Source organism: Vitis vinifera, chromosome 18 (genome assembly GCF_030704535.1).
Source record: "Vitis vinifera cultivar Pinot Noir 40024 chromosome 18, ASM3070453v1".
Lineage (NCBI taxonomy): Eukaryota > Viridiplantae > Streptophyta > Magnoliopsida > Vitales > Vitaceae > Vitis > Vitis vinifera.
Window position 1 is genome coordinate 12,292,416 of NC_081822.1, and position 129,654 is coordinate 12,422,069.

A 129,654-nucleotide genomic window follows, 5' to 3' on the forward strand; every position below is an offset into this window, starting at 1 on the left:
ATTGCTAATTGTCATGTCTGACACTTGTCCCATGTCCACCACATTGGACACTAATTGAAAAAATCACTTTATTTATCTACAAAATGCATGGAATCAAGGGTACTATAATCATTTATTAGGAATGCATTATAGGATCTAATCACCCATTGTTGCTCAATATCTCAGAGGTAAAGCAATTTTGACTATAAACTGACTGGTCATAAGTTCAACAGAGAAGACTTGATTCATTCTGAATTATCCATTCAAAACAGAAGGGCTTTCTTTCATCATTCAAAGTAGGTAACCCGTTCCCTATCTTCGTCTCTATTGCATTCTACTTCTATTCTATTCTGTGATATTTGAGGATCACTGCCAATACCTTGGTGTAGGCCAGGGATGATCCTTTTTTCCATCATTTGGGGCTATTTACAATAGCCAATTGAGAATTCTCAAATATATTGCTTATTTCCATGAGAAAGAATTGGCTTTCGTTGGATAGCATGCTGTTGGTAATATGAGTGGCTTGGATCTTTTGGTGAAGGAAGGACTACTATGCAAGATTGGGATCATATTTGGTGTGGGCATTTATCTCTTAAAGTTCCAGGATTTCTTGGAATTGCAGTGGACAAGGACACTTGTGTAAGTGATCATGTGACCTTGGAGGAGTTTGGGTCCAACACATACATTATTGGAAATTTAGGGCAGTTGTGTCCTTCAATGACAAGCTTTATACAATGGGCAGTTGAATTCAAAGTACAAATGGCATTCTTTTCATAACATCTTCTTGGCAAATGGTGGGGATCCCATTGATGCCACTGAAAGTGCCCTTTCTTACATGGATGAAGATAAGAAACACGTGTTTGATGGTAGACCACTTGATTAACAGAAATTCAAGAATAATGGAGAGATGAATTATGTGAAGAGAAGCAGGTGAATCATTGCCCCAACTTTTCATTCATTGTAAAATGGCTTCATAGCAGTGAGCTATTGTCTTCTTTCACTTTTTGGAATGAATTGGGTGTTGGTTCACTCTTATCTTCATTTGATGAAGAATAGTGGTTTCTACCAGGGATAAGCAGATTAAGAGAGTTTGAACAATTGCCTCATATTTGGAGCTATTGGGAAGATTGAAACAATAGAATTTTACAGATTTCTCAACTTGTTAGTAACCACCATGTTTTATGGATTTCTTGGATTCAGTTTTTTAATTCCCTTTCCATTTGTTCTTATGCTTCACATATAAATGGGCATTTTTTGCCCTCTTTCTTCTTTTCTACCAAGGTTCTTAGTCATCCAAGAAGAGCATCATAAGTAGACAAGGATCCCATACAAACACAAAGATATAGTTGTGGTCCCTTCGTCTAGACTTGAAGAGTTGCCACAGCCAACACCCCATTTTTGTGTTGAAACATGACAGTCGTGTCTGTGTCCCCAAATCACTGCACAAAATGTGTAGAATTCATACCGGATCAGCTTCTAATGGCCTTCCAAATACGGGTGCCAATGCCTCAATAAAGTGTCTTCTAACATCAATTAATGAAACTGCATCCAAGATCTGAAAAACAAGAACCAAGCTAAGTACAAATAATTGACATGCAAAACATTGGTTCATAGCCATCATCAGATGAAAGAACAATTGGACACCAAATACAATATAGAATCCAGCTTACCTGTCTCTCAAGTGTTTCTTCTAAATTGGGAAGATATTCAGCCATGCACCTAAGGAGAAAAAGAAAAACAATGATGATAGGTCAAAACAAATTAGTGCATCCCTTGTAATAAGAATGTGTGAAGGCAGAATAACATATGATTACTTACATCCCATCCAACCATGGAGGAAGCTTGACATCTTCAATAGGAAAGAGAACCTTCAATTCAGGAGAAGATACTAATTTTAAACGTGGAGCTGAAGGGGCAGACACATATTTTCTTCCAACAGGAAATATAACCTACACATCTCACAGAATCCACTTAAATTAATTCAATATGTAGACAAAACAAAAAGTGAAACATACGAAAAGAAAAAGAAAAAAAAAAAGTGGGGAGAAGAAGAAGAAAATGAAACCTGTAAGTATATCTTCTGCTGATGTCTCCAGTTGCAACCAAATACCATTTTATTTATATCCATGTCCAAAAGAGGCACTGAAAATTTTACTTCCTCTGGCTACACTAAAATTGAAAGGCATAGAAACCACAAGTGTAATCAAAACTATGTAGCAAAGTTGCAATAATTCAATAAGCTTATGGAATCGCCTAAAAAAACATGATATTCTTATTAAGGAGTACCTTTTCAACACCCGAACTCATGTACATTTCGATTCCCTGTAACATGTTTATGACAATTAAGACAATCAACACCCAACCCAATATCATTGTATCATATAATACATGTGTGCATATAATTTTAGGCGCCTAGTTTGAGGCATCTAATAACACAACCAACTACTTGATCTGGGTCCATCTAGTAACACAAAATGCAAAAAAATATAAATAATAAATCTTTTGCTTTGTACCCAGCAGACTTTGGAAGAATCAAAGCTCACACCAGACAGGAAAGTCCAGCCACCAGAACAATGCACTACATTCTAATTCCAGGTTGAAGACGCCTTGGTTCCTGAAGAAACTCGGTGACCTCTAAATTATATTAGGAAAGCTTTTTGTTTCAAGGACAAAGAGAGTCGATGTTTTTATGAATTCATGTTCTCAATTTTCATTAGTTTATTCTCCAGAATTTCATTAGGAAAAAATCATAATTGTCTATCTTTCCCTCTTTTTCTTTCATGCAGGTATCATGCAGTTAGATCTGGTAGACCGTGAACTGCAAACCTTCTGTTCAAGCTTGACCCTGTGTTAAAAACATGGGTTCTAACAAGATTCAGCTTCCAAAACTATCACATATCATCAGATGATCTATATATACTCCCAAACTCTCCGGTCTCCCTTCCGTCATATTTATTTCTCATATATAGATTACATAGTGCAAAAGAATTTGTGTTCAGAGTTCCTTACTATTCTAGCCACAGTATGCCACCATATCCATCTTAATTGCCCCTACCAATGTGGAAAAGACAGTGGACAGGTTGAAATACATGATACACGATCTGACCAGTAATCTCAAGTGTACCTAAGAACCCCAGACCCACTATCTGCATCAGAAGCAAGATCCTCGTGTTCTTTTGCCATTACCCTTACTAGATTGCATTATTAAAACTCCCAAGGTAAAACATACATTGCTCCAAATCATGTGATTGCCATTTATTGTTGGTTTCTACACCTTTTTTTTTCTACATTGTTTTCTCTTTGCTTTATGCCTTGAAAATGTGGCATGACTATCTGTAAATTTTAAATCAGAAAAAAAAATTGTGTGCTCCCTAATTTGTCCCTCTAACCAAACTCCCATGCATAGATACGCTGCACTGGCCACAAGACATTACTTCACAATTTATTGTAGTACTAATTTTGGTACACATTTGTAGGCATATGAACAGAGACTTACAGACCATAATATATTTGACCATAGTCTTAAAATCCATATTTCCAAGAAAATGCATAAAACATAGAAATGATTCAAATTCTTACCTCCCTTGATACAATTGTGCTAATTTCAAATTTCAGTCTATCATCATCAACTTCTCCAATGCGCTTCTTCTGGTAGGACAAGTATAGATCCCTATAAAACAAAATGATCAAATTTCAGAAACTCATATAAAATGCTGATTATAATTACTAAAATTAGTCTCAAGAAAGAATACTAAAGGAAAACCCTAACCTCAGTTCATGAATAAGAGTCAGTAACCCTGAAGGGTCCTTGCTATTCCAATCAGACAAACTGTTCTTTGACAACTTAAAATCCCCTTCATCACCAGTCACACAAAATGGATGAAAATTTTCATCTTCAGGTCCAAATATGACATCTGGAGCAGCCAATGGACACTGCGCATTATATATGACATCCCCTGAAACAAATCATAGTATTAAACCGGCGGGAATAAAGGGAAAAAATGAATAGAAGAAGCAAAAATAATCAGGAGAAAAAAAGGGAGAAAAATGTGACGGACATTTGATGAAATCTAAACAGAAGGGAATGAGCAAAGAGAAGCGATCCAGCAAACCAGAGTACTTGCAACCAGCCCACATCTGATCAATCTGAAAAAGATAGAGAACACTTAAGCCTGTTATCTTTTATTCTTAGATATTCTGAACTAGATAACAAAAGCCTAACATTCACTAGACATAAACTCAGTTATTCAATTAATTAACTAGCATATAAGTTCCATTTGGTTGACGAGAAAACTCAAGAGAGGAAATGAAAACTGGGAATCCCGCAAGAGGTTTGAGTTGGAGCTGAAGTTCTAGAACTCTAATTTTCTTGTCCTATGCTCCAATTCTCAGCAACCAAACCCTAATTTATACCGTAGCTGAAACTACATATATATCCTACGTTTGGTTGCCTAGAAAACCCTAGGAAAAAAAATGTGAACTCCGAAACAATATTCTTTTATTTTTCCTGAAATTTTCAGCAATCGAAAGGTGAATCGGGATTTTGAGTGTTACCTTAATGGAAAGAGGAGAATGAGAAAGCAAATAATTGATCTGCGCAGCTATGACCGGAGGAAAAGCATCGGTAGTCATGATCTCCGTTGATAGTGCTGCGACAATTCACAACGGACCGCTGACCGGAGTTCTGGGTTGATCGCCGGCGATCTATGCAGGTAAAGCAAAATGGATGTCCTCCGTGCCTTGATATGGTGTGGTCAAAATGAAGTCCTTTAACGACGCCGTTTCAATGTTGGTTTCCTTGAAAAGCTTCAAAATTAGGGGTGTAAGTGAACACCAAAACCGTTAAAACCCATACAACATCATCAAAATCGATGGTTTCAAAATGCGATTTCAATTTAAGATAAATAGTAATAAATTACATTATTTATGTGGTATTTAAAGAGTTAAGATGATAATAAATTTGGGAATATCTTTATATAAGATATATTTTATTTGCCAAAGAGGTTGTTTGGACTATGAGTAGCAATTTGCCTTAGTGGATCATATTGGTGTAGTATCAAAGGTGAGACACTTAAAGCAAATAGTTCAATTCAAACATAACACGAATAATAATAATCGGTTTAAAAACTTAAATCTAAAATAAAACTTAATTACTAAATAGATAACGTATAATCTATTTAACCTATAATGACAAGGTGTTATTTAATAATTAAATCAAGTTGGATTTTGTATGAAGTTATATGATTAACTTCTCAAGCTGATATGTGTGTGACTTAATTTGACTTAATTAATTAAAATCAAAACTTAACTGAATAAAATATAGATTAAATATGTTAAAGTAATAATTATGTTAAACAGCATGGTTATTAAATAAGTCAAATAAGTGTTATATAAGTTGACCAAAAAACTAACTAATTTATTAAATAGGTTATGTCTGATACAAATTTGACTCAAAGAGGATTATATTTAACCAAAATCTAGACAAAAAAAAAAAAAGAAAAAACATGTTAGGGTCAAATCAGGTCAAGTTATTTTTAAAAATAGAAAATAAAAAAACTTGTTTGAATGAGTTATTTTTAAAAATTATTTTTATGTTTTGATTTTGCATAAATTTAATTCAAGTACAACTAAAAATGAAAGTAGTTAAAAGAAAATAGTTTTGTAATTAAAAATAAAAATTTGTAGTAAAATATAAATAATATTATTATATGTCATAAACATAAGGATGTTCTTTGAGTTTTTTTTGGTTAAAAATGAATAATAATAATAATAATCTAAAATAATAATTATTTATAATATTTTATTTAAAATGAATAGAAAATAAAATTTAACTTTTTAATTTGTAATTGAGTCAAGTTTTCCATTACATTTACACGTTTAATATTCAATTATGAAAATAATATTTTAAAATGTTTTGAATATTTTGATTTAATTTACAATTAATTGGATTGAATTTTTAAATTCTAAATTATTCCTAAAAATTAAAAGCTTCATTCAAGAATTTAGATTATTAATTATGTTTTACTTAATTTATAATTTATTTATTTAATTATAAAATTCAAAAAATATAGTTGTGTATATAGGAGAGATAGTAAAGTTATTACTCGTAATTCAGTTTTGATCTTTTCTTTAGTTATTAAATCCATTTTTTGAGTTTCAAATTATATGAAGTTCATTTTTATAGTGAGAAATTTTAATTTGTTTATATGAACCAATTTTGATCTATAAATTTAGAGTATATATAGGTTTATTATTTAAATTTCAAATTATTTTTAAAAATTAATACATTCGTTAATGAATTCAATGCATTAAGTCTTGTTTTATTTTGATTTTATTTGTATAATGAAAAAAAAATAGAAAATAATAATTCTATATAAAAGATAAATAATAAAGTTGTTTTAAACCATTTTTTTTTTCATAAATTTCTAATATTAATTGGATCACTATTTAAATTTTTAGTTATTTTAAAAATTATTAGACTTGTTGATAAATTTAATGTACTAAGTCTTATTTAATTTGTAATTGATCTGTGCAATGAAAAAATGTGGAAAATAATTATTCTATGTTGAAGAGAAGTAACAAAGTCATTTTAAACTAAGCTTTTGTTTATAAATTTCATATATTAATTGGATCACTATTTGAGTTTTAAATTATTTTTAAGAATTACTAAACTTGTTTAAAAAATCTAATGTAGTAAGTCTTATTTAATTTGAAGTTTAAGTGCCTAATGAAAAAATTTGTAAAAATATGATGTATATGTAAGGAATAAACTAACCAAGTCATTTAGAATAAATTTTGGCTTATGTCTTTCTAATATTATTGAGTTTCATGATTTCTTTTAGCATTAATCAAATTGAATTTTGAGTTTCAAATTATTTTTTAAAATTAATAAATTTTATGTATCAAATATAGTTTTATTTGAAATTTATTTTTTTAATAAAAGATTTTAGAAAAGTTAAAAGAAATTTTTTTATAAAAAAAATATGTGTAATTTAAAGAAATATCATATAAGGATTTTCAGTATTGGTGTATTGGTATTAGAACGTTGAGAGATAAAAAAATAATGACATCATGTTCAATTTTATTTGTTTTTTATAGTTTTTTTTTTAAAAAAAATTATATTTTCCTTTTGTTTTTGAAAAAATGAGTGAAGATGACTTTTACTTATTTTCTAACAAATATTATCTATTTCACTTTGTTTTTAAAACCTAATAACATATATCAACAACTTATGAATTTTTAAAAATGTTATAAATGAAGTAATAAATGTCACCACATTTATTATATTAAATGTTAATTAGTATTATTTATGAATGTTAATTATTATTATTTATGAATGTTAATTAATATTATTTATGATTTCCATTAATATTCATTAATAGAAATCATTTGGAAAGTCTATAAAAAGACTTCCCATCCCTGTAATATGTATCCCAAGTAAAGAAAAATTCTCTCTCTTATTCTTTCTTTCTCTTATTTTCATATTTTTCGTTTTTTCAACTCTCTTAATTTTCTTCTCTGATTTCTTTCTTCCCATTATATATTATTATCAAAATAATATATAGTTGTCTCTACTTTTATTTTCGTTGCATTTATATTCTTTTTACAACATATTATCAGCATGAATTGCTATGAAGGTAATTCTCGTCTCTTAAACTTGAAGTTGCTTATATAAAATAAAATTTTATATATTTATATTGATATTGCTAAATTCATTTAATTTGCGTTATATATTGTTAAAAGTTATAAGCAAATTATTTGATTTCAATTATAATCAAAAGTTATACCAATGTTATTAATTTATTATAATTGATTCTAATAATATTGTTTTATCATATATCTAAAGTTGTTTGACAATGTTGAATCTCATAAAACTCGAATTTCTCGAATTTGTAGCACTTGACATTTCAGGAAAGAACTATCTATTTTGGATCTTTTATGCTAAAATACATCTTAATGTTAAAATACATCTTAATACAATGAATCTTGGAGCTACGATCAAATAAGGAAATCAAACATCCTTGTAAGATCATGTAAAAACGTTGATTTTCTTTCGTCATCATCTCCAAAAGGTTTAAAAAACGAGTATCTTACGGTAAAGGACCCTTTTACTCTATAGATTAATTTGAAGGAAATATATGACCACTAGAAAATTGTGATTCTCCCAAAAACTCAATATGATTGGGTGCACTTGAGGTTGCAGGATTTTAAAACTATTAGTGAATATAACTCTACACTTTTCAAAATCATCTCTCAATTAAAGTTGTGTGGAGAAAAAATCACAGAAGAAGACATGCTATAAAAAAAAAATTACTATGTTTCATGCCTCGAATGTGCTTCTACAACAGCAATATCGAGAGCATAAATTTAGAAAATACTATGAAGTAATAATCATGTATTTTTGTTGTTGAACAAAATAATGAGTTTTTGATGAGAAATCACAAGTTTCATCTAACTGGATTTGAACCATTCCCTAAAATGAATCTAATATTGTCTCAAACTCGTGGATGTGGACAATGATGAGGGCATGGTTGTGGTCGTGGAAGGAATCCTCGATACCATGGTTATTATGGTAATAATTTCTCAAATTATTAGAAAATGAAAACCTCATTGCACCACCAGAAGTGGAATAATATTGAGGCAAAACAAGAAAATGGGAAGTATTTACAAGATAAACCTCATAAAAACCATGAGAATAATTATTATAGATGTGGTATGAAGGGGCAGTGGTCGTGTACCTGTCGTACACTCAAACATTTGGTCGACCTTTACCAAGCATCGATAAAAGCAAAAGGAAAAGAGATAGAAATGAACTTTATCGATGGTTTTGTATTGGACCTAACCTATTATGACATTGATTTCTTTGGAGGTCCTAGTGAAAAAACAAACCATTTAATAAAATGATGAGAGTGCTAATATTGATTAATGTTACTTTTATATATCAAATAATATATGATTATTATGTCTTATATTTATTTCTGATTATTGCATTTTCTTTTATATTGTTATTTACATTCTATAATTTTTTTAATATTAGTTGTATCTAAAAATCCACGTGTTATTTGGTCTCAAAATGAATGAGGATGATGTATGTCTTGCAAACTATGCAACCACGCACACAATTCTTTGAGATAAAAAATATTTCATTGAATTGACATTGATAAAAACTAATGTAAGTCATATCCGGTACTACAAACTTAGTTGAAGGCTCTAAAAAAGAAAACATAACACTACCAAATGAAACTAGATTTCATATAAATGATGCTTTATATGCTAACAAATCCATAAGAAATTTACTCAATTTTAAATATATCTATAGAAATGTATATCATATTGAAACTATGAATGAAGATAATGTAAAATATCTTTACATTACTTCAATTATATCTAGCCAGAAGCTTATAATGGAAAAATTCTCAGCTTTCTCCTTTGGGTTGTATCATACAACTATAAAGCCTATTGAATCATATGTTGTCGTGAACCAAAAGTTGAACGACCTAAAAGTTTTTGTCCTTTGGCATGACAGGCTAGGTCACCTAGGGTCTTCAATGATGCATCGAATAATCAAACACTCACATAGGCATCAACTAAAGAACCAAAAGATTCTTTTGCCCAATCAATACTCATGTGTTGCCTGCTCACAAGGTAAATTGATAGTCAGACCATCTTTTATTAAAGTTATACCTAAGTCACCAGTTTTTAGAAAGAATACATGGGGACATATGTAGGTTTATCCATCCACCATGTGGATCATTTCATTATTTTATTATCTTAATAGATGCTTCTACTAGGTGGTCACATGTTTGTCTCATTTCTACACGTAACGTTGCCTTTGCTAGATTCCTTACACAAATGATCATATTATAAGCACAATTTCCATATTATTCAATTAAGATAATACACCTTGATAATGCTAGCAAATTTACTTCTCAAATATTCATTGACTACTACTGTATGTCAATAGGAATAAATATTGAGCATCTTATTGCTCATACCCATACCCAAAATGGTTTAACAGAATCCTTTATCAAACGTCTTCAATTAATAGCTTGATCATTACTAATAAAAACCAAGTTACCCACATCTGTTTGGGGACATGCTATTATGCATGTTGCAACTTTAGTCTGTATTCGACCTACAACTTACCATGAATACTCTCATTCACAACTTGTGCTTGGAAAACAACCAAATATCTCTCACTTATGAATCTTTAGTTGTGGTACCAATTACACCTACACAACACACTAAAATGGGTCTCCAACGACAACTTGGGATTTATGTAGGTTTTGATTATCCATCCATCATAAGATATCTTGAACCTTTGACATACGATGTTTTTACAACTCATTTTGAGGATTATCATTTTAATGAGTGTTTTCCCGTTATTAGGGGGAGAAAAACCGATTCCCAAATAATGTCGAGAAATTATTTGAAATGCATATACCATGTCTCATCTTGATATTTGTACAATTCTTTAGGACCTCAGACGTTACCAACTCTCCTAAAAGCAATTGCTGTTAGGAAATGCGCATACCCTAACCTTATAGTGCATGCACCCAAGTGCCCACAGCGAACACAAGGGGAGTTGATGGACACGGCCAACCCTCTGATCTGCCAACAATCTCCTTCCCAGCGACACCCCTAGGGTTCGAACCCGTGACCTTGGCTCTGATATCACTTGTAGGACCTCAGGAGCTACCAACTCTCCTAAATGCAATTGCTGTTAGGAAATGCACATACTCTAACCTTATAGTGCATTCACCCAAGCACCCACGACGAACACAATGGAAGTTAATGGATGTGGTCAACCCTCCGATCTGCCAACAAATTCAATGTAAACTAGAAGTTCAAAGGATCATTCATTTGCAAAAATCTTGCAAATCAATTACCAGATGCATTCATTGATATAAATAAAGTAACAAAGTCACATATCCTAACTGCAAATACTCCAACACGGATTGATGTCCATGTAGGACAGTTAATAAATAAATCAAAGATACGTCTGAAGCGTGGTAGACCTGTCAGCTCAAATGATATAACTCCCTGAAAGAGGAGAACGTAAGAAAAACTTAACACTTTAAAAGAGACCATCAAAATGACTATTCGGTCTAAAATTGATAAATATTTTTCCTCAAAAAAGACACAAATAATACAAAAAGCCCCTGAAGAGACACATATTGAATAAGAAGGCCTTGAAGAGGCACAAGTACCTGAAAATTGTGAGATCTCAATAAGTTATGTACATACAAGAGAAAAATAGGATCAAAATAATATTGTTATTAACAATATTTTCGTTTTCCAAGTGGCCTTTGATATCATAAGAAATAATGAAAATCCCAAACCACGAAATATAGAATGACGTCATAGAAATCATTGGCCCAAATGGAAAAAAGCTATGTAGGCAAAGTTAAACTTATTAACAAAATGAGAAGTTTTTTTACCTGTAGTCCAAACGCCTAAAGATGTAAAGTCTGTTGGGTGCAAATGGGTATTTGTACAAAAACACAAAGAAAATAACGAGATCATAAGATATAAAATGCGATTAGTAGTATAAGGTTTCTTGAGAAACCTGGTATTGACTACGAGGAAACATACTATCCCATCATGAACGCAATCACATTTTGTTTCTTAATTAGTTTGGTAATCTCAGAGTGACTAAATATGTGTCTCATGGATATTATTACAATATATTTAGTCGGATCCATGGATAATGATATATACATGAAAACCCCTGAATGATTTAAATTGTCTAAAGCAAATAGTACAAAACCTCATAACATGTATTCAATCAAATTACAACGATCCTTGTATGGATTAAAGTAATCTAGACGCATGTGGTACAATCACCTTAGTGAATACTTACAAAAAGAAGGGTATGTGAATAACCCTATATGCCCATGCATCTTCATTAAGAAATCAGAAATCGAATTTGTAATTATTGCAATGTATGTTGATGATTTAAATCTTGTTGGAACTCCTAAAGAGCTCACAAGAACAACAAATTACTTAAAAAATGAATTTGAGATGAAGGATCTTGGAAAAGCAAAATTTTATCTCGCCCTACAAATCGAGCATTTTCCAAATGGAGTTTTAATATATCAATCAACATACATTAAGGAAGTTTTGTAACAATTGCACTATCTTCGAAGACATTGGAATGGTATCAAGCATATATTGCGCTATCTTCACAGAACTATTGATATGAGTTTATTTTACTTAAGGAAATCAAAGTAACAATTGCTTAGATATGTAGATGCAGGATACCTTTCAGATCCACATAAAGGTAGATCATAAATAGAGTATGTGTTTAATTGCAATGGTATTGTTATTTCATGGAAATATATCAAACAAACAATGGTGGTCACATCATCAAATCATTCAGAAATACTTGCAATTCATGAAGCAAGTCACGAATATATATGGTTAAGATCTATGATCCAACATATTCGGGAATCATGTAGACTCTCCTCTATCAAAGGTAACCCGATAATATTACTTGAAGATAATATTGCATGCATTGCATAGATAACAGAGGGTTATATTAAAAGAGATAGAATTAAACGCATTTCACCAAAATTCTTTTATACATATGAACTCCAGAACAGTGGTGAAATTGATGTTCAACAAATACGTTCAAGTGATAATCTAGCAGATTTATTCACAAAGTCATTGTCAACCTCAACATTTAAGAAGTTAATACACAAGATTGGAATGCGTCAACTCAAGAATATCGACATGAGAGAAAATATGCTTGTAAAAAGGTGTTAGTATACTATACTTTTTTTTTCTTCATCCATATTTTGTCTCATTGGGTTTTACTGGTAAGGTTTTTAATGAAATAGTCCTAACATACCAATAGCAACTTAAAGAATTATAAGAATATTGTACTCTTTTTCCTTCACTAGGTTTTTCCCATTAGGTTTTTTACTAGCAAGGTTTTAATGAGACATATTCTTCTAATGTGGTGGACATCCAAAGGGGAGTGTTATAAATGAAGTAATGAATGTCACCACATTTATTATATCGAATGTTAATTAATATTATTTATGAATGTTAATTAATATTATTTATGATTTCCATTAATATTCATTAATGGATGTATTAATGGAAGCTATTTGGAAAGCCTATAAAAAGGTTTCCCATCCCTATAATATGTATCCCAAACAAAGAAAAATTATCTCTCTCTCTTATTCTTTCTTTCTCTTATTTTCCATATCTTTCATTCTTTCAACTCTCTTAATTTTCTTCTTTGATTTCTCTCCCTATTATATATTATTATCAAAATAATATATAGTCATCTCTAGTTTTATTTGCATTGCATTTATCTTCGTTTTACAACAAAAAATAGTTTTTTGTTTTTAAAAACAGAAAACTTGTAGACCTTAAAAATTGTCTCAAACTCATTTCTAACTTTTGTTTTAAATCCACTTCCTTTTCCACATTTTATAGGCCTGGTTTTGGAGGATTTTGTAGGCCTAAACCCTAGGTTAGAGGTCTCCTTAATTTGGGTTTAGTTTCAAAGTGAGTTTGAGCCTTGGGTGGAAATGAAGACAAGTGTCAAAATCCTTACCTCCCTTAACCTATAAACAAAGGCATTGAACTTTGTTTTTAAAGAGACTTTCTTGCATTTTTTAAAGGAAACTCTATCAAAATTGAGAGAGTAAAGGAAAAGAAGAGAAGACTCAAAGCTTGAGAAGCAAGTTTAGCTTTGGAAATAGGGTTCCAACTTACTAGAAGCCAAGTGTTTTTCACAAGGAGATTTTTGGGTGAGATCATCTTTATTTCATTTTTATTTTTTTGGTTTATTGTTAATTTATGATCATTTTCTTTTATTTCTTGAAATAATATGTAATTTGGTGTGGATATTGAAAAGTCATACACTTGCTTATTGGATTTTCTCTTCATCTATGGCTTTTAATATTTTTTTTCTTTATTTTGTTCGTTTTGGATACTTAATGAGATGTTTGTTCTCTTGTTTAATTTGTTGATAAGTTGATTTCAAGTCTTGCCTAATTTTGGTTACATTCAGTTTTTAGCTTGTTTTCTCATTTGAAAGCTTATTGACTAAATCATGACATATGGCTTATTTGGATTTGAAATCCTTTATTTATTTTTTTTTCATTTATCTTTTGAGGATTTCGTTTTCCATTTTATTTAAATGGTTTTTGAAAGTTTTGTGACTAATTTTAAAATAAAATTTAAAAGCCACAAAGTGTTTGTTTATTTGCCAAAGAGAATTTCTAAAACCTATTTCTGCCATTTTTGGTTTTCTTTGCAAATCTAGATGTAAAACTCATTTTCAAACTCTTTTTGATTGAATTTCAAACACCTTTCAATGGCTAATTTCATGGTCAAAGATCAAACCCCTTACCATAGGTTTTGGTAAGCATCATGCTTGAGAAAATTGATAAGTGCTTTCTTTATCTTTTTGTGATTTTTGAAAGGTTTTCTAAACTAATTTTTGGAGAACAATTTTCAATCTTTATGAATCCATTTTCATAATCATTAGGGGCTTGAGATTATGATAATTTCATGGTTATTAATGGTTGTCACTAGCTTGAGCAAACATGACTTAGATTTACATAGAAGCTCTCCTCTCTATGAACGTCTTCATGTAAATTTTAGTCATGTTTGCATATGTGAGTATTAGTTTGGCCTTCCATGCCTCACATGAGCCTAATCTCATGTTTATTTGAGGGTTGAGAATAGGTGTTAGCCTTGTAGTTAACCTATGACTCACTTCATTAGTTTACATTATTCATTTCTCTAACTTGTGATTTTTATAATTTTTTTTTTATTATTTTAAAACCTCATGAACTTTTTCTCATATTCATTAAAGGGTTGAAATGTGAACTTATCCATGGAAATAAATTTAGGTTTGTTTCAGAGCCCACAACTCTTACTTATTGAGATTTAATTCTTTACTGCCCTATTTTTTTACTTCCAAGATGTTTTTGCAAATATGGACTTTTTGGTTTTTTCTAAAATATTTTTTAGGCTTAGGATGTGTTTTGGACTTCTTAATGTGTCAAATAATTTTTGTTTTATTAAAAAACTCTTCTCCAAGTTTGTTGAATAAATTAGTTTTTCCAAGTGTTGTGTTGTTCCTATATTTTACCCTAAAAATGTTTTTGTAAATTAGTCTTAGTTATCAAGGTTTTCATTAATTTTGAGTTTTTTTTTTGTCTTTTAAACTTCTTAAATAAGTTTTAGGAGCCTTAACTTCATTGAAAAATCTTTTATTAAACTTGTGAATTAATTTAGTTTTTACATGATTATTGTACTATCTGATTTAGAGCTATGAGATGTTATTTTAATTTTGATTATTTGGTGCATGTTTGGGCCTTTCAAACTTTTAAAATGTAATCTAGACATCTCATATATGTTGTAAATTTTTGTTTTGATTTTTATCTCATTTATAACCATTTTAAATAGATTTATTTTGTAAGTATCGTAAATACATGTTTGTTGTCATGTTGTGACCCTTTTATATATTTGTACAGTATAGTTCCCCCTTGATGCTTATTTCCCTGTATTTGGTCCTTGGCTTGGGTCATATATGTCTTATACATATTAGTTGATGTTTACCTTGTTTTCAAATTATTTATTATACTTGTAGACAAACTTTTTCTTTCTTATGTAAGGTGGTGTTTGTTTTTTTGGCTTTTTGCTGAAAACCATTTAGTTTTAGAATTTAGGTTGTTTGTTTTTTTACTTTTTCATGACTTATTATAAACTTTTTACTAAATAGAAAAAACCAAAATATGTGGCTTTTTCTAAATAGAAAAAATAACACAATGGTTTTTTTTACTTTTTAATACTTAATAGAAATAAAATACTATAAAAACAAACATCTTAATATTTAATACTATTAAGTATTAAGGTTCTATTTAGAATTAAGTAAAAAAACAAACACCACCTAAGTGTGTTGCTTTTATTTGGCATTTTTTAGGTATACTCTCTTATTTACTTGATTTGTTTGATTCTTTTGATATACATAAAATTCTCACCTTAGTCTAATTGATTATTTTGTATTGTTATCTATGGGTATTTATAGTCTATTAGTCAATTCTCTCCTACTCGACCTCTTTAACGCTTAGAGAATGTTATCTTATATTTCTAATATGTAACTTGACTATTGAATTTAAACTCAGTTTTCATGAATATATTTTAAAAAAAAAGAAATAAATTAAAACAAGTGGTGACTTTAATTTTTAAAAAATTAATTTTTTTCATTAATAAAAAATGAATCTTTATTATCGAATGAAAATACAAATAAAAAAATACAGATCCACAAAATTATTTTTTACTCACGGCCAAGCAAATTCTTAATTTTTTAATATAAGCTTTAAAAAGTTGTTGTATCTTACACAAAATTTGCTATTATTCTTTAATTTTAAAAATAGAAAAAAAATATTGAAAGACACTAAATTAATATATATATTTTTTAATTAGATACGTCTATGAGGCGGGCAGGCGAAGTCCCAACCCGACCGGCTAAAAAAAATTAAAATCGAAATCTCAAATCCGTCCATGGCTCCTTTTTCTATACACTCTGATAACGAATTTACGAGTGGGGGCATTTTGGGCATAGCGTAACAATAGGGACAGAATCGTCAATACGAAAAGCTGAAAACCCTAAAGAAGGGAGCCCATCTTCTTTAAATTTGAACAACCGTAAGAGCCTTTAGCAATCGAAGCGAACCAAGTCTGAGTATCTTTTGCTGGTTCAGGGACCAGACACTCAGATCTCTCTTCCTCTTTCCCTCTCTCTCTCTTATCTCTGTTTTAACCTGATGTTTCTTTTTCTCTTGGAGATAGCGAAACCAGGTGATGAGTTTGGATTAAATTTTCTCACGACGGTCGTCTGAGACACAATGTGTCGCCTTTGATGCATCGATCCAATACTTCTCTGATGGTTTCTTGTTTACTTGTTTGTTCATTTACCCTTTTTGTTGTCATTGAACACATGATGTTGGAGCGAGCATGGTGATGATGAACTTAAGATCTTCCGATTGATTCGTCATGACAGGAAAATAATACCTCCTACTCATTCTGAATGCTCCTCCTCCATGTCTCCTGTGTTCAATCTTGATTGGATTTTGGCTTTCTTGAATCTTGATTAGGTAGGGTTTTGTTGATACAAATATGCTTTTTCTTGTTATTTTAATCAGTTTTGAGAGATTAGGTTTTATATTTGGAACGGGCACTATGAGGATAAGTATCCTTAATCCAGAATTACAGGTTGAAATCCTGTATGATTTTTTATTTCTTTTAAAACTAGTCCTTTTCATTCTGAGTGCCACAGTTACGAACTCTTAGCCTTTTTTTTTTTTTTTGAAAATACTGTTTTGATTCGTTTTGAGGGTTAGTCGATCTTCTCTGGTTTCTTTTAATGTTTCAGGATATTTGTTTTTTTAACAATTTTTCCAATCTTCATTTTAACGATTATGTATTCTCTGATTCCTGAAATTGTGCAAAGACACCTGTGACAATTGATTTTTGTTGTTTCGGGTTGAATTAGAATCCGCAAATTTTTATGAAACAAATCATCTTCGTTTCTGAAGAATTGATCTTCTAAATCTAAGATGGAAAAAAATATATATAAAAGAGAAATTATCAAGAGATGGAGCTTGATTTAAGGTGTCCAATTCTAAGAAATCACTTGTTACTACATATACACCCTGGGGCAATCAATTTTCTTGAGAATTCTCAATGACCTAATATTTAATATATACCACATAGTCTCAGTCGAGCGCCCAAGCCTGCAACATTCGATTAAATGGCAGTTAGCAATGAAGGCAATATCACAATTGACAATTCTCTAAATATTTTTTTAGGGATGTCTTTGTGTACAAACCTGGATCTTGCCATCAAGGAAACCAGCAAAAAGCATTTCTCCATCTGTATCTGATGCCAAGGATGCAATCTTCGCATGTCCATGACCACCGATTTTAATGGAAGCTACTCTTGTCACTGTTTCCTTAAACCACACCTCAATGATCCCAGATTTACTGGCAGTGAATATAAAGTCACTATTCACAGCTAAGCGCTGGATGTCCAATCCAGTCAAGAAAGACCCAGTTAAGGCCTTGGTCGAGAGGGAGAACACCTTCAAAATCCAAATTTGTTTCATTAGAACATGAAATTGATCATCTTAGTCACTGAATTTGTCCAAATGTCAACATTTCCAGAGAAGCATAGTACCTTCCCTGCAGTTCCATCCACTGAGGAACCGCCAGCATAGAGTAAACCATCATGAATCCGCAAGGAATATATTGTTTGTTTACCAAGCAATTTTCTTGCACCAGAGTAAAATGTATTTGTAGTGGATTTACACAAATCAACCTCCTGCCATTTTCCCCAAATTTTCAATATTATGGTATATGTGTTAGACTAGATTCCGTCTGAGTTATATTTGTTTGATGAAAACGAGAGCCAAAGTCAAATCAACCAGATGTGTTTACCTGGATGCTGTAACCAGTGCAACCGCAATACAGTCTATCCTCTGCCATGTCAAGGCTCTTGACATTTTTGTTAAAGTTTATATGTTTTGGAACCCCAGACCAACTGTAGACCTGCAATAAAAGGATCTTGTTAGGTACCATCTATGTTTTTTTTATCAATTGCCCAGATGGGAGATAAGTTACATTGACTCCAGTTCCTTGAGAAGAGAAGCATGCAAAACTGGCATTAGCTGTCAACTGGTATACCGCCTCCTTCACATCATGAACCTGAACACAGTGAATTTCTTCTGGTTTGACCGTCCAGACCTGTGCATCAACAACTAAGCAACTGCTTATGATGCTTCAAAAAATGGTTCAAAATACTTGAAATTATGGATACAAGGCAGCTTGGAGAGTCCACAATGATGTAGTTTAGTAGTAAGTGAAAAGGCAGCAAAAAGAATGATTCATCCTAGCTGTTGGGTTAATCGCTACATTATTCAATGAGGATCACTCTAAGCTAGCGTCACCTTGTTATCGAATCGACTAATGGGAAGCCAGTAATACTTTATATGAAAGTCAACACATACCCAGCTTAAAGGTTACTTAGAGTGCATTTGGTTTTTAAAAAAAAAAACAAATTATGTTTGGCAAAATTTAAAAAACACTTTTAAGAAGTTGAAATATTAATTATAATACTTCATTGAAAAGCATTTGATTGGTGATTTTCTTAAAACATGTTCAGAGAAAACATTTTTAGTAAAAGCACTTAAAATGAAAACCCCACCAAACATATTCTTAATATTTGATCATATGCAAAAGGATTTAAGGGTATCTCTCCAAACATTGGCAAGTCAATCTTGTGTGACTTTCCCAATTGAGATTGGCAAGCTATATTGCAATTTTGAGAAAACTTACCCGAATTGTTTTGTCTAAGGAACCACTATATAACTTGTCACTTGAAGATGAGGCATAGAGGCATGTGACAGCCTTTGTGTGTTCACGAACTTCTTGAATCAACCTTAAGTCTCTCTTCCCAGCATCCCATACCTAATGTGCAAGATGAAAGGAACTCTTGTGGGATCATGTTGTTTGTCCATGTGTGTGCACGATGAGTGGAGAGATAGAGGGAGATGCATGCAAGCGTGGTTTTTGAAGTTCAAACCTTTATAGTTCCATCAGAATGGCCGCTCAGAACCCAACTTTTTAGAGGAAGCAAAGACAGAATCCCACCGTTTGAGCATGAATCTAGCTCAACCACTTCATCACAACACCACAACTCTGTCTGAAACACAGGAAATATTAGGAGAAAATAATCATCCATGTATAACACAACTTGAAATTAAGGGATGCATGGTCCATTACTCACTGGATCAACAGAAGGCAGCTTTATCAAGGCTTTTAGCATGTCACTTACAACCACTGAATTCTTTTTAAGCTTTCTCAAGGTTTTATACATGCACTTGGCATATGCTCCCAGTTCTTCTAATGCACCTTAAAATTTGAAATTTCGAGTTAACAATTGTATAGATAGATACATTCAAAAGGTTTTTGTATGATTATTAAGTTCTCCGTTAGCAAAATTACCTGGATCATTAAGGAAGCAATTCAAAGCAAGGGTTGCCAAAATCTTCTCCTCAAGATTCTTTGATGATTGGAGGACATTGATGAATGGCTCGAGGAATGACTTGTGAGCAACATTTCTTACACCAGTGTCAGGAAGATGATAAAGCATGTATGTAAGCCATGTGGCAACAACAAGGCATGACTTTGCTATCTCTAAAGAATTACTCTTCAGGCATTCCTCCAAGGCTTTAAAGATGGATCCTTTTTCATGGTTGCAAAGAACAAAAACTACTCTTTTTTGCCAAGAAGTGACAGCTTTCTCTTCCTCTTCCTGTATATAAATATTTAGAATTCAAGATCGATGCAGAGAGAAGGAAAAACATAAAGAGCAACAAGCTCCAAAACAACCCAAACTACATCAATGCTAACCGTTGTCTCTGTCAGTTCATTTTCATATATTTTCAGCCTCTCCGACTTCATTAAAGCATGGTAAGGTTGATCATATCCTGCGATCTTGAGTAACCAGGCTTCAGTGTAGGACTTCCCTGAGGTAGTCAGATGTCCAGAAAGAGATAATAAAGCATCTAGAGCCATGATTTGAGAATGAGGAAAGTCTTTTTTGTGAAGTGCTTCAACTAGTGCCTCTATAGCTTCTTCCCTGTAAATGCTCATCTTTCGAGGCTCAACCTGGAGAAGTAAAATTATAGGAATCTGTGACTACATCATCTAGCCATTATGTTGAACTAATTTGTTTCCAATTTTCAAGTATTGTCGTTGTTTAAAAAGAAAGGAGAGAAAGAAAGAAAGAAAGAAAGAAATCTAGGCAAACCAGAAGATCAAGCTGAAGAAGAAGAGAAGCAATTGCAGGTTGCTGCTCCATGGGGGCCATTTGTAGATACACAAGAAATGTGTGCATGGTACTAAAAGCTCCTTCATCTTTAATTATCTTCAAGATCTGGTTGCAGAATATCCTCCTGAGACACCATAAGAAGAGTAAACTCTTGGATAGAATGGAATACCATTACACATTTATGGACTTAAGAGAGATTTTCACAAAAGGTCCTAGTGTGCAAAAATGATCTGATACAGATAGTGTGATAAGTAATCTCTAAGAGTCCTCAGAAGAAATTCAAGATCCACCCAAAACAGGAGAAAAGACACATGGTCAAAGTACATTGTATATCAATAATTTGGTTTCAAATGAGAGTACATTTATAAATGTAATTAGAACGATGTGGTTGGAATATAGCTATTAATAGTTAATATCAAAAACCTACCTTTAGAAAATAAATTATGAAACTAGTGCAGCCTGAAACTCAATTCAAATTCAATTGTTGAGACATGAGTCAACTTGTAAGCTAGGGTAAGTGAAATCAAGATGTTAAGAGTTAGCTTAGAAGCTAGAGCACCTTAAATCAAAACTTGAGCCAAGTTGATAGACCAGTCTTTTGCAATCATTACACCCCTCAAAAAAGCAAAGGAATAATATGAAGTAATCAAGGGACTTCCAAGCTACTTAGGATACTTTCCATAGAGAAAATAAAGATATAGTTCTCAAAGTAAAAGATATGTATACCTGTTTAACTGAACTAGCTCAGAGAGAAACTTTGTGCATATGCCTCTAACATAATCATCTCCAGTATGAAATAATTCAAGCACGGAAGACAGATCGATTCTATTTGCTATCAAATTCCTGCAACTTCTATCTGCATGGATACAACATAAAAGGATGGATACGATGGCCTGCCTTCCTTCTACCTTATCCAAACACTTGATTAATGCAGGAATCCCGTTTGCAGAGATAACACTCATAGCATTGAGGGATCTGCTGTTTTCATCCCCTCCCATCAAAATCTGCTCAAGCAATGCTATAGCAGCATCCTTGGGCTCCATTACTAACAGAAGATTATCCGATTCGTCATTTTTGTTCAGAATTAGGTGTACTAGAGAGGGTATAAAGTTGCGAGCTGAAAGCTGAGTGAATGCTGGCCTCAGCTGGTATATAAGAACAGCAGCCTCTGCAAGACCTTTCTTTAGTAGAGCAGCCAGACAATCAAAATCAGAATCTACATTGGTAAGAGTCTCTCCCACACTTTCATCAGCAAATATTAGCACAGAAAGAATGTGAATTGATGTTCTGAGAACTTCTCTGTTCATGGAAGCTGATAGTATTTCCACAAGCCCATTCACAATTGTTGGTTCGGACAAATAAGAATGAATTCCCGGATCAGCCTTTGAGTCTTTCCACATCTTGGCTATTGCCAGCACAGCTGCTTCACACTCTTGTAAATCATCTGAATTACAGAGACACAAAACATAGGGTTTTAACCCATTGATAACCGCTTCAGTAGCAGCTTGAGATATCACACTGGTTGGTGAAGTAGATACCACTGTTTGCATAAATCTTTTGCACTTCTGATTAGTACAATCATCTGACTTCTTATGGTCGGGGGGATTACATGATGGAGAAGATGCCAACATAATTTCTTTTGTGGACGGGGGGCTGAATGAGTTTCTTGGTGTTTCAGGGTAAGAGAACTCCTGAGCAACATCAGGATATTGTTCTTTCCAAGTAGTGATTAATCTCTTCAAAACATAGTTTGTTTTGGGCAGTGAGCTGGCAGATAGAGGTTGCCGTGTAATGGGACATGTTGTGTTTCCTCTTTTCAGCCATTCTTGAATTGCTTTTCTTTCATATGTTTGACCTGTTTCAAGGGTAACTGCATCACTAAAAATCTGCCCTGTGATGGGGCAGACAAAATCTTTAGGCGGCCTTGACCTAGGAGTCAGTTTATCAGATAATGGGAGAGAAATGCAGCTCTGGCTTCCTTCATCATTTTCATTAAGGGAGCTGCAGAAAGCCAAAGAAATTTTAACTTAATATGAGAGAGCAATGGTTTTCTTGTAATAGACCATTGTTGGAGAAATTTTGGATGATGGTACAACGGGAAGAGAAGACAAACTGTATAAATTCCTGAAAAATGGAAAAGAAAAAAAAATTTGGTTACCTATTTTCTGATACTTGTCTATTCAGATTTTGATGACTGATACTTTGATTGTGTCCATGGTTTTTCCTGCAGCTTCTTGGTAGCTCCTGAATCACAAATCTACTTTCAGTTAAACTAATGTCTAACATTATGAGTTCAAATAATACAAATGGATGATGAAAATTTAAATAGAGAGAGAGAGAGAGAGAGAGAGAGAGAGACATACAATCACTTCACCATCTGAGTCTGCTGAGCTAATGCTGGAATCTTTATACAAACGTGGAGACACAGGCAAGGAGGTGGAGACAGTGGAATCCATGGCACGGCTGGATAAGAGGCGCAATACGGATGTGGGACCTTTATGACAATGCGAGTCTGATTTTGGAGATGAAATCTTTAGAGAAGTTTTAGGGGAGTCCGTGGAAGAAAAACTTGTCGAAGAAGGTAGTTGACTCCTAATTTTTGGTGGCTGTACTTTTGGCCCCATTTCCTTATAAATGTTCATTTTCATGCTACTATGAGATACTACTTGATATGTTTTGTCCTCAGAATCCATATAAGCACTATCAGGCTCATAATCTGAATTATCTTCATTTTCCTCAATCGTTTCCTCCTAATAATAAGAACCATTAAGAAAGCTTTTGTTATTCCAAAAAACAATGTTCTGAGAGGAACATGAAACAACAAATAATTATGCATTTATTGGTCAAGCTTGTAAATAGCCATGTGAATGCAATGATTCAGTTATCAGCCTTACTTGAAGGTCCCACATAACAGACTCCTCCAGGTTCTGTGAGGATTTGGAAGTGACATTCAATCTGCTTGAAGCCAAATGTCCAGAAGAATACATATATGAGAGCCTTTATTAAATGAGAACTTGATTTTACTTTTATAAAATCAGCACCAAAATAACGAACCGCTCAACTAAAAGTTTCCATGATGAAAAGAAAACTTCAAATCAATTACAAGTGGAAACTAACCTGCAAGCTTCTCTTGCATTGTCCTTAGCTTTAAGAATTAGAGAAAACCCAGCACTCTTAGGTAGAATGGGCCCAAATTTTACATAATCGGGAATTGACCTGCTGACCTCATGCATTGGAGTCATTGGTGGCTCTGCAATTGGCAACATCGGAATCGCTCTCTTGCTAGTGTTTGAATCAAAGTTCAAGCAATCCATATAATATTTTGAATAAAGCCGTGTATTCTCATCCAATGATTCTCCATAAAGTTGCTCCAGCTTTTGCATTTTCTCTGCTTGATCAGGCCTCATGGAAAAGATCAGGGACTCATTAAAGAATTGATCGAAATCTGCAGTAAAGGACAAATCAGTGGAATCAGGAATCACTTCCATCACAATCCTGTGCCTTGCTTCTGAATACCACCCAACAATTGAACTCATATGTGGAAGAAACAGAGCTTTCCAGAGCTCTGGAGCAAAATCAATCCGTGAGAAGAAAGGATCAACAATAAACATCTCGAGAATGTGAAGAACTGAATTGTGAACATTGTCCCGCAGTCTCCACAGGTAAGAAAGGTTGAGATGGGCCCAAGCAGAGAGGTAGAAATTGGGGACTCCTGCAGTTCTCTGGTCAGAGTTCAACATTGCACATACTTGTAACATTTTTTCTGCATGGTCTAATCGTGCAAGCTTAGTTTCCATGTTGGAGGTATTGATAGCTTCTTCAAGGGCATCAATCCCCCAATCCAAATTTGCCAATACTGCTTGATCAGAGTATCGAACTTCTGTGTCTTTCTCACAGCTTCCATCTTCAGCTGCTAATCTCTCTGCACACTGTTCTTTGTGTTGGGCTCTCTGTTCTTTATTGATCAACTGATCTTGGATGAAACTTCCAACCGTGGTGACCAGGAATCTAACGATATCCTTTTGGTCCATTGCAAACCTGTAGTTTCCAGCCATCTTTGGGAAGACAAAGCCAAAATAACAAATTCTTAGTTAATTTTCAAACTTCTGATTTCTAACGCTAGTCATCTAATATTCCCCACTTTCAATTACAGGAAGTGGAATATTGGCTTACCAAGTATGGTTTCTGGGGCATAACTTTCGTCCATAATATATGAATTTATAGCTAATTACTGGATAATTGAATATGCATTTCTCAAACACAAACCAAATTTAATCCCAACTCAGTATACTGAGTGGTGGACAGTCAAATTATTGATTTGATTCCAACTCATAGTAGCCGACCACAACACAAATAGTAACCAAATTTCTCGAAGACGACTGTAAATACAATCCTCGCTTTCAGCAGACTGACAAAAGAAGTATAGAAAAACGATATCCCAAAACTAAGCCAAATACTCTCCCAATTTTGAAAACCTCTACATTCAGAAATTTAAAATTCTTTTATTTTCCCACATTTTCTCAGCAACCAAATGGAGCATGAGAGAAGAGGATAAAAATAAAACCCTAGCCTCTGCGTAGAATAAACAACTCTGTGAGAAAACATCAAGAAAGAAAACTGCATAATCACATCAATTCAAAAAGGGAAACAAAACATTAAATCAATTCAAATAAAAATTTTAAAATTCTTTTCAAGTAAATATCAAGATTTTCTCAAACACCAAAGCCCTTGAAACCACATCAAAACACAGAGACATAGCAAATCTATATGGTCAAAAAGCACAGAAACTGAGTGCAAGTCGCTGAGCATTTTTATCTTAAAAAAAATAAACAGATCCTTCATCTTCCCTTGCAACACAGACGAGCAAAAGATCATAAAGACAGAAACAGACTGAATCGCACAGTGACTGAAAGAGCGGAGAACGATGCTTACTGTAATCTCGTAATGGGAGATGGATGATCAATCAGCCACCTACTCATCAGTCTCTCCAGAATACTCCATTGAGATTCAAAATGGAGAGTGAACTCTCTTTTTGAATTGAATTGTAGAGAGAGAGGACGGCTTTTGGTTTTGGATTGAAGGAGCATGGCCGGCTTTGGATGTTGCCATGTCCAAGCAAACCGTGGACTGAAAATAAATTTTTTAATACTCCCTCCCTCATTTGAATAATCCATTAATAACGGAGGGAGGAGCATTGCGCTTTTTTGGCCAAGTCTTCTCAATTGTTTCAACTCCAAACAAATCACATCGGTTAAAATTCAAAAATGACCAATTTTCCACCTTCCTTCGCCTTGCCTTCACTTTCATTTGGCGGGAAGCATACCCGTCATTACTACATCCCATTGTTGGGCACCCCCTTCCTTAGTGTTTCTATATATATATATATATATATATATATATATATATATATATATATATTATGTAATAAATAAATTCACGTACCTTTACCGGTAAAATTGTTTTTTTTTTTTTTTTTTTAACAAATTAAGGTGATGTTTGTAGTATTTTATTTCTATTAAGTATTAAAAAGTAAAAAAAAATTAATATATTATTTTTTCTATTAAAAAACAACAACATATTTTAGTTTTTTATACTTAATAAAAAATTTATAATAAATTATAAAAAAAAATAGAAAAACAAACAACTTTAATCCTGAAAACAAATTACTTTCAGTAAAAAACCAAAAAAACAAATACCACCTAAATGTTTGATAAACAAATTAATACTTTAAAAAATAATTTAATAACTTACATAAATTAATATATTTCATAAAATAACTTAATAATATGACTTAAAATAAAAAATAATTTTAAATAATAAATAAAATCAATTAAATTATTTTTAACCTCATATTTTTATTTTATCTTTTTACTTTTATTTATCTTAATTGCCTTTACGATCTCCTTTGTTACTTTACTTATAATAATAATTAAGTAATAAATTTTAAATTAATAATTTAATTATAATTTAACTTAAAATCAATTTAATTTCTTAAATAATAAATATTAAGTTTTACTTAAACCTCACGTTTTTTTTACCTCTTAATTATTTTAATCAAAATATCTACGTTCCATTTTGAGTAAATATAAAAGCAGCCGTCTAGTCAAATCTATGTAGCAGATCTCACCACGCCAAGATTATATATATATATATATATCCACAGAGTCATTCCTACTACCTCGAAATTGTCCTTTTCTCTTTGTTCTTAATGCTTATTTAGGACAAAATGTCGTTCTCAACTAAGAATATATACGTATTTTCTAGTAGCTATGACAAAATAACTTCAAGCTGCATTTGAATTTGTCAAAGTACCATAGGATTTCACCAAGAATCAAGCTTCCAGCCTTCCACCCTCTAGTCTCTACACGCCACAGCAATAGCACCTTTTCTTCATCGTTGTCCACTACTAGTCTAGTTGTAAAAATGAGGAATCATCGTAGTGGGCCTCGTATTCAGGCTTAAGTTTTTAGCTGGGCCCATATTATGCAAAGCCCAGTATTGGGCCGTTTAAGTTTGGGCAGTGCAAAGGCCGTCCATATAGAGAGGAGAGGGATAGCCGACGCAGGAGTTGCGGTGTGGGCCATGATAATGGCCGAGTTAAAGGCGCCATTAGCGTAATGGCAGACCGCTGGATATCACTCAATATCGAATTTGACGTCCAACAGTGATATAAATTCGAAAGAAGCAGGAAGTTGCTTAAGAATTTTATGCAGGGCAAGTGTATGTCTCATGGATGCGATTTCTGTTTAGTTATCGCAAAACAGTGTTCGAGAATAATCTTCTCGTATTTCATAACAGTAAATATATTTTTTAAATTAGGAGAAAATTACTATTAATTGTTTTTAAGAAACATGTCTTATATTTCTATAAATGCATTTTTTTTAATTTAATAAAATATGATATTTTCATTCTGACTTTAAAATTTTAATATAATTTAATTTGACTTAAAGTTAAATAAAATTAAATGTCATTAAGTAAGTGTTTGATAAATCAATTTAATAATTTAAAATAATAAATATTAATTTTATCAAATATCTCTTAAATTTCTAAATTAATTTATTTTTATTGGTGTCTAAATGTTATTAAATGTTAAGTTATTTATTTTTATTCATATTTAAACGTGGATTGTTGTTTTTACCTATGTTATAATTATTATATTGATTTTTGATTTTAAAATTATTAATCCTAAAATAATAATAATTTAACATATTTTCAAATATCCTAAAATATCAAAATTTATTTTTATGATAAAAAAAATGATAATCATTAATTTGTTAAGATATTATAGGTTACCAAATGATAGTAAAATCAGTTACTCTACTGATTGATTTTTAGATTAAATTCTTAAACTTGATCTAATAAGTGACATCATAATAAGTCGGTATTTCCTTGAATTTGAGATAGGTGGTAATTTGTTTTACTTTTGTTGGATTTATTTTTTTTTATTAATTTCTTATCCAAATTAAATTATTTTAGGGGGTGTTTGGTATGATAACGGGTAATGAGAATAGACGTCTCATTCCTTCCCACCTTCATTCTCATGTTTAACAAATTTTATGAAAGTATAAATAGTATAAAAAAAATTATGGAAAAAGTGGATTTTGATTCACTAATATGAAAATATAGTTTAAAAAAAACTTCAACTTTTTTAAATTATTATTGTCTTCATTTATTTAAAATACATGCATTTTTTAATAAGTCATATAATTATTCCCCAAAATATTATTTTACTTATCATGTTATCAATAAAAATTGACAACTAAACTCCTTCAAGTAAATATTTTTATTCATTTTAGATATGTTTATTATTATTATTATTATTATTATTAGTAATCGTCTTAACTCCATTTTTAATCCATATGGAATTATGGATGACCTGATATCTTGGTTTTTTATTTTTAGTAACCATGAGAAAATGTGAACATAGAAAAAGTGCAAACGCAAGACAGGAATTGGAAACAATTTGCACAAACTACTAAAGTGACAACAAATTATTAGAGTTATAAACAAAAGGGGAATGTTACATAACATGCTAAGACAATTTTTTTTTTCTTTCTTTTCAAACATTCTTGGCTACCAATAATCACATCAAGAATTTTACATGAAATTTTTTTAAAAACAACAATATATTACCTTTTATTCGTATATAAATCTTTTGAATTGAAGGTAAAGTTTAAAAACAAATAAAATGTTCAAATAACTAGAATCCTTGAAATTAACCTCAACTTGCTATAGTGGAAAAAATTCTAAAGAGATCAATGAGAAAAACCATAGACATTATTCTCAATAAAACTTAAATTCATCTACAGTTTACCAAGATTCACTACTTCTAATGTCAACACTCTTCAAACTACCTCACTTTTGCTATGTGATGTTTGTTTATGAAAAAAAAAGTTTCAAATAATAATAATAAAACATATCTAAAATGAAGAAAAATATTTAAGTATCTAAAATTTGTCAATTGGTGTCGATGACATTATAATTTATAAGTAAAATGGGCATTTTAGGAAATAATTATTTGACTTATTAAATAATGTATTTCAAATTATTTTTAAATAGATGAAAATAACAATAATTTAAAAAACTTGGGGTTATTTTTTTTCATATATTTTCATATTAGTGAATCAAAATTCATTTTTCCCACAAATTATGCCGATATAAATCAAATCACACTTATGAGTAGCACTTCAATTTTTCGCAAGTTGGTGATATTTTGTTTCATAAGAAAATATAAAATAATATAAAATGACTATTTTACCCTTCGATTTTATTCATTGGATGTCTCATCATCTCATAACAAGTCCATTTTTTTAATCTTATTATTTAGTAACAAAAAACCTTTCAAAGTTTATTTTTTAAAATGAAAAAAAAAAACTATGTGTAAGAGTATTATTGTCAATTTATTTATTTTCCATTATCATTCTTATTATTACCAAATATTAAAATAAAAACAAATAATCATTCTTATCTTGAATTCTTTAATTAAAATACTAAAAATAAAAAAAACATACTTTAATCATATTCAATTATAAAAATGATAAATTAAAAACCAAAAGTTCTAAAAGTATCTTAAACCATAACTCATAAAATAAGTGGCTAAAAATATTTATAAATTTAAAAAAAATATAAAAAAAAAAATGTAAAGACTACAAATATAAAAATAAATGTAAAGACTACAAATATAAAAATAAAGGGATAATTTAAAATAAAATAAAACATTTTAGAAAATAAATTTAGATACGTGGACCGTCAGATACAGCTAACTCGAATCAATCAGGTCAACAGTAGCATCCAATGAAATCATTAGCACAACTGTAACATCTAAAATCATAAATAAATTAGAGCACATAACATGGATCCGTCGAATGGTTTTAAAAATGAAAAATAAAGGGAAACGATCACCTCACATGAAAATCTTTCTTATCTAATAATCTAATATTCATTATTAAAATATTTAATTTTCTTATTTCTTGATATTTAAACATTACATAAACTCAATTAAATATCAATGACAATCAACTAAAAAAACAAAATTAATAAGAAGATAAAAATAAATCAAAATACTAAAATAGTATAAGATATTAGTTTCACTTTATATTTCAACGTTTCATTATTAATATATAAAAATAAGCTAGGAGTGGAAAAATAGATATAAAAATAAAAATAAAAATAAATAAAAATAGTAAAAAATATTATATATTAATATCATAAATAATAGTATCTGAGTTATAAGTCAAATTGATTTATGGTCGAGAATTGAATGGTATAAAGTCTAATAAAGGATAACACAACTTTGAAAATAGTATAAGATATTAGTTTCGTTTTTTATTTCATCGTTACATTAATAATATATGAAAATATATTAAGTCAAGTGAAATAAAAAGATGTAAAAGTAAAAATAAAAATAAATAAAAATAGTAAAAAATATTATACAATAATATCATAAATAATAATATATGAGTTATAATTCAAATTAATTCATGATCGAGAATTGAATGATATAAAGTCTAATTAAGTACAACACAATTTTGAAAAACATTTTATAACAATAGTTTTCATTTATTGCATTTACATTGAAAAAATAATGAAAATAATTAAATTATATTTATTAATTATTTTTTTCGTACCAAAAAATTTATATTTATTTAACTATAAAAAAATAGTTTTCATTATTATTATTTTTTTCTTCCCATAATACCTTTTAACAGCCGAACATAAGTGGTGGGCTAGATAATTAGAGAAGAACATCATAAAGGGTGAAACCATTAATTTAATTCAAATGAAATGTGAGGCCCTGAGGGCCTAAGGCCCAGATGATTCTATTAATTTGGTCGTTTTATTTTAATAATAATATAAGTTGTATAACAAGATTTCAAATTGTATAAGAAATACGATACGAGACTTTAGAGGATAGAACCCCGTTGATATATATTGTTGTCGCTTTCCTCCACGTGGATTGTGGAACTCGAATTATGTCGCTTTTGTTAACCATGGTTAACACCTGGAGTACGTCTAACCACACCTTGAAGTAGATCGTGACGCGTGTCAGATATCAACGGCCAAGATCCAAAGCAAGAAGATATTCGAGAAGCAATGACTCTATTTATCACCGCGTCCCACGCCTAACCCTAACGTCAGTCCTGAGTCGTCCTTATCCTTGACGTGAATTCACTGAGTCTGCGATGGCAAACCCTAAGGTCTTCTTTGACATGTCCGTCGGCGGTGTGCCTGCCGGTCGGATCGTGATGGAGCTTTTCGCCGACACCACTCCCCGCACTGCTGAAAACTTCCGAGCACTCTGCACCGGCGAGAAGGGAACCGGCCGCAGCGGAAAGCCTCTGCACTACAAGGGATCTAAGTTCCACCGGGTCATCCCCGGGTTCATGTGCCAGGGAGGCGATTTCACCGCCGGAAACGGTACTGGTGGCGAATCGATCTATGGATCTAAGTTCGCCGACGAGAACTTCATCCACAAGCACACTGGCCCGGGAATACTATCCATGGCAAACGCTGGTCCCGGAACCAATGGATCACAGTTTTTCATCTGTACAGCCAAGACCTCGTGGCTTGATGGTAAGCACGTGGTGTTTGGGAAGGTGATTGAAGGGCTGGATGTGGTGAAAGCCATTGAGAAGGTCGGATCTTCGTCTGGATCCACCGCCAAGGCTGTTGTGGTCAGTGACTGCGGGCAGCTTAGTTGAATGACTCCTGTGATCTATGAGCCTCGATCTTTACTTTGTCATGTTAGGGTTTGGTGCTTTTTATCTTTTTTTTTTTCATCTTTTCTTGAAGGGTATGCAGTGATTTCGGATCGCTTGTTCCGTGAAGAGAGGGAAGGAGAGGCTTTATTTGAATAAGCTAGGTTTTGTTACCTACCTACCGTCTTGTTATGCTATGATATGAACCTTCTATCACTCTAAAAAGTGTTTTTATCCTCTGTTTGGCTGTCGGTGAAAACGAAGGAAATCACATTCCTTTTTAAGACGAGCTCCATTTTCACTCACTAGCATGTCTTTCCTCTCAAACTTTTGCCTGGATCCAAATCATATGCCACCAATCTCAAACGTTGACATTAGAAGACAGTATACAATTTAGCAATATACATGTATCACTAGACACATGACAATATGGAGATCCATAAAGTAAAATTAGCGGAATCTGATTTATATATGGGAAAGATGTTCAACTCGTTGGATGAAGACAAAACAACGAAAATTTTCGGTACTTCCTAAAAAGGGATAATCGCCGATACATTGGACTTGGAGGGTTTTTTATATTTTTATAACAAAAACAGGAAAATGAAATTAGTGAATTAGCCTATTGGTTGATAAAATACGTTCTGGAAACGATATTATGTTATTTTATCGAGGACGGAAAAATGATCGGAAAAACTACCTGGGCGGTTTCAAACTGCAATTTTTCATCATCTAAAAAAAAATAAAAGAGCAGATATTTCATGGATAAGAATGAAAATGTTTTCCGAGTTTGTTTGGTAGAATAAATAAATTGGTGTTAATAAAAAATCGATAATGAGAAGTTTTCTTCATCTATTTTACAAAAAATAAAACATTAAAATAATCAGTCTATAAAGTTGAAAAAAATTCATTTTCTTTATCCTATTTATCAAATGTTTTGGCAATTCCTGTTGGGAAGATGAATAAAAAAAAAAAAATTGGGACAATTGTGTTTTGGATCAAGACCCAAAAATTAAGTTTTGATCTATATAAGTTCATCATTTAAGCCTAAGACTCAAATGGAGTATGAAAATTAAGAAAAATGATATGAATTTTTTATATTTTCGAAAATAACCTTTTCTTATAATAAAAAAAAATTAATTTAAATTTTATTCATTTTGTAAATCTCAATAAAATTCAATATAATTTGGTAATTTGGAAAAACATGCTCACTTTTCCAAAAAAATAAAAATAAATTATTATTTAAAAATCAAACTTATTAGAATGTATATATTTTAAAAATTGTGTATATAAAAAATAAATTAAAATATGCCTTTTTTTTAATGATATATTTTTAGAATATATTTTAAAAAAATCAATTTTTTAAAAATAATAAATTTTTTGAATAATTATTAAAAAATATTTAAGATCAAACAGTTTATCAAATATTATGGTAAGAAAATAGTTTTAAATGATATCTTGATCTCTTTATATTTTATATCCTTCTTGTCAATTATATAATTTATATGAATCAAAATTTAATTTTTAGATCCAACTAGGTTCAAAACACAATAATCCTAAAAAAAATTCGAATAAAAAATTTGAATAAGAGCTTTGAATTTTTGTTCATCCCCTATTAATATCTCGAGTTTATAGTGATAACTTGGTATGTTCACTGTGAACTAAAATATGTCTATGATCAACTAATTGACGGGCTCAATGAATAGTCAAAGCCATACATGTTTCAAGGAATTGGACTAGAACTTAACATGTTGCCCTTTTGGCTTTTCAGGCAATACAAACATGGTTAATTAATTGACGTTCCGTAAGATTGGTGTTTTGTAAGACCATAGTGAAAACACCATTTTTGTTTTTCTTCGCCATTTTTTTCTTCCACATAAAAATTTACTTTTCCAAATAATATCCATAGTCAATGTTTATTAATTTAAAAAGCCAATCTTAAACTAAAAAATAAAGTCAATTATCTTTTGAAATTCATAAATCAAAACTAATCTAGAATCAATGCTTAAATTTTGGAGTTTATTAAGGAGTTTATAAATTTTAAAAATAATTTAAAATTTAAAAAAGATCAAATAGAAGATTTATGACTTTAGTTTATTTATCCTAGTAGTTTTTTATTATTAGGATTTGTCCACATATTTTAAAGAACTATAAAGATAATTGAATAATCTATTTGATCTTTAAATATAATTTAAGGTTGACATTATTTTAAAAAGATATAAAATAAAATAAAATAAAGAAAAGTGTGAAAGGTATAGAAATAATTTTTATAATTTATTCTTTTATTTTTAGATTATTTAATTAAAAAGGTTATTGAAAATCTAAATTTAAAAATAGATAATTTTTTTTAAATAAAAATAATATTTTATTTTAATAAAAAATGTTTATGTTAATAATGAAATAGACTACATTTATAAATTTAAAAATTATTTCATCCTTTTAATCAATTAATTTTTATTTTTTAAAAATTTTCGGCCATCAAATCATATATTCATATCATAAGAAGGAATTTTATTTGCCTCGTTTAGGGGTAACCAAAGTATCTTGGAAAGTTTTGTCTCGTCAAATAATAACCAGAGGGACGTTGATGGATGCAAAACCGCCCTTGAAAATTGACAGAAACAATGGCGGTCCAAAGTTATCTAAATGTGCCGACCACTTTTTGTTTTTATTTTTTTGTGCCTTTTGCAATCACCAGAGAATAGTCTGCCTGCTCTTTCATTTTCCTCGACAGCTTCGACCCATTGTTCAAAACTATCTCAAATTCCTTTTTTTAGCCGATTTGTGATTTTCCCAAGTATAAGATCGTGAAATTTCTTATAAATATATAGATATATTTAATAATTATATAATTTATTTATTTTTATATGAAATATTTTATATAGGAAGGGATGTTGAGTGAAAGAGAACATCTTTTTTTTAGCATAATCACAGCGGGAGATTTGAAAGCAACGTAATGTTTTAAACAATAATCAAGATTTGTCTTATTTTCTTAATACATGTTTTATTAATTAATATATGCTTTATGCTATTTCTATTATTTTTCTTCTCGTGGAAGGCCTACAGGAAATGGAATGCTTTATAGCATGTTGCTTGTCATGAAAACAACTATTTTTTTAAATATTTTTAAATGTATTTTGAAAATAAATTTTTTATATTTAATTATTTTCCATATTTATATAATTATTTATTAAAATCATTCTAAAAAATAAAAATAATTAAAAAATATTATCGATAAATCTCATTTTTTTAATAGAAAATGGTTTTATATTATTAAAAAAACGAAAGATGTTTGAAAATAAAAAATAAAAAATAGTTTTATATTATTCAAAATAAAAAATATGATATTTTTAGATGATATAAAAATTAATCATTAAAAAATGATTAAAAATAAAGAATAAAAATTATTTTTAAAATATATTTAAAATTATAAAAAGTAAAAGAAGAATATTTTAAATTATGATACAATTTTTTTTTTAAAACGGTTTTTTAAAGTATTTTCTAAATAAAGTTTAATTGTTTTATTTTCAATCATTATTGTAAAATTAATATTTAAAACAACATTAGAAATAATTAAAATATATTTTAAAAATTCCTATTTTTTTTTTTATGAAAATAATTAACAACCAAACTCAGCCGGATCCTCCGCGAAGGAGCACAAACTGGAAAAATAGAAGTAAAAGACAAAATGAGGGCCGTAAGATTAAGGGAGGGCAACGTGAATTGCGGCTAGGATGAAGTCAGGCATCGCATTGGGAGTCAACGAAACACATCTGCTAAGCTGCACCGAATATGTGGTGCCACTGTACTACTGAAGACTGTGTGAATGCCCCCAAAGATCAATAGATGCTCCATGCTTGGCCGGCTTCATTGGCGCCCATTTCGTAGTCGAACGTTGAAATATCTTTAAGTATCGACCACCTCCACCCAATCCCCATCTTACACGTTCCTACCTTCACGACCCTACATCAACTACTTTCTGATAAACTCGTAGACTTTTTTTTTTTTTTCTTTAAATAAATAAATAAATAAATTCTATTTGGTTTTGCCTATGACCTTTTCAATTCAAAATTACGTAACAAAGCAGTTCTCATCTACACGAGCCCTGACAAGTCTGCAGTCTGACCTTACGTAAATGCTCCTTCCTAGAAATTACTATAATGCCCCTTATCCTTCCTCGCACCCTACCTGCTTTCCCATCTCAGCTTTTGAACAATTCCATTCTTTGATCTAAATTTAAGGATGACTTAATTTATCTTGTAGGTGGCTCACCGGTGGAGGATGAGGACTCATTAAAGAAAAGTAAACCGGTTGACCATTCAAAACGTATTACTCGGGGAACATTCGACTAAGCAAAAGTTGGGCAATTTTCCTAAACAAGAACATGAATTTTAAAAGCTGCCGTCACCTAATTTGATAAATAAGTTCCATTCAACCTTTAAGTCAAGTAATAAGAGCTTTTTTTAATTTTTTTTATACATTCTACTCGACTGAGCAAAAGTTGGGCAATTTTCCTAAACAAGAAAATGAATTTTAAAAGCTGCCGCCACCTAATTTGATAAATAAGTTCCATTCAACCTTTAAGTCAAGTAATAAGAGCTTTTTTTAAATTATTTTTATATGGCTTATTTTTTAAATCAACTATGATTGGAAAGAGCTTTTTAATATAAAATCAACTATTATTAGAAACATATTTAAGCACTTAAAAATTAAAAATTAAGTCAACTTGACCATAAAGATAAAAATTGATTTTCTAGATGTTGCATCTTAGATGATTCAAATAAAGGATGAACTTATAAAAAATTTATAAAATATGTTGGTAGAATTTTAAGAAAATATATAAAAATTTTAAAAATTAGAACCTCTCAATTAAATTATTGATTTTATTGAAATATATTTTATTATATTTAAATGAAAATTAAATTGTTTAAATATTAAAAATAATATTTTATATAAAATATTTCATTTGAAAATTTGTTTTAAAGTGATAATGTTTTTGTTAATAGTTTTGCTGTTAGTTTATTATTATTATTTTATTTTTAGTTGTTTATCAATAACAATTAAAAAGATAATTTAATAAGTAGGATACAAAATATAAAAATGAATTATTGATTTTTTTTTAAAAAATTTAAAAATAAAATAAAATTGATGAGTATGATTTTTTTTTCAATAAATAATAAATAATAAAAATTTAAAAGTAAATCATTTAAAGTTTAAAAGTAAATTATATTTATATTAAAAACAAACATAAGCAAAAATCATTAATTTTCGCAACAATGGGCAGATCGACTCACCCAGGGTCTCGTTTCCACCTCCGTCGACATCTGAAAATTCGCCCGAAATTTCAATTGAGAATTGTGGAAACTTCCGTCCTGGATTGAATGTGCAAAGAAATGTAAGCATGTAATTGATGGGCACTCCGTATTAGTGTAATATAGAAAATTGACTTTCGGGGAGTAGAGGCCCGCCTTAAAGGATTAAATAATGTTAATCTTTACTAATTGAAAATGATTTTTCTGGAAACCGGAGAAGGGCAATAATGTAAAACGGTCATTCTAAGTCTGACAAATTAACGTCACACACCAAACTTCAGACGGCGGGCGGGACACCCGCTCTCTTTCTCTCTCTTACAAAGTCTAAACTCACACACAAGAGACAGAATACATCAAAAACGGTCATCGTCTCTGCTCCCTGTTTGGCTCCTTCCATTAAACTCAGTCAAATCCTTCTGCTTGCACACGGGATTTTCGTGTTTCAAATAACGCGTTTTTTCCCCCTGCTTTTCTTCTCTAGACTAGATTTTTCTATTTGGATCAACACATTCTCCAATCGATCTCATTCTTGACTCATCCTCATTCTCGTCGTCTCTCACATTCTATTTCACTGTAATTAATCCGATTCTTTTCTTCCTCTTTCTAGGGTTTCATCTGAATTCGATTTGGTGTCTGGTATGCTCTGAGCTCTGTCTTCGTAATTAGGGGATCATCTAATCACAAATGGTTTGTATTATCTAAGGGTTTGGATGCTGGGAAAATGGAGGAAAACAAAAAGAAACTTCCAGTCTCATGGTCCTTGTTCTTATGGTTTGCCAACCGAGAACTCGGCTAAGCCAAATAGTTGTATTGTGCTGAGTTGAGTGGAGTTACTTTTTTATCGTCTTCTTGTTGTTTTGGTTTTATAGAACCGAAAATATGAAGAATATATATATATATATATATAAATCTTGAATTCTTGTGCTACAGTTTCTTGGTAACCAAATGAATCCTAAGTTGACAATGTTTTTCTTGATTTTCCTGTTAGGTGCGAATTCGGAAATTTTTTGGAATATCATTGGAAGAAAAATGGGAGCGGTATGCTCAGGCGGGATGATGAAGCGAAATTCGGGAAAAAATTTAGGGTTTTCTGGGAAGCTGAAGAAAGTGAAGAGTTTGCGTAAGCAAAAAGAGGATTCTTATTCATATTCTAATCCTAATGTGGATGGTTTTGAGAGGACGCCACAGATGTACGATCCTGGAGAGCTATCGTTTTCGATTTCACGAGAACTAAAACCTTCAACGCCTGCAAGAACAGGGGCAAGCAAGGTATGATCTACTCAACATGTGTTAGTTTTTTGTTGTAATTCTTAGTGATTAATAGAATTAACTGTCGCAACTGATCTTCAGAAACGAAGGAAATAGGATAGAAGTCGAATCCATCCGCATAATATTAAACTGCATATAAAGTTTGTGTTGTAACAATTATTAGTTTAATTTCCCTTTTGCAATTTTAGCACACAAGAAAGAGAAGAGAAGGTCAGGGTTCACATGTGTGTGTTGATGTTCGTAAGCAGTGCATGACTAACATATGAATCGAGGAATAAAATGAAGAACCCTGCTGTTAAGGAGAGAAGGAAAAAATCATGGTTTATGTCCCAATGAATAATGGTAGAAAGATGCTAGGAGAGTCAAATACATGTCTGAAGACAGTTTTTGGGCATTTGGCAACTTGGTAGATGAACCCCAAAGTAGTACGATGTGCTTTATAGCATGGATAGAACTGATACTTATTACAGTGGAATGAATGGACAAAATGGCATACAAGCAGTTCTTTTTAAATCAGGGGTGATACTGTACCCCCTATTATAATTTGATCAATGGATTAATTTTCTGAGCGATGCTTGTTGCATCAGTGCATGATGCATTTTGATGATAATTCAAGTTTCCCCTCTCATTGACATCATTTTATCTCCACAACCATGGTGATGTCTCTCTTTCCCGCCAAATCTTGCCAGAGTCGGTGGAGGATTCTACATAGCAGGGCTGACGGTCATTACTTTCTTTCTTTCTTTTATTTATTTATTTTTTATTTTTAGATAGGCAAATATAGATATATGAATCAGAACCAAGTAAAAAAATCAGGGCTGACAATGATTCCTTTGGTGGTTGAAACGTTGGACCATAAGCTGGTGTGTATTGCTGATTCTCTTTCCTAGAATTTGAAAGGAGAGGTGGCTTTTCCTGCACATACAAGAGAGAAGAATTCTATTCAGACAGGGGGCAAAAATCATGATCTATTTATCTCACATGATTTGCGATGGATGAGCTTACATTATTAGGGACACTGGATCACTATTACTGAATTCAAATTCATCTAAAGCTTGCACATGCATATTGTGAGATGTATCTATAGACTCAGTAATCTGAGACAACCATGCAATAGTAAACCCACTTGTTAAGCAGCATGAACTGCATATCATTCATTAAGGAGAAACTATGACAAAATTCAGTTGTGATTTTTTCTTCACAGAAAAATGTGTTTTGTTGTGGGCAGCTCAAGGTTTTAATAAAATGTTTATACCTATAAATATATATCCAGGTTAAATGCTATCATGTTCCTTAGCTTAGTGTGGGGATTCAGTTCTTTTGGCTATCCATTGAGACTATCTATTTGTCTAGGAGGTAAATAAGTAGTTGAATAAGTGAAGTTTATATATATATATATATATATATATATATATATATATATATATATATATATAACCCTTCGTAGGCTATGATATTTTGGCTTAACCACTTTCCTCTTTTCCTATGAATTCAATTATATCATTTGTTTCTTTGTTTTTTAGGTGCCCCAGAAGACCTCATTTCTGGGAAGGGCTGGTGTTGTGGGCCTAGAGAAGGCAGTGGAAGTCTTGGATACACTGGGAAGTAGCATGTCAAGTTTGAATCCCCACAGTGGGTTTGTATCTGGCATTGCTTCCAGAGGAAATAAAATATCTATATTGGCATTTGAAGTAGCTAATACAATAGCCAAAGGTGCAAACCTACAGCATTCTCTTTCTGAAGAGAATATCCAGTTTCTGAAAAAGGAGATTTTACATTCAGAAGGAGTGCAACAATTAGTTTCCACAGATATGACAGAGTTGCTAAGTATTGCTGCTGCTGACAAAAGGTTGTTGCTTGTTAGAGAGAATAGTTTGCTTTGCTTTGTCTTTTGTGCCTAGTGCAATATGAATTAATTGTAGCATTTTTCATCTTTTAATATCTCACTTGTTTCTTTTATTATTATTTGGTTTATTTGTAGAGAGGAATTTGATGTTTTCTCACGGGAAGTAATTAGATTTGGAGATTTATGTAAGGATCCACAATGGCACAACCTGGATCGATATTTTTCAAAGTGAGTAGATACTTATAGTGCATTCAAGTTAAGTTACTGATGTGCTGACAATGCAAACAGATTTATTGAATGATTATAAAATTTCAGGTTAGATACAGATGATCCCAGCCATAAACAACTTAGAGAAGAGATAGAAGTGACAGTTCAAGAGTTAACTACTTTGGCTCAGCATACTTCTGTAAGTTTAGTTTTGTATTGGTAATATTTTTTTGCATTTCTTGTTATGTGTGCTACATATGGTATTATTAATATTTTGGGAAATGATACTTCATTTGTTTGGAAGGAAATCATATTAAATTTTGGTTTAAAAAAGCACAGTTGATTTCTTTCTGAAATGATATTCGTTCTATATCATGTCTATTTTATGTGCCTGATTCATTTGAATGAACTTGTGTGATTGAAAAAATACTTTGATCATTAGATTCAAAGTTTGATTATGTTATTGTGGTCACTGAATAGTTTAAAGATTTAGATTCTATGATCATCGATCAACTTATGGGATTATTCCAAGCCCATGTGGTATTTAGTTATCTCCACCTCTAATTTTGAGCACTTGACTATATCCTAAATTTTGATCCCTTTTTTTCTTTGTAAAATTCTTTGTCCCTCTTTGCCTTCATTTGGTTTTACCATCTTACCCTTCTTGTAGATAAGATATGGGCACTTCTGAGCCTGGCTGGATATTGATCTCAGGTCCAGATGCTTTCTTTCACTTTTTGCTATATCACTTCTGCCTCTTTAGTTTGGGTTATTAGGCTATTGTTGACATGAAAGGCATATCCACCATATGTCTAGCACTGGTTTCAACACTTATAAGCCTCTATATCTCCTGACAATCTGACTCAGATTTTGTGAATCTTATCTGTGTGATATGAGAATTAAAAATAAGCTTATTATTATCTTTCTAGATTTATAAATAATGGTCAATAAATATTTTTTGCATTATGGCAATGTGTTTTGAGTTGAATAATAGAGGCCTTGCTATGCTTCTGTTGCATAGTCTTTTCCATGTAAATACAGTTGTTATGGTTATTTAATGTAAGTCTTCCCTGTTAATATGTTTATGGTATCGAACATGCAGGTACATGAATGGATTTTGTAGACACATTCACAAACTCAAGCAAACATAGCACTGTTTCATATCGGTCTTTGTTTTAGGCAATTGATTTGTCCTGCACTCCATCTCTGTGTGTGCATGTCTCTAAGGCTTTATTTGATTGTGTATTCACCTTCTTTCTTCCATAGGGGAAAGCTGACCCGTGTTTATTTTGCTTTTGAAATGACTTTAATTCCACATGTGCTAACCAAATGTATATAAAAGTGTAATTTGGTGGGATAATCTTTTAGTTTTTTGCTTCCCTGGATGATTTTTTATTTTTTATTTTTGGGTTTCTTGATTTAATAGAATCATGGAATGATGATTTGAATTAGATGCATTCCCAAAATTTTTGCTCTTCTGCAGAGAACCTGTTATTCTGTTTTTTTATAAGTATACTTGACTAATGCTGCAAGGTTCATTTTGCCTTCATCTCTTATGCCTTAGTAAGGGTTAGTTATGTTCTACTTTGAGATGCTAATTCCTTCTGCATTTATAGGAATTATATCATGAGCTGAATGCTGTAGACCGATTTGAACAAGATTATCGACGGAAGCTTGAGGAAGTGGAGTCCTTGCATCTTCCTCGTAGAGGTTAGACATGGATGATCTTTTTCTCCTATTTTAGTTTTATTAGATGTGTAAGTAGGATTTTCTTTATTTCCTTTTCTTTGTTCCTTTTGGGAAGGGTATTGGGTTAAGTTTGTCTCAACTTTTATTTTTACTTCTTAACTTTTCACCTCTAAATGCATATGCTGTTTAGTATGTTATCTAGATATTGAGTCTCTTCTCTTAGCTATTTAAAGGGGATCTTGTATATGACTAGGTTTACGTATCCCCTGAAAATAAGAAGGAAGAAAAATAATTGCTATATAATTTATTATTGCTTGTTGATTTAAAGGTTGGCTAATTATTTGTAGAAGTTGTTATGGCGTGCAATCTGATTTATGAATAGAGGGTTAGGACTGAAAGATTTAGTTTTAGATTGCAAAAAGGATACCTGGCTAAGCATAACAATTGCTAGAGAAAATTAAGATAATATGAATATGTTGGAATAATGATATACATTGTGGGCCCAAATTCTAACAACTTAAGTTTTTAGGAAAATTGGTTGTCCAACATTGGTATCAAAGCCATGTTTGCTTCTTCTTTCTTTCTTTTTTTTTTTCTTCAGGTTTAGAGGGCGTTTGTTTTTTTTTGCTTTTTGTTGAAAGCAATTTGCTTTTAGACTTTGAGTTGTTTGTTTTTTTTACTTTTTCATGACTTATTATAAACTTTTTGCTGAATAGAAAAAACCAAAACATTTGACTTTTTTTAAATGGAAAAAGTAACATATTGGTTTTTTTTTACTTTTTAATGTTTAATAGAAATAAAATATTTAAAAAAAAAACAACCTAATACTTAACACTATTAAATATTAAAGTTCTATTTAGAATTAAGTAAAAAAAACAAATACCACCTTAGTCTTTTTGACCTTAGTTGCCAAAATCTTGCTTATTCCTTGGTTGGCCTTCACTGTTGAAGCCCTTGAAAATCTAGTTTTTCCCTTCCTTTATTTTTCATCTTGAAAATCCAGTTTTTTCATTCTTTAATTTTTTTTCCCTTATTTAGCCTTCAACCTTTTTTTTTTCTCTCCCCAACCTTGTTTGAGGCATCGTTTGAAAAATGTTTGAAGTCTCTCAAACTGATCCCTCAGAAAAAAGACCCATATCAGTGAATGGTGCTGAAAATTCGATTACAATGTCTTGGTTGCAGAATTCTATGTAGCCATGGAGTGGTAAAACTCATCATTTTTTCTCACCAACAATAAAGATATGGGATGCTATTGCTTAGATACATTTCAGCATGGTGTCACAACCTTATTTAGCAGGAGTTCATGAGTTTGAACTTCACATGTTTATTTCCCCAATTTATTGAGCCACATACAAGCCCAAAGGAGGCTGTCCTTGATTTGTTTTGCCTATGGGTTTGATTGTCTCTCTACATGTGGGTATGAGGCTGGGGAGGGTGTTGGAGAACATGGTATACATTGTGGGTCCAAATCTTAATAACTTTAAGCTTTTAGGAAAATTGGTTCTTTAACACAATACCCCTTGTTAGATGAGTATCTTGGTATATTCATTCTTAAATTGGAGTTTTTCTTTCAAGGGGGAATTTGTGTTGAAATAGCTATTACTTGGTGAGATTGCTTGGCAAGGAAACTAGCCCAGGAATGCTTTCTTTGCCATAAGTTGGACTGTTGTTGGTGTGCGTTGCATTAGATGATTAAATGAAACATAATCCATTCAATAGTTTGGAGGTTATAATAGACAATATTGCTGAATTTCATTTGAAGAGAAATATTATTGTAGGGGATTCACAGAAGGATAATTGTCAGAGCAACTGCACTTTTCATGTTTGAAGTTTTAAGATGGCATAATGGGAATGTTGGGTGCCATGTGAAATGCAACTTTGTACTATAGCTTCTAATTTTGGAGGTGTGTATTTGTCTTGCCTGTAAATTGAGATGCCTCTATATTGAGAAGCTTGATATTTCATTGCTAGTTGCCACAGTAATGATTATATGATATTCTACTACGAACTATTTATCAATATAAAACTGACCATTCCTTGAGTTCTTTCTAAAGTTCTATTTTTGGGATGGCAATGGGGTAGTTTAATGGGGCATTCGCTGTACCACAATTGGTTCAGATTTGGGATTGCTACAATTCATTTTGGAACATATTTAGGTTGGGATTTCAAATATAAACTGAGGTTTAGTCCTCCATGTATATTCCATGTTGATCCATTGTGGACCTTGTTGTCTTTCTGAATTAACCTCCCCTGTTTTTTGCATGTTGACCAAATTCAAATGATGTGTATTTGATTTTCCTGCATTCCTGAATAGTTGCTTCTGATCATTGTCCATTGCATCAAAGGTAAAATAAAAAAAAATCAGAGGTGCAAGATTACTGGAACATCACATTCTGGTTAATGGGTGCACTTGTATTCTCCCTTGCTCTCTATGCAAACACATGCTTCCTTCTTTCTCTTTCGAGTATTCTTCTCTCATATGCAAACTTTTAGATGTATATTGAAGAGTCAATGTTTTGGTCCTCAATGTGGATTAATGAGGGTATTTACGACAATTGCAGTTCAACTAATTCAAACTTATTTTCATGTCATGATGATGTATCTTAGATTAAACAATTGGAAATCAAGGACTTTGCCTGTTGAAACAAACAATTGGAAATCAAGAATAAGCACATTCAATGCAGTTTATTGGAACAATGAGATGAATCTATTGGTTCATGTTAAACTTAAGTTATCAGAAGTTCAAGAGTTTCAGAGATCATGGAGGAGAGAGAGAGGGCTAGAGAGAGAAAGATCGCGAGAGAGGGAGAGAGCAGTGGCGATGAGGGTTCGACGGAAATCGCAGAAGGCGCGAGCCATGCGAGGCCTGGGAATAATGTCAAGAGGGGTGGTTTCGGCGTGGAATCGAAAAGATTCGAGGTCGAGGTGGAGGAGAGGAGAGGTAGATTGCATGCCACGATTGTGGAGAGGAAAGGCGGGATCTCGTCGTGGGTCAGACTAGGTCCGGTGAGCCTCGGGATAGTCTTTGAATGTTTGAATCTGAGTATTGAGGACTGAAGAATGGGTAGGTGGGCAAGAGAGTGGAAGGAAAACGGGAGGATGTACTCTCTGTCGCGCGATTACAACAGAGGGGGCTGCTTTCTTCGTTTGGGAGTTGCGGATTTGGAGGGAAAGAGGTTTAGTGTCTATATTCCTAGAGGAAGAGGAGAAAGGGGCGGATGGGCTTCAATGGCGGACACACTGAGGAGTTTGGGCTGCGAAGAAAGTTGCCCTAATAACCAGAAGGCAGTTGTGTCCCGGACGAAGCCGAACATGGTGAAGTCTTATGTGGAGGCGACCAAAGTGGCGAAGGAAAAGGAGAGAGCAGCAGCTAGGGAGATATTACTACGGAAGAGGTGGGAAGGAATTTATCCAAACTTGGCCACTGTGTTGTTGGGACTTGGAATCACAATGCAGCGAAGGGTGATGATCTCAGAGGGTGGGGATCCCAGCTAGCGAGAATATGGAGGTTAAAAGGGAGTTTAGGGCTGGCTAAAATGGAGAGGGGAAAGGTGTTAATGGAGTTTGAGATCCCGGCAGAGGCGGAGCAAGTCTCAAAGATGGGAAGCATTTTGCTTGGGAGGGTAGATCTCCGTTTAGAGAAGTGGAATCCGGAGACGGGATGTTTGAAGGAAGGGGAAAGGAGCAATGAAGCGTGGGTGCGGGTAGTTGGGCTGCCTGTCTCCATGTGGGAACGGGATATTCTGAGGAAAATTGGGGATGCGTGTGGGGGCTTCATTGCGATTGATCATCAAACGGAAAAAATGGAGGATTTACAGTGGGCACGCCTCTTGGTGAAGCGGAACGGTGGGTCTCCTCCCAGCTTAGTGGAGGTTTGGATTGATGGGTTTTGTTACGAGGTTACCTTATGGTGGGAAATCAGGCCAGTCATCAAAGTTCCGGCGACTGGAAAGAGAGGGAAGACCGTCGTGACAGATGCGAAGGAAGGGGGTGACGCGAGTGCACGCGCGGGGGGGCGCGTGTTGGGGGCGATGGAGGGTTCAAGGCTCGAGGACTGCCTGATGACTGAGGATGGGACGCAGAGTCAGGTCAGTGGGTCGGGTCAGAACTCGGATCCAAATCGGAACGAAGACGGGTTGGGTTTGTTAGGCCAAGCATCATCTTCTAGAGGGCCTAAAGCTTACACTTCCACTGGGCCAAGCTCGCTTGGGCTGGTGTTTTATGGGAATGGAAATGGGAAGCCCAAGGAAAAGGCCGGGCCTTTGGGTTTACTTAAAGGGGATGGGCTTGCTTTTCGAAGCTCATCTCCTCCTGCTTCTTCTAAGGCCCAGACGGAGAAGGGCTCCTCTGCTATGGTGCGCAGTCGAGGCCCACTGAGGAGCCCAGGCGTGGGCATCTCCAACTGCTGGGGGAAGGACGACCAGTGGGGGCTGAGACGTGGAGACGAGACAGAGTGGGGGGGGATCTCCAGAACCGATAGCGCTCTGCTGGAGGAAGACGCAAGGTATGTTCCGTCTTCCTCTGGAATGGTGACTTTGGACCCTTCTCCTCCTTTCTTTTCTTCTTTTGGTCGGACTCCAAGGAAGGAGTCTTTCGACCGTTTTGGAACTTTAGTGGAGTCAATCAAGGGGGATTGCCTATGCAAGGAAATTGGGCATTCACAGCAGTTTGCGGGGAAGTGTTGGGACTTGGTAGAGATCAGTAACGATAGCATGGAGGATGATAGAAAGGCTCTGTGCCTAGCCCGACCTATTTCTCAAGAAGAGGGTGCATGGGTGGATGAAGGATGGGAAGAAAGTGATTGGGCTAGGTTCAGTCAATTCCTGGGATTTTCAACAGAGGGCCTAGAGAAAGACATTCTGGAGTTCATGGTTAAAATTAAGAAGAGAAGAGAAAGAATTCACAGCAAAGCTATATTGGAGAAATCGAAATTTGAAAGGGAGTTGAGAAGACTAGAATGCTCAGTCAACTATGAGGGGGGGAAGAAGAGAAAGGGTACTGTGCAAGGAAGAGGGTGTCAAATTATGGAAGTCCAATGAAAATAAGGCTTTTGAGCTGGAATGTACGCGGGGTCAATGATAGTTCCAAGAGGAAAGTGATTAAAGCTCTGATTAGAAAGCAAAAAGTTGACTTGTTTTGCATCCAGGAAACGAAAATTCAATCCATGAATGAGGGTATGGTTAGGAGTTTGGGGTCAGGGAGGTTTCTGGATTGGGGTGCCTTGGAAGCTCAAGGAACAGCAGGAGGGATTCTAATTTGCTGGGACAAAAGAACCCTAGAAATCCTTGAGATGGAAATGGGCCAATTCACAATTTCCTGCAGACTTAGGAATGTTGAGGATGGGAAGACCTGGATTTTTACGGGTGTGTATGGGCCGTTTTCCAAAGATGACAGGGACACCTTCTGGGGGGAGCTTGGGGCGATTAGGGGAATCTGGGATGACCCTTGGTGTGTTGGGGGTGATTTTAACGTCACTCTAAACCTTGGGGAAAGGAGTAATCAGGGGAGGCTGACTGGCGCCATGAGAAGATTTGCCCAGGTGACGGATGAGTTAGAGCTTTTGGATATTCCGTTGCATGGGGGGGGGGGGGGGGGTGGCTTCCTGGAGTGGGGGAAGGAATAACCAAGCTTGGGCTAGACTGGACCGGTTTTTAGTGACCCAAGATTGGCTGGACTGCTTCAGTGGGGTCCTTCAGTGCAGGCTGCCCAGACCCGTTTCTGACCATTTCCCCATCTTACTGAAAGGTGGGGGGGTAAGAAAGGGCCCCTCCCCTTTTAGGTTTGAAAACATGTGGCTCAAAGTTGAGGGGTTTAAGGACCTTCTTCGGGGGTGGTGGCAGGAGGCGGGGGGGAGGGGGAGGGCTAGCTTCAGAGTGGCTTCAAAATTGAAGTTTCTGAAGGATAAAATTAAATCTTGGAACAGGGAAGTGTTTGGGAGGGTGGAAGTCAACAAAAATCTAGCCTTGCAACAAGTAGAATTTTGGGATAGGGTGGAGAGTGGCAGGAGCCTAACTGAAAGGGAGTCAGAGCTGAAAACTGAGGCTAAGGAGGCCTTCAAAAATTGGGTTCTTTTGGAAGAAACGCATTGGAGACAATCTTCTAGGGAGTTGTGGCTGAGGGAAGGTGATAAGAATACTGGTTTCTTTCATCGGATGGCTAATGCTCATAGAAGAAATAACTCCATGGATAAGATTAAAATCAATGGGAGGTGGTTGGAGGAGGAGAGGGAGGTGAGAGAGGGGGTTGTGAATGCCTTTCAGCAGTTGTTGTCAGAGGATCAATCATGGAAATCTGATATTGAAGGGCTGCAGCTCAAAAGCTTAAACCATGCTGAAGCTGAAGGTTTGGAGCAGCCCTTTACTGAGGCAGAGATTCATTTGGCTCTAATGGGTATGAATGGTGATAAGGCTCCAGGCCCGGATGGGTTCACAGTGGCCTTTTGGCAGTTCTGTTGGGAGTTCGTGAAGGAGGAAATTGTGGACGTGTTCAAGGAGTTTTATGAAGACAAGTCGTTTGCTAAGAGCCTCAACTCTACTTTTCTGGTCCTCATTCCTAAGAAAGGGGGGGTTGAGGATTTGGGGGATTTCAGACCAATCAGCTTGCTTGGGGGTGTGTATAAGCTCTTGGCCAAAGTGCTGTCCAATAGAATTAAGGAGGTGCTAGACAAGGTGGTTTCGTCGGACCAAAATGCCTTTGTGAAGGGAAGACAGATTTTAGATGCTTCACTCATAGCCAATGAGGTAATTGACTATTGGCTTAAACGCAAGGAGAAAGGGGTGATATGTAAACTGGACATTGAAAAAGCCTATAATAGTATTAATTGGAACTTCCTCATGAAGGTCATGCGGAAGATGGGCTTTGGGGACCGGTGGTTGAAATGGATTTGGTGGTGTATTTCAACGGCAAGCTTTTCTATTCTGGTCAATGGGGTGCCGGCTGGTTATTTCTCCAACTCTAGGGGGTTACGCCAAGGTGATCCACTCTCCCCCTACCTTTTTGTGCTGGGCATGGAAGTTCTAAGCGCTATGTTGAGAAGGGCTGTTGATGGGGGCTTCACTTCAGGTTGTAGCATCCAAGGGAGGGGGGGAATGGAGATAAATGTGTCCCATTTACTTTTTGCTGATGATACGATTATTTTTTGTGAAGCAAGGCAAGATCACATTACTTACCTAAGCTGGATTTTGGTATGGTTTGAGGCAGCCTCTGGTCTTAGAATAAATCTTGCTAAAAGTGAAGTAATCCCGGTTGGAGAGGTGGAAGACATTGAGATGTTGGCGGTGGAGTTAGGGTGTAAAGTGGGGACCCTCCCTTCGGTTTATTTGGGGCTGCCTTTGGGAGCCAAGCACAAGGCCACGACTATGTGGGATGGGGTTGAAGCAAGAATGAGAAGAAGGCTTGCACTGTGGAAAAGACAATATTTGTCAAAGGGTGGGAGGATTACCCTCATCAAAAGCACTTTGGCCAGCATGCCGATTTACCAATTGTCTCTTTTTCGCATGCCTAAGCTGGTTGTTAAAAGGCTTGAAAAGCTTCAAAGGGACTTTCTTTGGGGAGGGGGAAGTTTGGAAAGAAAGATTCATCTCATCAACTGGGCGGTGGTGTGTACCCATAAGGAGAGTGGGGGCCTAGGTATTCGGAAAATTGATTTCTTGAATAAGGCTCTATTGGGGAAATGGATTTGGCGGTTCGCCATTGAGGAAGACTTCTTCTGGAGAAAGGTGGTTGGGGTGAAGTATGGTCGGTTGGGTTTTGGTTGGAGAACAAAGGAGGCCCGCGGAACGTTTGGGGTGGGGGTTTGGAGGGATATCTTGAAGGAGTCGTCTTGGTGTTGGGATAATATTGAATTCAAAGTGGGAAAGGGGACTAAGGTGAGTTTCTGGACTGACCATTGGTGTGGTAATGAGGAGCTGGCCCAAACTTTTCCCCAGTTGTTTGAATTGGCAGTCCAAAGGAACGCCTCGGTAAATGAGATGTGGGATTCTAGCCTCGGCCAAGGAGGTTGGAATATAAGACTCTCCAGAAACCTTAATGATTGGGAGCTGGACGCTTTAGGAGAGCTGCTGCAGTTGTTAAGGGATTTGAGGACTTCTCTTGAAGAGGATGCAGTGATTTGGAAAGGAGAGAGTCATGGCCTCTTTCGGATTAAAGATGCCTACAAGCTTTTGGCAGGGTCTAATGTCATTAGCTTCCCGAAAAAGGGCATTTGGGTGGATAAGGTTCCAACCAAAGTTGCTTTTTTTGCTTGGGAGGCGTCTTGGGAGAAAGTTTTAACTTTGGACATGCTTCAAAGAAGGGGATGGCAGTTTCCTAACAGGTGTTTTTTATGTGGTTGTGAAGAGGAAAATGTAAATCATATACTTTTACACTGTACAGTTGTAAGGGCTCTCTGGGAGATTGTCTTGGCCTTGTTTGGGGCTAATTGGGTGTTCCCAGAGAAAGTCAAAGATATGCTAGTCAGTTGGAGGGGCCCTTTTGTGGGGAGAAAGAGGAAAAGGATTTGGACTTCCATTCCGTTGTGTATTTTTTGGACGGTTTGGAAGGAGAGAAATAGATTAGCGTTTAGGGGGGGCTCTCTAGCTATTCAGAAGCTAAAGAATTCTTTTGTTTGTAACTTGTGGAGTTGGGCTAGGGTGTATATGGGAGAGGAGTCCTCTTCGCTTATAGGTTTTTTGGAATGGCTCGCTACTCCTTAAGGGGTGGTGAGTGTTGGTTGTTGGATTGGCTACTGTGTATACGTCCTGTATGCCTTGTGGCTTTTTGCCTCTTTTAATATATTTGTGCGCACTTATCAAAAAAAAAAAAAGTTATCAGAAGTTCATAGAAGAGTTTGAAGTGCAAATGCTTTCACGTAATCTGGGTTTTCATGTTAGATTTCTGGTTGAGTTTTGGTAGTTATAGCTCATGTTTATAACTATTTGATTAACCAGTAGAATGCTAATTAATCTTTAATACTCTCCACTGTTGTAACTTGTAAGTTATAGTACAGGTTATTTGCTATTGCACCACCATGTCTCTTTCCTCCTGCAGGGTACCATAACGGCTGGAGTTGATACTTACCTAACTTTTATGGAGAGTGGTTGTAATTTCTATAATGGGAATGTTATGCCATTTTTTGATAGAAATGAAGGTTGTACTTAATTGATTGAGTCCTCACTGAAAAAAAAAGGAAAAGAAAATTGTGATGTTTTTCATTTCAAGGAAAATAATTTTTATTATTCTGCACCTCCTGTTTATTGTAAGCTTTGAAGAGACCTTATTTTCCCTTTACAATCACGCTGTTATTCTAGTACTGTTTATTTTAAACTTTTATCAATGGTTTGGTGATGTTCACTTCTGATTGTTAACACTACTTGTCTGCTTTTTGCTTAGCCAGAAGGGTGGAGTATTCAAATTAACAGGTCATTTTTTTTTTGTAATTGTAGGAGAGAGCCTCACAATGTTACACAGTGAGCTAAAACATCAAAGAAAGCTTGTAAGGAGCTTGAAAAAGAAATCGCTTTGGTCTAGAAACTTGGAGGAGGTATGTGATTATGAATCATTTTTTTACAATTTCGGAAAAGATAAATCATGATTCTGAAGTCTTTTATAAGGAATTCATTCTCAAGTTGCTTCTATCTCATTTTCTTAAAGATTTGTTTCAATTTATGAACCTTACTTGTAATACTTGGTTAAAATTTCATTGTGTCTGTGAAGTGGATACTATACTGCCTTTGCTGATATGAATAGCAATTCTATGAATGTATAGGGCATTCAATCTCAGATATTACTTATAAGATCTAGGTCATAAAGGACCTCATTGACTATAATTGTTATTACCTTCTTCAGGACAGATTAGAATGTTTTTGTTGGTCAACAATTAACATCACTTTTTTCAACAACGTTTTGCTCATTGTAGATTGTGGAGAAGCTTGTTGATGTTGCTACATTCATACATCAAGAGATCTTGGAGGCATTTAGAAGTAATGGTATGACCTCAGCATCTTAAAGAAATTAATGATTCATTACATGAATGATATGGATACTAAGTTTAGTACATGTGTGTGTGTCTTGTATCAATTTATTATTCATTTTTTACTTTTCTCTGCTCTAAAAGAGTTAGTAAAGTATGATTATAACTTAATTTATCACTCGGTCAATTACAAGGTTTCTCGTCTATGTCTTAATGAAAGTACCATGAAAAGGGCATGGTTACATATGCTTAATCACAATCATTGTTTATGTGTTCTGGGCCCAAATTCTAGCAGTTTAAACTTTTAGGAAAGTTGGTAGCTTAACATGGTACTAGAGCTAGAGGGCTTGAGTTTGAGTCTCCACTCTCCTACTGCTATTGTCTCTCTGCTACTGCTCCCATCTATTTATCGACTGCTACTACTGTTGTATCTATTTATCTACCATTTGATGGGCCCAAAACCTGGGTATGGGGCACATCAAACCTAGGTGTTGGTTTTGTGAAGGAGGATGTTAACCCAACACACATTATGGTTCCTTAAATAGGAGGTACTCAACCACATGCTATCCTCTCCACTTGTGGCTATGGGGCATGTGAAGGAGGCTGTTAACTTGATACATGTTATGTTCCCAAATCCTGACAATGTGGCATGACAAACCTAATTTAAACAGGAGTACTCCACCACATGTTATCCTTACCTAGTTTTGCAACACAAAACTTGTTCCAATCATGCATGATTATTTACAGAAGTGATGATTTCTAAGGCACAGTATTCCTTTTTTTTATTATTTCAGAAGTATTAGTGAATATTTACAAGTTTCACTAGTTATCCATGAATCTCCCAAGAATTATAATATTTTGCAGAATTGGGGCTCTAAACAAAACTTGCTATTACTTTCTGTTGCATAATGTGGAGCCTCCTTTAATACTGAATTTTGAAGATTTCTGTAAGGAGAGTTGCTTTGGGAGGCTCACAATATTGCACTCAGTACAGTTGAGAAGTTTTCTTCAAAACTGGCCATGTGACTGGTTTATTGTACCATTTACCAACTAAATACAGATGTCAGAGGGAAATATGGATCTGTTTTAATTATGTGAATATTACCTTGGTAAATGAATGCACTTGTTCCTAAACAATCTTTTCTAGTAGTGCTTTGGTCATGCTAATGCAACAACCTTGGTATTTAAATGTGAATATGCTCTTCTGTTTCAAACTTCATTGTTTAGAGGACACAAGAACATGGGTATTTCAAGTTTTGATGACTTTTTCTGGTTTTTGGTTTTGAAAAGCATGATTAGATGATTATTGTCTTACTTTGTTGTTCATTTATGGTAGGTTTGACATTGACTATCAAGGAACCTAGCAATTGCCCTCAAAGACTGGGTGCAGCTGGTCTTTCATTACACTATGCCAACATTATCAATCAGATGGATAACATAGTAAGTTTAAATCAGTCTTTGCTTCAGTATTTATTTCATTTTTTGGGTGATGGTTTTATGAAAAAATGGATGTTGATTTTTGAATGGAAATTCATGTGTTGTTAGGCATCTCGGCCTACCTCCCTTCCTCCCAATATGAGGGACACATTATATCATGGGTTGCCGGCCAGTGTTAAGACAGCACTGCGCTCCCAGTTGCAAGCAGTTGATGCCAAGGAAGAGGTATATTATCTAAAGTAGTTGATTTTCTCTTCATGCGTACTTGCATAGACATTTTCAATTACCACTTAAAGTACATTCTGCTGACATTATTTATTTATTTATTTTTCAAAATCATGGAACTTGAACTTTCTTTTTGTTATCCTTGGGGTAATGCGTATGCAGTAGGATGCAACTTAATCCTGGTGTAGCCCAACAATAAGCCAACCTGACTACCTTGGGTTCATCCGATTATGTTCTAGAACAAACTTGATCCTGTCCTGGGTTGCAACAAATATAACTTGACTGTTGTTTGGTTTGGTTTGGTTCTGTTGATCTTGTAGGCAAAAATAACCTAACCCTAGAACCGATCATAGTGTTCTCTTACAAGGGCGTGATCATGAGATAACTCTTTGTATCCATTGAAACTTTGGACCTAAATATGGTGTGCCATCACTCACCTGATCACGAGCAATGACTTGTGCACTGTAATAGAAGGGTGGGGAGGAGTTACTTGTATAGAAGAGAGGATGGAAAATCTGTTTTTTTAGCAGGCAAGCTTGTGTAGACGGGAGAACTTTAGCTTCTATGGAAAAGTCGGAGGCTTTCCCTGTTGGTTGCTTGTGACCAAATTCACTTTTCTTCTTGTCTACATAATTAGGGAAGCCTCTTCCCTTCTCCCCTTCATCGATCAAACGAGAACAGCTTGTGAAAGTGATTGGGCTGGCTCTAATTGTGGAACTTCCATTTTTCCTATATCTTTTGAACGTTAAAATAATTTAATCTAATTTGATATGCTCATGGGCATACGGAAGCCATAACCACCTAACCAAGCTGATCTTTGTTGGTTTGGTTCCTAGGCTTGCTCTTAGATTGCTTTTTTGGAAACTGGCCTATTTCAATTCAGTTTCAGGGTTGGAATATTGACCATAAATTACTCAACCTAAGCCCTAGTTGCCACCCTCATATGTGCACTGTGCTGTTTGTTGTTTTAACTTCTAAATCACTTCATATTGTCCTTTTATGCAGCTTACAATTCCTCAAATCAAAGCTGAAATGGAAAAAACTCTCCAATGGCTTGTTCCAGTAGTAACAAATACAACCAAGTAGGTTGACATGTGTAATGCTTTACCCTACTGCAGTAGATTTCTGTTGTGAAGACAACAGAAGCTTTTCATCTGTATTTTTTTACACAAAAAAATATTTTCCTGCTCTGCATTTACATTTCCTTATTTTTCTATGGCAATTGGAAACAGAGCACACCAAGGTTTTGGGTGGGTTGGAGAGTGGGCAAATACTGGGTTAGTGAAGACTTCTCTCTCTTCTCATGTTCTGTATTTTCTATCAAGTATCTTCTATGAAGATGAATGTGTCACTACAAAAGGTGTATACTGTTCTTGTTTGACAGGAATGAGTTTGGCAAGAAGACAACTACACAAAATAACCTGATCCGCCTCCAGACGTTATATCATGCAGATAAGCAGAAGATAGACCAATACATCCTTGAATTAGTAATATGGCTTCATCGTCTTATCAACCTAGTAAGACATAGAGATCATGGTTTCAAGCCTCTGTCTACTCGGTCCCCCCCCACTCATAATGGGCTGGTTTTTCACTCCAAGATGGAGCGGTTCCCATCGCTTGATTATGTTACCAAAGTCCATGGGGTTCAACTTTCTCAAGAGGATAGAAATTTGTTGGGAGAAGTTTGCTGGAGAAGGTTGGTTCCTGGAAAAAGCAAAAGTCAGGAATTTGCCATGACAAAGAAGAAACGGCCAGAAGTTTTGGTTATGACCAGGAGTGCTGGCAGCTCCCCAAATAGGGAGTTGAATATAACTCAAGATTTGGAATGCCTGAACACTAATGTTTTAGATGAGATGGATGGGTTAGACACAACATTATCTGGGCCTTAATCACATTTCATCCTTGGTGTTAGGTTCATTTTGAAAATTACTTGTTCTCTGTATCCCTCCCTTCCCAATTGAGTTCTCATTCTATTGTATAGACGTTTACCATACTGGTGTTTTGTATAAAATATACATAATAATTTATATAGAAATCATGCCCTACGTACCTATCAGAGTGGAATAGCTGGTGGTGTGGCCCAGAGATGGGATGATTGGACAGTTAGTATAAGGATCCGAGGGTGAACCATTATACTGCACCATGTTCAGTATTGTGTTCTCAACGGCAGCCCGTTTATGTTTCAGTTTTTGAGTTTAGAAGTCACTTCCTATTTTCAGGTTCGATGTTCTTCATCAAGTTGATACACCTTTCATCACACATAAAATAACAGTGTAACGAGGATTGAGTGGTAGCTTTTAACTGAATCGGCCAATCAGCCAAACAGCTAAAGGCCTAAATCTAGCTGGAATCCCAATTGCTACTACTATTCTCAATTTTTGCTCCCCCTCAAAAGGAAAAAGAAAAAAAGGAGGAAATACATGATTAGGTCAACTGAACTTTTTTCCCAACTGCTTCCATCTTCTAATTCGTTCCCTCCAGGATAAGTCAACTCCTGTGTAAAGTACAAAGCCTTGGCCAATGTTTGACCAACTCTCGACCTTCAACAGCCGGTAAACATGCATGGCGGCCTTCCGAACGGCTGTGGCAGCCGCATCAAAGCTGTTTGATGGTCATGCAGTGGATTTCATATTATATGTTTCTCTTTCTGCTTTTGAATACTATGTGGTACGGACTGATGTTGCTTCTGAGGTTTGGCCTCTGGAAGCATTTTTTAGTATGAAAAAAAGGGTCAAGATAATCTATTTTTTAGTATGAAGAAAGGGTCAAGATAATCTAATCTCCAGTCGCCCCACTTCATATATTCCTGGTTTGAACTGTCACAACTGCTCCTATTTCAATTTAAAAAAACCAGTTACACCCACTCTCAGTCTCTCCTACACTATATAAAATGCTCCCTCCTCGCGTCTACCTTCATTCCCTCTTTATCTCCTTCGTGTGCACTATTCCAATGGAGATCTTCACAGCCCACAACGCTAGCATCCCCCTTCTCCTCTCTCTTCTCATCTTCATCTCATCCTTTGTCCTTCCAGGACATGCTCTTTCCCCAGCTGGAACAATCGAAAGAAGCACAAAACAGCAAGTGCTAGCTAGCCTCCCTCCAAGCCATGAAACCACTCAACTGTCTGGTTCCTCGCAGTTGTTCCTCACTTCTCCATCGGGAAGGTATGAGGCCTTCCTCCTCCGCCGCGAAACCTCCTTCGGTGCTGGAGGGTTTGGAAATGACTTCTGCTACATCCAAGTTCAAGAGGGCGGTCGCAGTGTGTGGGAATCTGAATGTGCTTCTGTGAGCAATATCAACACTTGTACCCTATTGTTTTCTGATGCAGGTCTCGAGATATTCGATGGCAGCCGATCTGCATGGGACAGCGATGCTGACGGGGACCATCTGCAGATGTTGGATTTGCTTGATGCTGGGGACATGCAGATAAGAGACGAAGAAGGTGAGCTTGCATGGAAGGCGAGCGATAATCCTGTTGTTAATCAGAATTGTGGTTCAATTGGAGCTCCTGGACTCGCTCCTGAAACTCCACCATTTGCTACTCCTATTGAAGAGAAGACTCCTTTTGGACAAGACCAACAGCAACAACCTCAACTGGGTGACTCACAACAGGGCCTGACCCAACCTCTCTCGGCCGTTAATCAGCCTTTTTCGACATTGAACCAGCCTCTTGGGGTTAATATTAACCAGCAAGGCTTAGTGGACAACACTCCTTACGACAGTGGGGCTCAGGAAGAGAGGAAATTGACCACTATAATAGTAATTGCTTTGGTTTCTCTCATTTCTTTGATGGCTGCCCTTGGGCTTCTAATCTAGAACTATGATATGGATAACCCACATTCAGGTAGTAGCCACGTCGGGCAATTCTCTCTCTTTGTTTGTGTTATTATTAACGTGTCGATCTCTCGAGCAGTGATGATTTGAATTTATGTTGTTGCGAATTGGAAAAATGAAATCGAAGAGCCTCTCAGGCATGCAGCATTCTTCAAAACTGCTCTGGATTATTTGTGAACTTATTATATATTTATGTACAATATAAATATTCAACATTATTGTTCATATTTTTAATGTTTATTGACAACACCCTAAAAAAAACTATTTTATGCGGACAACAGTCCCAATTTTTCTAGAGGCCGCACAAAACAATTTGCTACTTTTAAAAACAAAAAAATATGGAATTTTTAAATAATATTTTTTAATTATTTTTTATGATTTTCTCAGGATTATTTAAAAAAACAATAATATGAATATAAAAAATAATAAAAAATAAAGCATTACATATAAAAGTGATCTTCAAAATACATTTAAAATATAGAAAATAAGTTAAAAATAGTTTAGATTCTCAAATAGACATTTAATTCTTCTATAAAATATTAAAGAATATTTTTTTAAAAAAAAAACCTGTATTTTTAAACTACTTTAAAAAATATTTATCATATCTTAAATTTCCAAATTCATACTAAAGCTAAAACCAAGAAGAATTAATTCGACCAAATCCTTGACTAACATTTATTAGATCATAACATTTTTGAGCTCATTGACATGAGGAAGTTATCTGCAATGCATTAGATTCTACTATTTGAATCTTTTGATTTCTAGTTCTCCCATTTTACATAATCAAAATGGCAATAAAGACTTACTAATTACCATATGGTAGTCAAGAATTTGAGCTGATACATCTACATCCTCAGTCATTAAGAAAATTTTGAAATGCCATATGACATATTGTGGACTATGCCATGTGATTGGGCTTTGTGCATGCTTTTTATTATTTATTTATTCAATTTATTTGAAAACAAGAATATATTTATTGTTCTATTAAATATTAAACAATAATTTTAAAAAATTATTCTACTACTTTAAAAAATAGTTATCATACAAGTTCTTAATTTTCCAAATTCATACTAAAGCTAAAACCAAGAAGAATTAATTCGACCAAATCCTTGACTAACATTTATTAGATCATAACATTTTTGAGCTCATCAACGTGAGGAAGTTATCTGCAATGCATTAGATTCTGCTATTTGAATCTTTTGATTTCTAGTTCTCCCATTTTAGATAATCAAAATGGCAATAGAGACTCACTAATTACTATATGGTAGTCAAGAATTTGAGCTGATACATCTACATCCTCGGTCATTAAGAAATTTTTGAAATGCCATATGACATATTGTGGGCTTTGCCATGTATGTGATTGGGCTTTGTGCATGCTTTTTATTATTTATTATTTCAATTTATTTGAAAAATTAATCTTTATTTGTTTATTTGATTTTGAGTAGTCATTGATTTTAATTTTTTTTATTTATAGAAAAAAAAAATAAAAAATAAAACATTAGGTGGTAGAGATCTTGTAGGACCTCAAACCACTCCTTAAAATGTCAATGGACCACAAGTTAAGGATAAATTTGAGACTTAGGTGGTGTTTGTTTTTTTTACACAATTCTAAATAGAATTTTAATACTTAATAATGTTAAGTATTAAATTTTTTATTTTTTTAATGTTTAATTTTTATTAAACATTAAAAAGTAAGGAAAAATTAACATCTTACTTTTTCCATTTTGTATTTTTTATTTAACAAAAAGTTTATAATAAATCATGAAAAAAAAGTAAAAAAACAAACAACTTAAAGTTTAAAAGCAAATTACTTTCATTAAAAAGCTAAAAAAATAAACGCTTTCTTAGGTTACCCAATGGAAAGGTGGTAGACATTTACTAAGCTCAAATATAATGGTCTCAATCTATTAAGTGGAGGTAATGTTGGTAATTAATTATTTGATTAATGGTACGTACCAACAAGAAAATTTACATTATGAACTCATGACATTTAACTATTAGCCTATGGTTTGGTTAAACTTAAGTTTTGATAATGACAAAATAAGTTTGGATTTAACGTTTATTTTTAAGTGTGATAAGCAAATAGATTTACTTAGAGCAATCAAGATGAAACAATATAAAACTACACACCTTAATAGAGTTAAATGAGAAAATCAAGAGAAAGTTTTATTTAAGATTAATTTTAGGTTATAGGTAAGATTGAGGTGCACTTAGGATTGCATACATTCTTTCGTTTAAATACCTAACATATCCAAACTCATCCAATTAAGATAAAATTTTTCTTAAATCTTCTCAAAAGTTGGATGAAATATCTTTCGAATGAAAACCACATTTAATTAATGTAATTCATATTTAAAAGGTTTTCAAATATCGTTAGGAGTTTGTCTTATCAGTTTTTCCCAATGTTTTCAGAACCGGACCGGTGATCGAACCGGAAAAGTTACCAGTTCACGGTTCACTGGTCGGACCGGCGGTCGAACCGCGGTCGAACCGGTGACGTCATAAATATATAATATATATATTATTAAAATTAAAAATAATTATAAAAATTTTAAAATATATATGAATAAATTAAAATCAATAATATTTATCAAATTAAATTATATTAATATTTTTAATTTTATTAAATGATATATGTAAAATATTTAAATGTGAATATATTAAAAATAAAAATTTAAACTAATTTTATAATTTTTAAAAATATTATATTATTTTTATTTAATAATATAAAAAATATATATTATTTTGTTTGATATGTTACATAGTTGAAGGGCCCAGCCGAGTGGTGTCCTGTGATAGCCATAGAAGTTGGGTCCAAGTTCAAATCCTCTTGGAGGGATTTGTTATTTTTTTTTCATTCATTATGTTGGTTGGCAATCCCACATCGGATGGTAAGAGGAATGAGGGTGCAAAGGATGCCTATAAAAGGCATCCTCTTGGAGGGCCAATGTATCATCTCATCTGGTGGTTGGGCTCAAAAATCGGCCCACAAGGTGGGTGGGTGAGGTGTTGGCTTTGTCATTATTAGACAAGGCCCAGCATAGTTTTGCCCAAAGTATTATAATTTATATATAAGGGAGCCTGGTTTAAATTGAACTGTGCGGTTCGATTGGAACCGTCCGGTTCCACCGGGTCACCGGTCCGACCGTCGGTTTGGTCGGTTTGTTACCGGTTTAATCTTCAAACCGAACCGGTTTGATAGGGCGAACCGAACCGGAGATATGACCGACGGTTGAACCGGTTGGATCGGCCGGTCCGGTCCGGTTTTTAAAACATTGGTTTTTCTTTTTCCTAATTATTTTTTAATATTAAAAGCTAAGCCTTTTGAAACAAGAAAATATATTACATTTTTATTAAGACAATTTTAAAAGAAAACAATTTGTGCATTATTGATGATTTTTATGAAAAATGAGATGATTTATTTCAAGCACAAAAACCCATATTTTAGTATGCATTTTAACATTAAAAATAATTTTTCAATCTTAAGCTTTCAATTAGAATCAACAAATACTTATCAATTTCTTATGTTTTTTTTTTGTATGTTTTAACCAATAGTTGATGAAAGTAATTGGTTGATGATTGTAAATTTATGTTCTAATTAAAATGTTAAAGCTTAAAATATGTGATAACTCTAGAGAAAAATACCAAAGATAAGATTGCTATAACTTGTAGTATTTGACTTGTACTTTTTGTTCAGCATTAATGTGTTATGTTATTTTAAGTTAAAAAAATTAATTACTTTCTAAAACTTAAGAAAACTCTAATTTGAAATGATAAAGAAAAGAAAAAGCATGAACCAAGGTATGTAACAAAACAAACGAAACAAATCAAAAGCATCCAAAGAGTTTTATAATCCAATGTTGAATCCATCCCTAGATAGAGCATTATTAATTTAATGTTTTAAGACTAAAGTCAACCTAAGATTAAATTTAAGTTTTAAGACCAATTCACATTTAGAACTAGATTTTTAAGTTTGAAAAACAGACCCCTTAAGTTAGTTAAATATACTAGCTAATTTAGTTTTTAGTGTATTCAATTAAAAGTTTATACTTATTTTATAGATTTAACTATTAGACTTGTTAATAATAAGATCGAACTAAAATAAATAGTGAGCAAATTATTCCTAAAAATCATTAGGTCTTTGATAAGAATCCTTTGTATTTTATATAAGACAAACTAATAAAGATAATTTTTTTCATACTAATTCAAATTCACAAATATAGAAAGAAACGCATTCGAAACTTTATTGTATTCTTGTTACTTTTCCTTTAAATTATTGGCCTTTAGCTTAGTATCTTTGAATCCCGTAAAATTAGCTAATCACAACCTATGTTTGAGTGCCAAGAAAATAAAATAAAAAGAATGGAAGAGAAAGTAAAAAAGTGAAAATCTAGAACTTTATGGAAGAAGTGTTCAATCTCTCGTGCTTGAATAGTAAAATGGAGTTCCCACGAATCCCAAGAAGGCTAAGAATAGTAATGAAGCTGATAAACCGTACTTGAAATGGTAGTTAAGGAATGTGTAGAATAACATGTCCTTACCTATCTAATCCCAACAAGGATCTGAAACGGAGTTATAAAAACAGGGTCGAGACAGAGCGTGACCTATAGAAAACATTTCAAACCAAGAACACTATGCGGGATTTTGACCTTTGATGTCATACATTAAACTGAAAACCTTGTATTCGACTCTTTGTATTTGTGAATCAAAGAAAAGGATCGAGGCGGCAATATCCAGGAACTCGATCCTAAAATACCGTATTGCTGTACGGTCCCGAATTGCTTTTGGAGGTCGTCTCTTGAGGCATATTATATGGAGAAAAGGTAAAGATCATCATCAGGTTATCCCAGACCGGTAATCACTCCATTTCAAATATTCTTGATTTGAACCGTCCCAACTGCTCCTACTTCAGGTGCACCAACTCCCTCTACACATGTATAAAATGCGCCTTCAGCTCTCATATGATCTACCTTCACTAGTCACTACCTCCGCTGATTGCCCACTATTCCAATGGAGATGTTCGCCACCCACAACCACACTGCTTGTATCATCTTCTCTCTCCTCATCTTCCTCTCTTCCTCTCTCCATCTGGGATATGCTCTATCTCCCGCTGGAACAATCGAAAGAAGCACAAAACAGCAAGTGCTAGCTAGCCTCCCTCCAAGCCATGAAACCACTCAACTGTCTGGCTCCTCGCAGTTGTTCCTCACTTCTCCATCGGGAAGGTACGAGGCCTTCTTCCTCCGCCGCGAAACCTCATTCGGTGCTGGAGGGTTTGGAAATGACTTCTGCTACATCCAAGTTCAAGAGAGCGGTCGCAGTGTGTGGGAATCTGAATGTGCTTCGGTGAGCAATGTCAACACTTGCACCCTGTTGTTTTCTGATGCAGGTCTCGAGATATTCGATGGCAGCCGATCTGCATGGGACAACGATGCTGACGGGGACCATCTGCAGAGGTTGGATTTGCTTGATGCTGGAGACATGCAGATAAGAGACGAAGAAGGTGAGCTTGCATGGAAGGCGAGCGATAATCCTGTTGTTAATCAGAATTGTGGTTCCATTGGAGCTCCTGGACTCGCTCCTGAAACTCCACCATTTGCTACTCCTATTGAAGAGAAGACTCCTTTTGGACAAGACCAACAGCAACAACCTCAACTGGGCGACTCACAACAGGGCCTGGCCCAACCTCTCTCGGCCTTTAATCAGCCTTTTTCGTCGTTGAACCAACCCTTTGGGGCTAATATTAACCAGCAAGGCTTAGTGGACAACACTCCTTACGACAGTGGGGCTCAGAAAGAGACGAAATTGACCACTACAATAGCAATTGCTTTGGTTTCCCTCATTTCTTTGATGGCTGCCCTTGGACTTCTAATCTAGAACAACTACGTTCTAACAGTGGCCATGGATTACCCAAAATTTTTCACCTGATTTGCTCTCTTTCTGCATTTGTGGTATTGTTCATGTGTTAATTCTCAGACATGATTGGAATTAACACAGCTATGAATGGGAATGATGGAATTAAACATTAAACATTTGGGTTTGTTTTTCTTGTTTTCTTCTCATATCTGTAGCGCATAAGAGTGATAGTAAAAAAGCTACTCTTCTTAAGCAACATTACTATTAGTAAAAATGTTCTTAAGTCTCTGAAAATTTAGATTATGCTTCCAAATATTGAATAAGCAAACAAATCAAACGCCTGGATCAGCGGATCTTTTTCAGTATTTGATCACGGTGCAGCTAGTTTCCATTAGAAGAATTGATTTTAGAGGAGAGAATTAGCCTCGTTACCAAAAATTCTAGCTTCAATCCGTGAGAGGAGGTATTAGGCCGTCCAGTCCAACAGAGCTGCATGGGGATATTGTAAAGCCCATACCCAAAATCAACTTGGAAATCTTGAAATAAATCTACAAGCCCATACCCAAAATCAACTTGGACAACTTGAAAAAAACCCACCTAGTTTTCAACCATGCCCAACCCTACACTAAGTACTAACCCTTGGGCCATTAAAATTTTGTATTTTGTTTGGTCCTTCAAGATAGGGATCAGATTGGTAAAGATGAGAGTGCCCAATTGTCGTAACCAGGCTAGGGCGGACACCCATCTCGCATATTTGTTGCGAACGTTGACCACTCATCATATCCCGTTAACTGCCTGAAGGATCATGATTCTCTGATGAAGAAGCGTTAGTCATTTATAATACCGACATTAACCCATATCTTTTCTTCTTTGTCGATGTGGGATAACTTGCCCTATCGTTTCCTACAACAGGAAACGCAAATCCTTGTGGCTTTACCACGTGCCGCAATCTGGTCCAATATATTCCCCACATGATCACTGGCCATAAAGGTCCTCGTCCCAAAGCTCGCCAACTGTTTGATAAAACGACTACAAAATATTTATCTTGAACCAATATGCTCGTGCCCTAGGCTGAAAGTCAAAATGCCACAACTAACATAGATTCATCTTTGCTGTGGCTCTGTGGGTCTTTCGGAGGGGAAGTGATACTGAACATCTTTGGAGACCATTCTGAATGAATGTCCACAGCAAGTATAATGATCTTTGAAGGTCAAATGTTTGAAGATTATTAAACTGATCCAAATGCCTAAAACAGCCTATCGGTTTCACCAATTAGCTAAAATTTGTGTAAGAGAAACACAATGAATATTTTCTTACGGGTATCATTCAATTAGTTGGTCTTCAGAATGCCTGTCCAGTCCACAAAACCTGAACTGTAGAGCGAGACAAGGCATTCAACTTATGTTGCTTTGTTACCCTCATTTTCCCCTCTCTAAATCCTTGCTGCAAGTTGACTTGCCTACAAGTCAGAAGATTGAACCAAAGAACGGTAGACACGGATATTGTCACCATCGTTTGCCATGTTAGCAGGAATGGAGGAGGATTTTGAAAGGCGACATGGCGAAGCGGGCCGCTAAAACCAACTGCCTTGGCCCGCCTATAGTGGGCTTGAGTTGAGAATTTATTATCCCTTATCTAGTTTGGGCCGGGCCTGCACAAGCCGTGTCTTAGCCCAGGTTGGTTGGACTGGTGGATTGATGTTAATGATTTCAAAACAAAGAATAGTTATTTAATCATGTGTCAAAGTTTAAAATTTTCAAGCCATCAAAAAGTCGAATTTGAGTAAATAAAAAAAGAAAATCAAGAGCATGCACAATGGAGGATCCACCGAACTTAATAAATTTTTAGGGTCTTGAATTATAAGATTGAGGTGGAGTAAGTTAAAATTGCATGAAAATGTTTGAAGGCACCAAAACTCATCCATGTGGGCCCTTAATTGTTTAAATTTTTCAAAAAATTTGATGAAATATTCTTTTGAAATTAAAATCAAGTTAAATAAATGCATTTTATGATCAAAGGTTTTGAGATTGCATATCGGATTTCCCTAATCATCTCCCAATTTTTAATAGCCCTAAAACTTGCAAAAAATAAAAATAAACAAATAAACAAATAAACAAAAATAGAAAATTTGGGAAATTTGGGTGAATAGGTCTACCAAGTGGTCAATCAATTGAGGGTGAATTTAGGTAGATGGTTAGTATTGTCTTAAATAATTGGAGGGCAAACCTCAATGGGTTAAGGACCAATTGAGGTTCTTGCGTCTAAACGATTATCTATAAATGCTCAACGACTTTAGTTGATTGTAAGGTTAATTAGTGAGTTAAAACTATGTCTAGCTTACTCTAAAACTCTTATTCAAAACTCTTTGCTTTCATTTATGAAGATGTTAATGTTATGTAATTATTGTAGTATTGTATTAAAGAACTTTAAAAGTTTATCTCGAATGCACCTTTCTTCCATTCGTTAATCCTTCTTACACTTTAATTCTAATAAAAGGTTAAAAAATTGGAAAAATCCAAAAATGTCGATGAATATTGGAAATGTTGGATGGAAATGTCAAAAAAAATTAGAAAAAAATATTGAAAATGTTGGACAAAATTTTGAAAAAAAAAATATTGATAAGGTGAAAATCAATCAAAACTCATAAAATATATTAGAAAAAACTAAAAAAAAAAAAGAAAGAAAGAAAGAAAGAAAGAAAGAAACTAGCAATAAGTCAATAACCGATATCTTTCAAATTTAAAGAATTTGAAGATTAATCGAAAAAAACCTTAGTATAATGGAAGGAACATGGAGTTTGATGACAAGGGATGACTAAGAATTTTTAAATTTGAATAATTGGAAGTATATGATAAAATTTTAATTATTTAATTAAAATACAAATAGATAAGATAATATACAAATTGATATGTGTAGACCCCCATTTTGGGTCATTTCTGCAGCATACAAGGGAGCCTTGTTCAACTATTCATTTTTGCCAAATGGAAGGCTCTTAAAGAGCCACGTGTTGCCTCCTGTTTGGCTGGTGAAGAATCATGTTAGTGGTTTGAAGAAGCAATAGGAAGTTAACACGTGTGAGGGAAGATTCTAGGGGGAGCGTATTCTGTTAGTGAGAGCAGGCTGGTTGTTGTTGTTTATGTGATGTCCCACATCGGATAGGGGATGAAGTTCCTGGCGCTATATATGTAGAGGCTCCTCTTAACCAAGTAGACGCGTTTTAAAGCCGTGAGGACCCTCTTGGGCCCAAAGCGGACAATATCTATATGGTTGGGTGCGGGTCGTTACAAATGGTATCAGAGCACTAGGTTGTGATCTTGATGGGAACTTGTTTAGTGTACCTTTGGGAATAGATGAGTGACGTATTAGTTTAAGTTTCAACTTCATCTAGTCTGATTCCTTTTATTCCTTACAATTCTGATTTGCTTATTTGACTTCTTAGTGACTAATTTAGTTACACCTATTGCTTTATAGGACACCATGCCACTAAGGAGACCCGCATCTTCCCAAAACAGTCAGGCTAATGATGATGTACCTCCAGTTGAGGGTTTGCCTCCCGTGAGTGCAGAAGGGATCTATAGGTATCTTGGGACACTAGCTGGTTTAGTTGAACGCCAAGCTCGAGCTATTGGGACTAATGTTCAAGGACAGTCTTCATCTTCTAGGGGTAGCTCTTTTGATGACTTCAAGAAATTGGGTCCTCCTTACTTTTCTAGTGCTACAGATCCCACAGAGGCAGAGGCTTGGATCCTTAAGATGGAGAAATTCTTTGGTGTCATAGATTGCTCTGAGGAGCAAAAAGCCTCTTATGCAGCTTTTATGTTAGATAAAGAGGCAGATCATTGGTGGCGTATGACTAGGAGACTTTTGGAGGATCAGGGACCCATAACATGGAGACAATTTAGGGAGGCTTTCTACAAGAAGTATTTCCCTGACAGTGTTAGGCGGCAGAAGGTGGGAGAGTTTATTCGTTTGGAACAAGGGGATATGACTGTGGCTCAGTATGAGGCCAAATTTACAGAGTTATCACGTTTTTCCCCACAGTTGATTGCTATAGAGGAGGAAAAGGCATTAAAGTTTCAGGATGGATTGAAGCCTTATTTGAAGAACAAGATATCTATTCTGAAGCTTGGTGTCTATTCAGAGGTTGTTGACAGAGCCCTTATAGCAGAGAAAGATAATGAAGAGCTTCATCAGTATAGGGAACAACAAAGGAAGCGAAATAGGAGTGATGGTGCTCATGGTAATCAAGCACAGCGAAGGTCTACATCAGGAAGAAATCAGAATAAAGGGAAGACAACGCAGAATTTAGATGGGGCTTGTCCTACTTGTGGTAAGAAGCATGGGGGTAGGCCATGCTATAGAGAGACTGGAGCTTGCTTTGGTTGTGGGAAGCAAGGACATTTGATCAGAGATTGTCCAGAGAATAGGAAGTTCATCATTGGGAAGCCTAAGGAGGAAAATAAGGAGGATAAACAGAAACCCAAAGCCCAAGGACGGGTGTTTTCTATGACTCATCGAGATGCTCAGGCCACTTCTGATGTGGTGACAGGTACTCTCCGAATCCACACCTTATTTGCTAGAGTCTTGATTGATCCTGGATCAACACACTCTTTTGTTTCAGTATCTTTTGCTGGTTTGTTGGGTTTGCCTGTTGCTAGCATGGACTTTGATTTGATTGTTGCTACTCTTGTGGGAGATTCTGTTGTGGCTAGTAGAATGCTTAGAAATTGTATTGTGATGATTGGTTATAGGGAAATGCCAGTTGATTTAGTATTCCTTGACCTTCAGGATTTTGATGTGATTTTGGGAATGGATTGGTTAGCTTCCTACCATGCCTCTGTTGACTGTTTTGAGAAAAGGGTGACGTTTAGTATTCCTGGTCAGCCTAAGTTTAGCTTTGAAGGAAAGCATGTGGACAGACCACTGCGTGTGATCTCAGCCTTGCGTGCTAGTAGCTTGCTTAAGAAGGGTTGCCAAGGATTTTTGGCTAGTGTGGTGAGTAATGAAAGTGATTTGAAGTTGGAAGACATACCCATAGTAAGGGAGTATCCTGATGTCTTTCCAGAGGATTTGTCTGGCTTGCCACCAGAGAGAGAGGTGGAGTTCACCATTGATCTGGTACCAGGAACAGGTCCTATGTCTAAGGCCCCATACAGGATGGCACCTGTGGAGCTTAAGGAGTTGAAAGTTCAGCTTCAAGAGTTATTAGACAAGGGTTTTATCAGGCCTAGTGTTTCACCTTGGGGAGCTCCTGTTCTATTTGTAAAAAAGAAGGATGGCTCAATGAGACTTTGCATTGACTATAGAGAGTTGAATAAGGTGACAGTGAGGAACAAGTATCCCCTTCCTCGGATTGATGATTTGTTTGATCAGCTACAAGGTGCTTGTGTGTTCTCTAAGATAGATCTTCGATCGGGTTATCACCAGTTGAGGGTTAGAGGGGAAGATGTACCCAAGACTGCTTTTCGAACTAGGTATGAGCACTATGAGTTTCTTGTTATGCCTTTTGGTTTGACTAATGCACCTGCTGCTTTTATGGACTTGATGAATAGGGTATTCAAACCCTATTTAGATCAGTTTGTGGTGGTTTTTATAGATGACATCTTGGTATACTCAAGAAGTAGAGAAGAGCATGAGGGCCATTTGAGTATTGTATTACAGACCCTCAAAGATAAGCAGTTGTATGCTAAACTGAAGAAGTGTAAGTTTTGGTTAGACCGAATTTCTTTCTTTGGGCATGTGGTAAGCAATGATGGCATCTCAGTTGACCCTGGCAAGGTAGATGCTGTAGCTAATTGGAGAAGACCTAGTACTGTGACTGAGATTCAAAGTTTCTTAGGACTTGCTGGTTACTATGGGCGGTTTATAGAAGGGTTCTCTAAGATTGCCCTACCTTTAACTAAGTTGACACAAAAGGGAGTTAAGTTTGAGTGGTATGATGATTGTGAATGTAGCTTCCAAGAGTTGAAGAATAGATTAGTGTCAGCTCCTATTTTGACTATCCCTTCAGGTTCAGGAGGATTTGTGGTGTATAGTGATGCCTCTCATCAGGGTTTAGGTTGTGTTCTTATGCAGCATGGGAGAGTTGTAGCTGATGCTTCTAGACAGTTGAAGCCTTATGAAAGGAACTATCATACTCATGATTTGGAGTTAGTTGCTGTGGTTTTTGCACTTAAGATCTGGAGACATTTTCTTTTTGGTGAAACTTGTGAGATATTCACAGATCATAAGAGTTTGAAGTATTTATTTTCCCAAAAGGAATTGAACATGAGACAGAGGAGGTGGATTGAACTACTTAAGGACTATGATTGTATTATTCAGTATCATCCTGGGAAGGCGAATGTTGTAGCTGATGCCTTGAGTAGGAAGTCAGTTGGTTCTCTAGCAGCTATTAGAGGCTGTCAAAGGCAGTTACTTGAAGAGTTGAGGAGTTTACAAGTCCACTTTCGAGTTATGGGCTTAGGAGCACTTGTAGCAAATTTCAGAGTACAACCAGACTTAGTTGGGAGAATTAAGACCCTACAAAAGAATGATTCCCGATTAGTGCAAGTTATGGAAGAAGTTAAGAGGGGCAGTAAGCCTGATTTTGTTTTGTCAGATGATGAGATCTTGAGATTTGGGACTAGACTTTGTGTCCCAAATGATGAAGACTTAAGGAGGGAGCTTTTAGAGGGAGCTTTTAGAGGAAGCTCATTGTTCCAAGTTTGCAATCCACCCAGGAGGGACAAAGATGTACAAGGATTTGAGGCAAAACTATTGGTGGTCAGGTATGAAGCGTGATATTGCACAATTTGTGGCTCAGTGTTTAGTGTGTCAACAGGTGAAGGCTAAACATCAACGACCAGCAGGGTCTTTACAGCCACTTGCTATTCCTGAGTGGAAGTGGGAGCATATTACCATGGATTTTGTGATAGGATTGCCAAGAACCTTAGGGGGTAATAATGCTATTTGGGTGATTGTTGATCGGTTGACAAAGTCTGCTCACTTTTTGCCTATGAAAGTGAACTTTTCTTTAGATCGTTTAGCTTCTCTTTATGTGAAGGAGATTGTGAGAATGCATGGAGTACCAGTTTCTATAGTGTCTGACAGAGATCCTCGTTTCACTTCTAGATTCTGGCATAGTCTACAAAAAGCTTTGGGCACTAAGTTGAGTTTTAGTACTGCTTTCCATCCTCAAACTGATGGCCAATCAGAAAGGGTAATTTAGGTTTTGGAAGACTTGTTGAGAGCTTGTATTTTGGACCTGCAAGGTAATTGGGATGATCATTTACCTTTAGTAGAGTTTGCTTATAACAATAGTTTTCAAGCTAGCATTGGGATGGCACCTTTGAGGCATTGTATGGTAGGAAATGTCGATCTCCTATTTGTTGGAATGATGTTGGAGAAATGAAACTTTTGGGGCCTGAACTTGTACAGTTGACTGTTGAAAAGGTTGCTTTGATTAAAGAAAGATTAAAAGCAGCTCAAAGTAGACATAAGAGTTATGCTGATCATCGTAGGCGAGATTTGGAGTTTGAGGTGGGTGATCATGTGTTCTTGAAAGTTTCACCTATGAAGTCTGTGATGAGATTTGGGAGAAAAGGAAAACTTAGTCCTCGTTTTGTGGGTCCGTTTAAAATATTAGAAAGAGTAGGTACTTTGGCATATAAAGTAGCCTTGCCCCCAAGCTTGTCTAAGGTTCATAATGTGTTTCATATTTCGACTCTAAGGAAGTATATTTATGATCCTTCTCATGTTGTGGAGTTGGAGCCTATTCAAATTTTTGAGGACTTGACCTATGAAGAGGTACCCGTTCAAATTGTGGATGTGAAGGATAAGGTATTACGACATGCTGTTGTCAAGTTGGTAAAGGTCCAGTGGAGCAATCATAGTATCTGAGAGGCCACTTGGGAGTTAGAAGAAGAGATGAGAGAAAAACATCCTCAATTATTTCAAGACTCAGGTATGTCAAGTTTAGAGGACTAAACTTTTGTTAAGGAGGGAAGGATGTAACGCCCAAGCATTTTCTTTTAAGGGTAATTTAGGAAATTGTTATTAATAATTTAATTAATTAATTAATTAATTTAATAAAGTGGAAGAAGGGTAAAAGTGTAATTTTACGAATAAATACCCTACGTATAAATTAGAAATTTTATTCTTTCCCTTCTTTTCTGAATAGAGTTCCTGTTCATAGAATTCCAGAGAACGTAAGGTTGGAGTCAGATTTCAGGGTTGAAGAACAGATCTCTATAGGTAAGATTCTAACCCCTAGTTTAATATTTTAGATTCATTGATTAATTTCAAACACATTAGATATATTTTTTTGGAAAACCCCAAATCTAGATTAGGGTTAGATTATTTTTTTAATTCGTTTTAATATCAAATAGTGAAAATTTAATATTTTGATTTTAGTATTGGAATTTGGGAGATCTTAAGTTTTATTAAAAAAAAAAAATTGCTTGGAATATTTCGATTTTAGGTTAGGGTTAAAAAAAAAAAAAAAAAAAAAAAGAACGCGTGTGCACAGCACTGGAAGGAAGGAAGGAAGAAAAAAAATAAAAATAAAAAATAAAATGGGGGGCGTACGTGTACTGTGTTGGAAGCAAATGGAAGCCTTTAATATATATATATATATATATAATGAATATGATGATGGCAATGGAAAAAAAAAAAAAAAAACTTGCTTTTTGGTTTGGTGGTTTGGTGTACCCGAGACAACTAGGTAATGGTTTAGTGGCTTTTGAATTGGTTAATTTAAAATAATAATATTTAGTTTTAGATTAATGAATAAGATAATAGTAATAATGGTATTTTTTTTAAATAGAATGAGAGATTTAGCAATATATATATATATATATATATATAGAATTTTATAATGAAATAAAATTGTAATTTAATTAAATTAGTAATGTGTTATTAGAAACAAATTGGGAATTTATTAGTTTTATTTAAATAAGGAATAAATTAGTTAAATTATAAATAAATAGTAATAATTGTTTCTCTTATGTTATATTAGGTGAAGAGTAGATTATATTTTTTTTCAGAATTATTCTTCTCGCAAGCTTTCAAGGACATCTTTTGAGGTAAGGGAAGTTAATGTAATATTTATAAAATTAAATTATTTTATATGTTATTTTGAATTGTGGAAAATAAAATGATATTTTGTTACCATGCATGGATCAAATTGTTTTGCACTAAATGTTATGTTGAAATATTTTGTTTTATTTATGACACAAAATATAGAGATATTATGTTGTGTAAATTTGAATACTTGAACAAAAAACATTACTTTGGTTTATTTGGCCCTTGTCAACGGGATATAATAGTTGACTATTCGGCCCTGTCAACGGGATATAATAGTTGACCTTTACATTTCATGGTGGGAATGTAATTGATTTGGACCCCAGCCTCTAGGGGTTTGGTTAGAGGTTACTAGTACTAGTAGTGTTTGGTTCCGTCCACCAGGAACAATTTGAGGCTAGCCACCCATTTGAAAAGTCCCACCTAACTGGGCATTTAATATTTGATAACCAGAGTAATGAAACTTGAATGAATTTGATTGAATCTTATGTGAAAGTGTTTGAATTTGATATGAAATTGGTTGGTTGAATTTTGAATATATTGGTATTTTTGGAACTCTGATATTTGATGAGAAAAAAAAAAAAATTGATATCTCCTATTTGAAATGAAAATATTTGATCCATGAATTGCATTAATATTCCTTATTGGGCTGTGAGCTCATTCCCAATTGTTGAAAATTTTCAGGTACTCTTAGTTCGGGTGACGAGTGATGGCTAGGCTGAAGAATGGTCATCATTAGGATTTGACTTAGGATTTTATGTTGGATTTTGTTTAACTGTTAGTTATGTTCATTTGGATCATTTGATATTTGGAAGTTATTTGGAAATTGAATTTTGAGGAATTTAGATTTTGTTCCGCTACTCTGAACAGGTATTTGGTAATTGGTAACATCCAGTTACAATATGATTGTTTGGGTCAGATTATGCTTTAAGCCTTCGGGTTTGAGGTGTGAAATGACCGTCACACCCTTGGAGTGGGTCTTGGGGCGTGACAGAGTGGTATCAGAGCCGATCCCCGACCCCGGTGTGGGGGTTTGTTTGGCTTTGTCTGTTTGGCCCCGCAATCTCATGGGACACAACGAGGACGTTGTGTCTGCATGGAGGGGGTATTTGTGATGTCCCACATCGGATAGGGGAGGAAGTTCCTGGCGCTATATATGTAGAGGCTCCTCTTAACCAAGTAGAATCGTTTTAAAGCCGTGAGGACCCTCTTGGGCCCAAAGCGGACAATATCTATATGGTTGGGTGCGGGTCGTTACAGTTTACAAGTGAGATATTTTTTTGGCTTGGGGAACAAGATAGGAGGAGGAGGGGAGATATTCCTCTGAGTGAGCTGGTTACAGAGGAGCGTAAGGTAGCTTGGGGTGAAGAAAAGAGCATAGAACTTGAGAATAGAAAGAGAGATTGTGAGAGAAAAAGGTTTTTAGGTCTTAGAGAGAGCAAGACGTCCAAGGAAGTGTAGGAAGCTTGGAGTTGTAGGCTATTAGAGAGAAACTAAAGAAGTAGTAGAAGATGAACTTGTCAGTTCGGTCCAAGTATGATTTCAGCATTCTTTGGTGTTTTCTCATTTCAAATTGTTCTATCCTGGTTCTTGTTGATTTTTGGGTTCATTTGTTGATTGGTGTGGATATTATAGGCCACTCGTTTGTTTTTTGGGACTCTGGGTATGCATGCTCTGTTTTTAGATTTATTTTGGGTGTTTTTGATTTCTCTTGAAAATATATGATGCTCTGTTCCTTTCCATAACTTGATGTATCAAGACCATGATCTTATTTCCTCCAGATTCCACATGTTCAAAGCTCTTTGACGGTCCAGGGCATAGAGCTAAACTCATACTCTATTTTTATTACGTTTTCATTCTTCCTTAGTTATTGCTCTGTTTCTTGTTGAGGGTGGAGTGATGTCTTCAATAACCAAGCTCCTGGGATTCAATGAGTGCGGTCATGAGGGGAAATGAACTCAACGAAGGACTTCTGTGATTGTATCTGTGCTTCAATCTATTTGTTCAAAATGGTGGCCATGGAATTGCATTGGAGTTTTGGTGTTTAGGTTTGCTTGCCATCTGGGTCTGATAAGATATATACTGGTAGTGAAGATGAGAATGAGGATTTGAGACATCTCCTCTGTTCTTAGAATTCTTAGTGACTGCAGAAATGGATACTATGTTACCTAAGAATGGCAGATGAAAGACGAGGGCTTTTTTGCATTCTTTTCACTCTTTAGTTTTCGGAAATGCAAAGAATGATGAGAGGTTGATTATGCAAGGCTTCTGTTTCAATTGTATTACCTACAGAATTTGGTGTTGAATTCAATGATGGAGCCACCTCCTAACTACCAGCATGAAAATTATGAGACATGGGTGCATAGAGCAAACAAAGATGCATGCTCTATTAAAGTTCAAAAAGGAGGAAGAACTCGTTCGCTTGTTGCTAATTGGGAGAAGAGAGAAAGATCTCCTACTTATGAGGGATATACTTCCAGTAATTTTTCTAGGGACTGTTTCTGCATCTAACATGCTCCTATTTGATGCGATAACATATACTCCATCTACTGAAAAGGGAACAGTGCCTACCAGTGATGAAGATGCTATTACAGATATAATGGAACAATATGGTCAATTTGTTGACTTTATCCAATCTCGCTTATCCAAGTTACAGGAAGTTCCATGTGCATGGCCACCTTTACTCTTCCATTCTACATACCCATAGGACTCATCTATCAAAGCTATCACCACATTCCCACATTCAACCTCATACATATTCACCTTCATTAGCCTAACCCATTCTTCATACCCCAACACACCCATCCTCATTCAAATCCTCAATCTTCCAATACCCACCAAACCCATTTCTCACACTACCCCTCATCATCCATTCCACCTATGAACAAGGTCACTAACCTATTTTCCTCACTTTCTCTCACTACCCGTGGCTCTACTCAACACCAATCCCCCTATGCATGGCCATCCTCATTTCTCTCACACCTCCACTCATCATACCCACCATGCCCTTCTCTCTACACCACGTGCCTTTCATACCCATTTTTCAATACCCATTAAACCCATTCCCCCCACTTTTGCATGGCCACACAAACCTTTGCAAACGTTTCTACCATTCCATCATTCACATTCCATTATACCCATCACCATGCCCACATCCTCATACCCACCTTACTCACCACTAACAGTTGGCCTCACTCTAACCTACTCTATGCGCATGGCCATTCTCATTTTCCCACATCCTCATCACCCATTCCACCTATACTAACCCATCGGACCTATTCCTCCCATATCCATAATTTTTTTTTTCTGATCTTATACCATACCCCTCAGGTTTCTATAACAATGTGGAGCCACAGTAGCAAGTTCGACACAACTTATTGCAATTGATAAAGAACTGATAACTCCACTCCATTCACATCTCCATTGATGGTTGCTTCACTCATTACCTTGTCAAACATCGGCTCACTCTCAAGTCCATGGAGTATCGCGCAGATCAAGGCTCTCAACCTCACCTGTAACTCTATGAAGCTTCCAAGATCTCTGTTCTCCTCAGATTTGTTGTCGTCATCGAGCTCCATCTTCGACTTGTTTTGTCTGGTGCCTATCATATCTTCGTTGAATCCTTGTTCTCGGTGAAGAACCGACCTTCTTAGTTCGGTTAGAGTTTATGCGTAGGAAGCATAAATTCAATCAAAAGTAACACAAAAGTTCAGAGTCTTGGTTCACAAGTATCAAAAGACTAGTGTGGAGATAATTGGCAGATTTGAGAGAAATGGTTTCTCTTTGAAAGGATTAAAGCTTTTGAGCATGGAATGTGGTTTTACTTAGAAGCACCACAAGAACCTGTTGCCAAAGTTGTGCTTCAATGGGTCGGTTGAGTACATCATTTATGGCCCAATTATTGTCATGATTTAGGGAATGAGATATGATTCTTGGGAGTGACTCAATGGAGAGTGCAAGGAAGTGGAATGTAAGAATAGGAAAGGGGACCCACCGTCTACAAGTTTAGATAACCATTGAGGTATATTTTTGCTTAAGGTTGGTAGTAGAATGGTTTACTCCACTTGCTCATTAAATCCAGTTAAAAATGAAGCCGCGGTTTCTGAGATTTTATGGAGGTGTGGAAAGCCTATTAAACTGGTTGATGTCTCTTGTAAGTTCCCTCGACTTGTTTGCAATCTAGGTCTAAAGGAATGGTAGGTTCGTGGCAAGGGCACGGGACTTGCAAGTCTTAGTTGGAGAGCTTCCTAATCGGCTCAAACCCTTGGTGACTGCCATTGTGACTAATTCTCTTTCATTCCGAACATTGAGAATGGGCAATTGAAGGAATATTCAAGACCGAAAACCGAGAAAGCTACTCATGAGGCTATTTCTTTAAAGACCCATCAAGTTGTCTTCCAAATTTTCATAAGCAATGGGGTCATTTTTTGACCAAAAGGCCCATGGTTTGGTGACTGCAGTTGTGACACGAACAGAGGAGATAAGATGAAAGACCAAACTTAAGAGAATAAGCCCACATCTTTGCCAACATCACTCCACCCTGGGCCCACCCCTGCATGCATCCAGTTGCATGGCCACCTTTAGGCCACGTGCCATCTCCTAGTTCATTATCTTTGATTTTTGAAAATAATTTTCTAAATTCTTTTCTTCAAATAATTTTTTGGATTATGGTTTTTTTAATAATCCCAACTCCACAATTCTTCATCCTTAGAATTTTTAGATTCCAAAAATCCTTCAATTTTTAATAAAATTTTGCTATCATTTTTCTTTTTGGCAAGCAATTTTTACATCTTCCATATTTTTTTAAAATGTTTTAAAATAAGCATAAATTCAATTTCGTAATTCCAAGTGATGGAATTTACGGAATTGATTCATGCAAAAATAAATTGGGCTTTGGTGGGGGCGCAACATTGGTGAAGTTTTATTTAAAATAAAAATAAATTTGAGTGAAGTGCAATGTTTTCTTTTGGCGATTTCTTATCTTGTTTAGTGATGCATGTGACATATTTTATGCTGATTATTGCGCACTAACCCCTTCTCTTGACAATGCATTGACATTTGCTGCTAAGGTATGCACTCGCTCTCACTCTTGACCACTCTCCTTGTATGTTTGACTTCTAGTATAATATCATTTCAGGTATTTTTTGATCTACTAACCAATTGTCTTGCTTGCTTCATCTCATTAATAGAGACCCATTTTTAGGGATTTAGAGGGGCACTACGGTCTTTATCGTATCTTCCCAATGAGTAACCTGACCCCCGGACCCGTATTTGGTTTTTCACAGACCACATTTTTCAAATAAGGAGTCACATTTATGGTTTTCTTTTTTATTTTGTTTATCCTTTAAAAATAAAACAAAAATAAGTGGCGACTCCAAGTCATTTTCTAAAAAAAATCAATCATTTTTAAATAAAAAGCGAGTTCGCCATCGAGTGAAAGCACATGAGCGAAAATACGAGGTTCACAATATGACTTAGGTAATATTACCTTAGTTATACATGTCTGAATATCTGATGATGGTGAATCAATTACTTTGTTACAAGGATGAAAATATCGATAATTATGAATATATCGATACTTCCATTTTACGGATATATCGAAAATTTATCAGAAATATATCAATGGATATTGTAACACAAAATTTTGATAGACGATTAGAACTTATAAAAATGTAAGAAAAAACTCTTAAAAATAAAATTAGAAATATAATAAATATTTTAAAATTATTTTGTTTAAAGAATTAATACATGTATGATATAGTTTATCATATTTGATAATAATATTGTATGTGCGGATAAAAATATATGCATTTTATAAATGTATATTTATTATTAAATTATATCAAATATTATTCGATATAATATTGCAATATTTGATTATAATATGTTTAATTAAAAAATATATTTAATATTAAAATTAAATTTATAATTTATTTAATTCAATTGTATTAAATGATATAAAATAAATAATAATCTATGTATGATTTTTAATATTTAAATGATTAAAAACACTATGAAGATTTATATTTTTGGTAATTAATTAAATGAAATTTTTTCATTTAATTATAAAATAATTATAATTAATTTACTTTTTAAAACATTCTTTTAAGATTATGTTTATATATATATATATATATATATATATATATATATATATATATATATATATATATATATATATATAGTGTCAATTATATAATAAGGGGCAAACTTGGTGAGTTAATATATTATGATTGGTTAAAGTGATAGAAAATTTGAAATTTTTTAGAATTTTGATCGGTCACAGAAGAAAATTTGATTGTCCCGTCAGTGATCGATCAAAATATCGATATTTCTTTCCTATGGTGTCAAGATCCCTCAATACATGATATATGGACGAATATTTTAATCACTACTTTGTTGTCACATTATGGATGCAAGTTTGTTTTTAGTTTTTAGTTTTTACAGCAAAGAAAAAGACAAACCGAAAAAGAAAAAAAAAAAATCAGTGTAAAATGCACCACAGATCACTTTGTATTGAGACACAGATCTGCAACGGGACAATTTCGACCTGTTTCTGCGTCACGGCTTTAAAAAAAAAAAAAAGAATTCAGTAAGTCCTCGTTACCTCATATTACTGTCCTTTATTATCGGCTTCAGTCGCTGTGATCCACCGACCATTATCTTAGCTCTGAACGCGGCTTAATTTTAAAAAGGTCCAAATGAGACTGAAAATTAATGTTTTTTCAACTTATCCCCTGCATAAAGAAGCCCGTCCAAATGTCCATGTGTCGACAAATACCGGCACCGATCATCCATATCACATATATATCAGGAAAGGATCAGACACCACGTGGACCACAGTGGTCCCGCACACTACTCGATGCAACCACAGAATTAAGATTCGCTCTTGCCACGTGTTGGACTCCCTTCAAAACAGCTGGCTGGTATTGGGTGACTCATCTTTTCTCCGCTGTCCCCCTCAGGAAGGACACCTCTCCAACAGTGAGAGTTTTCAGTCTGAGCCGTTGATTCAAGGGTTCTGTGAAACAAGAGGCCAGAGACATTGAAAGGAAATCAAGGTTCTGACCAAAACTAACAGCGGAGCTACAGTTACGGATTCAACCTTAAAGAACATAGAATTGAATGGACCCCACCTTAGTTAATACGAATGTGCTTTTAGTGGCCACATGAATGCCCCTCAACTTCCCGTTCTCAATGGCCCACCCCAACCTTATCCCTAGCTTCGAGATTCTCCATCCTTTTTTATTTTAATAATTTTTTATTCATGTTAAGGTCAGCGGTTAAGTGAACTATCGAGAAAGACGGACAGAAGGGTAAAAGACACGGTTGCTTACGAAGAAGTGATTCCGAATCCAGTCAGTCTTCCATTTTCATTGAATCTGTGGCTCCAGTTCCTCATGGTTTTTCTTTTTCATTTTTTCATTTTTACTTCCTTCAAACAATGATGAAGAAATTTACACTGGAACTGCCAAAGCTGAGGCCTACAACAGTTGGTTCGTATTCCCACTACTTTCCTTTATTTGTAGTAATTTTTCATATATCATATATGCCATCACTAATCAAATATACATAAATAAAATAAAAAAATATTTATTTTTATCATTTTTAATATATTCGTTTTATAAAATAAAAAAATTTACTATAAATTAAATTTATGATTAAATTTTTTTTAAATATTTATAAAATAATATTAATATATGATATATAAATTATTTTATATATTAAATAACAGAAAATAAAAAAAATATTTATAAAATTTAAATATTTTAATGATAAATATGATTAAACATAAATAAAATTTTATTTTTTAAAATAAAACATATTTAAAAAATAATATATATTTTAAATTATTTTTTTATTTATTTCACAAACTAAATATAAATATAATATATAAAATATATATATTAAAATCATATCATAATAGATCTATTTAAAAAGATATAATATCCTATTATATAGAAAACTATCCTACCTTATCCTGTGAATCAAACCTAGTTTAAAACTAAAACTAATCACATTTATTTCCTTGCTGCGTTTCAGATTTTCAATGCCTACCAACAACCTACATAAGAGTCCGGCGTTAGCCGTTAGGAAAGTCAGCTTGGCAGTTGGTTCTCGCCGGCCTTACTCCCGTGAACGTGCAGTCCATGAAAAATTGGGCACCCATGGGATTAGCCCCACACGCTTCCGTACCATAAGGTGACATGAAATTCTTATCTCCTTTACTTCTTTGTCGACGTATTTCTTGGCTCTAGCTTTAAAATGATTAATTATTTCATCCACAGAAAAGCAAAAAAATTTAAGGTATTCCAAAGAAATGTAAGGCTATCTTTTAAATTTGCACCGACCTTTGTTTGAAAGGTACTACAAGATGGGATGCACATGGAAATCTGCGCCCAAATGGGCATTTTCAAGGGCGATCTACTTTGGATCGTAGACAGCTCATTAACTTCAAATGTTATCTAAACATTCTGTTGAGTAGGATGTATCACAATTGCCTCAATCCGTTCTCCACCCTCCGCAAAGTTTGCCAAAAAAAATTCAACCTTCCCCTATTTCATTATGACTACTCCTGCTCCTGTAATCATCAGTCCTGGAGGGTTGAGATTTGAGCCCTTGAGATGGTCTCTCAAATTCTCAATTTGGATATCGGCACAAGCCAATCATTAATTAATCGACATGTAATATTTGGAGACACTGAAATCGTTTGCCACAACCAGAACAAGCATCACTCTTCTTGAAAATTTGTTTAAACTTTAAAGATTGTAAAATATTAAGGACAAAAAAATTAAGAATAGAGATTTTCTCGTATTTGGTTGTATTATAAAAAAAATAAAATATAATTAAAATTAATAAAAAAATTATATATTTTTAAATAATTTAATTTTTAGATAAAAAATTAAAATAAGTGAAATGAATTTAATATAATATATAAAAATGATTTATTACTTTTTATTTGTTATATTTTTTCTTTTTGTTGTCTTTCCTAACATTTGGGAAAAATTAAACATAACAAAAATGTTTTTAATATACCTTCTCTATTTTCAAATATTTCTTAAATTAATTTTTATTTGGAGGGATTTATTTTTAATTATTTTTATATTTATTTATATAATTATTTTTAAAATAATCCTAAATACCAGTGAAAATAAAATGAAAATAATGAAAATATATTTTCAAAAAATTAATATTCAAAACATTTTTAGTATTTTTTTTGACAAAAAAAATTAGTTTTTAAAAATTTGTTCAATTTTTTATAAATGTTCTGAAAAATAAAATATTTTTATAAAAATCATCAAATCAAGTTGAGAATATTTCACAAATAAAATTTTATTTTGAAAAAACATCGTACGTTTGTTTTTAAAAACCCTACCATTCAGACCACAATTTCCAAGTCTCGTACAAAAATTAAATAGAGGGTATAGGACAAACAAAACCTTACTGGTTTGGGTCAGAGACTGCAAAACTTTATTGGCATGGAAGCAATACACCGACGGGTTGCTGCTCATCGCTGAGTCAGCATTAGATGGATCCATGGATAAGCCTAGTCACTTAACCCAACCATCTTAACCATAGTTAAGCCACAACCGCAGTATTTCTATAAATTGGCTTCCTCGTTTCAATCCTCCGGACTCAGCATTCCTTCAGCCGCAATAGCAGCCATTCAAACGAAACACCAGATCACAATGTTTTCAGCAGCGCCTTTCAGCTCCTCTCATTTCGTTGTCCCAAAAGTCGCCGTCAACCAGCGGGCTTCGCCTCCTACGTACGTCAGATTCCGGCAGCCAAAGGTATCCGCCAGTTACACGGCGACCGCCGAGAGAACGATGTCGCACATTGCAAATCCTGCATCACTCTACGACGTCCTTGGGATTAACATGGGCGCCACGTGTCAGGAGATCAAGGCGGCGTATCGACGGTTAGCCAGAGTTTCGCATCCCGACGTCGTGGCTAACAGCCAAAAGGATACATCAGCGGATGAGTTCATCAAGATCCACGCGGCCTACGCCACTCTGTCAGATCCGGAGAAACGCGCCGATTATGATCGCACTCTTTTCAGGCGACGGCGGCCGGTGAGTTCTCCGTTCGCAATGTCCGCATCTGCGGCGACTATGGGGAGTTCGCCGGCTTCAGTATTTTCCGGCCGTTCTAGCCTGAGATGGGAGACAGATCAGTGTTGGTAGCCCCGCCGTGAAATCATGAGAACTCAAACTAATTGAAGAAGCCTATTATGTTTTAACAAGGCGGTATTCTTAAAAGGATTGAGGATTTCCAAGCGATCCGAGCCATCTGAAATTTCTGAATTGGCATCGGCATTGTTTTTGTGTTTTACTTAGGAGCCTTAGAATTGATATTACTAATTCGGGAGTACGAGTTTGTGTACATAAAAAGAAGGGTTCTTGTATGAAGTTTTTGTAAAATGTAAACAGGCGCCTTTTTACAGCCTGAAGCTATTGAAATTGTTTCTTTAATCCTTCTTCTCTTCTTGAGATTCTCTTTTCTTTTATAAATATTGAGGACTGGTTGGAATCTAATATATCCAAACAAGCAACTTGTGCGCTCGCCCTTCTACAAATTTGTCAATTTTCACTCGCTATAAATGTATAACTCCGGTGGATAATTTAGGGAAAACGAGTAAATTCAAGAAGGATTGGATGCAATGCATCCGCCAAAGTTCATCAATTCAAGGGCGGTACAAAGCATCTGCCGGCATCTAGATTGCGAACATAGAAAACACACAGATTCTGGCTCAGCCAAAGCAAAGACGTCGATAAAGGTGATCCCCGAGGAAAACGAAATCCCTGAGAGGCATACGATGTAAAGAGGGATTTCGGAAAACTTGTTCCATTGGTGATCCTGAGACATACATCAGATTTGGGAAAAATGATTTGGTTTCTTTAGCAACAGCTACACGACTTCTGGACTTCTGGACAAATTCATTTCTCGTTGGAACGGGAACCGATTATTTTTGGTATTTCTTTCTGACTTCAAAGATGCAGAACAAAATTTTGCCGAGTCTTTTCCTTCTAGAACAAATTTTGTCAAGTCTCCCCTTCTATTATCTGGTGGTTGTGATATTTGTTATTTAGTTGTAAAACAAAGTCGTTTGACTTTTCCTAAATATTTATTTATGTGTTCTGAGTCATGTGAGCAGTAAGCTGAGTCATTATGAGGCAATGAATTTGAGTGAGGAAATCAGTTGGCTTCAATTTAGCGACAGCTAAACCAATCAATTAGCTTCAATTTAGTTGTAACACACTTTATCTGATTCTGTTAGGACAACTCACTTGCATCAGTTACAAATCTTGAAGGCTAAAACCACTCAAATATATGGGTATAAATACATACAGATATATGAAAATTCTAATGCTGCATTTTCATTCTTTCTTCCTTTCACCCTTCATCATTTCTTTCCTTCTTGATTCTCTTATTCCTTAACATGGTATTAGAGCTTGTTCTACCCTAAGCTATGGAAACTTCATCGACAACATCCATGGAGAACACTGCAAGATCCACCAGTCTCCTTCCAATTTCTTTTTCTCATCCAAATTGGACAACAAAAACTTTTTGGTATGGCAAAAGCAAATACTAACAACATTAAGAGGTCATAAACTTCAATATTTTCTTTTTGAATCAACAGTTCTGCCCTCAAAATTCCTATCTCCAAGTGATGAACATCATCATCTCGTCAATCCTAAGTTTCAAGATCGGGAGCAACATGACCAGCTCATCATGTCATGGATTCTTGCATCCATATCAGATGCCCTTCTAACATATATGGTTAACTGTGATACTTCAGCTCAGGTATGGAAGACTCTTGAACATGATTTTGCCACTCAAGTATGAGCTAAAATAACCCAGTTCAAGACTCAGTTGCACAACACAAAGAAAGGTGATTTGTCCATAAGCGATTACCTTCTCAAGATTAGAAATATTGTTGATCACTTGGTTTTAGTTGGCCATAATCTCTCTGACAAAGATCATATAGATGCAGTGTTTGAAGATTACCTCAAGAATATGAAACATTCATCATCTCAGTAAACTCAAGAATCGACCCATATATAGTTGAAGAAATTGAAACACTTATTCTTGCCCAAGAAACTCGCATCGAGAAAAACATCAAGATTCATGAATTCTCTGCTCCCAATTTAGCCCACCTGGTCACGTTCAATGTACCCTTAAATTTCAACCAAAGATCTGACAATAGAATTTATAACATGAACTCATTTGCATTCTCTAGAAATGGAATAGACCACAACCGTGGGAACTCATCTCAACGAGGAAGAGGAAGATCGGGTAGAGGTTCTTGGAGAAGCAACAATAAACTTCAATGTCAACTCTGTGGTAGAATGGGGCATGTAGTCATGCAATGCTATTACAGATTTGATCAGTCCTTTTTGTAGGGAATTAAACCGAATTCCCAACCCGTGAGAAACAAAAATTAGAGAAAACACACGCCAAAGAAAAAACAATCACACACACAAGACAGTATTTACGTGGTTCGGCAATTTGCCTACGTCCACGGAGTTGTAGGGATATCACTATTATCAGGGAAGAATACAGAGTACAACTTAGCGGCTACAATATTCTCTATATATATATAGCACGGCAACCCTACCATACTAAAAAACCCTAATTACAAAAGCTGGTTCCACAATGGGCTAAACGGGCCCAACAGGCCTCAATAAATCTCCCATTAAAAAAGCCATGCAATATTATTCGGGTCGGGTCGTCAAACCAGATCAAACAAAACTAGGCTCCACAAAGCCCAACAAATCTCCCACTTGGAGACTAGTCCAATCACCAACATCAAACCGCTATCCTCCAAGAAACGATCCCTCATCCCTACAACTCATCCTCCTGTCCTCAAGCTAGAAGACCAATTGAAGCTGCGCACAGCTTCAACTTCTCAATAGTGACACCCTTAGTCAACATGTCTGCAGGGTTCTTAGATCCACAAATCTTCTCAAGTATTACCAGTTTATCCTCAACAAGATAACGGATAAAGTGGTATTTTGTTTGTATATGTTTCGACTTTGAATGAAAAGCCGAATTTTTGGCAAGAAAAATTGCACTCTGACTGTCACTGTGTAGAATGCCCATCTCCTGCTTCTTACCCAATTCATCTAAGAAACCATGTAGCCAAATTATCTCCTTTCCAGCTTCAGTTGCTGCAACATACTCAGCTTCTGTAGTAGACAAAGTAACAATCTTCTGTAGATTTGAAGTCCATGATATAGCTGTACCACCTAGAGTAAAAACAAACCCAGTAGTACTTTTTCTACTATCAATATCACCAGCAAAATCAGCATCTACATAACCCTGCAGTTTCAAACTTGCACCTGTGAAGCAAAGACATGTATCTAATGAACCCTTCAGATATCTTAAAATCCACTTGACTGCCTCCTAATGCTGCTTTCCAGGCTTACTCATGAATCTGCTCACAACTCCCACTGCATGTGCAATGTCTGGTCTTGTACACACCATAGCATACATCAAGCTGCCAATAGCTGAGGCATAGGGCACCTTGCTCATATAGTCCCTTTCTTCTTCTGTCTTTGGTGACTGTTCTTTGCTTAGTTTGAAATGACTACCCAAGGGTGTGCTCACTGGTTTAGCTTCATTCATGTTGAACCTGCTGAGAACTTTCTTCACATACTCTGACTGTGAAAGCTTCAATGTACCATTAGCCTTATCTCTAATGATTCTCATACCAAGGATTTGCTTTGCAGCTCCCAAATCCTTCATTGCAAACTGTTTGGACAATTGCTTCTTCAGATTATTAATCTTCTCAATGTCAGACCCTACAATAAGCATATCATCCACATACAACAGTAATATGATGTAAGAGTTGTCAAAGGACTTAACATAACAACAATGATCAGCTTCACATCTCTTGAACCCAATTCTATGCATAAAATTGTCAAACTTCTTGTACCACTGTCTAGGAGCTTGTTTAAGGCCATACAAGCTCTTTCTCAGTTTGCAGACTAGATTCTCTTGTCCCTGAACAATGAACCCTTCTGGCTGAATCATGTAAAGGTCTTCCTCCAAGTCACCATGAAGGAATGCTGTCTTTACATCTAACTGCTCAAGATGTAAGTTTTCTACGGCCACCATTCCAAGTACAAGTCTAATTGTTGACATCTTCACAACTGGAGAAAATATCTCTGTGTAGTCAATGCCCTCCTTCTGCTGGAACCCTTTAACAACTAATCTGGCCTTGTAACGTTTGCTACCATCATGCTCATTCTTTATTCTGTATACCCACTTGTTGTGCAAAGCCTTCTTTCCTACTGGCAATTCAGTCAGTTCCCATGTCTGATTCCCCAACAGGGAATCCATCTCATCCTTCATGGCTAACTCCCACTTGCTTGAATTCTCATCTTGCAAGGCTTCATCATAACACTCTGGCTCACCACCATCAGTCAACAGGAGATAATTTAAAACAGGTGAATAACGCTGCGGAGGTCTAGTGTTCCTAGAAGATCTGCGAACTTCAACTACAGGTGTACTCAGATCTACCTGTGAATTTACATTCTCCTTATCTTCTTCACCCCCTTTTTGGACAGTACTTTCAGTCAATTCATCTAAGTTGACAAACTCAGATTTCTTTTGATCTATCTCTGTAACATCTGACGTTACAGTTGACCTATCCTTGTACATAACCTGTTCATTAAATATCACATTTCTACTTCTGATAATTTTCCTGTTTTGTTCATCCCAAAACCTATAGCCAAATTTCTCATCACCATAGCCAATGAAAAAACATATTTTTGACTTTGCATCAAGTTTACTACGAGCATCAGAATCAATATGAACATAAGAAATACAACCAAAAACTTTTAAATGTGAAAACTTCACCTCTTTACCGCTCCAAACCTCCTCAGGAAGTCTGAACTCCATGGGAACTGATGGTCCTCGGTTTATCAGGTAAGCTGCAGTGCTAACAGCATCAGCCCAAAAAGTTTTTGGTAGTCCAGCATGCAACCTCATACTTCTAGCACGCTCATTGAGAGTTCTATTCATGCGCTCAGCCACACCATTCTGCTGTGGTGTCCCAGGAATGGTATTCTCCATCCTAATTCCCTGTGCAACACAATACTCACTGAATCCTCCATCTATGTACTCTCCTCCATTATCTGACCTCAAACATTTTACTTTCAAACCTGTTTCTGTCTCAACCATGACCTTCTACTTCTTAAAAGTTACAAATACATCAGATTTATTTTTCAGAAAATAAACCCATACCTTTCTACTTGAGTCATCAATAAAGGTGATGTAGTACCTTGAACCTCCTAGGGATGCAATCGGAGAAGGCCCCCACAAATCAGTGTGTACTAGTTCCAATTTTTCAGCCTTCGGTGTCCTGCCAGTTTTCAAGAAGCTCACCTTTTTTTGCTTTCCTAAGATGCAACTTTCACACATGTCAAAATCAATGGACTTCAATTCTGGTAGTTTTCCTTTTGACAGCAACATCTTCATCCCTTTCTCACTCATGTGACCAAGTCTGCGGTGCCATAGGCTTGTATCAGTACTTGCATCAGCAACTGCAATTGTGTCTCTTGGACATGAGGTCATATACAGAGTGCCAGTCTTCTTTCCACGAGCCAATACCCTAGCTCCCTTTGTAACCTTCCAAGTACCACCAACAAATAGTATTGCATGTCCTTCATCATCAAGTTGTCCAACAGAAATCAGATTCCTCCTCAGGTCAGGAATATGTCGAACCTTCTCCAGTAACCAAACAGACCCATTGGGCAACGATATCCGGACATCTCCCAGACCCACAACATCCAAGGCTGAACCATCAGCCAAATACACCTTACCAAAATCACCTGCAACATAATTCTGTATGATTTCTCGGTGTGGAGTGGTATGAAATGAAGCTCCTGAATCCAAAACCCAATCATCAAGTGGACTGTCTACTGCAAGAAGTAATGCATCCTGTACCTCTTCTGTTACAGCATTAGCAGAATCATCTTCATTCTTCTTCTTAGGGCTTTTGCATTGCCTTTTAAAGTGACCTGTTTTCCCACAATTCCAGCATTGTACTTGTTGGCCTGATCTAGATTTGCTTCTGTTCCGATTAGAATTTCTGGAATTTGATCTACCCTGATTTGAATTTCTGTTATTACCTCTGCCTCTTGTCTCAAGGTTTAGGGCAGAACCAGATCCTGAGGTTTCACCTGCATCTCTTCGGCGAATCTCCTCAGCCAGAATTAAATCTCGTATATCATTGTACTTGAGTTTTTCCTTTCCCGTAGAATTGCTTACTGCCATCCTCATTGCCTCCCAACTGTTTGGCAAAGAAGCCAAGACGATCAGAGCACGAATCTCATCATCAAAATCAATTTCTACAGACGACAATTGATTTGTGATTGTATTAAATTCATTCAGATGTTGTGCTACTGATGCATTCTCTGCCATCTTCAAATTGAACAATTTCTTCATCAGATGCACCTTATTGTTTGCGGACGGCTTTTCATACATACCGGACAAAGCCTTCATCAGATCTGCTGTGGTCTTCTCCTTTACAACATTGTGTGCAACAGACCTAGACAGAGTTAACCTAATAACTCCTAGAACCTGTCTGTCAAGAAGCGCCCATTCCTCAGCCTTCATACTCTCAAGTTTTGTCCCCAAAATAGGCAGATGTAATTTCCTCCCATAGAGATAATCTTCAATCTGCATCCTCCAATACGCAAAGTCTGTGCCATCAAACTTTTCTATTCCAGACGCCTTTCCTGCTTCCTCTGCCATTGCTCCCACTCAAACCTAACCCTAGGCTCTGATACCAGTTGTAGGGAATTAAACCGAATTCCCAACCCGTGAGAAACAAAAATTAGAGAAAACACACGCCAAAGAAAAAACAATCACACACACAAGACAGTATTTACGTGGTTCGGCAATTTGCCTACGTCCACGGAGTTGTAGGGATATCACTATTATCAGGGAAGAATACAGAGTACAACTTAGCGGCTACAATATTCTCTATATATATATAGCACGGCAACCCTACCATACTAAAAAACCCTAATTACAAAAGCTGGTTCCACAATGGGCTAAACGGGCCCAACAGGCCTCAATAAATCTCCCATTAAAAAAGCCATGCAATATTATTCGGGTCGGGTCGTCAAACCAGATCAAACAAAACTAGGCTCCACAAAGCCCAACACTTTTCTGGTCTCTCACAACTTCAAGGAAACCGTCCACAAGGCTTCATCTCCAACTTGTATCCATTTGCTTAGTAGGTAATCTCCACCATGGCCTTCATCTCAAATGCATCACCACCTCTCATCTTGATTGGGTATTTGACATCGATGATCGACATTCCACTTCAGGCTACTGCCTCTTTCTTGGTTCTAACCTTATCTCTTAGCATTCTCGTAAACAACATACCATCTCCAAGTCCTCTACCAAAGTTGAATATCGCAGTGTAGTCACATTAGTAGCTGAAATTTCTTGGCTGCAAAATCTCCTTAGTGAGCTCTATATCACCTCCACAACAGCTTTGATCATTTGGTGTGACAATCCCAGCACCGTCTATCTTTCAGCCAAACCAATTCTACATGCTCGCACCAAGCATATCGAAATAGACCTATATTATGTTTGGGAAAAGGTTCTTCAAAAACAAGTTCAAATCTGCCATCTCCCATCTTCAACACAACTTGCTAACATCTTCACCAAAACAGTGCCTAGTGCTCGGTTTCTCAGCATGAGAGTCAAACTCAGTGTAACTCCAACTCACCCTAAGTTTGAGGAGGGTTGTTAGAGTAAATCAGTTAGCTTCAACTTAGTAATAGCTAAACCAATCAGTTGGCTTCAGTTTAGTAACAACTAAACCACCTTACTTGTAACACAATGTATCTCATTCTGTTAGAACAACCCACTTGCATCAGTTACAAATCTTAAAGACTAAAACCACTCAAATGTATAGGTATAAATAGATACAGAGAAATGAAAATTCTAATTTCATCATTTCTTCCTTTCATCTTTCGTCATTTCTTTCCTTCTTGATTCTCTTATTCCTTAACAGAGTCCTACGCCTATTGATTCTTAGGATGGAAGATAAAAATATTTTGCAATTATTGAAGGATTTAAACTTGTAACACAAAGATTTAAACTTTTGTGTTTCAAGGCTAACTAAATGATTTTGCAATAATTGATCTCTTATACATATTTGCCCCAAATCCTCTTTTCTTTATTAGTGATCAAAACATATTGAAATCGATCACCTTCTTGTCAAAGTTGGTCTCTAATTATTATTTTAGCGAGGGAGTGTTAGCATAGAAGAAGAAACTAGTAAGTGGTTTGAGTTATATTTTTTAACTTTTCTTGGTTCAACGAAAATTAGAGTAAAATATGAGAGAAAGAAAATAGAGAGTAAAAGTGGAAGAAAAAATAAAGTGAAGAAAAATAGATTTAAAGTTAATAAATTATTTTTATATATTTTTATATATTTATTTAACTTATTTTCCTATTTTTCTTAGTACTTTTCAGGAATAAAATATAATCTTATTTAAAATAAGAATTAATTTCGTCCATCTTTCATGAGAGATGATAGAATACATTTATTTCTATTTATTTAAAATTTCATCAAGTACTTCTCATATATTTTTCTTTATTATTTCCATTTACACATTCTTCCCGTCAAAACAAATTTTCTATCATTTTAATTTATTATTTTCATTTTTATTTTTATTTTTAAGATGATAGAGATATTTGATGAAATTTCAAATCAATGAAGGATAAGTATATTTAATCAAAACCTTATAGGAAGTGAATGAATGCATATAGATATAAATGGTCCAATAGGAGTAAGAATTTTTTAAAACATTTGGAATATTTCATTTTTGGCCCAAAAGAATCATTTTGAAGTAGTGTTTGATCAATTATGTATTAATCCATATTCAATTGATTGGTTTGAGGTTATCGACAAAAAAATTTGTCTAAGTCACTTGATTCTTTGTCCAAGTCATTTTTCTTTTTTGTTTAAATTGGTTTTTTTTTTTAATCCAATTCACTTTCTTTTTTCTTCGTGGGTTTGGGGAATATCTCCATTCATAGTCAACCTTTCAAAGTAAATAACTTAAATATCCTTTTGAAACTTCAAATCTAAATTTAATCAAATTACTCTGTAAGTATAAAAATTTTGAATCTAAGTTTAATAAAATTAGAAGGTAAATTTAAAACATGAAAATTGCTAAAATCTAGATGTCAAAATCAAAGATCTATAATATACAATCAGCATACAAAGTCAATTGTTTAACTTTACCGTGGAGAGATAAAGGACCCTCTTCCCCAGGATAAAGGGGAGATTTTTATTGGCTTTATCTTTTATGTCATGATGAAGACTTAATGTTGTCCCCCGACTGAGGAAAGAGCCCTCTTCCCCTTATGATAAAGGAGAGATGTTTTGTTGGCTTTATCTTTCATGTCATGGCGAAAACTTAATGTTGTCCCCCGACTCAGGAAAGAGCCCTCTTCCCCAGGATAAAGGGGAGATGTTTTATTGGTTTTATCTTTTATGTCCTAACAGATACTTAGGTGGTGTTTATTTTTTGACCGAATAGAAAAAATCAAATATTTTGACTTTTTCTATTCAGTCAAAAAACAAACACCACTTTAATATTGTCCCCCGACTGAGGAAAAAACCAACACCTAGGGAAAGAGATAGCAGAAAAATACTACCATAGGTGAATTTTTTTTTTTTTAATAATAATGACAACCTTTTGTGTAAATAAATAAAACAAATGGGTTGTTGATAGATTTAGCAGGTATTTAATAAATCAATTTAATAATTTAAAGTGACTTAATAATTTAATTTAAGTTATTAAGTTAATTAAATATATTTAATAAAATAATTTAATAGTATGACTTAAAATAAAAAAATAATTTTAAGTAATAGATAAAAATAATCAACTTATTTTTAAGTCCATATTTTCATTTTATTTTTTTTATCTTAATTTTTTTTAATTACCTTCATGATCTCTTTTACTACTTCACAACTCGATTTCTTTTGCTCTAGTTATAATTTATAAGGATAAATATGTCAATTTGATGATTTAGAACAAATTTTAAGTTAATTTTATTAAGCAACCTTAATACTTATATCGAGAATTAAATAATATATTTTAAGTTTATAACTTAATTATAATTTAACTTAAAGTCAACTTAAGTCATTAAATAATAAGTATTAAGTTTTACTAAACATCTTCTTAATTTAAATAAATAAAAAAATTAGATTTAAATTTGGGAGTGAGACTTCTATACAAATTGAGAATTGAATAATTGGAAAAAATATTGAAAGATATTAGCAATAATAATATTGGTTATAATTTTATTGGGAATATTATTTAATTTTATTATTTATAAATAATAAATATAAATAATTACTTTTTTTAACCAATGTTATGATAGATGGATTAAGAATTTGAGTAATTTCTCTCCTTAATAGTATAACATGTTATTTTATAACTTATTATTTATTTTTCATCTATTTTTTTTAATAAAATGAAAATTATTAAATTCCTTAGAATGGATTTGGCAATATTTTCTTAAATGTAATCTAATTTGTTTGTTATATTATAAATAAAAATAAAATAAAATTGGGGGTATCTTATTTGCTTGTTATAATTTTTATTTTATTCTATTATAATTATTTTGAAACTTTACTTATCAATAACTCTAGTTGATAAGAGATTAATTGTTGTAATGGATAGTGATGTAGCGTAGTCTGTTGGTATATGACCAACAATATCTTTTTCGATTAGCTTCTTCTTCCAAGCGATCGACAATTGTACTTGTAATAAGATGTGTTCAGATGGTCTTTATTTGGGTTTTGATACCCAATGACTATTTATCTTCATCGAGTTACAATGTTTTCCACGTATTTTAGTTACTTTAAATGCCAATAATTTGCTTTATAAATAACGGTTTCTTGGTTGAAAGTCAAGCGTTTGAGTGACCTTGATGTAACAATATAACACTTAATGCTTTGGTAATTAATGTCTGGATAATTAGAGTTTGTTTGGTAGTTATTTTAAAAATTGTTTTTTAACCTTTTGAACACTTAAAATTTTTTATCTTTAAGTATTAGAAGGAATAAAAACGCTTTTTAAAATCATTACCAAATAAACTCTTAATGATGCTTGAATAACTTTTCCTCATATGATACTAAGATGGAGAGGGATCTATGATGGATGGATGCAAGGATCCCACAAAACCCAATATAATTATTAACATTTGATATACTATTGATGGTAAATCATTTTATGTATTAAGAGAAATAATTGAGACTAAATATTACGTTTGGTAGTGTTTTTACTCTTTTTTAATAAAAGTACTTTCTTTATAAGTGTTTTTAGAAAAATTGTCTATAAAGTTTTTTTTTTAAGGAAACACTATAAGTGATTTTCTAGATTTTTAAATATGTTTCATAATTTTTTGCCAAACACTTATTTTTAGACACTCTTTTAAAGATAAAAGTGCTTCCTAAAATTATTATTAAATGAGCTCTAACTACTTAATGTAAGAGTGTGTTTGACAGTGTTTTTATTAAAAGTGTTTTTTTTTTAGAATCACCTATCAAGTGTTTCATCATAAAATATTACAAATTATTTTTTTCAGATTTTAAAAAGTACTTCCTAAATTTTGCAAAATACCTATTTTTTTTTTCAAAAACACTTTTTACATTAACAACACATTCTAAAATCACAATCAAATGAATTAAAATAAAATATTTATTTATGTAATTTTTTTAATATGAATTGATTCGCATCGTTTTTAAAAAAAAAAAAAATTTTGAACCACATTGAAAATAAATTTATGTCATTTGTTGGTGCTTATTTTTCTAAAAAGGAGAAATTTATTATAAAACTAAATAATTTTAATTTTTAACTGATTTTTATAAAAGTGTGATTCTTATCCATCATCCTTTTTATGTGCTATTTCTCTTCACCCCTTAGGAATCATGTAATCTATCATTTCTAAAATTATTATTTGAAGTGTTTCAACTTAAATCAGATTAAGAGCCCGTTTGGTAGTGATTCTAGTGGAAGTGTTTTTATTTGAAGTGTTTTCTGCTATAGTGTTTTTGTGAAAAACACTTTTATGATAATCAGATAAAATGATTCTAAAATGTTTTTGATAATATATTGTATAAATATAAAAACACTTTTAATATTAATAAATTACCAAAAAGGACATACAATTTTAATTAAAAAAAAATGGTATGATAAACAAAAAAAACTTTTTATTAATGAAAAAACATCTAAATCACTAAAAAAATAACATTGAATAAAAGATAATTTTAAAATTAAAACAATATATGATTACCTATTAATTTCTAAAAAAAAAAAAAGACTTTTCTAATTAAAAATAATAATTTTTTATCACTATACTAAAATTTTAAAAAATATTTACAAAAAACATCTAAATCAATAAAAAAAAAAGATTGAATAAAAGATAATTTTAAAAGTAAAACAATATATGACCACCTATTAATTTTTAAAAAAGAAAAAAGATTTTTCTAATTGATTTATCATTGGGGGGCATTTTTGGAATATTTCAAAAAAATTGAAGTGTTTTTTTTTTAAAAACATCTGTCAAGTGATTCTCTAAAAATCACTTCAAGTGTTTTTTCAAATTTTCAAAAGTGTTTTTTAAAATTTGCCAAACACTTTATTTTCATCCCAAAAACACTTAAAAGTGTTTTTAAGGGTAGAAACACTTTTAAAAATCGCTGCCAAACGAGCTCTAAGGTAGATATACATTGGCAACTAAAGCACATAATTTTCTGTGTGCTATTTCAGTATTTGCTCTCCCGCTGGTTTCATAATTTCCAAGCCCAAGCCCAAGCCCATCTGTGACACTGCTAGATCTTTGAACTTGTATAGTCATTGGGCCCTATTTGTTGGGGACCTTCCTCAGACACTCATATTTGGTTAAAGAGGCCCTAAAAGACCCAGGCGGCCCAACCGAGAAACCCAAGAGGCTCTTTGGAGAAAGCCCTCGTGATGATGGCATACAATACAACAACCAACATGGGCTTCCAGTGAAAGTAATCTATACCACACATGAAAGTCTTAAAAAAGTCAAAAACAAAGGCAATGGATAGCAATTTTTAAAAACAATTCGTAAAAGAATGATTAATTATTTGCGAGAATAAAGTTTAATTTGAAAATTTAAATATAAAAATATTTTTTTTCGCTTCTTCTCTATGAAGTTGTAGGCGTAATTCAAAATATTTTAAAACATTTTTTTTAATAATTATTTTGTCTAATTTTTGGACTTAATATTATTTAACTTTTATAGGATGTCAAGATAACAAATAAATAAGACTTAATAATTAAAATATCAACTGTACTTATAATAAAATATTAGAACACATTATTTCTATTTTTATACAATACTGCACTTAGATTTCCAATTTGATAAATTTGAATAACTAAAAAAATAATAATAAATACTAAAAATATTAAAATAGAGGATAGTAATAATATATCATATGATGTATTTAACAAATATTAATTAGATATTTTACGGTTAATTAATGAAAATAATAGTTTGATAAATTATAAATATTTTTATAAGTTATCATTAATTTGAGTTATAAATATCCTTTTAGAATTTATATTATTTTTTTTCCTTTTTTTAATAGTAGTATAACTTTTTGTGCACATTTGGATATATTTACGGTTTTTTATTTTAAAAAATAGAATTTATTTTCATATAAAATATAAAAACTCTTACAAGTTTACATTAAAAATATAATAAGTTTTAAAAATTAAGATATTTTAAAAAATTAAATTTTTTTAAGGCATATATATATTGCTATCATACTTTTATCTATAGACAATTTTATTCTTTTTCATTCTAATATAAAAACCTTTTTATATAGTGATTTATTTTCTATCCAAAATTTAAGGTTGTTATTTATTGATCAAATTATTATAGGTAAGTCTAAAAAAGTTTCTCAATGAGAATTTAGTTTTTTTAATAAGGTAGGATTGAATCAAAAATTTTAAAATTGGGATAAAATGTCTTTATTAATATTTTTTTTTTGACAATTTTCAGATTTTATTTTTTAAGAAAGTTCTTTTCTTAATTAATTAAATTTTAGAAAGTTGATATTTAATTTTTTTAATGAAAATTATTTTTTAATTAATTTTTTAAAAGAAAATTTCATTTCTAACTCTCTAGGCTCTCTCCCTATACTCTACCTAAACATGTTTTTGGGTTGGATGCTTAGAAAGATCAAATCTCAACTTAAGAATTTGTTGTGTTGAATTCTAAGTTATTGGAAAAACCTACATCTTTTCGAAAAACTGAGACAAATAGTATTAGAGGTGTTACTGTGGACTTTAATATATATCATATACTGGATTATTAAATTAGAGGTATCATGTGGTTTTTATCTCCATAATTATTGTTAGGGTTTTTCATATAAATATATATATATATATATATATAATTTTTTTATATTAAAATTTTAACTAAAAATCTCCATGGCAGGATTTACCAGATTGTTTAGAAATAAGAAAAGATAGTGAGACGCATGGATTTACAAAAAGAGACTTATCTTCACAGAATCTGAAGCTCTCCAACCTTAACCACCAATGTGATAGTCCAACAATCTTCTCCACCCATTCTATAATCCACTCAAAAATGTTTTTGTCATTTTTCACTTTTTGTTTCTTTCTTCTTAATTTTCTTCTTCTTCTTCCGATCCTCACAACCCCACAGAAATTCTGCTCTCTTTCGTTTTCTTCGCCAAAAAATCATGGCTACCGCTGTCAATGCTGCAGTCTCTCTTCCATCATCGAAGTCATCTTCTCTCCCCATCAGAAACCATATAATAGTCTCCCCAGAAAGAATTAACTTCAATAAGGCATGTTTAAATATTGATGGGAATTTGATGTTCTTCTCGGGGTTCTTGTTTTTCTTTTGTTTCTTCTGGAACTTACGACATGGGTTTTGTTTCTGCAGTGTTTCTTGTACTCGAGAAACGTCTGTGTTGGCCGGAAAGTAGTTACCATTAAAGCTCAGGTCACTACAGAGGCTCCTGCAAAAGTAGAGAAGGTTTCTAAGAAAAACGATGAGGGTGTGGTTGTTAACAAGTTCAGACCCAAGAATCCTTACATCGGAAAATGTCTCCTCAACACCAAGATTACTGGAGACGATGCTCCAGGAGAGACCTGGCACATGGTATTCACCACTGAGGGTCAGCTTCTTTACCATGCCTATCTCTCTTGATAATTGAAGGATTTCTTTTTTCTTTTTTCTTTTATAATTTTTTAGTAGTTGTGAATAAATTATGGGATTATTCTTGCATTTGATTGTTGCGTTGGATAATCTGATAAAACAGGGGAAGTCCCATATAGAGAGGGGCAATCTATTGGTGTGATTCCGGATGGTATAGACAAGAATGGGAAACCCCACAAGCTTAGACTCTACTCTATTGCCAGTAGTGCTCTTGGAGACTTTGGGGACACAAAAACTGTAAGGATTTGTTCATAAAATTGTGCATTTTTCTACTTTATCATTTCCTTTTGTTAGAAGCTCCTGAATCATTCAAACCTCATGCTGCCTTTTTGGACATTCTATGTTTGGGAACCTGCCGTTGTTATGAATATGCTGAGCGATCATCCTTGTCATTTGAATTGACCTGGGTAAGTGCGTTTTGGCAGGTTTCATTGTGTGTAAAAAGGCTTGTCTACACCAATGACCAAGGAGAGATAGTTAAAGGAGTTTGCTCAAATTTCTTGTGTAAGTCTCTGAGAACACTTGATTCTTTCAGTTTAGTTTTTCTAACAATGCATTTGATATTTTGGTATTTTCTTAGCCCACCCCCACTCTCCCCCATCTCACTACTTTTTAGGAGCACATGAAAATTGGCACATTGTTGAGTAGAAAATTGGTATCCCTTCTTAAACATTGCTAATACAATATGCAGGTCCTAATTTGTAAGCCACTTTACTTCATCTGTTGAATTGTTTCTCCGTTTTTTCAATTGCTACCCTGTTTTCTGCTGGGTTTGCCTTGTGATGCACATGATCTAGCTTAATATCAGTAGTGGAATGTATGTAATTCTATACTTGTTGGATAGCGCATTACCTTCACCAAGATGCATTCATTCTTCACCTCACAATGTCCATATAATCATACTACATTCTATTTCCTGTTAGATTATGGAGTCTTGGTTTCTAAAATTTCCATTTTACAAAAGAACTAAATAAATCAAGACTATTCCTTTCGAGTTCTTCAGCGATGGTTTGTTAGCCAAAAGCATTGGATTGATTGCAACAGTCACAAGAGCCACTTTACTTCCTCTCATATTTTAAAGAAAATTTATCCGATATATAGTTGAGGACATCTATATTATGTGAAAGGTCCAATTAAATTTTTGTCATCCCCTCAAAATTTAGCATTTTCTTTAGACAAAGGCTTCCATAGAAACAAATGGAACCTGTGAAAGTTGTTTGTATAGAATCAGCTCTATCAGCATCGGTGCTACGATGGGGCCGAGTTTAGGAAATGCTTTGATTATCGTCCTAGCAACTCTGATCCTTTTGTTTCAGGTGACTTGAAGCCTGGGGCTGATGTCAAAATCACAGGACCTGTTGGGAAAGAAATGCTTATGCCAAAAGATCCAAATGCCACTGTCATAATGGTGAGTTCTGCTTCAGTATCACCAACCATCTTCTGTTATGTCAATCAGCTGTTTCTTTGAGAAAGTATTGAAAGCAATCATCTTGCAGCTTGCAACTGGTACTGGCATTGCTCCTTTTCGCTCATTCTTGTGGAAAATGTTCTTCGAGAAATATGAAGACTACAAGGTAGATGAGATATCAATAGATTATGTATCAAAGCACTGAATTGTGAATCTTGTGATCATGTTAGAGACTTGTTTCAACTTGTCATGCAGTTTAAAGGGTTGGGTTGGCTCTTCTTGGGTGTCCCAACAACTAGCTCCCTGCTGTACAAGGACGTGAGATATCTTCTTACATTTTCCTGGTCTTCACTCCCCTTTTTGGTGCTAGACTACCATGTATTAAATATTTTACGTAATGTATTTTATTCTTAAAACAGGAGTTTGAGAAGATGAAGGAGAAGGCCCCAGAAAACTTTAGGGTTGACTATGCTGTCAGCAGAGAGCAAACAAATGAGAAGGGCGAGAAAATGTACATTCAAACCCGGATGGCTCAATATGCAGAGGAGCTATGGGAGTTACTTAAAAAGGATAATACCTATGTGTATATGTGTGGGCTGAAGGGAATGGAGAAGGGAATTGATGACATAATGGTGTCTTTGGCTGCTAGAGATGGTAAATATATCCATGCAAAAGTTGATTCTGATTTTTCTGAATAAATTACTAATCATTTTGCAACTGCTCTCTTCTTCTTCCTGGTTTTCAGGTATTGATTGGACCGAATACAAAAGGCAATTGAAGAAGAGCGAGCAGTGGAATGTTGAAGTCTATTGATATCAGTTGCATAGGGGGTTTACAAACATCTATTTACTGAAGAATATCCATTGTTGTATGATTGATTTCTTCCTGTAGTGGGGATAGGTGAACTTCTCTTGATTTGCTTTTTTTTTTTTTCTCCATTTGGCGATTGTATTATTTTGTTTTACATGAGAAGGACGTGGATGATAAAATAAGTTGCAAAATGAATTCAAGCTCATGAAAATATGATCAGATTCTGGCATTCTGCATAGAGATGTTTCCAATGTTATGGCAACTTCTGGTTCCTGAACAAGGAAGATCATATAACCCACTGAGCCGAAGAATGACTGGTCCATTATCTCTGGACTAGCACGGATCGAGAATAATCCAGTCCGCCTAAAGAATGGATCATCCACTCAAGATTTCAGCCCATAAAAGTTGTTCAGCCCAGGAACAGCGGAGGATAGGCCTGGACAGAGTTTGGGCCGAGCCTAGATCACATTGACTGTCAAACCTTCAAACCATTATTGTTAAAATAATGTCAACATTTGAGAAAAAAAAAAAACTCAGATTTATATTTAATTTATGAATGGATAACGAGTTTTATTTATTATTTTCTAAATAAATATCCTCAAAAATATTAAATTTTCAAACATGTATAGAAGCTGGAAAGTCAAGTTTGGGCTAAAGGTGGTCCAAAACCCTACCTGGCCTGTTAAGCATGGGCCGATTTGGGTTTAATTAGCTGAGGCGGTGTCGGGAGAGGAGAGGAGAGGAGAATGGCTCATCAGCTGATACGCCCCCTGAGGCAGTGGCCGAGATTGCAGTACCACTGCATCTTTACCCCGACACTCCATCATTCTCTCTCCTCCCCTTCACTCTTCTCCACCAAAGCCATCTCCCACCTTCTCTCATTCACCAAGCCTCCATCTCTTCATAGCAACCGCCATTTCCGATCGTACGGTCTCAGATTGCCGAACGATCCGGCGCCGTCACATCTCCAAGAAACCGCCGGCGAGCAGGATTCCGATGCCAAAAGGAGCCGCAACGAAAGGAAGCGAGAAGCTCGGCGCGCCGTCCGTTGGGGGATGGAACTCGCGGCCTTCTCAACCCCTCAAATCAAACGAATTCTCAGGTATTCAATGCATGTTTTTTTCGAACAAGTCGATGTAATCTTGAAAATTACGAGTAAAGAACTTGAAAACTGGACCTTTATGTTCTTTCAGAATGGCTTCGCTTGAGAGAGAAGTCTTCGATGCTCTCATGTTGGTCAAGGTGTTGTGAATGTAGTTTGTTATCTTCTTTTTTTAAGTTTGTAAAAGAGTATTTGGCTGTTAATTGTTCGTATAAATGTGACAGAGACTAGGGCCTGACGTCCGTGAAGGAAAGCGGAGACAGTTCAATTATATAGGTAATGGAACCATTCCATTGTGATTCCTATTGCATCTGAAATGAATTTATTTCATGTGTCCCTGGTGTTGGCTATAGGCTATACAATCATTAATCATTGGGAACCGAAATGGTAGGCATAATATGAATTTTTATACATCTTCAGTGAGTTTACATGCAATGTGGTATTAATTGTATCATCAATGCATGTTAGGAAGACTGCTAAGGGGAGTGCAACCTGAATTGATGGATGCTTTGATCCAGGCTTCAAAAGATGGTGACCAGAGTAGGCTGCAGGCTTTATCTGGTCTAGATACAAGGGTTGTTGAGGAGGATGGCGAAGAAGATGAAGCAAACGAAGAAGATTATGAGGAGGAAGATGAGGTACACTATAGTCACTTTATCTATAACTGTCTGTTAATCATTAGTAAAAGTGCTTCTTGGAGGTTACATCGATAACTTGTTAGCAGTTTATTGGTGGTTCGGTTTTGGTTCATTTTAAATTTGGGAGATCCAGAGTGTAATCTCATTTTTTTCAACTGTTACTTCTCCTTTCTTCCAATGCATGAACAGTACAAGCCTTCCTCATTCATATGCTATACATTTGAATTTTATTTTGTTTAATGTTAGGAGAATATAATGAACCTTTTTTATTGAGGGTAGTTGTCTATTTGAACATCATAACCTTAGGGGTGGTCCATGGAGATATTAAAAAAGGCTTCTAAATTTTGACAACAATGTTGTAGCAGTGGAAACTATGGAATCACAAGTTGTGCAGTAATAATAAAGATAGATCAAATTCACATACAAAGGAACACAAAGTTTAATATGGATGACATGCTTAAATCCTGAGATAAGAGAGAATCAAACTGTTATACCAGAGGGCACATTACAAAGAAAACACAAAAACAAATTCAATGCCTAAGTCCAAAATAAATTCATGTTTCCTTCTTGTATCTATAAACCTAAGCCTGATTGTCTCTTATCTCCTCCTCACATCTTTACATGCCCAGAATATACTCTATGGGCCCATTTCAGTTTTACAACTTTTCCCCTCTAAAATACAAGATATTTATAAGGATATTCCTAAAATTTTTCCCTATGGAAGATGGAAATCTATTTCTAAAGTAGACGTCAATTGAGATAAAAAGTTCTAGATCTCAATGGATCCAATGCTTTTTCCACCTTTTACAATTCAAGAGGTGTATAGGAGTAACATTTATTATGGATCAACTTAGTACATGGCCCCTTGCATCACATGATAAGAGAACAACAAATTTCACCTTCAGTCACAATTCCTTTTACGATTTGTTTGTCTTGAGTCTCTTGTACTGTTTTTATATTCTAATTATACAGTTCAAATCTCACCATGTGTAAGATTTGGATGAAATCCATCTCAAATTTTCTCATACTTTCTTATCTTGGTTTGGAACTCTTCACTTCGGTTTTGCAAGAATTGTCCTCCAAGACTTCTATTGCATTCTCCAACCTAGGCTGTTCCAAAATTCTCTAATTTGTTGTGTAAAGCTTTGAACTCATAAGTGGTGCAATAATAATAAACAAAATCTAATCACAAAGAAACACAAAATTTAATGTGGTTGAGAACATGCCAACATCCGAGGATGAAGGAGAATTAATCCATTATAATATAGAGAATATTGTAGATTTAAGAGAAAAAAGATACAAAACCAAGGCTCAAAACAATCTCATATTTCTCTACTTATGGTATCTCCATCCTAAAAATGAACCCTAGAACATCCCATGTTGTCTTGTTCCATCAAGTGTCTCTCGTCTCTTCCATATATCTCTAACCCAATGCAGCCTTACTAGTCCATCTCCATCTTATAATTTTTCCCCTCATAATTTAAAATATCATTTCTTAAAGCAATTCCTTCTTCAACAAGAAAACCTATTTCTTCTGCAACAAATAAATAAATAAAGGAAAAGGTCCCCTATGCATTATTCTCTACTCAAAGGAATCACAATGAAATCATCGATTGAACCAAATTATGAATTTTAGATACCTTCCATCAACTAATTCTAATGGAAGAGAGATCTCCCTTCCCCCTTTCATGTTCTCATAGAAAACCTGATTGGTCTTATTTCATCTACATTGTTCATAGGAATCTAATACCTACATTGACATAGCAACCAGATGGTCTGACGGGCTAATCAATAAGGACATTGATGTTACCAATGAAGTTTATTCAGTTCAGAGTGTTGAGTTTGATCGTCAGGTATGTTTACTGTCTGAAATATGAGACTTTTTTGTTGGTGCATGACCACTCCCTGAGAAAAAAGATTATGAAAGATGGGCTGTATCAGTTTCTTCTCTCCATTCATTTTGTGCTTTTCAGTAGTTATAACTTATATGCTGTTGTTGTATTGAACATTTGCATTTCTTGTTTAAGAGTTCAGAGTTAGATGACTTCCTCTCTCTGGTTAGGGAGGTGAGATTTTACCTCATAAACCGACAAACATTTCGAGCTAAAAGGGTTTCACACTTTATTAACATCAATCCCAATAATAATTGCCATCAATTTGCACTTGTGAACTCACGAAACGTAGGATACCAATAAACATTGACAGCCATTATAGTAGCACTGCTTTCCGTGATTATAAATTAGTTGCCAGATTCTGTGAGTCCAGTTGCCTTTTATTCGTCATTTGGCTCCATGAGTCCTTTGGCCCAACTAGAAGCATTATTTTCCAATGTCCTCCCTTCAGTAAATGTTAGTATTCCATTTTTTATTATATCTCCCAGCACTTGTTTCTTTCAAATGTCATCAAATTTAAGTTCCTAATCTTGCCTTATCTTGGTCTTCAATACAATCAACATTGTTTTTTCTAAAATCATTTGAAGTTTGTTTATTTGCTTTGGTAACCCTTGGTGATGGCATGATTACTTTCATGAGGAGAGTCACATCATGCACATGCATATGGGATTGTTCTTGTGCTCTCTTGACATGAACTCTTGTGTCCAACAGAACTTCAGGCAACTGACTTATCCTAGTTTTGGTTTTTTCCTTTAATCATCCTCTTAAATAGATTCTTTAAATATCATATGGTTGTGTGAAAAAAATAAAAGTAAAAATAAAATAACAAAAAAGGAAGAGGAGTAGAGTAGTTAGAATGTGAAGTTGACATCTGAACTGCTGAATGAATGGCAGTACTTCTCCTAAAACTTGTCATTGACTTTTTCCATGTTGGGAAAAATTATAATGTAGGGGAAAAAGGCATTACAGTATGAGAGATATAAGAGGTAACAGCAAGTTGCTTGTGGAATCTTATTGGAAGAAGAGTGAGAAAATGCCAAAGGACAATGAAATAATACAAGGCATTGCTACCTACCTCTTGAACTGTATATATTTGTTCTATGCATGCAGTATTGATGTCTATTCTATTAATTTTAGACATTATAAATTCTCTATAGGAACTGCGTAAAAAATTTCTCACGATAAGTTTAGAACTTTTTCCCCTGCCATAGTTCCTTTCCACATCTCGCATGTCTACTTTTGCCTTATAAACCCTGTTTAGTTTCTTATTGGCATGCTGTTTGCTTCTACAATCAACTTTGTTATTTAAGACAACTAGATTATCCAAATTTACTCTTTAACTTTTTTGGTCCCTTTGCCAACTACTTCTGCCGTCCAAAACATTATGTAGCATTCTTTATTTATGTGATAACATATAATCAAAATTTACATTTCTGCTGTCAATAGCACTATTTGTTGTTGTTCACTGTGCAATACTAATTTTTATAGTCCATTTGTCTATCTGGAATTACCATATTATCTCAAACCCTAGTCCACCATTAATTATTTGTATAATGTACTTTCCATTGAAAATCGCTGATTTTACTCATATGCCTGTCTTTCCCTTAGGAATGATTGCGAAGGCAACATATGGGACAACTGTACCCCACAATAATTGAATTACTGGTAACTCAAATGAAACTGTCAAAAAGTAAAGTAACTACTTTTGGTGACATCCACTTCAGATAAGTGTTGGGTCTGGTTTGGAATATAATTATGATCCTCCAGATTTCTTTTTTACTTTAACTTGGTAACCAATGTTGTTTCTTTAACTTGATAACCAATGTTTAAGATCTTAAATTATGCATTAAATAAAAAAATACAAAATATGATGACAAGGCTATCCTTCCTGAAGGTGCCGGTGGCAGCTTTCACTTAAATATTTTCAGTGGATAGGCTTGGTTGGGCCTCAGGGTCCCAATCTTTAGGCCCAGGTTCAACCTGGCCATGATATAGGATATATGGCTGTAATAGTTTGCTTTGTACAGCATTATCCTGATAGCCTGTTCTATGTTTTGCATGCTACCTATCAGGAAAAAAAAAATGCATGCTTCCTCCAATGTTGGTCATTTGGTATTAGATAGTTGTGGAGGGATGCATGCTCTATTTCCAGACTATTTTTTTTCCTCCTGTGCATCTCACCTTAATATCAACTTCTGCAAATTTGGAGTTAATCCACATTACACTGTATCTTATGAATAAATTGAAGTGCATAAACTGTATCATTTCTTGATATTCAAAGGTTGCATGATAACCATGGTTAAATTGAAATGCTAGTCCTCATACTAACTATTGTAGAAGCTATCTCTGTCTGGCTTTCTGATGCTTTTGTGCTTTCGAGCTATCAAACAGTGCAGCATATCCTAAGCTGAGTCTTGAGACATCTGAGTTTTCCTGTTTTGATACAAAATTGTCTGACTCAAAGTTTCTAAACTATGATGTATCACCTGCATGGTTGCTTAAATTGTCACCTGCATAGTTTTTATTCTTGTTGTTTCTTATAGTAGCATCCTTCAACAGGAGTTGCGTAAACTTGTACGGAAAGTGCACTCAATTCAAGGCCATCAAGCCATTATCAAGGAAGAAGAAGACGTGGCGCTACTTGGTGCAAAAAAGTCCCTATTCCAATTCCTTTACACCCTTGCAAAGCAGTTGCCAACTGAATAAGACATGATCATGTTGATTTATGTCATTTTTTTGTGCCATCATGTATTTTCACCAGAAGCATGTCATATTTGCCTTATAGTTGCACGATAGTGAGTCTCTCCAATTGGTAGGTTCCCAATGTTTGCAGATAACAAACCAATGACACCTAACAAGGCAAGGAGTCAAGGGAGATCATAGATTATGGACGCGATAAGACACATTTGTCTTGATTGAAAATTACAAGGGTGGCTGCTAAAATATTCAATCTCTTATACTACATAATGGCATTATTTTTCCAAGTTGGCTTGCTTTTCTATTCAGCTGATGTGATTAAAAACTGGAGAACGCACATCAAGATTGCTTAAACATTATTATCACTTCCCAGGAAGGAAGAATACAAAGTGAATGGTTCCATTTGTTTCAGGTATTCTTATGTCAGCTGACGTTCTAAGTTTTCATAATTTTGGTAATTGACAGAAGACCCTAGTTCTGTGAGGTTTCCACACTGTGAACTAGATCCTTAAGAAAGGCATATCTTTATGGTTGTGATTGTATATCATTTGATGCTATAACACCATTTACTCTCGCTTCAGTCACATTCAAAATTCAGCAATAATTCAATCTTGTCCATTTGTATTGCTTTTGTTATTCAATTCCAAATTTTCATCTCAGTTTCAACCTTTTGTGTAAAGATGATTTTTTTTTTCCCCCCTTTTTTACCAATTGGATTCATAATGATTTCACAGCAGAGAGGATTTCCCCTCGGAGCAGTTGTTTTCCCCTTTGTGATGCAGATGATTCTTTGTGTTGAAAGTATTTGCCATTTGGTTCATGCATGCGTATAGGAGTGTTATATCAGGATTGCTGTTTGGTCAAATTGGCCCATGTTGTTGGGCTTTTGCTAGGATTTTGCTATGGCTTTCATTATCGAAGAAAAATTTTAATTAGCCGGCTGTAAACTTTGAGTTCTATTGGTTTGAATAAGAATAAGAAAAATAGCCGGTCATTGATTGTGATGTCCTTTTCTTTGTTAATTGGCAATGCCAGCTGCATAGCATCTTTTATTATTATGATGAAGTGGAAATGCTTTATGACAAATGACAATCATATTAGTATCCTTAGACGACCCCAACGGCCCAACAGTGAATGAGACCCTCTTCTGCTTCTGCACTCAGAATTTACAAATGTTGTTGGAAGGCTAGCAGAGCACGCCTTATGATTGGTTAAATGTCAAAGGAGAGAGAAAGAGGAGAGTCAAAAGAGAGAGGATGAACCAGTGAAGTAGAACTTCAACCGATCTTGCACCTGGTTATGGGCTATGGCATAAAAAAATGCGCCCGCCCGACTCGGAATATGTTCCATTGGAGTGTTTTGTGTCACAGTAGAAAGAGGCGTAGCATCTGGAAACTCATTCTCTAGAGGAGAGTGTTAGGTTTCTCTTGTACCGTGGCCCTACGCCAAAACAGATATACCCCACCGGAGAGAGGATAAGAGGAGATGCATTGAATGGTACAGCGCTGCTTTTGCTGTTCCACCCTTTTTGCTTTCAGACAGACCGCCCTCCAATTCTCAACGTGGTGATATTATTGCCACCAATTTAAAGGACAACTATGGCAATGCCATTTCTCTTTCTCAAATTTTTTTTTTTTTTGGTTTCTTTTTCCTTTTTAATCCATAATACATTTAGGCTAGGTTTGTTTATGGAAAACTTGAAGAAAATATAAGAGAAACAAAATAAAAAGGAAAAAGTTGAAGAAAAAAAAAGAGATTTTAAATCAATAAACTATTTTTTTAATGTTATTTTAAACTTGTTTTTATTTATTTTAACTATTTAATATAAAAATGAAATAATTTAGAAATACATAAGTTTTTAACTATGTAAATTATATTTAATGTTTTTTTTATATTTTTATGGTACAATTAATCATTGAAAAAAAAAATCATTTTTTAAACTTTTTTAAAATTCTTTAGTAGTGTGTTTCCCTAAATCATAGCTTAAGGATGCCATTTTGATGGCTTTTTCCAGTTGGATGCAAAATTTTCTCAACTCCAAGGGAAATGAAAAGTTGATTATAGTCCTCATTTGGGGATAGAATCAAAATCGCAAGAACTTAATAGTCCTTCAAACTTGGTATCCTGGGCCTTATTAAATCTCCATGATATTACGAGTTCCAGTTCAATTCATCTAGTTTTAGGCAAAAGTCAAAGAAATAATATTTTATAATTCAATCACCAAATGCCACCAAGATCTGGGCCTAGTGGGCATACTAGGTTTACTGGTCTCTGCAGGTGGGGATGACACCATGCCCAATCAGGTTGGAACGAGTTACGTTTGGTCTATTGAGTCTGTAGCAGCCTGAAGTCGGTAAGACGGACAAGGCATTCTCCTTAGTTGAGAAAAAGATACTTTGTTTGAGGAAATATAATATCTAATTGGAGGAGGTTGACATATATGTAATAGAACAAGTGTATTCTAAAACAGGTGGCCGACCTGTTGAATTTGTTGGGGGTTAAGTGGGAACATTTATTAATGTGCCTCATTTCTACAGTTGAAACTAACACTAACAGCCTCTCGGGAATGTTGAATGTTGTATTAAGATCACGATATAGACCCTTCCAGTTTGGCTTATTCAAACGTTAGCCAAATAAGACTCTTTCTCCAAGTAGTTAGTATCTGCTACCCACATTTGACTTTGTCCAATTTAATTTCCTTTTTTGATATAATTTAGGTCTTTAAACTTAGAAAAGCATATATAAACCACTTATTTCAGAAGAAGAAAAATAACAAAAAGATATAAATTCCCTTTTTATTGTTATTGGAAGTCATTATTTAAATAGAGTGGGTTACTTTCTTCGTTTGTTAATTTTTCTATTCACGAGCTCAATATGATCTTGTTGGGTTAGTGAACAGTTCATGTAAAATGATAAAATCGTTGGTAAAGATTATGAACAAATACCCATGGAATCGCATCTTTTACACGTGAAATGACCTGCATTAATAAGAATACGATTGAGCTGAAGCGGTGGCAGGCCCTGCCGCCTGAGGTAGGTGGCTTTGTTTCCCGTTCCTCCAGTAATTGCCATGTGCTGCCCACGTACTCTACTCCGCGCAACAGCGACTGAATGGGCCAGACATCTACATCTCGTTTCAGTTCCATCGAGTTCTTATTGCGTCTCAAAAGAATAAAAAGAAGAAGATTAAAAGGGGAAAAACGAAGTGGTAAGGGTGTCGTTTCTGAATACTTTTCAGAAATCCTTCACTTATTTTGATCATTTGACGCAGATTCCAACGTCAAACGTATGAGGATTTGAATAAGACAAATGCCTGGAAAAAGGGGATTTTTCATTTCACCTAGGGGGGTGAAAAGAGAAAATGAATCATGGTGGTGATTTTTGACCGTTATAAGGTTGTCCAGGATGTGTCTGACATTGCGAACGTTAAAAGGGAAAAGTGGCACTTCATTCTTTCATTACAGCGCGTCCCTCGATTCTTGTTCCCTTGCCTTGTCTCACTTCACTCGTTGTCTTATCATCCAACTCATAAATTAAAGTATCAGCAACCGACATTAACCGTTAGTGTATACAAGATATATCTTCCTCCCACCTACCATTCTGCCACTCAAAAACTACTGAAAATGAGAGGTTTTTTTCTGAAATTTTTTTGATTAAAACCCCACATGGGGTTGCACCTTCAATACTCACCATGAGTGAGTCGTGACTTTCTTCCTGATTCCAATTTCGCTAGTTTTTATGCGCAACTCCAAGGTCACTTTTAAGAAACCCAAAATTGTATAAATACGTATATCCATTAGATAATTATTTTTTAATATTTTATAAAATAAAAATTTGTTGGAAATTTTAAAGTATTTTTAATTTATTTTAAATATTTTTAAATATATTTTAAAAATAATATATATATATATATATATATTTAATATCTTATTTTTAATTATTTTATATGTTCGTAAAATTATTTTTTTAAACTGTTATTAGAAAATAAATGAAAACAGTAAAAAATAATTAAAAGATGTTTTTCGAAACTATTATATTTTTTTTAAAAATATAAAATAAAAAATAATTTTTAATTATAAAAAATATTTTCTTAGTTTTTTATTCTAAAATATTAGAAAACTGTTCTAAAAAACAATTATTAAACAAACTTTTATCCCTTTATTTCAAAAACAAAACCGACATTTTCCCATTTTTACCTTTTTCAACCATTTCCTATATTAAATTAGTTGCATCACATCCAAATTATCTAGTTGGAAGACTTTAATAAATTAACAATAGAGGTATTAAATACTATTACTCTTTTTAAAAAATTACATAAAAATGTATTGTAATAAGTATCCCAAATAGATGAAAATAAGTATTAATTTTTAAATTAGAGAATCAAATATTATGCTCTTGATTTATAAAAAATATTGTCCAAGTGGATTCTATTATGTTATTAATTCTATGCATTTCTTTAATTATTATTACTTCTTATTATTTTCTCATTGTGTTATTTTTTATCATCTTCATTCTACCATTTTATGTACTTTTATAATTATTTCCCTTAATAAATTAACAATAGAGGTGTTGAATACTATTACTCTTTTTAAAAAAACATAAAAATGTATTGTAATAAGTATCCCAAATCAATGAAAATAAGTATTAATTTTTAAATTAAAGAATAAAATATTATGCTCTTGATTTATAAAAAATATTGTCCTAGTGGATTCTATTATGTTACTAATTCTACACATTTCCTTCTCATTGTGTTATTTTTTATCATATCTTCATTATACCATTTTATGTACTTTTATAATTATTTCCCTTAATACAAATCAATATCTAAGCCAAGATTCGGTAAACTTCTAGTCGAAGACGTCTAGTTAGACAAGAGTTCATTTTGAATACGACCATATCCTCCCAACTCGATATATCTAAAATGCAGCATAGAATAAGCTTGTGTCCATCAAGCTTTTTGTTAACAAGCCACCAATCCCTACGGCTCATATGTGCTTCACGATAATGAAGAAAATTATTGCATATGTTTAAATTAAAATTAAGAGGCAATAAAGAATCCCCAAATAATTTTCAAATTTCCTCAATCAGACTCACTAAATAAAATTTTAGGCCTACAATTGCTATTTGTGACTTTTCAGTATATCACGGACTCACTATATTAAAGCGTCATGTATGAAATATTTTTATGAAAGTCTAAATTTTCCAGTGCTGGCGCTGTCAAAACGATTTGGGAATAGTCAAGATATTGAAACTAAGAGTAATTAGACACGTGATTGAATAATTCAGTCAAAGGATTTAGCTTCCCCTTGCATTGACTAATATCAAATACCGTAATGACTGTATTAATTGTGTGGTTACCCTAAAATAAAATAACTGGAGAGAGTAATGTGCTCATCAATACGTTATATTTTCAGGTGGGCCCAGAGCACGTAAGCGCCTCTTGTCTATAAATGCCCGTCCCACCCTGCGTTACAGAACCCCATCCCATTCTTGCTTCATTTCAAGAAAGAAAAGGAGTCAATTTGAAGGCACGCCACTAGCTGATTCTTCTTCATCCTTCATTTCCTCCATTCTTCTTCTTCTTCTCCCTTTTTTTTTTTTTCAATATTTTTTTTCTTTCTTTTTTTTTTTCTCCTCTTCATTCCTTCTAGCTTCAAATGGCTAAGTTATCAATAATGTTAATTTCTGTGTTCACAATTACTATTCATCATTTGTGGATACCAGGTAAAAATAACACCCCAATGGCTACAACAAATTTCTGCAAATATTTTCTTTTTTTGAACTCTAATATTCACTACAATATTACACGCTTACAGGAGTGTTATCAGCAACTTACACTATAGTAAACAAATGCGACCAAACGGTATGGCCGGGCATTCTTTCAAACTCTGATTCAGCACAGCTCTCAACCACTGGTTTTACCCTTCAGAAAGGCGAGTCCAAGACCATAACGGTGCCTTCCTCATGGGGCGGTCGCTTCTGGGGCAGGACCCATTGTACCCAAGACTCTACCGGAAAGTTCTCTTGTGTCACCGGTGACTGCGGATCCGGAAAGCTAGAATGCGCAGGTGGTGGCGCTGCTCCCCCTGCTACACTTGCGGAGTTTAAGCTCAACGGCTACGGAGGCCTCGACTTCTACGACGTGAGCTTGGTTGATGGGTATAACCTTCCTTTGATGGTGGTCCCACAGGGCGGCACCGGGGGGAACTGTACCAAAACCGGGTGCGAGGTGGATCTGAACGGCGCTTGCCCCTCTGAGCTCAAGGTTACGAGCACCGACGGAAAAGAGAACGTTGCGTGCAAGAGCGCGTGCGAGGCGTTCCGGGAACCTCAATACTGCTGCAGCGGCGCCTATGCGACTCCCGATAAGTGCACTCCCTCTTCGTACTCTCAGCTGTTCAAGAGCGCATGCCCACGCGCTTACAGCTACGCATACGACGATTCCACCAGCACATTCACTTGTGCCGGCGCAGATTACATGATCACCTTCTGCCCCTCTCCTAAAACCAGGTACCACCGCCTACCCTTTTTAGCTGTTTCACTTTTTTTCCTCAATCAAGGGCATTTTCGTCCCAATATTTTTTATAAAACCGTACAAAACAAGCGATTAATCTCCCTTCACGGCTTCGCTTTTTTCATGCTGCCAAAGAATCTATTTCGTCAGCTTTTTGGTGTTTCTAACTTTCTAGCGATGCATTTATGTGGTTGTTTAATAATTTTGAGCACGACCTCAACCGACAGTTGCGCCATTTTTAATGAAATGAGTTAAACTCGAGGGCAAAACAGTCCTTTTGTATAATTCATTTTATTGATTGAAAATAGGATTCCAAAAAATAAATTAATATGCACGTCGTTCGACTGCCGACTCTCCTAGAGATGCGCTTCACTTTCTGTTCAGTTTTCACATACCACCCAAACCGGTTTTTCCTTTTTCGTTTTTTTTTTCTCCAAGTGGGAGTCGAGTCAAAATTGCTGACATTAAGTTTTATGCACTACAGCCAGAAAGCATCGCAAGGGCAGAACGAGGAAACGCCGGCGACGACTCAGATCAACAGCACAATGGTGTACGAAGGCGCTCTAGAGGATGACAGCTCTTCAGCGTCACCCCCCACGTGTACAGGATCAGGACTGATTGCCGGTGCCGTATCCATCGGGACCGCTCTTCTAACTTCCTGGCTGACCTTATAGAAACATATGCCCATATCTAACTTTGTCGGAAACGGGGTGTTGAGTGACGTGTGGACCTTGTGGTGAGGTGGGTTGGGCTTGGCCCCACAGAGTTAGGCCTCCCTGACGAGGAACTGACTCAGGCTGTCACACCAACCATGCCCTCTCATTTTCATTTATGCTTATAATGGAGTATGGGTGAGAAGCTACTCTCATGGAAGAGGTGGTTGATGGGGGCAAGTATTGTTTTCAGATCAAAAAAGAAAAGCCATACGTGCTACAACAATATAACACAAACGAAATGAAAACTTATACTTGTCATGGATCAATAGAATATAATTTTTTATTTTTTTTAATTGGTGTGGTGAGAGGATCAGCACCCACGAAATATAAAGATATTATAGCCATTAGGATTATAGTTCTTTTTAAAAAGGAATTTAATAATATTAAATGAGGGGATGGGATTCATTTGTTGTGTTCTCCTTGTGTAAAATATTATTTGTAATACCACCAGATTTAATGACATCAGAATAGAGTTTTATTATTTTAATCGAAGCTTTTGTCTCTTTGTTTCACGAGCATTATTGCCTGTGCGCGCCTGTGCGAAGTGTATGGCTTTTTATATTTCCAGGCTATGACAAAAATGAGCTGTGCATTCATGTTGATGGTACAACCGTACAAGTGGGCTCTATAAACTATGAAAACTCTAAAGATCAGAAGGCAAAAGGGTAAGTTAAGAGTTAGGGATCTTATTGTAAATTTGCTCTATCCATGCCGTTTGGGCCCGACCCGGTTAAGAGTTCTTAACCAGACCTACTCTTAGATCAAGCCCAGAAATGAAAAGATTATAAAAAGTCAAAACTTAATTAAGGAGGATGCTTGAATAAAACTCAATTCAAGAAAAAGGTGGAGACAAAACATAGTGCGCCAGGTTGATGTCCAATTATTTTGACTCTAAACTTATCTCCTCATTTTATATCTGCTGAATCGTTTTCCCACTCCTAAATCTAGCCACAAATTATTCCCACTCTTCTTACAAATTAACATCAAATCTACAACGCTTCATTGTGTAAAACGGTGGTGTCTCTAGTTTTTGAAAACCAAACACGCTTTTGCCCAAACGGTCCCTTCTCGCTTACAATAAAATTGCTGCTCAATGGAGCGCCGGCCGATCCTATGCGTATTTGATGGGTGGAAGAGGCAGTAACATGTAAACATCAAGCATGTGACTCCTCCACAGTCTCAGATGGTTGCGTGCCGTATTCATCAGCATGTTAAATTCATGCTTCCACCCTACTACTCCCTTAAATATCACACCATTCAGAAGCATTTTAATCAAATGTTGTGTGCCCTCTTGGCTTGCTGTGGAGAACTCTGCATCGTTAGTTGCAATAAATAAATGGAAATTTCTATCTTAAGTATCATATGAAGCGTCTCATGTGCTCTACCCACTGTTGGTATCATACTGTCAGCGTTCAAGTCGAATGTCAAAGCATATGATTGGGTCCAGTGAAGAAGGTAGAACCCAAACGGAATCCGGCAGCTTTCCATGTGTCTGAAATCGGATGCAACTCTGATTTTGCATTTAAAGAATATTAGGTGGTTTTTGTTTTTTTACTTAATTTTAAATAGAATTTTAATGCTTAATATTATTAAATATTAAATTATTTGTTTTTGTAATATTTTATTTTTATTAAGTATTAAAAAGTAAAGAAAAATCAATATTTTTTTTTTATTTAATAAAAAGTTTACAATAAGTTATGAAAGAATAGAAAAATAAATAATTTAAATTCTAAAAATAAATTACTTTCAATAAAAAGTCAAAAAAACAAACGCCACTAAATTACTAAATGGGTATTTCTTCAAACGTCAAATTTGAATATTTGAATATATATGTGTGGACCCCGCATTTCGGCTCAATGCGTTTCCCACTCGATGGCGAGCTCGATTTTGATTTCGAAAAATTGATCTTTATTGATTAAGAAAAATTGACTTGGAGTCGCCACTTATTTTTATTTTATTTTTAAAGGGTAAACAAAATAAGAAAGAAAAACCCTAAGTGTGACTCCTTGTTTTGGAAAAGGTGGTCTGTGAAAAACCGGATCGGGTTCGGGGGTCAGGTTACTCATCGGGAAGGTACGATAAAGACCGTAGCACCCCTCTAAGCCCCTAAAGTCGGGTCTCTACTAATAAAGTGAAACTGACGTGGCAATCGAATAAGAAAGTCAATGGATACTCACATCAATCATGCATATATGAGAATCAGAATAAGTATAGCGAATGATCAGAATGAGTGAATGCGTACCTGGGTAGCAAACAGCAACGCGCTATCATGGAATGAGGTTAGTGAATAAACACAATGATTATATGTATATCAAGGAACAGAGTAAATCGATCACACATGGCAAATGAATCGATCAATCAGTCAATCAATCATGAAATCTCATATGTAGGGCCCCCACCAAAGCCCCTTTCGTCTTGCTTGTATCAATTCCGATAACTCCATTATTCGGAATTACAAAATTTGATTCTTTGCTTATTTCAAAACATTTTTAAAACATAGGAGCAGAAGATTGTTTTGAAGACCAGAATGGAATTAAGCTATTTGAGAGAAAATCGGATTTTTTGGAATTTAATTTGAAAAACTGGAATCTCGAAGATCGCTAGAAAATTGGAGTTGTAAAGTTTATTTGAAGATCGGATTCGTAGGAATTAGATGTAAGAATGAGAATTTTGGAAATTAAATTTGAAAGAAATTGGGATTTTGAGGGATTATTTGAAAGTTCGGGATTTTTTGAGGAAAACTAAGTTACGAAAATTAGGGCTTTGGGAATTAAATTTTGAAAGAAAACAGAATTGTGAGGTATTTGAGAAGTAGAGATTATGAGAGTCGATTTATAAAAAGTTGGCAATCTTGAAAATCATTTGAAGGCAAAATTTATAGAAATAATGAATAAACCAATAGTGACAATGATAATGATAAGCAACGGGATAAATACGGGAATTGGAGCACGAGAAACTGAAAATGAAGTTCGGAGATAGGACAATCAGAATTTCGAATAGCTAAACTTAGGAATCGGAATTTTGAAGAATTAGACTTTACTGATTGAAATTTTTAAGAGAAATAAACAGGTAAGTATGGAATAATGTTACTAATTAATCAAAACGATACTTGGACGGATGAATAGTGAATAGTGGGATTTTGAAAATTAAGTTTGAAAGTCGGATCTTTGAATAATTGGACTCTAATTATTGGAATTTTTAGAAAAAAAGAAATAAGTAAACATGGAATTTATAACAATGATAACAAAGATGATATGTGAATGAATAAAAGAGAATGGTGGAATTTTTTTAGTCTCAAGGTCAAATTTGGAAGTCCGGTTTTGAAGAATTGAATTTTAATGATCGAAGTAAATAAGTAAATAAGTATGAAGTAATGATACTAACGAACAAAAATAATGTTTAAACGAATAAAAAGGAGGATAGTGGAATTTTTCTAATTGAGAATTGGAATTAGGGCGTTGGATTTTTAAGGGATATGACTTTGACTAAATAGTTAGGTATGTGATTATAATACTAATTAACGAAAATAACATTTCGGTGAATAAAGATGGATGGTAGAATTTTTGGGATCGAAGTTTTAGTTAAGGCATGGGGTTTTCAAGTTGACAAATATGAGATTTAAAAGAGTATTTGAAGAATTAAAACATGTGGTCTTGACTTTCTTTTATAGATTGGACTTTGAATAAATAATAAATACGGGATTAATAATTCGAATTATGAAAATATGATTTAAGCAAGTATTTTGAAGAATTAAATTAAAGTATGAGATTTTTGAAGGATTGGTATGAATAAGATAGGATAATATAAGATAATAATCCTAATAGATAAATATGAGATTTAAAAGAGTATTTGAAGAATTAAATCATGTGATCTTGGTTTTCTTTCATAGATTGGACTTTGAATAAATAATAAATACGGGAACAATGATTCTAACTAATGGAAATATGATTTAAACAAGAATTAAATTAAAACTTAGGATTTTTGAAGGATTGACATAGATAGATAGGAGAATATAAAATAATAATTCAAATTGATGAACATAAGGTTTAAAAGAGTATTTGAAGAATTAAATTAAGACATGTGATGGTTTTTGGTAGATTGGACTTTGAATAAATAATGAATACGGGATAGTGATTTGATTTATAAAAATATGATTTAAACAAGAATTAAATTAAAACTTAGGATTTTTGAAGGATTGACATAGATAGATAGGAGAATATAAAATAATAATTCAAATTGATGAACATAAGGTTTAAAAGAGTATTTTAAGAATTAAATTAAGACATGTGATGATTTTTGGTAGATTGGACTTTGAATAAATAATAAATACGGGATAGTGATTTGATTTATAAAAGTATGATTTAAACAAGAATTAAATTAAAATTTAGGATTTTTGAAGGATTGGCATAGATAGATAGGAGAACATAAAATAATAATTCAAATTGATGAACATAAGGTTTGAAAGAGTATTTTAAGAATTAAATTAAGACATGTGATGATTTTTGGTAGATTGGATTTTAACTATTGGAATTTTTGAAAGAATTAAATACACAAATGCGGACTAATGATAATAATAACGAGAATAATATTTAAACGGATGAAAGTAAGTAGTCGAATATTTGAAATTGAAAATCGATTTAGGAAGTCGGATTTTTGAAGAATGGTTTTAAAAGACATAAGTTGTGGAGATGGGACTTAAAATTTGGATGGTAGAAAATTCATTGAAGCCAACATAAATTAATTATATAAAAATTTTCATATATGATGATTAGACATGACTAAAGCAAAGAAGATGAAATGTAAATTATTTTGGGTTTTTAAAAACAATATTTCTATCCTAATAATTTATCCTTTAGTGATGTTTAAGTTGAGTTAACATATTAGGTAGAAATAGAATAAAATAAAAAAACAAAAATGAATGAATAAATTAATTAATCACAAAGGTTAGAGGCTTGAAAACTTATTTAGAATTAGAAAAGCCAAATAGGCTATCTCAACATGGGCTTGGGCCGCGTGAGTGGCTAGCATGGGGAGCATGAGGCCATCCAGCAATGCAATTGGGCTTGGGTTTCAATCAGGCCCAAAACTGTCACCAAGAGCAAACCCAAAGCACCATCACCATCAGAGCTTGGGCCTGGGCTCCAACTTAAATCTGAGCCCAAGTCTTCATGGGCAAGCCTAATACAAACACCTCTTCCCCCTCCAGACTTGGGCCTAGTGCCCCAACTCAATTCTGGGCCTAAGGTCTCTACGGGCAGGCCTCAAGCAGCTATCCTCTTCTCCGTTTGTCTCTCCACCCGCGCGGCAACCTCGAAGGGAGCCTTCCACCACCGGCGACGCGATGAAGAGGGGAGCCATGGTGGAGTCCAGAAGACGCTGCTGCCATGGTGGCCGGTGCAAGAACGACGACGCCATGCGCGTATGGAGGGTCGTGAAGCTCTCCAAGCCTCGGACAAACGCACCTCTGATGAAGACGGGGAGAGCGATGGCGGATATGAGAGGGAAAATGGTGGAGGCAGCTTGCAGTGGATAGGTTTAAAGGGAGAAAATGGGTATGCTGAGCAAGAAATGAGTGTGGCGGGCATCACGTGGCCATGCATGATCATGCAACTCATTCTTCAGTTTCCGAACAACATAGCATCAAGAGATATCGCATGAGACAAACATGGAGCCTCATCCATAAAGCTGTTTCGAGAGAGAGAGAAAGGGGACCGGGACAACGAAGGATGCATAAAAAAAATGAACAATCCAAAGCAAACAACGTTGAACTTGAAAACCAAGTAATGGCATCAAAATAGACCCGAGAACAACGCTAACAAGTGTAAGACTTCCAGCAAGGTCTCGTATCCAGGTCGAAGAAACAATAACCAGAAATAATAATAAAGAAGATACAATAAAATAAATAAATAAATAAAAGGGTCCACGAAGACATACCTGGAGCGTTTCCTTTGCCTCCCTGTAACTCTCTCCTGCTCAGCAAAAGCTCCCTCTTTTCTTTTTATCTCCTTTCTATCCTCCCTGTCCCGTGTCTTCCTCAGCAAGTCTCAACTTGCTCTGCCCCCCATCCCCCACCAGTCAGCCAGCCTGGTTCCCTTTACCTACCCGCTGCCTCTCCATCTAATCTGGCCGCCCCCATCAGCATAAATCCCGGGGTGGTCAGAGAAAAGAAATATATAAAAATAATAATAATAAAAAAAAACATAAGCCCTCTCATGGGGGGTCTACAATATGATTAAATTTAATTTATTAAATAAAGATATAAATAAATATGATCAAAATATAAAAATATAAATAAATAAAATTAGGGTATAAATGATGATACTTATTTGGTTCATAATATCTTTTTGATATGTCATTAATGGACCAAGTCTATGTACTTTGAGGTTTTGAAATGAAAAGAATATCCCACTCAATTAGGATCTACATGTCCCAAAATCATCCATCACCATTTGATTCATAATATTTTCTTGATATGCTATTAGTAGACCAAGTTTTTGTATTTTAGGTTTTGAAATGAAAGGAGTACCCTCTCCATGTCCCAAAATCATTCAATTAGGATCTTCACATCCCTCACATCCCAAAATCTTGTTGAAAATGTTGGTTGATGATGTCTTTTCATACCCTTGGAAAAAAAAAAGTACCATTTAGATCGAACTTTTGCATTTGGAGGTCTTCAAATGAAGGAACACCCCACCAAATCTGGACCTCCACATCCCAAAATCTGGATAAAAATGGAGCTTTTTTGTGCATTTATGAGCATCCATTACTCCTTTGTTATTTTGGTAGATGGATATTTAATTAGGTTATTTTTTTGCTTAAGATGCAGCACTACTCAACGCATAAAACGAGGCTGCCGACTGGTCGAGCAGGCAAGGAAAACGTTAGCACATGGGGGGCGTTCGATAGGGGACTTTTCTCAATAGTACAGTAATTTAAAAAAGTTATGCTTAAATTACTGTACTGGAAGAAGTTATTACAAATATATGGTAGTTTTTGCCACATAGGAGAGAGGAGAGAGGAGAGAGGGTGAGAGAAGAGAGGAGAGAGGAGATAGGAGAGAGGAGAGAGGGTGAACGGATAAAATTTTTTAAAAAAGCGAACTCGTCTCTCGAAGAGACGAGTCCATGAAAAAAAATATATATATAATTTTAAAAAAATTCTAAACAATTATTCAAGGAAACTCGTCTCTTCAAGAGACGAGTTCCCATTAAAAAATATATATTTTTAAAAAATTCACAAATTAAAAAAAAAAAAAAAAAAATTGGAACTAAAATGGGAAAAAAAATATATTATTTTTTTAAAATATATTTTTTATTTAAAAAAAATCCAAAAAAAAAAAAAATCCTAAAGGGAACTCGTCTCTTCAAGAGACGAGTTCCCTTGGGAAAAAAAAATATTTTTTTTTTATTTTAAAAAATCCCAAATTAAAAAAAAAAACACAATTCCAAAGGAACTCGTCTTTTTTTTTTTTTAAATATATATATATATAAAAAATAAAAAAAAACAATTCCTCAAAATTCCTAAAGGGAACTCGTCTCTTCAAGAGACGAGTTCCCATGTAAAAAAATATATATATATTTTTTAAATATATATATTAAAAAAAAAAAATTCCCCTAAAGGGAACTCGTCTCTTGAAGAGACGAGTTCCCATGTAAGTTAAAAAAAAAAAAGTGTAAAAAAAATATATATATATATTTAAAAAAAAAAATTTCCTAAAGGGAACTCGTCTCTTGAAGAGACGAGTTCCCATGTAAAAAAAAAATATATTTTTTATTTTAAAAAATCCCAAATTAAAAAAAAAAAAAAATCCAAAGGGAACTCGTCTCTTCAAGAGACGAGTTCCCATGTAAAAAAAAAAATATTTTTTTAAATATATATATATTAAAAAAAAAAAAAAAAAACAATTCCTCAAAATTCCTAATAGACGAGTTCTCATGTAAAAAAAAATATATATTTTTTAAAAATATATATATTTAAAAAAAAAATTTTCAAGAGACGAGTTCCCTTTAGGAAAAAAATATATTTTTAAAAAATCCCAAATTAAAAAAAAATAAATAAATAAATAAAAACGAGTTCCATGTAAAAAATATATATATATATATTTTAAAATATATATATTAAAAAAAAAAAAAACCAATTCCAAAGGGAACTCATCTCTTCAAGAGACGAGTTCCCATGTAAAATTTTTTTTTTTTTAAATATATATATAATAATAAAAAAAAAAAAAAACAATTCCTAAAGGGAACTCGTCTCTTCAAGAGACGAGTTCCCATGTAAAAAAAAAATATTTTTTTTAAATATATATATATATATATATATTAAATAAAAATATTTTTTTTAAATATATTTTTTATTTTAAAAAAATCCCAAATTAAAAAAAAAAAAAAAAAAAAAAAAAAACAATTCCAAAGGGAACTCGTCTCTTGAAGAGACGAGTTCCCATGTAAAAAAAATATTTTTTTAAAAAAATATATATATTAAAAAAAAAAAATCAATTCCTCAAGGTAACTCGTCTCTTCAAGAGACAAATTCCCATGTAAAAAAAAAAATATTTTTTTTAAAAATATATATATTTAAAAAAAAAAAAATTTCCCTTTAAGACGAGTTCCCATAGGAAAATTTTTTTTTTTTAAATATATTTTTTATTTAAAAAAATCCCAAATTAAAAAAAAAAAAAAAATCCAATTCCAAAGGGAACTCGTCTCTTCAAGAGACGAGTTCCCATGTAAATTTTTTTTTTTTTTAAATATATATATATATATATATATATATATATATAAATAAATAAATAAATAAAACAATTCCTAACGGAACTCGTCTCTTCAAGAGACGAGTTCCCATGTAAAAAAAATTATATTTAAAAAAAAAAATTGTTTTTTTTTCTTTTTTTTTTAATTTGGGATTTTTTTTAAATAAAAAATATATTTAAAAAAAAAATATTGTTTTTCCTATGGGAACTCGTCTCTTCAAGAGACGAGTAAGAGACGAAATTTTTTTTTTTGGGATTTTTTTTTAAACAAAAAATATATTTAAAAAAAAATAATAATTTTTTTCCCATGAAACTCGTCTCTTGAACTTTAGGAAATTTTTTTTTAATATATATATTTTTTTAAAAAAAATATTTTTTTTTACATGAGACGAGTTTCCTTTAAGAATTTTTTTTTTTATTTGGGATTTTTTTTTAAATAAAAAATATATTTAAAAAAAAAATTTTCCCAAAGAGACGAGTTCCCTTTAGGAAATTTTTTTATATTTAATTTGGGATTTTTTTTAAATAAAAAAAATATTTTTTTTCCTGGGAACTCGTCTTTCCCTTGTCTTTTTTCATGGAACTCGTCTCTTCAAGAGACGAGTTCCCTTTTTTAATATCCGTTCACCCTATCTCCTATCTCCTCTCTCTCACCCTCTCTCCTCTCTCCTCTCTCCTCTCTCCTCTCTCCTATGTGGCAAAAACTATCATATATTTGTAATAACTTCTTCTATTATAATAATTTAAGCGTAACTTTTTTAAACTACTGTAATATTGAGAAAAGTCCGTTCGATAGGCACCTGTCACACCATGTGGTCAAGTGGGATGGACGGAGGCATTAGCTTTAAAATAATCATATGTGGCACCACGTCACGCCCTCCAAAATATTGAAAGGTCAGAGTCGTGTCGTTGTCGAAGCCAGAATGGTATGAATAGTGTGCAGCACAAACGATGGGGTCCACGTTATCCACAAGGGTGGGCTTATAGTAAATTGGTAGTTCCTCTTTTATCATTCTTATTTATGATCTCCCCATTTTGGTTTATACCCTGTCCTGACATACTTCACTAACATGCAACGGATCACGTGCATTCATGTAAACAAGGTACTTAAAATATTTTATTTTTTTTATTCAAGTAAAAATAACAAGTTGATATTACTTAATATAATTAATATGAATTGATTAATAATAAATTCACTTTATTTATATTGAACGATGTCAATAGGTTACTTTTAGTTAAATAAAAAAATCAAATATTTTGATTTTTTTTATTTAACTAAAAATCAAACACCAATAGATAAATTAAGGCTACGTTCGATAATGATTTATGAAAATAATTTCTAATTTTTTTTTTAAATTATTTTTTTGTTTTATAAAACAAAAATTTATTTTAAAACTTAAAATATTTTTAATCTATTTTTAATATTTTAAAAATAATTTTTATATTTAATATATTTTTTTATTTTTTATTTTATCATTATACATGTTTATATAATTATTTTTTGAAATAGTCTTAAAAAACAAATAAAAATAATATAAAATAAAAGACAATTTTTTTTGTTGTTAAACGTATTTTCCAATTGTTTTATTTTGGAGATTGTTCTAAAAAATAATTACCAAACAGGTGCTGAGAAACTCTTCTTAAAATATTAATTCAACACATGTTTGCATAATTATTTTTTTAAAATAGTCATAGAAAAACAAATAAATACAATAGAAAAAAAGAACAGAAAACAGAAAGTAAAAAACAATTTTTTGTTATGAAATGTGTTTTCTTTTTTTTTTTCTTCTAAATATTGTTTTAAAAAATACTTACCAAACATACCTTAAAAACTCTTCTTAAAAAAGTAATTCAACTAAATAAATAATTTTTTTCAAATAAAATTTTAGGGTTTATTGAATCATCTCAATAATGTTTTTCTAATTTTTTTCAATACTATTTTTTTTTTTGACATGAAGAATAAAATATTTTTTAAACATTCTTCTTATTATTATATTCTAGTTTCTTTTATATGGTTTTTGGTAAATCAAACTTAAAAATAAAAATAAAAAATTAAGATTCCATTTTTTTTCTCCTTCCCTTACATCAAGCCATGCAATTACTAGAAGCTAAAAATGAGGGTAATCTATTTGTATAACATTTTGTATAAGTAACACTAGTGAATGACATATTAAAACACCTTTAGCCATCAAAAGGATTTGTATATTGTATGATCACAAGGAATCTACTTTCAATATAAGCCACTTAAAGTTTGAAACCCCTTTTCAATGTCGTGAAAGTGCACGGAACTAAATTTGTCAGACTCCGAGCTTTCAAACGTAAAATTTTCTCATTGCATTATCCAGAACCATGGTAATAGATGGTACGTAGCGCCGTCTAGGGTCTCCATGAAGCTGGAAGTTACAGACATAGCCGCACGCCCCGCAAAACAGAAATCAAAGCGAGACCCAAGGGTCAACGGGCTGGCCTTGGACACCCAGTTAATTTACAAACTCAGAATTAAATTAAGATCAGCCCTAAGATAAGAACCCATAATCTGGTGTCTCTCCAGGAACCAGCGTGCTCAATAATAACAAACCGCATCAGGAGAATGGTCAATGCATGCAAAGATTGTATATCCAGTATCTCACAAGTCACAAGAATGGTCGACAGGAATGAAGGCTGCTACCTACTACTTCTGGTCCCCATGATTAATGTATCCAATCACTATTATTAACTTCAAACCCAATTCAAATTTGAACTTTTAAAGTTGACTAAAATGTGGGCAGTCACAGACTGATAGTGCAGTTGGATGCTGCTTCACACTTTCCTCATAACCAGATAACCTCTCAACGGCCTTTGCGTCCTTGAACCACTCCTCTCCCATATTCAGGAAGAAGACACTTTACCTTTGGCCTCCACCAACAAATAACAATTTGTATTGTAATCTTTCTTTTAGGAGAATTGTCAAACTATGACTCATAATTTTGACCCCAGAGGAATTGGCAGTGGTCAAGCAAGGGCTGCAATTCGAACTGTTTTCACAAATATGAGAATAAGTAGATTCCATGGCGTGCTAATCATATGTTGATTAGAATAATAATCAACCAACTCCTCACTCAAGTAAATTGGTCTTCACATACGAATTAAAAAGCTTTGAGACAAAAGTTTTGACCAATCTGGACAGGTTCTTGAGAAAAACTTTTCTTACATTGAAACATAGAATATATGCAATGGATCAAATTTGGTTACTTGGGAAGAGTAAGGTTATCACCCATGACTAGACTGGTATTGAGTATCGTATGGAAACTGAATTTACACGTTGTCTTCTACAAGGGAATTGAAATTAGTTTTTTTTATTTTTTTAATTTCATTCAGATCTATTGTTCAACGACTCTGAGCCATCCGAATCCCTCCCACCAAACTGGGCTGATTCTTCTTTCTTTCTTTCTGACATGTCTAACCTAATTAGGCTTGAACTGTTTCACTTCTGGTTTGGACCGAATCATGTACTACTTTTTTGTTTTCTGTTTCTTTTTTCTTACCAAATCTGGTGACCATGATAGCTTGCTTTGTCATTTTTCATGGACTGATTGACTGAGATTTTACACATTCTTCTTACTGCTGGGAGGGTGGGCCCTCTGCTGTTAAAGTGCATACCTATCAGCCCAGCCCAGCCCAAGTTTGCTTAGAAATGCATTAGAAAGGAAATATGCGCTGGCCATGAATGACAAGCCCAAATAGGCAATTCTCTCGAACTGCTGAACCACTTGCCGCCTTTAGCACAAGAAGATGAATTCCGGACTTACATTTTTAAGAAAGGCAGGCGTGATTCTGATTGGATTTTATTGGGCTTGAGCTTGCGGGCTGAATTGATCTTTGGGCCCGAGATTCAAGACTGATAGTTGAATTAAACTATTAGCATTATACTTTTGTCCCCATGGCTCACCAAGTCATCCTCTAGCACAAGGCATTATGGCCATGTGCCACCTTGTTACTGTCTCATGGGCCCAAATATTTAATGGATTATCTCCCATGAAAAGAAGTAAAAAGTTAAAACCACGTAAACTTAGAACCCATTTCGCTGTGGATATATAAATGAGGTGGAGAAGTCATCTCCAAGGGTCAAACTGATAATTGTAACTCATGTCAAAATCAAATTTTTATAACTTATCGTATCATATTAAAAAGCATATTCCTTGGTGGCCTCTAAAGCGTAGACAGAAATAATCAGGCTTGATCTTCTCGTATGTGAAAAATAAAAAAATAAAAAGCATTTAATCTCAAAGCACAGTGACCAAATCATAAATCCTCCTACCCTGCTTCCCCTTAAAACTTTAGAAAAAAAGTAAAAAAGAAGTCTAAAAACGTATCTAGCTTTTTGTTTTTCTACAAGCGAATCAGAACACAAGAACAGATCTGATAATCTTTGATCCTCACAGAAATTTTTATCTTACTTTTAAAAGAGAAAACCATGAAAACTTAGCTGAGAAGATAGATGACATAAAGGAGATGTTTAGGCTATTCAAAAGATAAAATGGCACTGCATTTGTAGTATATCCAATATTGTTAGACAAAGTGGGATTAAAGGTCAAACGACCCTTCTTTAATTTACATTCTATACCGTTATTTTTGCTGGGATCGGCCTCTGGCCTCTCGTCTTCATATATATGTCCTTTCTTGACCTCTTCTTCCAATGGATTTCAATTAAGCTCGTGCATGTTTGTGTAAATTAAAGAAGCCTTTTTTCCCGCATTAAAGACTGTCATTAACTTTGTACAACTGTTGGCACTTCTGTCACATCGATCACCCAATCTTTGTATTTCTCTTTATCAATCTACTTTAATTGGAGCACATGCATGCATACTCCTTATCAAATGGGATACCTAGTTCCCTCGTCAGGACACTGAATCTTATGATATAAGCAGTTCGATCTCTTCAATAGTATTTTTCCAGATTGGATTCAGGCCCAAGCCCAACTCCATTGGATTGAAGGTACCTACGCTATGATCTTCCCAAAAGCTCAGGCTGATGATCAGTTCTATGTTCTCCTTCAATGAAAACCCATCTGCGTGACTTGCCCAGAACTCTAGGGATGGGAGGGGAAAGAGAAAACCCTCTCTGAAAGGTTTAAAATAAAAAATGGGTATTGTTTGTGTGATGACACTCATCTTTAATAAAGAATGAGAGGGAGAGGAGAAAGAAAGTGAAAAAGAAGAAAAACCGATTATCCGTTTTGGCACTTTACACGACAGATGACACGTTCCATAGACTTTGATGGCCGTTGAAAGGACTATCACTTCGAAAGTGTGGTGGTTGGGTTGAATGTTAACCTCTTTGGTGTATGTTATCCCTACTCTTTGATACAAGAATTTTGGCACGTTTTGACAAAGATTAAATATATATTCATTTTGATGAAAAAACTCAGAGGAAGAGTCGTCTAGAATTGTGTTTTGCATGCATGGATATACCTTTAATATCATGAACAGCTCTTAAATCAACTTCTTATCAACAAAGCAGTGTAGATTTTCCACTTTCACGCATCATATTGAGCTTGATTTAATCTTTTAGCCACTATTTTTTTTTGCATGGTCAACAACAAACTAGGCGGCTTAAATGCTTTATCAAATCTCAGTCTAAAACATACATGCATGCATATAAACCTTTAAACCAACTTTTCCACTATTCTTATAGAAAAATGCTGATTTGCCATCGTATTTAAGAATGTGACCATACAAAGTAGTAGGATTTTGGTAAGCGAAGGAAGCAAAGTTAAGGCATAAAAAAGCAGTGAACTTTTCTACAGGAAGTATGTGTAAGCATTCAACATGTGTGACTGCGCGCAATAGTGGGGTGGAGATGTATATGTACACTATCTATATTAATCGGTCCATTGCTTTTTATATATGTAGATGGCCATCGCTTCGAGTCTTCGACACTGACGATTCCAGATTTTGACACCTTTTCTACGGAAGATTCTTGGTCAATGTTGTGCAGTAAATCAAAGCTACTTTTATACTCGTCTGGATTCTTTTAAAAAACTTGAAAAGAAAAGGGGGGCTAGATTTAGTTGTCAGAAGTTGATTTAGAGAAGAACTCAAAAAAGATGGAGAGAAAAAACTCTTTTCGAATTGGAGATTCAGAATAAATTTTGAACAAAAATGTGGGGTAGGTCTAGTTGTCGGAAGCTGATTTGGAGAAGAACTCAAAAAAGAGTAGAACTGGAACTCAAAAGGGGAGAAACTCTTTTGCAAGAGATGGGATTTCATCGAGATAAACTCATACCAGTCGGCCATCCTGACTGCGGAGATGTCATCAAATTTTGAGTTTCTGAATTTCATAAAATATCTACTAGTTTTGTCAAATATTTCAATTCAGTAGGTCCCAAGATCCAGTGCGTTCCACGCAAGTGTGAACATAGTGACGTGGCGGAGCATCAGCCATCTCTTTATAGTACCCTTGGGATTTGAAAGCAACGTGAGTTGCCACCTTTTGCTTTCAAGGTTCCACCACCCTAGCCCCCCCTCTTTACCAGATTTGCTCAACACCCAGTTCCTCTTCATCTCCAAGCTATCATGATTCCTTTTTGTTCTTTAATCCAATACATGGGATAATGGTATTTAAATTACCACCCAACAACACCGCCTCCCCCCCGCCCCCAAATTTTCCTTTTTTACTGTGATTCATTCCACTGCCTTAAAACAGGAGCTAAATCTGTGAATTGGTGACAACAACCCACCCCCACCCACCTCTACTATGTAGATAGTAGAATAAAAACTTAAGATTTCATGGCTCCCACCTGTCTCCTCAATGGAGATGTTAAAAATTTGAAGACTCTAAATAAGAGTTTAACACTTTTGAGGTTTTGACTAAATACATCTAATACCTTTGAAATTTTATGAAATATCTTCTTTATTTTGAATAAGAGGGAAGACAAGTCAAAATTAAAAATAAGAATGATGTAGAAAATATTTAATGAAATTTCAAATCAATGAAAATCAGGTGTATTTAACCAAAATATCAAAGAAACTGAATTGAATTAACCCTTTAACATATAATAATTCTCTCCCTCCCATGGTGGTATTATTCGTAGTTAGGTCCAATCTTACTTTAAAAAGAGTACACAATTAAAAAGAGTTTCTACACATGTAGTGTA

At 34.2% G+C, this 129,654-nt stretch overlaps 10 protein-coding genes and 3 non-coding genes across 22 annotated transcripts in view; 10 read left to right on the top strand and 3 right to left on the bottom strand.

Annotated features, from left to right (window-relative positions):
• The window catches only part of LOC100264259 (uncharacterized), a 7,570-nt gene extending 2,734 nt beyond the window's left edge, over positions 1-4,836 (bottom strand). The window contains exons 1-9 of the mRNA XM_002275220.4: positions 4,534-4,836; positions 4,038-4,125; positions 3,749-3,935; positions 3,559-3,649; positions 2,266-2,301; positions 2,045-2,143; positions 1,798-1,928; positions 1,650-1,698; positions 1,445-1,534 (exon numbers count right to left, since the gene is read on the bottom strand). Coding sequence (XP_002275256.1) covers positions 1,445-1,534; positions 1,650-1,698; positions 1,798-1,928; positions 2,045-2,143; positions 2,266-2,301; positions 3,559-3,649; positions 3,749-3,935; positions 4,038-4,125; positions 4,534-4,611 — 849 coding nt within the window. The 5' untranslated portion in view covers positions 4,612-4,836. The remainder of the gene's footprint in view (positions 1-1,444; positions 1,535-1,649; positions 1,699-1,797; positions 1,929-2,044; positions 2,144-2,265; positions 2,302-3,558; positions 3,650-3,748; positions 3,936-4,037; positions 4,126-4,533) is intronic.
• An 11,966-nt stretch (positions 4,837-16,802) lies between these two features.
• Positions 16,803-16,900, top strand: LOC132253308 (small nucleolar RNA Z161/Z228). Its single transcript, XR_009465183.1, has one exon. It is a non-coding gene; the product is annotated as a small nucleolar RNA Z161/Z228 (small nucleolar RNA).
• Positions 16,901-16,963: 63 nt separating this feature from the next.
• On the top strand, positions 16,964-17,038 carry LOC132253300 (small nucleolar RNA Z105). Its single transcript, XR_009465175.1, has one exon. It is a non-coding gene; the product is annotated as a small nucleolar RNA Z105 (small nucleolar RNA).
• Positions 17,039-17,513: 475 nt separating this feature from the next.
• On the bottom strand, positions 17,514-26,082 carry LOC100245471 (putative E3 ubiquitin-protein ligase LIN-1). Its single transcript, XM_002279827.5, has 17 exons — positions 25,774-26,082; positions 23,959-24,896; positions 23,736-23,796; positions 23,205-23,591; positions 23,000-23,085; positions 21,568-22,842; positions 20,821-20,965; positions 20,421-20,678; positions 20,013-20,322; positions 19,795-19,919; positions 19,591-19,710; positions 19,344-19,475; positions 18,630-18,752; positions 18,447-18,557; positions 18,187-18,330; positions 17,840-18,091; positions 17,514-17,744 (listed from the first exon to the last, which is right to left on the bottom strand). Exons 2-17 carry the CDS (start codon positions 24,894-24,896, stop codon positions 17,727-17,729), a joined length of 4,485 nt encoding a protein of 1,494 aa, XP_002279863.2. The 5' UTR covers positions 25,774-26,082; the 3' UTR covers positions 17,514-17,726.
• Positions 26,083-31,163: 5,081 nt separating this feature from the next.
• On the top strand, positions 31,164-32,264 carry LOC100247119 (peptidyl-prolyl cis-trans isomerase-like). Its single transcript, XM_002274833.5, has one exon. It carries the CDS (start codon positions 31,524-31,526, stop codon positions 32,040-32,042), a length of 519 nt encoding a protein of 172 aa, XP_002274869.1. The 5' UTR covers positions 31,164-31,523; the 3' UTR covers positions 32,043-32,264.
• A 5,378-nt stretch (positions 32,265-37,642) lies between these two features.
• Positions 37,643-56,005, top strand: LOC100241980 (protein PSK SIMULATOR 2). Of its 4 annotated transcripts, none has more exons than XM_010666522.3 (14): positions 37,643-37,921; positions 38,052-38,167; positions 38,337-38,617; positions 40,141-40,466; positions 40,599-40,691; positions 40,779-40,869; positions 42,287-42,380; positions 51,782-51,879; positions 52,255-52,324; positions 53,645-53,748; positions 53,854-53,970; positions 54,976-55,052; positions 55,203-55,247; positions 55,355-56,005. In XM_010666522.3, the coding sequence occupies exons 2-14, from the start codon at positions 38,059-38,061 to the stop codon at positions 55,857-55,859; spliced, it is 2,010 nt and encodes a 669-aa protein (XP_010664824.1). In that variant the 5' UTR covers positions 37,643-37,921; positions 38,052-38,058; the 3' UTR covers positions 55,860-56,005. The 4 variants fall into 4 exon arrangements, with proteins under 4 accessions (XP_010664824.1, XP_010664823.1, XP_010664825.1 ...); XM_010666521.3 differs by having other exon boundaries at positions 37,657-37,984; XM_010666523.3 differs by lacking the exon at positions 38,052-38,167 and having other exon boundaries at positions 37,657-37,984.
• Positions 56,006-56,532: 527 nt separating this feature from the next.
• LOC100250598 (uncharacterized) lies at positions 56,533-57,787 on the top strand. The gene is made up of 2 exons (XM_019216322.1): positions 56,533-56,661; positions 56,825-57,787. The coding sequence occupies exons 1-2, from the start codon at positions 56,533-56,535 to the stop codon at positions 57,785-57,787; spliced, it is 1,092 nt and encodes a 363-aa protein (XP_019071867.1).
• Positions 57,788-62,815: 5,028 nt separating this feature from the next.
• LOC100255783 (uncharacterized) lies at positions 62,816-63,682 on the top strand. Its single transcript, XM_002279806.4, has one exon. The coding sequence runs from the start codon at positions 62,816-62,818 to the stop codon at positions 63,680-63,682; it is 867 nt and encodes a 288-aa protein (XP_002279842.1).
• Positions 63,683-64,343: 661 nt separating this feature from the next.
• LOC132253306 (small nucleolar RNA Z279/snoR105/snoR108) lies at positions 64,344-64,447 on the bottom strand. Its single transcript, XR_009465181.1, has one exon. It is a non-coding gene; the product is annotated as a small nucleolar RNA Z279/snoR105/snoR108 (small nucleolar RNA).
• A 17,889-nt stretch (positions 64,448-82,336) lies between these two features.
• On the top strand, positions 82,337-83,196 carry LOC100243742 (chaperone protein dnaJ 11, chloroplastic). The gene has a single exon (XM_002274469.4). It carries the CDS (start codon positions 82,411-82,413, stop codon positions 82,906-82,908), a length of 498 nt encoding a protein of 165 aa, XP_002274505.1. The 5' UTR covers positions 82,337-82,410; the 3' UTR covers positions 82,909-83,196.
• A 14,103-nt stretch (positions 83,197-97,299) lies between these two features.
• Positions 97,300-100,447, top strand: LOC100252241 (ferredoxin--NADP reductase, leaf-type isozyme, chloroplastic). Its single transcript, XM_002274330.5, has 9 exons — positions 97,300-97,619; positions 97,718-97,952; positions 98,097-98,230; positions 98,419-98,497; positions 99,310-99,401; positions 99,490-99,567; positions 99,657-99,719; positions 99,821-100,055; positions 100,147-100,447. The coding sequence occupies exons 1-9, from the start codon at positions 97,512-97,514 to the stop codon at positions 100,212-100,214; spliced, it is 1,092 nt and encodes a 363-aa protein (XP_002274366.2). The 5' UTR covers positions 97,300-97,511; the 3' UTR covers positions 100,215-100,447.
• Positions 100,448-100,858: 411 nt separating this feature from the next.
• On the top strand, positions 100,859-106,955 carry LOC100248885 (uncharacterized). 6 transcript variants are annotated; one of them, XR_002028938.2, is made up of 7 exons: positions 100,891-101,313; positions 101,405-101,453; positions 101,538-101,589; positions 101,782-101,951; positions 103,691-103,804; positions 104,795-104,928; positions 106,403-106,603. XR_002028938.2 is itself a non-coding variant. In XM_002274237.5 (6 exons), exons 1-6 carry the CDS (start codon positions 100,958-100,960, stop codon positions 106,547-106,549), a joined length of 888 nt encoding a protein of 295 aa, XP_002274273.1. In that variant the 5' UTR covers positions 100,859-100,957; the 3' UTR covers positions 106,550-106,955. The 6 variants fall into 6 exon arrangements, 3 of the variants coding, with proteins under 3 accessions (XP_002274273.1, XP_059590593.1, XP_010664828.1); XR_788327.3 differs by having other exon boundaries at positions 104,795-104,904; XR_788328.3 differs by lacking the exon at positions 104,795-104,928 and adding an exon at positions 105,452-105,508 and having other exon boundaries at positions 100,892-101,313.
• Positions 106,956-112,003: 5,048 nt separating this feature from the next.
• LOC100257373 (thaumatin-like protein 1b) lies at positions 112,004-114,257 on the top strand. Of its 2 annotated transcripts, XM_002274101.5 has the most exons (3): positions 112,007-112,264; positions 112,357-113,050; positions 113,539-114,257. In XM_002274101.5, the coding sequence occupies exons 1-3, from the start codon at positions 112,198-112,200 to the stop codon at positions 113,726-113,728; spliced, it is 951 nt and encodes a 316-aa protein (XP_002274137.1). In that variant the 5' UTR covers positions 112,007-112,197; the 3' UTR covers positions 113,729-114,257. The 2 variants fall into 2 exon arrangements, with proteins under 2 accessions (XP_059590678.1, XP_002274137.1); XM_059734695.1 differs by having other exon boundaries at positions 112,004-112,264; positions 112,357-114,257.
• The last annotated feature ends 15,397 nt before the right edge of the window (positions 114,258-129,654 follow it).

Excerpts from the sequence above, each read along its gene's own strand:
- LOC100250598 (XM_019216322.1), top strand. The coding sequence starts at position 56,533 with ATGGCGGCCTTCCGAACGGCTGTGGCAGCCGCATCAAAGCTGTTTGAT. Across the intron at positions 56,662-56,824 it reads GGACTGATGTTGCTTCTGAG|TTACACCCACTCTCAGTCTC; the intron begins GTTTGGCCTCTG and ends TAAAAAAACCAG.
- LOC100255783 (XM_002279806.4), top strand. The coding sequence starts at position 62,816 with ATGGAGATGTTCGCCACCCACAACCACACTGCTTGTATCATCTTCTCT.
- LOC100257373 (XM_059734695.1), top strand. The coding sequence starts at position 112,198 with ATGGCTAAGTTATCAATAATGTTAATTTCTGTGTTCACAATTACTATT. Across the intron at positions 112,265-112,356 it reads TCATCATTTGTGGATACCAG|GAGTGTTATCAGCAACTTAC; the intron begins GTAAAAATAACA and ends ACACGCTTACAG.
- LOC100248885 (XM_002274237.5), top strand. The coding sequence starts at position 100,958 with ATGGCTCATCAGCTGATACGCCCCCTGAGGCAGTGGCCGAGATTGCAG. Across the intron at positions 101,590-101,781 it reads GAGACAGTTCAATTATATAG|GAAGACTGCTAAGGGGAGTG; the intron begins GTAATGGAACCA and ends AATGCATGTTAG. Across the intron at positions 101,952-103,690 it reads ATTATGAGGAGGAAGATGAG|GAATCTAATACCTACATTGA; the intron begins GTACACTATAGT and ends CATTGTTCATAG.
- LOC100252241 (XM_002274330.5), top strand. The coding sequence starts at position 97,512 with ATGGCTACCGCTGTCAATGCTGCAGTCTCTCTTCCATCATCGAAGTCA. Across the intron at positions 98,498-99,309 it reads AGTTTGCTCAAATTTCTTGT|GTGACTTGAAGCCTGGGGCT; the intron begins GTAAGTCTCTGA and ends CTTTTGTTTCAG. Across the intron at positions 99,568-99,656 it reads AGAAATATGAAGACTACAAG|TTTAAAGGGTTGGGTTGGCT; the intron begins GTAGATGAGATA and ends CTTGTCATGCAG.
- LOC100247119 (XM_002274833.5), top strand. The coding sequence starts at position 31,524 with ATGGCAAACCCTAAGGTCTTCTTTGACATGTCCGTCGGCGGTGTGCCT.
- LOC100243742 (XM_002274469.4), top strand. The coding sequence starts at position 82,411 with ATGTTTTCAGCAGCGCCTTTCAGCTCCTCTCATTTCGTTGTCCCAAAA.
- LOC100245471 (XM_002279827.5), bottom strand. The coding sequence starts at position 24,896 with ATGGCTGGAAACTACAGGTTTGCAATGGACCAAAAGGATATCGTTAGA. Across the intron at positions 23,592-23,735 it reads CTGTTATGTGGGACCTTCAA|GAGGAAACGATTGAGGAAAA; the intron begins GTAAGGCTGATA and ends TCTTATTATTAG. Across the intron at positions 18,092-18,186 it reads TGGATGGAACTGCAGGGAAG|GTGTTCTCCCTCTCGACCAA; the intron begins GTACTATGCTTC and ends TGGATTTTGAAG.
- LOC100241980 (XM_010666522.3), top strand. The coding sequence starts at position 38,059 with ATGCTGGGAAAATGGAGGAAAACAAAAAGAAACTTCCAGTCTCATGGT. Across the intron at positions 40,870-42,286 it reads CTTTGGCTCAGCATACTTCT|GAATTATATCATGAGCTGAA; the intron begins GTAAGTTTAGTT and ends CTGCATTTATAG. Across the intron at positions 53,971-54,975 it reads CAGTTGATGCCAAGGAAGAG|CTTACAATTCCTCAAATCAA; the intron begins GTATATTATCTA and ends CCTTTTATGCAG.